The sequence below is a fragment of the Chiloscyllium plagiosum genome, unplaced genomic scaffold (assembly GCF_037043375.1).
Source record: "Chiloscyllium plagiosum isolate Xiang-an unplaced genomic scaffold, Cpla_swu_hap1 HiC_scaffold_3, whole genome shotgun sequence".
Taxonomy (NCBI): Eukaryota; Metazoa; Chordata; class Chondrichthyes; order Orectolobiformes; family Hemiscylliidae; genus Chiloscyllium; species Chiloscyllium plagiosum.
The window spans coordinates 59,289,453-59,425,944 of record NW_028270141.1 but is presented as its reverse complement, the minus strand read 5'-3'; the positions used below and the strand labels follow the sequence as shown (position 1 = coordinate 59,425,944).

Sequence of the window (136,492 nt, the reverse complement as noted above, 5' to 3'; positions counted from 1 at the left end):
CTGTTCCGGCTGCAGAGATACAAGGAGAGGCAGATACTCCTAGAAGCCTCTAGAAATCTCGGAAAAGATCCCCAAGCTATGATCTATAAAGGATCCAAGATCATGCTATTTCAGGACTTTTGCCCGGCTCTGGTTCGAAAGAGGAAGGCATTCGACGAGGCGAAGAAGTGTTTAAGGGACTTAAATATTCAGTACTCCTTACGCTACCCAGCAACGTTACGCTTTAACCATGAAGGATCCGTATATAACTTTGGATCACCAGAAAAGGCTAAGGAATTCTTGGACTCTCTTAGATAAACTGTAAGACATAATGGATGTTGGTTTGCCTTTCCCCCCGCTTTGGTTTATATCCCCCCCCTTTTTTTTCTCTTACCTTACTGTTTAATATTATCATGGGGGGTGGGGAGAGGGATTTGATTTTCTCCCCCCCCTTGGGGTTGTTTTCTGTTATTATTTTATGTATATATGAGGGATGTGTATATATCCCTCATATATATGTGTATATATATGTGTGTGTGTATATATATATATATATATAAAAGCTGGGGGGTTTGGTTAATGTTGGTGGGGAGAGGTAGTTACCTTATTCAATTTTACCTCTGTCTCTAGGAGCGGGGTTGTTTTCCCCTTGTTATTTTGTATTATTATATTTAATTATTATTTGTTGAGGTGGTAATTTTATAGTTATATGTTTATATATGGTATTAACATTACCAAATATATCCAGGTGTTGGTATGGGTGGGGGTAGGGTGCTCACTGTTAACTCTAGCTTTGTAGTATATTTGAATTCTCCTCATTTTATTGAGGAGTGCCTGGGTCAAGGGTGGGGCATTGGTTGGGAGAGGATATGATGGACTTTTGGAGAGGAAGTGACACCCCCTGGGAACAAGGGGGAAAATCTCCACTTAGATACGTTTTATATTTTTTTAATTTAGAAATAGTTTTTTATTGTATTGTTGTGGGTGTATTAAAGAGGTTTTATTTTTGTAAATTTTATATGTTCTACGCTCGGGATGTTCTGGATAGGGTTCCCCCTCCCGAGGGGTCTCGGATTGGCCCAGAGGATTATGGTTGATCAGTCGGTTAAGTGGTACTCCTGGAATGTCAAGGGGAGTAATTCACCAGTCAAAAGGAAGAAAATATTATCAAATCTTAAGAAGGAAAGAGTTGATATAGCACTCCTACAGGAGACACACCTGTCGGATAAAGAACACTTGAAATTACGACAGGGCGGATTTGATCAGGCCTTTTTTTCTTCTTTTAGCTCAAAAAGCAGGAGAGTTTTTATTCTTGTTCGGAAGAATTTCCCTTTCAAAATCCTAAAGCAGATAAAAGATGAATCTGGACGATATATCTTGATTAAAGCCCTCATAAATGGAGAGGAATATGGGATTTTAAATTTGTACTGCCCCCTGGCACACCCCTTTAAATTTATAATGGAAGCCTTTTCAAAATTGATGGCTTTTGATGCCCGTCATATAATTATAGGGGGAGACTTTAATTGTATTATGGATCCAGAAATAGATAGGATTCCCAAGAGTACTGCAGGAGTATCTCCCAGATCTAGACAATTGATGGATCTGAACAAAGAATTAGGATTAGTAGATGTATGGAGATGTCTTCATCCACAGGGCAGAGATTTTTCTTTCTACTCTAATCCACATAAATGTCATACCAGAATTGATATGTTTTATGCCCCCTCGATTTTTTAAAATTCCATATCATCCTGTAAAATAGGTAATATAGCAATTTCTGACCACGCTGCTGTATATATGGAAACTAAGGCGAAGAACAATGGGACATCCCCTCAGCATTGGCGTATGGACCCCTTCCTAATGAAAGATAATAAATTTGTAAAGTACTTCTCTCAAGAATTTAAAACTTTTTTAGAAATTAATTCAGGTGCAGCTAGCAACCCGTCAATGATGTGGGAGATCATCAAATCTTACACGCGAGGTTTGATCATCTCCTATTCAGCGACCCAGAAGAAATTGAAGGGAGAACAACAGCGTCTGCTTGAAGCTCGCTTAAAAGCGGCTGAAACAGCATACACTGATAGACCTTCTATTATTAAATTGCAAAGGATTACAGCTCTTAGGACAGGTCTAAACACTACGCTTACTCAAATGGCTAAGAGGGTTATATGAATATGGTGACAAACCGGGTAGATACTTAGCATTTCTTGCAAAGAAAAAAAAGGCCCCTCAGACTATTACATCTATCAAGGAAAGTACGGGTATTTTGACTCATGATCATAAAAAGATTAATGCGATCTTTAGAGAATTTTATTCTGAGTTATATAAATCGCAGGATTGTGAAGATAGGATGAGGAGGATGCAGTCATTTTTAAAAAATTTGACTTTTCCAGGCCTAACTCCAGAACAAGTATCGGTCCTAAATGCTCCTCTTACACTCCAAGAAATACTGGATGCAATTAGGCAACTTCAGAATGGTAAGGCGCCGGGCCCAGATGGTTTTCAAGCTGAATTCTATAAAGAATTTACAGAAATATTGGCTGGTCCACTTATGGACATGTATAACTATGCATATAGTCAGGGCTGTCTCCCGCCTTCGCTGAAAGAGGCAAATATCTCTCTTATCCTTAAAAAAGGAAAGGACCCAGAAGATTGTACATCATACAGGAGAAAGTGAGGTCTGCAGATGCTTGAGATCAAAGTTGAAACTTTATTGCTGGAACAGCACAGCAGGTCAGGCAGCATCCAGGGAACAGGAGATTCTACGTTTCGGGCACAGGCCCTTCTTCAGGAATGAGCAGAGAGTGTTCAGCAGGAGAAGATAAAAGGTAGGGAGGAGGGACTTGGAGGAGGGGCGTTGGAAATGTGATAGGTGGAAAGAGGTAAAGGTGAGGGTGATAGGTCGGAGTAGGATGGAGGCGGAGAGGTCAAGAAGAAGACTGCAGGTCAGGAAGGCGGTGCCGGGCTGGAGGGATTCGGCTGAGACAAGGTGGGGGGAGGGGGGATGAAGAAACTGGTGAAGTCCAAGTTCATCCCCTGTGGTTGGAGGGTTCCCAGTCGGAAGATAAGACGCTCCTCCTCCGACCGTCGGGTTGTTGTGGTTTGGCGGTGGATGAGTCCAATGACCTGCATATCCTCGGTGGAGTGGGAGGGGGAGTTGAAATGCTGTGCTACAGGTTGGTTGGGTTGGTTCGTCCGGGTGGCCCAGAGGTGCTCTCTGAATCGCTCCGCAAGTAGGCGGCCTGTCTCCCCAATATAGAGGAGGCCACACCGGCTGCAGTAGATGATGTGGGTGGAGGTGCAGGTGAATCTGTGGTGGATATGGAAGTTTCCTTTGGGGCCTTGGAGAGAAGTGAGGGGGGAGGTGTGGGTGCAAGTGTTGCACCTCCTGCGGTTGCAAGGGAAGGTGCCGGGAGTGGAGGTTGGAAGATCAGTCCTCAGCAGAGGTCTCACCTTCGTTCCCACATGTTCTCGGGTCAATGAATTCAATACACGGAGTGAAAGATCAGTCCTCAGCAGAGGTCTCACCTTCGTTCCCACACGTTCTCGGGTCAATGAATTCAATACACGGAGTAACCCCGCCCCCACATCCAGCTCCAGCCCCACACCAGGTCCTAGCTCCCCGCCCTGCCGTGTGTTCACCATCCCTCCAGACTTGCCCCTCTCTGAGGATGAAAGATCAGTCCTCAGCAGAGGTCTCACCTTCGTTCCCACACGTTCTCGGGTCAATGAATTCAATACACGGAGTGACACCGAACGTTTCTTCTGCCGCCTTCGCCTCCGTGCCTTCTTCTTCAATCAAGACTCTCGCCCACCCTCTGACGACCCCTTCTCCCACCTCCAACACACCCCGTCCACCTGGACACCCCGTGCTGGCCTCCTACCTGCCCTCGGCCTCTTCATAGCAAACTGCCGCCGCGATATTAACCGCTACCTGAACTCCCCCACCCCTCCCACCCACTCCAACCTCTCACCCTCGGAACGCGCAGCCCTCCACTCCCTCCGTTCCAACCCCAACCTCACCATCAAACCAGCTGACAAGGGAGGCGCAGTAGTAGTTTGGCGCACTGACCTTTACACCGCTGAGGCCAAACGCCAGCTCGCAGATACCTCCTCCTACCGTCCCCTTGACCATGACCCCACCCCCCACCACCAAACCATCATCTCCCAGACCATCCATAACCTCATCACCTCGGGGGATCTCCCATCCACCGCCTCCAACCTCATAGTCCCACAACCCCGCACCGCCCGTTTCTACCTCCTGCCCAAAATCCACAAACCTGACTGCCCCGGACGACCCATCGTCTCAGCCTGCTCCTGCCCAACCGAACTCATCTCGGCATACCTCGACACGGTCCTGTCCCCATTAGTCCAAGAACTCCCCACCTACGTTCGTGACACCACCCACGCCCTCCACCACCTCCAGGATTTCCGCTTCCCCGGTCCCCAACGCCTCATCTTCACCATGGACATCCAGTCCCTGTACACCTCCATCCCCCATCACGAAGGACTCAAAGCACTCCGCTTCTTCCTTTCCCGCCGTACCACCCAGTACCCTTCCACCGACACCCTCCTTCGACTGACCGAACTGGTCCTCACCCTGAACAACTTTTCTTTCCAATCCTCCCACTTTCTCCAAACAAAAGGAGTAGCCATGGGCACCCGCATGGGCCCCAGCTATGCCTGCCTCTTCGTAGGGTATGTGGAACAATCCATCTTCCGCAACTACACTGGCCCCACCCCCCATCTTTTCCTTCGCTACATTGATGACTATATCGGCGCTACCTCGTGCTCCCACGAGGAGGTTGAACAGTTCATCCACTACACTAACACCTTCCACCCCAACCTCAAATTCACCTGGACAGTCTCGGACTCCTCCCTCCCCTTCCTAGACCTTTCTGTTTCTATCTCAGGCGACCGAATCAACACGGACATCTACTACAAACCAACCGACTCCCACAGCTACCTGGACTACACCTCCTCCCATCCTGCCCCCTGTAAAAACGCCATCCCATTCTCCCAATTCCTTCGTCTCCGCCGCATCTGCTCCCAGGAGGACCTGTTCAAAATACGTACAACACAGATGGCCTCCTTCTTCAAGGACCGCAATTTCCCCCCCGACGTGGTCGACGGTGCCCTCCACCGCATCTCCTCCACTTCCCGCTCCTCCGCCCTTGAGCCCCGCCCCTCCAACCGCCACCAGGACAGAACCCCACTGGTCCTCACCTACCACCCCACCAATCTCCATGTACAGCGCATCATCTGCCGTCACTTCCGCCACCTCCAAACAGACCCCAGCACCAAGGATATATTTCCCTCCCCTCCCCTATCAGCTTTCCGTAGAGACCACTCCCTCCGCGACTCCCTTGTCAGATCCACACCCCCCACCGACCCAACCTCCACTCCCGGCACCTTCCCTTGCAACCGCAGGAGGTGCAACACTTGCGCCCACACCTCCCCCCTCACTTCTCTCCAAGGCCCCAAAGGAAACTTCCATATCCGCCACAGATTCACCTGCACCTCCACCCACATCATCTACTGCATCCACTGCAGCCGGTGTGGCCTCCTCTATATTGGGGAGACAGGCCGCCTACTTGCGGAGCATCTCCAACGTGTCCTAAATGCAAAATAGAGGTGGGCACTCTTGTACATTGCTTATGGACCTGTCATAAGATCCGTAGATATTGGACTAAAGTAGCAAGTACCCTGACAGAAATTTTAGGAACGGAAATTAAGGGGGACCCTGTATCTCTCCTCTTGGGCTTTTCGAACTTTCCCTCCCTGGACACGTACGGGAAGAGACTATTTTCTATTCTATTTCTTTCTTTCTGTGCAAGGAAAAATATTTTGGTGAACTGGGCAGCTGACTTTCAAATTGGCACAGATTAATTATGGAATGTATTCCCCTTGACTTCCTTACAAATATGGTGCACCGAAAGACCGAATTATTTTATAAAATATGGCAGCCCTTCTTGAATTACATAAATACAGATATTTCGGCTATCCTAACAAGGGCTCTTATTTAATTGAGATTACAAACCTGGCTGGTCCGGGGCCCCTCGGGGGAGGAATCCCACCAAATACGGGTTTTATTACATCTGATGTTAACACATTCCGAGCATGTAAGAGACTTAAATATACACTCTGGTTAGTTGTAGGTTAGATTAGTAGATAGTTGAGTTTTGTTTGTTTTTTTTTCTTCTTTTTCGTTTTTTTTTGTTTTCTTGTTAAATTTTGGCTATTGTATATTTGAGCTAATTGTATATCAATGTTTATATCTGAGAGTTTTGTTTATTTTTGTAAACTTGTAAAAATGTTAAATTTCTAATAAAAATATCTATTAAAAAGAAGAATTAGATTTATTTTTTACAATGCAATGAAAACAAATTTCTTACGGGCTCTACAAGACTTATTTTAAAATTCTGAATTGGTGCCAAAACAGCTCAGCGCCAAAGTAATGAGCGCCAAAACAGTTTAGAGCCAAATCGGCGGGGCCAACTGATCGGCGCCAAATAGTCCCATTCTGATCCCTCCTCTCTGCCTTCTGTCAGTCAGCCAATCCTCTGTTCCATGCCAGCATCTTACCCCTAAAATCATAGACTCCTCTTATTTAGCAGCCTCCTGTGTGACACTTTCTCAAAGGCCACATGGAAATCCAAAGAAATCATATCCATTGGCTCTCCTTTGTTTAACTTGATTGCACTGATTTATAACGCTCTAACAAACAATTCTAACAAATTTGTTAGGCAAGACCTCCCCTTGACAAAGCCATGCTGACTTAGCCCTACTTTACCATGCACATCCAAGTGCTCTGCAATCCCATCATTAGAAATGGACTCTAAAATCTTACCAATCACAGAGGTCAGGCCCAACCGACCTATTGTTTCCAGTCTTTTGCTCCCTCTCTTTTTGAACAGGGGTGCTGTTACCCGTTTTCCAGTCGTCTAGGATATTTCCTGACTCGTGATTCCAGAAAGATCACCACCAATGCCTCTACAATCTCCTCAGCTGTCTCCTTCTGAACTCTTGGGTGATCTATCCACCTTCAGGCCTTTCAGTCCCCAGCACATTCTCCCTAGTGATGGCTACTACACTCACCACTAACCCCTGACTCTTTTGATGTTCTGGTATGTTGCTGGTGTCCTCTATAGTAAAAACTGATGCAAAGAACCTATTCAGTTTCTTTGCAATTTCTTTGTTTCCCATTACTACTTCTACAGCTTCATTTTCTACTGGTGCAATGCCCACTAGTGTCTTAGAGTAATTGAGACATACAGCATAGAAACAGAACCTTCCGTCCAACTCTTCCGTGCCAAGCAGACATCCCAATCTGACCTAGTACCATTTGCCAGCATTTGGTCCATATCAGAGTAAACCCTTCTTATTCATATACCCGTATGCTTTTTAAATGCCATAATTTTACCGTTTCCACCACTTCCTCCAGCATTCCATGCATGCACCACCTTCTACATGAAAAAGCTAACCCTCAGGTCCTTTTTAAATCTTTCCCCTCTCACATAAACCTTTCTAGTTTTGGACACCCCTATCCAAGGGGAAAGATCTTGGCTATTCACTCTTTTCATCTTCGCCTAGAAAACCTCAGGGGAAAAAAAGTCACAGCCTATTCAGCCTCTCTCTATAAAACAAACCTTCTAGTCCCAGGAACAACCTTGTAAATCTTTTCTGCACTCTCTGAAGTTTAACAACATCCCTCCTAGAGAAGGGTGACCAGAATTAAAACATAGAACATTACAGCAATGTACAGGCCCTTCGGCCCACAATGTTGTGCTGAGCACTTATCTTAATCTAAAATCAACCTAACCTACATACCCCTCAATTTACTGCTGTCCCTGTGCTTGTCCAGCAGTTGCTCAAATGTCCCTAATGTCTCTGACTCTATTACCACCGTTGACCATACATTCCATGCACCCACCACTCTCTGCATAAAGAACCTACCTCTGACATCTCTCCTAAACCTTCCTTCAATCACCTTAAAATGGCGACTCCTTGTGACAGCCACTTCTGCCCTGGGGAGAAATCTCTGTCTATCTACTCTATTGTGGGCGGCATGGTGGCACAGTGGTTAGCACTGCTGCCTCACAGCACCAGAGACCCGGGTTCAATTCCCGCCTCAGGCGACTGACCATGTGGAGTTTGCACGTTCTCCCTGTGTCTGCGTGGGTTTCCTCCGGGTGCTCTGGTTTCCTCCCACAGTCCAAAGATGTGCAGGTCAGGTAAATTGCCCATGCTAAATTGCCTGTAGTGTTAGGTAAGGGGTAAATGCAGGGGTATGGGTGGGTTGCGCTTTGGCGGGGCGGTGTGGACTTGTTGGGCCGAAGGGCCTGTTTCCACACTGTAAGTAATCTAATCTAATCTAATCTAATCTAATCTAATCTATGCCTCTCATTACCTTGTACACCTCTATCAAGTCACTTCTCTCCCTTCTTCTCTCCAGTGTGAAAAACCCTAGCTCACTCTTCATAAGACAAACTCTCCAATCCAGACAGCATCCTGGTAAATCTCCTCTGCATCCTCTCTAAAGCATTTACATCCTTCCTATAATGAGGTGACCGGAACTGGACACAATATTCCAAATACAATGTAACTAGGGTTTTGTAGAGCTGGAGGAAAACATTGTAGCTCTTAAACTCAATCCCCCTCTTAATAATAGCCAAAACACCATATGCCTTTCTAACAACTTGGATGGCAACTTTGAGGGATCTATATATGTGGAAACCAAGATGCCATTGTTCCTTCACACTGCCAAGAATCCTGTCTTTAACCAAGTAGCCAGCATTCAAATTCGATCTTACAAAATGAATCATTCACATTTATCCAGGTTGAACTTCATCTGCCACTACTCAGCCCAGGATTGCATCCTGTTATGTCTTGTAGCTTGCAACAGTCCCCAATACTATCTACAACACCACCAACCTTTGTGTCATTGGCAAACTCATTAGCTCACCCTTTCACTTCCTTATCCAAGTCATTTATAAAATCTACGTAGACCAGAGGCCCAATAACAGATCCCTGTGGGACACCACTGGTCACCAAACTCTAGCCAGAATATTTTCCATCCACTACCATTCGTGATCTTCTTTCAGCTAGCTAATTCTGTATCCAGTCAAATTTCCCTGTATCCCATACCTCCTAAATTTCTGAATGAGCCTATAGACAATATAAACAATATCTACCATTCTGCCTTCAATCTTCTTTGTCATCACTTCAAGAAACTTAATCATGCTTGAAAGAGGAATAGATCTTGCTCTGCTGTAACAAATGGCAATTTGATATCATTTGATAAAGCAATGCTTTGATGAAGAAAAAATGTGATATCTGACAAGAGATGGAAAGTTTTACAAAGTGCGTGCAAACTATAGGAAGCACCACAACAACTTTTTCAACATCCCGCAAATCCAAATTCTCACAACTCAGAAAGACGAGGACTGCATATATATAAGAGCACAATTATCTTCAAGGTCTGGTGGTTTGGGAGCTATTTGTGCAGGTGGTATTCACATATGTCCCAAGTTGCCCATGTCCTTCTGGCTTCTTCTCTAAATAAAATTCTCAGAAGCAATTTATGTATCTTCGTGATATCAATTAATTTATTTCTTGCCTATATCTTACCTTATAGATATTTAAAAACTCTTGCAATCTTATATTACTGGTTAGCTTACTCTCATATTTCATCTTCTCAATCTTTATTGGTTTTTTAGTTACCCTCTGCTGTTTATTTTTAACGCTTCCCGCAAATTGTTGTCATATTGTCTGCTTTTCCTTTTGTTTTTATGCTGTCTCTGACTTCCCCAGTTAGTCATGGTTATCTTGTCTTCCCCTGAGCACGCTTCATCTTTCTTAGGGTGAATTTCTGTTATATCCCCCGAATTACCCCAGAGACTCTGGCTATTGATGCACCATCGTCTTCCCTGTTGCCCCCAGCAAATCAACTCTGACCAGTTCCTCCCTCATGTCTTTGTATTTACTTTTACTCAATTGTAATACTGTTACATCTGATTCCATTCGCCCTCTCAAACTGAAGGTTGATATCTATCATAATATGGTCACTGCCCTTTGGGTTTCCTTCACCTTAAGCTTCCTAATCAAGGCTGCCTCATTACACATAAACAGATCCCTCATGTGCTCTACTCTTCAGTACACGCGTTTCCAAAAACTATTTTGACATTCCACAAATTTATTTTCTTGAGATTCACTACCAACATGATTTTCCCATTCCACTTGCATTTGATTATTGGAATAGAGATTATATGTCTTCGTATATACCTTTTATACCTCCTTCCCCACCCCTGAATTACTACTAGGAGGCTTGTAGATAACACTCATCATGGTATTTTCTTCCTTTGCAGTTCCTCAAGTCTACCCACGCAGAAACTACACCTTCCAATCCTATTTCACTTCTTGCTATCAGTTTAATTTCATTTTTTCCTAACAAGGCAACCCTGCCCTACTGCCTATCTGCCAGTCCTTTTGGTAAGAGGTGCATTCTTAAACATTTAGTTCGCAACACTGATGCCCTTGCAGCCATGTCTCTGTGATGTCCACAACATCATACCTGTCAATTTCCTTCTGTTCATGCTCATTAATCTTATTTTGTATATTGTGTGCATTTAAGCACAACACCCTCAGTTCTGTATTGACTGTCCCCCCCTACTCATGGCTACCCCCTCACCTATTGTGTGTGATGTTAGATTCCTGACATCTTCCATACTCTATGTCCTATTATTTGTTCTGGAAAGTTTAATAAACTCTGAGCCCTCACCTCCAAACTTTTCCCATAATTTTCCATGTAACTGAAACCACCCTCCCAGCTACTGTTTAGTTTAAAGCCCTATCCACATACCTAGTTATGCATTTTGCCAGGATTCCCAGCATGATTCAGGTTCAGCCTGTCCCATTGGAACAGCTCCCATGCTTCCCAGTCAATGTCCCATGAATTCAATACCCATTTCTCCCATTTCACTCTTAATAGTATTGACCTTGCGCCAACTTGCTTGTGACTCAGGTAGCAATCTGGAGATAATTACCTTTGGTTCCACCCTTTCAATTTAGACTCTAGCTGCTCATATTCCCCCAGTACAGCATCTTTCCTCTTTCTACCTATTTCATTGGTAGCTATTGGATCTTTCTCCTTGCACTCCAAGTTCCTCTGAGACCAGATGAGAAACCCTGGACCCGGCACCAGACAGACAACACAGCCTCAGCACTCTCAATCCTGGTCACAGAGAACAGTGACAGTAGTATCCCCATCTCTACATTTCTCTTTCCCCACTGTACCATGGTGCTACGATCAGTTTGCTCATCCTTCCTACAGCCTCCACTCTCATTTATACAGGTGCAAGAATCTCAAATCTGTTAGATAAGTTCAAGAGCTGAGGGTCTTTCAGCACTACCACCTGGGTCCCTCTACCTGCCTCTTACAGTCACACCTCCCATTCCTGACCACTAACCAAATTCAAAGTAGTCAATCTAAGGGGTGCGACTGTTTCCTGAAACACAGCGTCCAGATAACTCTCCCTTTCCCTTATGTGTTGCTGTGCTCGAAGCTCAGATTCCAGGTAAGCAGCTCTGAGTTGGAATTCCTCAAGCAACCAACACTTGCTACACGTTTGAGCAGAATGAACCACAAAGTGCTCTCACATCATGCAGGTGCAACACATCGTCTGGCCAAATATTTCTATTTTAATTACATAGCTCTTAATTTGACTTTTAATAATTTTGTACTGGTATTTTAGTTTGCAGCCTGTACATATTTTCAATATTTACCTTTAACCTGAAAGATACCTATAATAAAGAGTCAAATTAATAGCTATCACCAACCAATGAACTTAGGGTTTACCTATGATTTTCCTGTTTTTTGCTGGGCCACTGAACATAGGCTTCAATTTATCCTGTTTAACAAAAAAATCCTTACAAACTACGAGACAAAAAAAAAGCAAGGGAAAAGCACCTCTGTGTCTCTGCACCAAATGTTCACGCTGCCTCCAAATTCTCGGAACTGTACACTCACTCAGGCTGTGACTCACTCTGGATAGGATCTCTCCTTCCTGATTGTGCAAAATGATTGTCCATCACTTCACACTGTTCATTTTATGAAATAACTGAATGTAATTAAAACACTTCTTCACTATATAGAACAAGCAAATTTGATCCATAGCAAGAATTAAAGTCAGAGTAATTTACAACATAGAAGGCCATTCATTCATTTATGCTTGTTTTCTGTGCAGCAATTGCATTCACTCTGTAATAATTCACCTACATTATACCTAGTTAAGCAATACCTTCATTTTAAAATTCTTTTCTTGGTTTTCAAAACCCCATGACATTGATTTTCCTTATTTCTGAAAGTTCCTCTTGCTCGACTATCCTCTTGAATATCATGGCAATTATTGAATAAAGGCTATTATTGAACAGCAAGAATGCCATATTAACTTTCTTCCTCTTCTCACTGGACAAAGTTCAACTCAGGGAGTCCTGTCCCTGTTCAACTCATTGTCTCTTTCCTTGCTCACTTCCCTTTTGTTCTTTCCCCCATCTGAGGAGCTGAAGTTCTCACTCTGACGATTCTAATTTACATTTTCCAATCATCCTTCTCTCCCTCCTCGCATCCTACATACATCTCCCCTTCCACCTCTCCCAGGTGAGGACTAGATTTTTTCTCCTTAATCCATAACACTAGCTGATCTCAATATAACAAGTGACCAGAGTTTCCCATATGCAACACCAAAAGTGGTTGCTTGTACATTATTAAAATTTGCATGTGATAACATGCACTATCACAAACCTCAATATTCATATACAATTTTTGTGTATTCTTCATTTATAATTATAGCCTACCAAATTACATCACACTTCAATGTGTTTGTTTGTAACTTATTAGATACAGCACTTTCAGTTTCTTGAAGTTGCTGGATAGGTTGAAAAAGTAAACACATGATCAAATTAGGTGCATTTGTGGCAGTGTATTACAGTTCACCCAGACACTCGGAGTTTTTGTTGCAACATGCACATTTGCATGCATGCTGCTGTCTGAAGTCAGGGGTACTGGTGGTAGAGGCTCTTAACCTTTTTCTGTAACATGGCTGACCAGGAATCTCTTCTGCTTTTACTGCCTGCTATCTATATGTTTTGGATGGATTTGCAGGTTGATAATTAATCTGTTCAATTACATTATAAATGCAAATTCCTTTGACCATCAAGTTCTGGGTCACACACCAACTAGAGGTATTGGTTAAGAGACAGGAACATTACTCACCACAAAATTTCTAGCTGCACAGGTAGTGAATTTTAATCTAAAAATAAATATAATTAGAATAAACTCTTTCTCCAAATTATAGTGGCTCCATACTATCACCAAATCATTGTTTCTCATTTGCAGATCCTCAGGTAACTTAAACCATAATGTATTTCAGGAAGGTAGAAGAATCATCCATTCTAGCCTTAAAAAGTTACACATTTAAAGTCATAGAGTTGTACAGCATGAAAACAGACCCTTCACTCCGAAACAGATATCCTAAATAAATCGAGTCTCATTTTCCTGTATTTGGCTCATATCCCTCTAAACCTATTTATGTGGGCGGCACGGTGGCACAGTGGTTAGCACTGCTGCCTCGCAGCGCCAGAGACCTGGGTTCAATTCCCGTCTCAGGCGACTGACTGTGTGGAGTTTGCACGTTCTCCCCGTGTCTGCGTGGGTGTGCTCCGGTTTCCTCCCACAGTCCAAAGATGTGCAGGTCAGGTGAATTGGTCATGCTAAAATTGCCCGTAGTGTTAGGTTAGGGGTAAATGTAGGGGTATGGGTGGGTTACGCTTCGGCGGGTCGGTGTGGACTTGTTGGGCCGAAGGGCCTGTTTCCACACTGTAAAGTAATCTAATCTAATCTACCCATCCAGATGCCTTTCAAATGTTTAATTACATCAGCCTCCACCTCCTCTTTCTCTGGCAGCTCATTCCAAACATGCAGCATCCTCTGTGAAAAAAGTTGTCTGATAGGTCCTTTTTAAATCTTTTCCCTCATACTTCAATTTTGAACTCCCCTACCTTGGGAAAAAAGTACTCGCACTATCCATGCCCCTTATGAATTGCTGTGGTTTTTAAACTACCGTTCATTACACCCCAGGTATCAGTACATTCCTCTGTCTAAACTTCTATAAGGTGACCCCTTACCGCCAATGCTCCAAGGGAAATAGCCCCCCGCCTCTCCCTATAGCTCAAATCCTCCAAGACCAGCATAATTTGATACTTCTGAAATTTTCCCTCAGTGGATGGAACACCTGTCAAATCAATCAGCCAGAGATGCATCAAACATTTTTTAAAAATTATTGTTTTGAAGGGAAGGGTCAACACTAACATATTACAGTAACTTCATCAATGGAAACTATAAGGTTATGAGGTGCATACTGTGGTGCTGTGGAGTCTGTGGACTATGCAGATATTGGTTAGGAGAAAGTGAGCACTGCAGATGCTGGAGATCAGAGCTGAAAAATGTGTTGCTGGAAAAGCGCAGGTCAGGCAGCATTCAAGGAGCAGGAGAATCGACATTTCGGGCATAAGCCCTTCTTCAGGAATTGGTTACCATTCATTACATCCCTGGCTCCTGTACATTCCTCTGCCTAAACTTCTAAAAGGTCACTGCTTACTGTCAATGCTCCAGGGAAAATAGCCCCAGCCTCTCCCTATAGCTCAAATCCTCCAAGACCAGCAACATCCTTGTATATCCCTTCTGAATCCTTTGCAGTTGAATATTTCCTGTAGCAGGGAGACCAGAGTTGAATACAGTATCCAAAGAGTTGCCTAACCAATGTCCTGTACAGCTGCAACATGACATTCTGTACTTTTCAGTTACTTGAGAAATCTTTTGTTGTGTCGTTGGTTGCACTTCAGCTCCACACTCCTGATTTTTGGGCACCCACTGTGGAGGAGTGTGGGCAGATCGGAGGACCTCCTCATGGGTCTGTTCCTGGGCCTAGCCATGTTGGCTGTAAACTGGTCAAGGCAGCAGGCTGTGGCTGGGGGTTGTCTCTGCCAACTACCTCCGCACCCCCTCCCCCACCCCTCGACAGTTACATTCGAGCCCGGGTGTCAATGCTCTTGATGACTTGAGATAAATGGGCATGTGGGGGATGCAGTGCTTTATTTCCCCCTTCAACCACATTTGGATGTATAACATCTATGAGCAGGTTTGTTCGAAAATGAATGAAAAGCAGACTAAACTCTATTTGGGCTCTGGATTTAATAATAAATAAGGCATCTGTTAGATGGATTTTGTGGTGCAGCGGTTGTCTCCCCATCTCTGAGCCAAGACACTGAGGTTGAAGTCCGACCTGCTCTAGAGATTGTAATAACATCTCTGAATAGATTGTTTGGAAAAATAGGTTTAATTAAAAGAAATTAAATAGTTTTGGAGGGCTCTTGTGGCACAGTGATAGTGTTCCTACACCTGGACAGGAACGCCTGGGTTCAAGTCCCATCTGCTCCACAGGTACATAATAACATGTCTGAACAGGTTGATTAGAAAAATAGGTTGAAAAAAAGAGCATCTGTTAGACAGCCTGTGTGGTGTGGTGGTAGTGTCCATGCTCTGAGCCAAGACCAGAGTTGAAACCCCATCAGTTCCACAGTTGTGGAATAATATTTTTGAAGCATCCTGTTCAGAGTTAAGATGCAAAGAGAAAGAGAATAGAACTGGAGACAACAGCTTGTAGGTAGAGTCCTTAGTTTAAGGTTAAACAGAGAGCACAAACATGGCTTCAACATATTGTGAGCAGGATTTGAATAGAGGGAATGAGGATTGAGACAGATGCAAACAGAAGTTGGAGTATGGGGAATTTAATAAGTAAAAAGAACAGAGAGGTTAGAGAGAGAGAGAGAGAGAGTAGATTAAAGAGGTAGGAAAGGAGGGTGAAGAGAGATGTCAGAGTTTGTAGACAGAGACCAGAGGCTGGACAGAAAAAAAAAGGCTGATGCTGACCAGAAAACCAGTTGAAGTTGATGAGGGAAAGAAAGCTTAGGTTGACAAGATAAAAAAGGTGAAGTTGACATGAGATTGAGGCCGAGGATGAAGAGAGGATAAACCAAAATTTGAAAAGAACAAGAGCACTCAGGCTGGTGTAAAAACAGCATGTCTCTACTTTGCTGTATTTTTGATTGTGCACTGAAATGGGAAACATTCTGTTTTAAAACCAAGGACTGGGGACTGATTGCTACACATTTTAAAAACAAGTAACTATTGTTTTTGTTTACCTGTGGGACATGGGTGTTGCTGGTTGGCCAGCATTTATTGCCTGTGCCTAGTTGGTCTTCAGAAGGTAGTGGTGAGCTGCCTTCTTGAATCTCTGCAGTCCATGTGCTGGGGGTAGAGCGATAATGCCCTTAAGGAGGGAATTCCAGATTTTGACCCAACAACAGTGAGGGAACAACGAGATATTTCCAAGTCAGGATGGTGAACAGCTTGGATGGGAACCTGCAGGTATCTGAAGCCCTTGTTCTTTGAGGTGGTTGTGGTTGTGGACTTGGAAGGGGGTGTCTAAGGATCTTTGGTGAATTTCTTCAGAGAACTTGCAGATACTACACATTGCTGCCATTCAGCATCTCATAGAATCTCTGGTGGATGGTGTAGGTGCCTTTGATGCGCTGCCAATCAATCAGGCTGCTTTTTCCTGGATGATGTCAAGCTTTTTGAATATTGTTGGAACTGCACTCATCCAGAGCCTTATATTGAAAATGCAGAATGAATGATGAATTGCTCTTCAAATAGTTCTACTACCCAGATATTGAGATGATATTCTGAGCACACATAAAATTGGCAGGGAATATGGGAACATAGAAAATGATCGATAGACACGGTTAAGATTTATATATATGATGGAAGGAAAACTGAATGCAGAAGCAGAACAGCACCTTTGACTTAATAGTTCTTCAAAGCCATAGGACATCAGAAAAAAACAGAAAAATGGATTTAAATCTTGTGTTTTGTTATTTATCATATATCCAGCAGTGAAACATTTTTGAAATGACATTTCGTAAGGATAGAGCCAAGTTTTAAAAGCTAGAACTGTGGAAAGAATTGCTGCATTTTCAAAATACATTACCGAAATTTATTGTGATTCATGCTTATACTTTCCAAATATTGGTTGGATGAGATAAAATGGCATGGCATTCCCGTGCATGCGTAGAAAGAGATTTGGTCAACAAGAGCACTTATCAGTTGTACAATTGCGACTAATTATCAATGCCTGAGGCAATTAGCATGATTACAACTCTCTTGATTGGTTCTTAGGCAGTTGAACAGCTGGTGTGACCACGTGAACAATACAGGAACAAGTCACTAAACTGGAAAATGCAGGCTGTCCGCAGGAAATGCAACTGAAGCCTAAAAGGAATGATCTTTTTCCTACCAGTCGCTGTAACCTTTAACCAGAAATTCAGACTTTATAATTAGTGTACCAACTTAATAAGCATGGAAGTCAAATGAGAGACAGCAAAGATCAAAGAAACGGACCGCACAAGTTGAAGAATATGTGAGTCTCAGCAAGCGTGTGCAGTGAGAGCATGGAGATTCAAAATGCATGTGGAGGTTGAGGGTGGGAAGGAGAGAGGGAGGTGGCGAAGGGGATAGAGGAGGTGGTGAGAATTGGGGGAGGGAGGAGAGGTGACAAGGAAAGGAGGGAAGGAAGGTAGTGAGGGATGGGCAATAAATGCTGGCCTAGTCAGTGATATCATCTCATAAATGAATTTTTAAAAAATCAGCCCATCAAATAAGTCCAAGCCAGAAATATTAACTTGACCAATATGAAGCTTGACCCATAAATAAAATTAAAGGAATCACATTCTGTACTGATCGATGTGTGCAGCAAATGAGCTATGACACAAATTCCTCATTTCATGTAACTTATAATTTACATTAAAATGAACTGGACCCACTGAGAAACCCAGTTGAAATGACAATCTAATTGTTTTCACTGTGATAAATAACTTTGGGCTACAAGTCTTAATTGAGAAAATTATTTACTGCAGTGAAAACCGCAATTACATTGTCACTTCTCCACATGCATTACAAATATGTAGAATATATAAGGGGGTTCTGGGATGGAGCCTGTCCCCGTTGCTCAGAAGGGAAGGGTGGAGAAGAGCAGAGCAATAGTTATTGGGAACTTGATAGTTCGGGGAACAGATAGGCGGTTTTGTGGGGGCGAGAGACACTCACGTTTGGTATGTTGCCTCCCAGGTGCAAGGGTACGTCTCTGATCGTGTTTTCCGGGTCCTTAAGGGGGAGGGGGAGCAGCCCGAAGTCGTGGTCCACATTAGCACCAATGACATAGGTAGGAAGAGGGCTGAAGATGTTAGGCAGGCTTTCAGGGAGCTAGGTTGGAAGCTCAAAGTTAGAACAAACAGAGTTGTTGTCTCTGGTTTGTTACCCGTGCCACATGATAGAGAGTCGAGGAATAGGGAGAGAGAACAGTTAAATGCGTGGCTGCAGGGATGGTGCAGGAGGGAGGGATTCCAGTATCTGGATAACTGGGGTTCTTTCTGGGGAAGGTGGGACCTCTATAACAGGATGGTCTACACCTGAACCTGAGGGGCACCATATCCTTGGGGGGAGGTTTGCTAGTGCTCTTGGGGAGGGTTTAAACTAACTCTGCAGGGGCATGGGAACCTAGACTGTAGCTTTAGGGTGCAGGACCTGGAGTGTAGGGAGGTTAGGAACATGGCATCAATCTCAAAGGAGGGTGCCTGTAAACAGGAAAGTGGCTTGAAGTGTGTATACTTCAATGCAAGAAGTATACGAAATAAGGTAGGTGAACTTGCAGCGTGGGTTGGTACCTGGGACTTCGATGTTGTGGCTATTACGGAGACATGGGTAGAACAGGGACAGGATTGGCTGTTGCAGGTTCCAGGATTTAAATGTTTTAGTAGGGTCAGAGTTGGGGGTAAAAGAGGGGGAGGTGTGGCATTGATTGTCAAAGATAGTATTACAGCGGTGGAAAGGACGATGGATGAAGACTCGCCATCTGAGGTAGTTTGGGCTGAGGTTAGGAATAGGAAAGGTGAGGTCACCCTGTTAGGAGTTTTCTACAGGCCTCCTAATAGTCCTAGAGACGTAGAAGAAAGGATTGCGAGGATGATTCAGGAGAAGAGTGAAAGTAATAGGGTGGTTGTTATGGAGGACTTTAACTTTCCAGATATTAACTGGGAAAGCTATAGCTCGAGTTCATTAGATGGGTCGGTGTTTGTCCAATGTGTGCAGGAGGGTTTCCTGACAATATGTAGACAGGCCAACAAGAGGTGAGGCCATACTGGATTTGGTTCTGGATAACGAACCAGGCCAAGTGTTAGAATTGGAGGTGGGTGAGCACTTTGGGGACAGTGACCACAATTCGGTGACTTTTACTCTAGTGATGGAGAGGGATAAGTGTGCACAGCAGGGCAAGAGTTATAACTGGGGGCATGGAAATTATGATGCGGTGAGGCACGACTTAGGATGCGTGGCTTGGAAAAGTAGGCTTCAAGGGAAGGGCGCAATTGATATGTGGAGCTTGTTCAAGGAGCAACTATTGACTGTCCTTGATAAGTATGTACCTGTCAGGCAGGGAGAAAAGGGTCATGTGAGGGAGCCGTGGTTTAATAAGGAATTGGAATCCCTTGTTAAAAGGAAGAGGGCGGCGTGAAGGTTCAATTGGGGCGATTGAGAGTTAAGGTAGCCAGGAAGGATCTGAAGAGAGAGCTAACAGCAGCAAGGAGGGGACGTGAAAAATCCTTAGTTGGTAGGATTAGGGAAAACCCAAAGGCTTTCTATAGGTATGTCAGGAATAAAAGAATGACTAGGGTAGGAATAGGTCCAGTCAAGGATAGTAGTGGGAAGTCGCGTGTGGAGGCTGAAGAGATTGGGGAGACACTGAATGAATACTTTTCGTCAGTATTCACTCAGGAACAGGACATTGTTGCTGATGTGAATACTGAGTCACAATTAATTAGAATGGATGGCTTTGAGGTATGTAGGGAAGAGGTGTTGGAAATTCTGGAAAGGGTGAAAATAGATAAGTCCCCTGGGCCTGATGGCATTTATCCTAGTTGAAACTTTATTGCTGGAACAGCACAGCAGGTCAGGCAGCATCCAGGGAACAGGAGATTCGACGTTTCGGGCACAGGCCCTTCTTCAGGAATGAGCAGAGAGTGTTCAGCAGGAGAAGATAAAAGGTAGGGAGGAGGGACTTGGAGGAGGGGCGTTGGAAATGTGATAGGTGGAAAGAGGTCAAGGTGAGGGTGATAGGTCGGAGTAGGATGGAGGCGGAGAGGTCAAGAAGAAGACTGCAGGTCAGGAAGGCGGTGCCGGGCTGGAGGGATTCGGCTGAGACAAGGTGGGGGGAGGGGGGATGAAGAAACTGGTGAAGTCCAAGTTCATCCCCTGTGGTTGGAGGGTTCCCAGTCGGAAGATAAGACGCTCCTCCTCCGACCGTCGGGTTGTTGTGGTTTGGCGGTGGATGAGTCCAATGACCTGCATATCCTCGGTGGAGTGGGAGGGGGAGTTGAAATGCTGTGCTACAGGGTGATTGGGTTGGTTCGTCCGGGTGGCCCAGAGGTGCTCTCTGAATCGCTCCGCAAGTAGGCGGCCTGTCTCCCCAATATAGAGGAGGCCACACCGGCTGCAGCGGATGCAGTAGATGATGTGGGTGGAGGTGCAGGTGAATCTGTGGCGGATATGGAAGTTTCCTTTGGGGCCTTGGGAGAGAAGTGAGGGGGGAGGTGTGGGCGCAAGTGTTGCACCTCCTGCGGTTGCAAGGGAAGGTGCCGGGAGTGGAGGTTGGGTCGGTGGGGGGTGTGGATCTGACAAGGGAGTCGCGGAGGGAGTGGTCTCTACGGAAAGCTGATAGGGGAGGGGAGGGAAATATATCCTTGGTGCTGGGGTCTGTTTGGAGGTGGCGGAAGTGACGGCGGATGATGCGCTGTACATGGAGATTGGTGGGGTGGTAGGTGAGGACCAGTGGGGTTCTGTCCTGGTGGCGGTTGGAGGGGCGGGGCTCAAGGGCGGAGGAGCGGGAAGTGGAGGAGATGCGGTGGAGGGCACCGTCAACCACGTCGGGGGGGAAATTGCGGTCCTTGAAGAAGGAGGCCATCTGTGTTGTACGTATTTTGAACTGGTCCTCCTGGGAGCAGATGCGGCGGAGACGAAGGAATTGAAGGCATTTATCCTAGGATTCTCTGGGAAGCAAGGGAGGAGATTGCAGAGCCATTGGCCTTGATCTTTATGTCCTTGTTGTCTACAGGAATAGTGCCAGAAGACTGGAGGATAGCAAATGTGGTTCCCTTGTTCAAGAAGGGGTGTAGGGATAACCCTAGTAACTATAGGCCGGTGAGTCTCACTTCTGTTGTGGGCAAAGTCTTAGAGAGAATTGTAAGGGATAGGATTTATGAACATCTGGATAGGAATAATGTGATCAAGAATAGTCAGCATGGTTTTGTGAAGGGCAGGTTGTGCCTCACAAACCTTATTGAATTCTTTGAGAAGGTGACTAAGGAGGTGGACGAGGGTAAAGCGGTAGATGTGGTGTATATGGATTTTAGTAAGGCGTTTGATAAGGTTCCCCATGGTAGGCTACTGCAGAAAATACGGAGGTATGGCATTGAGGGTGAGTTGGAGGTTTGGATTAGGAATTGGCTGGCTGGAAGAAGACAGAGGGTAGTAGTTGATGGTAAAGGTTCATCTTGGAGTGCAGTTACTAGCGATGTTCCGCAAGGATCTGTTTTGGGACCATTGCTGTTTGTCATTTTTATAAATGACCTGGAGGAGGGGCTAGAAGGTTGGGTGAGCAAGTTTGCGGATGATACGAAAGTCGGTGGAGTTGTTGACAGTGAGGAAGGATGTGGCAGGTTACAGCGGGATATAGATAAGCTGCAGAGCTGGGCAGAAAGGTGGCAAATGGAGTTCAATGTAGGTAAGTGTGAGGTGATTCACTTTGGTAAGAGTAACAAGATGATGGGGTACTGGGCTAATGGTCGGATACTTGGTAGTGTGGATGAGCAGAGGGATCTTGGTGTCTATGGCGTACTGGCTTTTATTGGTAGAGGAATTGAGTTCTGGAGTCCTGAGGTCATGTTGCAGTTGTATAAGACTCTGGTGCGGCCACATCTGGAGTATTGTGTGCAGTTTTAGTCGCCATACTATAGGAAGGATGTGGAGGCACTGGAATGGATGCAGAGGAGGTTTACCAGGATGTTGCCTGGTATGGTAGGAAGATCGTATGAGGAAAGGCTGAGGCACTTGGGGCTGTTTTCATTGGAGAAAAGAAGGTTTAGGGGTGACTTGATAGAGGTGTACAAGATGATTAGGGGTTTAGATAGGGTTGACCATGAGAACCTTTTTCCACATATGGAGTCAGCTATTACGAGGGGGCATAGCTTTAAATTAAGGGGTGGTAGGTATAGGACAGATGTTAGGGGTAGATTCTTTACTCAGCGAGTCGTGAGTTCATGGAATGCCCTGCCAGTAGCAGTGGTGGACTCTCCCTCTTTATGGGTATTTAAACGGGCATTGGATAGGCATATGGAGGATAGTGGGCTAGTGTAGGTTAGGTGGGCTTGGATCGGCGCAACATCGAGGGCCAAAGGGCCTGTACTGCGCTGCATATTTCTATGTTCTATGTTAATATATGATTTGGAGATGTTGGTCTGGGGTGTACAAAGTTAAAAAAAATCACACAACACTAGGTTATCGCCCTACAGGTTTATTTGGAAAGCTAGTGCTTCCAAGTAAATCTGTCAGACTATAACATGGTGTTGTGTGATTTTTAGCTATGTAGAATATAGATTTTGAAAATTACCATTGCTATCTTTTGATAGAGAACAGCACTGCTGTGGAAAATTTAGGAACTTAATTTTTTCCTCAATTGGAATAAATTATTTTAAAAGATAAAATATCCTGTAGTTCATTTATTCTAAATTGAATATATTAAATTAGCACACAGAATAGGTGTTTTGTTTGGTGCATGTTGAAAGTAATTTCTCTACAATACAAGTTAACTTTGTTTTAAAGTTCAATAATATCACTGGGTTGAAATAACTGATTTAATGCCTTTTTTAGTGTAAAGATTTTTTTTATTTTATTAACATTAAATTTGTAACCAAATAGTCCACAGAATTTGCTGGACATTAAAAGTTTAGCATATTTTAATTTAAAACAGATCATTAAACAATGAGATAAAATCATTTAAACTTACAACTTACTGCTTTTCAAACTGTAAGATTGTTAATGTTGATACAAAATGATTCGTCAATGGTCCCAATTTGAGCCTCTGAACTGGGATGAGTTTATCAATCTCAGTCTCAAATGTGGCAAGAAAGACAGGACAAAGGTCTTTATGCTCCTAACAAAAGAAATATTGGGAACAGTTTCAGTTCCTGATCACATTGACTGACCTCAGCTGGATGCTTCTGAACATCAATGACATTTTACAAAAACTGAAAGAACCATGCATGCTGGAAATCAGAAACAAAAACAGAAATTACTGAAAAAAATTAGCAGGTCAGGCAGTGTCTGTGGAGAGAAATCAGAGTTAACCCTTTTGAAGAAGGATCACCGGACCCAAAACATTAACTCTGATATCTCTCCACACATGATGACAGACCTGATGAATTTGCCTAGCAATTTCTGTTTTGTATCAGTGACACTGGAGGATGAATCTGTCAATACACACTACTTGAAGCTCATTTGAGAAGCTGGATAACTGAGGAAGATACAGAAGAGCATAGTCATCTGTGGATCAGTGACCGGTGTGAACCAACAGATCGCAATTAATTGCACAAATGAGTTACTCTGAATGAGGTCAAATCTTGTGTAATAACTTTAGGAAAGAAATGGGGAACAAGTGACAAAGAACAGGGACACTGTATTTGGGGAAAAAAAGGGCCAGATAAGTAAAACAGTCAATGAAACATTTAAACATCCAATTGAAGTTTAAAATAAATGCAACCAGATCTGCTGAGAGCAATGACATCCAGTATTGAGGTCATATTGAAAAAAATACTTAAGAAAACATTGAAATATGGTAGGTTTGGGAAAACAAATCTAGGGATTTCTACATTTAACTTCATTTTTTTTATGACGCAAAGACTCATCAGATTCAATCCATATAGCCAGGTGTAGTTGTAGTAACCAAATGCTGGTCTTCAGCAAATTTGTAGTAATCAATGAAGTAAATTATTTTGTACATTTAAATTTACATGGAAATACCCAATGTAATTCTAGAGTCAAAGAAAATTGGGCGCCCCAATGAACAGAGAACTTTAGTGAAGGCAAAGAGCACAGATATATACAAATTGTAACAGCTGTTAAGCATAAATGGTTAAACAAAACATACTCAAAAAATATCTAAATGTTCCATTGATGCCGGTTCGTAATTTTATCAGAAGTTAAAAATTATTTTATTATACCTATCCAATATTGCTCTATTTATTGCTCTATTTGTACAATTTATATCCTTGTAATTGATACTTGACCAGACAACTTCAAAATGTGTGCATTATTTTAAATTTTGCTCCTTTTCCAAAATATTCATCATTAATATGTTAATGTCTAGCAGCTACCCTCAACATTGGGTAATTAATTTTTGTCTGATGCTAGGTATTTCTAATAAATTAGGATAAAGAGGAAAAGGTTTACTGAAGTTATTATGTAAAATAAGGACTGATAATGAGTTCCTACCATTACCGTGGCTACCCATGTGGTAAAGAAATTAATTAGGTAGCAAGAGATAGATGATACATTTACATAGAGTAAGCCAGGAGGTTGACTTAGGGTGCTCCATGGTTGAGGCTTTAAGAGTTAAACCTAAATGTATTTAAATGTAAGCTTAATTTAGAACTGCTTAGACACAGAGGAGGCATGAAACATTTAGCTACATACATTATCATGGTTGCAGCTGTATGCAAAGGTAGAAGACTCAAGGTGGTTATAGGGAGATGCCTGCTATAAATGGGAACCTGTTAGCATTTTCAAAGAACTTGATTGAGATTTTTGAAGTAACAAAGAGGATTGATGAGGGCAGTGCAGTAGTTGTGATCTATATTGACTTCAGTAAGGCATTCAACAAGGTTCCACATGGGAGACTGGTTAGCAAGGTTAAATCCTATGGAATACAGGGAGAACTAGCCATTTGGATACAGTACTGGCTCAAAGGTGGAGGGTTGTTTTTCAGACTGGAGCCCTGTGACCAGTGGAGTGCCACAAGGATCGGTGCTGGGTCCACTACTTTTCATCATTTAAATAAATGATTTGGATGTGAGCATAGGAGGTATAGTAAGTAACTTTGCAGATTACACCAAAATTGGAGCTGTAGTGGACAGTAAAGAAGGTTACTTCTGATTACAACGGGATCTTGATCAGATAGATCAATGGGCTGAGAAGTGGCAGATGCAGTTTAATTTAGATAAATGTGAGGTGCTGCATTTTAGAAAAGCAAATCTTAGCAGGACTTCTACACTTAATGGCAATGTCCTGGGAATGCTGCTGAACAAAGAGACCTTGGAGTGCATGTTCATAGCTCCTTGAAAATGGAGTCGCAGGTAGTGAAGGTGGCGTTTGGTATGCTTTCCTTTATTGATCAGTGTATTGAGTACAGCAGTTGGGAGGTCATGTTGCAGCTGCACAGGACATGGTTAGGCCACTGTTGGAATACTACGTACAATTCTGGTCTCCTTCCTATCGGAAAGATGTTGTGAAACTCGAAAGGGTTTCAGAAGAAAATTACAATGATGTTGCCAGGGTTGGAGGATCTGAGCTATAGGGAGAGGTTGATTAGGCTACGGTTATTTTCCCTGTAGCATCAGAGGCTGAGGGGTGACCTTATCAAGTTTTATAAAATCATGAGTGGCATGGATAGAATAAATAGACAAAGTATTTTCTTTGGATTGGGGGAGTCCAGAACTAGAGGGCATAGTTTTAAGGTTGGAGGGAAAAGATATAAAATAGACCTAAGGGGAATTTTTTTCGGGCAGAGGGTGTATGGAATGAGCTGCCAGAGGAAATGGCAGAGGCTGGTACAATTGCAACATCTGGATGGGTATATGAATAGGAAGAGTTTGGAGGGATATTGGCCAGGTGCTGGCAGGTGGGACGAGATTGGGTTGGGATATCTGGTGGGCATGGACGAGTTGGACCGAAGGGTCTATTTCCATGTTGTACATCTCTATGACTATGACTTGGTCATGAGACATGGGCACAGCAGAAACTTGATTAATCTTACAATGTAGGATTAATCAAGATATTTATCTTAACTGGGGACTAGTCCAACCTCCTAATGAGACACTGATGTTGTAGTTGTCTCATACAGTTTATCATCACGTGACAAATAGTATACCACAAAATGTATAAGAATATAAACAAACCTTTGTCTGCTGAACTGTGTTTTATGATCAGTATTCCTTAATGCGTATAGTAGAAGAAAGCCTGTGTCTGCTCGGGACACCTAATTATCTGTGTTGAGTATAATTTGGAACTTTTCCAATTTTAAAAGCAAACTAAAGCATCTAAAACATGTGCTTCACTCAAAAAAGACACTTGTAAACTGAACAAAAATGCAGTTTCACAAAATTATTTTGTGCACATTTAGTATAAATTTGATGCAAGGTGTTTTTGCTGAATGATTTCAAGACTTTGAGGTCTTAGAAATGTTTTCCAGCATTTTCACTGCAATAACCATCTAATTTCTATTAGGAATGTATTCTTGACATCTGAGGTGGGGGAAGAGGAATTTCTATTTCAGCCTACAATATTGGAGACATCTAATGTAAACAAAACTAAATTAAAAGGCAATGTAAGTCTCACAATATTGCCTCAGAATGACTGCAACAGCATTACACCACAATGTTAGTATTTCAGTAAATAGAATGGTCATGTCAAGTAGATCAGAAAAGTCATCTGTATTTCTTTTCTGTGACAAAAGAGATTAATTAATCAAATACATTTTAAATTTTGTTTGCCATCCATGAGAGGTAGGTATTCCACATCAGAGCAACAACTTGAATTAATGGCAACCTGTGTCAAATAAAAAAAAGACAAATAATTTTAGTAATCTATTTCCCTAATCCTTCAGAAACTTTACCATGCAATAATTTATCAAAACATTCCAATGAAATATAGAACTGCGTGAAATTGTGGCACTTACCCACTAAGTACCCACCATACATGGACGAAAAAGTCAAGGCTACCGCAAACTAGAGTAAGCAATTGTTTAATGATGTGAAATGTCCTAATGTCTACCAAACAACCTTTATGGGATGAAATTAACCTGAAGTGTGCAGCCTTACTGTTTCATATCTTAAATAAGAAACAGCTTTTGAGTTCACTTTCTTTGGCAAAACATTCAATTTTCTAACTTACATTTAAATCAACATTTCTCAAACTCTGTATATCTCAGTAGTTGTTCAATAATTTGGCCATGGAGATTGTTCCCTGTTCACACAGATGCCAGGTATGCTGTAAAGGGTTGTTTAGGATTTCTAATTACAGCAAATTTCAATGCAAAAATCCATGCAAAATGCGTGGGCAAGTGTCAAATGTAATAAACTGCTGTCGCTGCCATGTGTGCTAGGGCAATTTATAATGCAAAAGCAATTATTGCCTTCTATAGCAATAAAGCACAATATAAACTTCACTTAGAATTGCATACATTAAATATTTCTGGTTTCACAGATGCGCCAAGTGCACCAAGACACGTCAGTGTAACAGTAATTTTCTTTTCCAATGAGATTTTTAAAATTTAATTGGTGTTGTGTGCAAAAAAAAAGATCAACACTGGTGGATGTAAAGCAATGACAATGATCAATGATTTTCTATTGTATTCATTCAAATCTCTGGAATTCTCTACTTGACAGGTCTTTGGCTCAAAGAGTTTATTCAAAAGTGAGCTTAATAGACTTTTCAGCACTGAGAGGATCAAGGATAGGGCAGGAAAATGAAGTTGATGCAAAAGCTCTTTTATACATAGAGGAAGCAGCTCAAATGGGCAATGTATTTCACTCTTGTTTCTGAAGCTGGATATTAGAAGCATGCAGGCAGCTCACAAATTCATACTGTCAGGTGGTGTGCAATTTAGCGCCACAATCCCCATCCCAAGGCACTTCTGGAGAAGTTGGGCTAGGGTCAGATTAGCTGCCCATGAGCAAATAGAAAATAGTCAATTGAGTGCCATTGGGATCAAATTTGTAGCTCATTAAGACACTTCTAGTGTTGACTAGAATTTCTGGTCAGCAATGTGGGCATGACGTGGTCTAGTCAGGCAATCATGGCGGGATCATGGCTGAAAGGAAAGGTCCGACATTCTACCTTCACAACTGTCAGGACAGACTGACGGTCTCCTGTAAGTTTTTTCCCTTCAAGAACAAGACTTTATTAATTCCACCTCATTACTCATGTGTTCATGGCACAGGTTTTGACATGACCAGTTGCAGCTGGTGCATTTTACACTTGGACCATGATCTAATTAGGAAACTTTTCTTATTCCCCTCCTTTCTTTACTTAAGGAAATGTCTTATTTTTGTTACTGGAGTTAGAAGGGGAGGAGTAAAGGACAGATAGTAGGAGAGGCTGTATCAGAAATAATCCGCATCTGCATTCACACTGACACTTAAAAACCAAAATAATGCATTCAGCTGTAAATCAGAAACAATCAGAACAGTTCTGAGGAAGAGTCACCAGACCTGAACATTGACTTTGATTTTTCTTCACAGATGCTGCCAGACCTGCTGAGCTTTTCCAGCAATTCTGTTTTTGCTTTTAATCCTGACATTTAGGTTGATTCCAATCTAATGTACCACTGTAGGATTTTCTAATCTACAGTAGAATTTTTAGTGTGCTATCTGATAACCAGCTAGCTCCAAGGGCAGGCATCCTTTCTACCAGGAGCTCAGTCACTACAGTAGACAAGCATCACCTCTTGTTAAACTTGGCAAAAGCTGAATTTTTTTCTGGAGGATTAATTCAAGAAATAATAAATAAAAATTTACCTGTATACTAGTGGTACAAAGTAGAAATTTAACATTTGTACTGTTGGCCAGATCTTCAAAAGAAAAAAAAAAGTTAGTTTTACAACTTTTACTTTGAAGGTTACAAGATTTTAATTTGCACAAATGATAACTAAATCACATGGATACCTTCTGCTGCGGAAATGATCAGTACTAAAAATGATCATGCTATGTTACATCAAATTTACTGCACAGCAACAGGTCAACTGGTCTGTGCTAAAGTATATTGATAATACAAACATCTCTACTTCATCTACTAACACAGACTTCCATGTCTTTCCTCACGTACTTATCTAGATTTTCCCTCAATGCATCAATACTACTTGCCTCAACTACACTGATAATTGAGTTGCAAGTTCTTACCTTTCTGGTATTTATTGGTCATTATCTTATGTTTATGGCCCTGATCTCACTCAGAAGTGGCATATTTCTCAGTAAGTACAACTGCTTAGTTATAAAGGTTATACTTGTAAACCTTGTAAATATTTTTGCATCTTCTCCAGTTCCACAATGGCTGCATAGCAGTTCTACAATAAGGACAGCAGAACTATGGACAGCATATGATGTGTGGTCTAATCATGGTATGGTACAATTTTAACAACACTTTTCTGTATCTCAATTCCATTTCTCTGGAAATGAATCCCATGCATAATTAGATGATTATGTAATGTTTTGCCTCTCTCAACTAATAATAATTTCACAGTAAAAACTTTTCAGTGATTATATTAGCAGGAATATTTGTACGGACAAGATAGACCTTAATTTAAATTTATTGCAAATATTAGGAGCAGTACTGGGCATGGGTCTATCACAAAAATATCATTAACTGATCACTAAATAACAATTTAACTTAGAAAACTGAATGGCTTATGTGGCGATGGATAAATATCAAACTGATACAATGGGCTGGCACTGTACTGATGACACAGCTGGGATACAATGGGCAGATTAATGGTTCTGCACCTATTATCACACACCTACTCTAGGAGAATTGGATTGCTAGATCCATAAAACAAAAATGAAAGAAATAAATTCAGGTTAAATTACAGCTGGAGGAGAGTCTGATTTCATTACATTGACAATAGTCACCAACACAAAGACACTAAGTTTGCTGAAAAAAGACATTTTGTCAAAATTTTTCATCTTGCGCTCATCAGGACATTTCACAAAAATGCAAATTAAAGCGGCTAACTAATATTCATACTGCATGAGGGGAGTATGTTTATTGATTGGCAAGTGGACTCTGATTGGTAGATGCATTGCTATGGTCAATGCACACTTTAATGCTAATTGACAGTTAATAGCTACGCTTTGTTGAATTTTAAAATGGGCAGATTGACTCAGATTGGTCAGGGTATTGCCCTGAAAAATGAATCAGTGAATTTGGAACAGATGAAGTGTGTGTACATGGTCTATCTGCAAAGAACAGGGCCATGTTCATTAACATTTGTACCTTCCAAAGCATGCCAACATGACAGCTTGTCGGATGATCCGAAACTAACTGGCAGCATAATTTCTCACACATTCAAGGTTATCCAGCAAATGTTGTCCAATTGCAGAATGACATCCAAATATTAGACACAACATTGCAAGGTTTTCAACTTGTTGCAAACAGCTAGTGGAACATTCTATTTGATACTATTGGGACGCACAGTCTACATATATGACATTACACCGACAAATTCATAGCATGTCCCTTCAGCTGTTTGAAAGAAGACAACTGAGTAACTTGAAGGTAGTTGAATGCTTGGGAAATAATGGGTTAAATGTATACTAAATATATATTAAAAATAAACAAAAGGAAAAATGTAAGGTGCCAATCTGGAAATTAGCTGATTTAATGCAAATAAAAGCGTCATAGAATCCTTACAGTATAGAGGTAGGCTATTCGGTCCATCAAATCCCACCCAGACCCATCCCCCCACTCTATCCCTGTAAATGTGCATTTGTCATGGCTAATCCACATCCCTGGACACCACGGGCAATTTAGTAAGGCCATTCCACCTAAGCTGCACACCTTTGGGATGTGGGAGAAAACCGAAACACTGACAGGAAACCCATGCAGACACAGGGTAAATGGGCAAACTCCACACAGAAGGTTGATGAGAGGTTATTACAGTGTTTATATCTTTGGCTGCAGAAGGCAAGTATACCAAAGATGCAGCAATTAAAATGTGGATACACAGGAGGCTAGAACTGGAGGAGCATGGACATCATTGCTGTATGCAAGACTGCCAATTATAGAATTAATAAAGTGTGAACCTTAGAAAACAGGAGTGGTGGGGAAAGAAACTTGGCATAGTTAAGACACACAGTGAATCTGTGAGCCAAATATAAGCTTTATGGATGGTGATGCCATTAATACTTTGGGATAGTTACCTTGAATAGCTAATAATGGCATAGGTGAAAATTTCAGCAATAGATAAGAGGAGGCATGCATGTTGTCACATGATGTTACAGGTGGAAATAGTGTTCCTGACAATGTAGATAGGTGATCTGAAAGTCATTTTGGAGTCAAATACAATATTAAGTTTGTGAACTGTCTGGTACTGCCTCAAACGATTGCCAGGAGAGAGATGGACTCAGTAGATAGGAAATGGAGCTTCAAGTAAAGTCCTAAAACAATGTATTATCAGAGAATCCCTACAGTATGGAAACAGACCATTTGGCTCAACAAGTCCACATCAACCCTCCGAAGAGTAACCCACCCAGATCCATTCCCATACCCTATTAATCTACATTTCACCTGACTAATGCAGATAACCTAAACATCCCTGAACACTATGGGCAATTTAGAATGGCCAATTCACCTAACCTGCACATCTTTGAACAGTGGGATGAAACCGCAACTCTCAGAGGAAATCCAGGCAGACACAGGAGAATGTGCAAACTACACACGCACACACACACACACACAGTCGTCCGAGGCTGGAATCAAAGTTGGGTCCCTAGCATTGTGAGACACAGCATTAACCACTGAGCCACCGTGCTGCCCTTGTCCAATAGTGGACGTTGGTACAGTAATTTAAGACAGTGGCGAGGTCAAGGGCTGTGTTGACTAGAGAGAGAGGAAAAGAGAGATGGAGAGAGAATGCAAGAGGAAGAAAGAATACAAAAAAGTGATTGAAAAAGAGAGCATGAGTGAGCAAGACAGCACGTGAGAGATGGTGCACGCAAAAGAGAATGCACAAGAGAAAATGCACAAGGGAGCAGACGTGACAGAGACTGAGACAACGAAAGTGAGGACATGAAGGAGTAAGTGAATGAGCGAAAGACATCAAAAGACAGTAAGTGTGCACGCCAGTGAGCGCAAGTGTGAGCACAAATGAATGAATAAAAAGAGTGAGTAAAAAAGAGACTGAGCAAAGAGGGCACACAAAAGGGGAAGCAAGCCCATGCAGGAGGGTGAGTGAGCCCCCGCAAGAGTGGGAGAGAGACAGGGAGAGTGCAAGAGAAAGGGAGAAATTTAGAGAGAGAAAGGGAGAAATTTAGAGACAGCATGTGAGGGAAGAGAAAGAAAGGGGGAAAGAAAGAGGGAAAGAAGAATAGCCAAAGAGCAAATGAGCAATAGCGCACACAAGAGAGCCCGAGCGAAACAGACAGCATGAATGAAAGAGAGAGTGTGCAATAAAATGAGAAAGAGTGCAAGCAAAAAACAGCACAGGTAAAAGACAGCGAGAGAGCATGAAAGAGAGCATGAGCGCGAGCGCAGAGAGAGAGAGAAAAAGTGAGAGCAAGTGGAAGAAAGAAAGCGAGAGCGTGAATGAGTGAGAGTGACAGAAAGAGGGCAAGCAAAAGAGTGTATAAAAAAGAGTGACAGCACGAAAGAGTGAGCAAAAGAGATGGCACATATACAAGAGAGATGGAGGGAAAGTGCAAAAAAAAGTGCAATTGGAAGAGTGAGAGCAAAAATACAAGTGTGAGAGAACACAAGAGGGGCAGCGTATGAGAGCAAGACAGAGAGAGCACAAAAGAGACAGTATGAGCCAAAGAGACAGAGAAAGTGAGAACGAAAGAGCATGTGAGGAAGTGAGTATGCAAAAGGCAGCAAGAGAAGAAGAGCTCAAGTCAAAGACAGAGAGGGCAAGACAGAAAGTGAGAGTGAAAGACAGCGTGTGAGAGTACGTGAAACAAAGCAAAAGAGAGTGAGGGAAAGTGACAGCACGAAAGAAAATGCGGGCGAGAGCAAGCGAATAGGAGTGAGAGCACACAAGAGTGCACAAGAGTCCTAGTGAAAGACAGTGAAGGGAAAGCGAGAGGGAGAGAGTACGATAGAGCCAGATAAAGCTAGAGACCGTGCGAGTGAGGATGGGATTGCAAGTGAGAAAGAGCACGAGTGAGAAAGACAGTGAAAGTGACAAAGAATGAAAGACAGCGTGCCAAAAGGAAAACAGAGCGTGAAAGAGAGGGAATGAGCGCAAAATATAGGGTGCGGGTGCAACAGAGAGGGAGCGAGTGCAAAAAAGCGAGCAAAAGCATGAGAAAGAGAAAATGCACGAAAGAGAGAACAAGTGAAAGACAGAAAAAAAAAGACAGCACGAGAGAGGGAGACCAGGGAAAGAGAGGGGGAGAGCAAGCAAGAGAGGGAGAGACAGAGACAGAGAGCGAGAGAGGGAGAAAGCAAGAGAAAGAGTGCAGAAGAATGCACGAGTGAGAAAGAGCGATGGGGGAGAGTGCAAACAAGGTGTCAATACAGAAAGCGGGGGAGAGAACAACGGAGGGAGGGAGTATCAAACAGGGAGCGCAAAAGAGGGAGAAGGGAGCATGAAAGAGGGAGAGACCGCAAATAGTGAACGAGAGAGAGAATGCGAGCAGTACAGAGAGCGAGCAAATGAGATTATGAGAGAGAGCGCAAGTGAAAGAGAGCAAGATAGAGGGACGAAGAGTAAGAGTGAGTGAGGGAGGGAGGGCACGAGGGAGGGAGGGAGACAGCAAGGGAAAAATTAGGAGAGAGAACGTGACAGAGACATTAAGACGGAAAGGAATAGGAAAGCTTAGAACGGGAGAAAGAGCGCACGAGAGAGACTGCACACAGCAGAAAGAGTGCGCGCGACAGAAAGAGCATTGGTGAGTGAGGAAGGGAGCGCAAGAGAGCGAATGTGAAAGAAGGGTCATGCACATGAGAGGGTGCGAAGAAAGAAAAAGTAAGTAAGAGAGAGGGGAGAATACAGAGTGAGATGAAGAGAAAAAGAGAAATGAAGAGGAAAAGAGTGAGACAGAGAGTAAGAGAGAATAAGAAAGCGACTGCAAAAGAGAGAAAGCACACTAGAGAGAGCGCGCGGGGGGGGGGGGGGGGAGAGAACAAAGCGCCGGGGGGGGGGGGGGAGGAAGAGAGCGCGCGGCGGGGGAGAGGGGGGAAGAGAGCGCGCAGGGTGGGGGGAAAGAGACCGCGGGGGGGGGGGAAGAGAGCGCGGGGGGGGGGGAAAGAGAGCGCGGGGGGGGGAAAGAGAGCGCGCAGGGTGGGGGGAAAGAGACCGCGGGGGGGGGGGGAAGAGAGCGCGGGGGGGGGGGGGAAAGAGAGCGCGGGGGGGGGGAAAGAGAGCGCGGGGGGGGGGGGAAGAGAGCGCGGGGGGGGGGAAAGAGAGCGCGGGGGGGGGGAAGAGAGCGCGGGGGGGGGGAAGAGAGCGCGGGGGGGGAAGAGAGCGCGGGGGGGGGAAAGAGAGCGCGGGGGGGGGAAAGAGAGCGCGGGGGGGGAAAGAGAGCGCGGGGGGGGAAGAGAGCGCGGGGGGGGGGGAAGAGAGCGCGGGGGGGGGGGAAGAGAGCGCGGGGGGGGGAAGAGAGCGCGGGGGGGGAAGAGAGCGCGGGGGGGGAAGAGAGCGCGGGGGGGGGGAAAGAGAGCGCGGGGGGGGGAAAGAGAGCGCGGGGGGGAGAAGACAGAGAGCGCGGGGGGGGGAAAGAGAGCGCGGGGGGGGGGAAGAGAGCGCGGGGGGGGGAAGAGAGCGCGGGGGGGAGAAGACAGAGAGCGCGGGGGGGAGAAGACAGAGAGCGCGGGGGGGAGAAGACAGAGAGCGCGGGGGGGAGAAGACAGAGAGCGCGGGGGGGAGAAGACAGAGAGCGCGGGGGGGAGAAGACAGAGAGCGCGGGGGGGAGAAGACAGAGAGCGCGGGGGGGAGAAGACAGAGAGCGCGGGGGGGAGAAGACAGAGAGCGCGGGGGGGAGAAGACAGAGAGCGCGGGGGGGAGAAGACAGAGAGCGCGGGGGGGAGAAGACAGAGAGCGCGGGGGGGAGAAGACAGAGAGCGCGGGGGGGAGAAGACAGAGAGCGCGGGGGGGAGAAGACAGAGAGCGCGGGGGGGAGAAGACAGAGAGCGCGGGGGGGAGAAGACAGAGAGCGCTGGGGGGAGAAGACAGAGAGCGCGGGGGGGAGAAGACAGAGAGCGCGGGGGGGAGAAGACAGAGAGCGCGGGGGGGAGAAGACAGAGAGCGCGGGGGGGAGAAGACAGAGAGCGCGGGGGGGAGAAGACAGAGAGCGCGGGGGGGAGAAGACAGAGAGCGCGGGGGGGAGAAGACAGAGAGCGCGGGGGGGAGAAGACAGAGAGCGCGGGGGGGAGAAGACAGAGAGCGCGGGGGGGAGAAGACAGAGAGCGCGGGGGGGAGAAGACAGAGAGCGCGGGGGGGAGAAGACAGAGAGCGCGGGGGGGAGAAGACAGAGAGCGCGGGGGGGAGAAGACAGAGAGCGCGGGGGGGAGAAGACAGAGAGCGCGGGGGGGAGAAGACAGAGAGCGCGGGGGGGAGAAGACAGAGAGCGCGGGGGGGAGAAGACAGAGAGCGCGGGGGGGAGAAGACAGAGAGCGCGGGGGGGAGAAGACAGAGAGCGCGGGGGGGAGAAGACAGAGAGCGCGAGGGGGAGAAGACAGAGAGCGCGGGGGGGAGAAGACAGAGCGCGGGGGGGAGAAGACAGAGAGCGCGGGGGGGAGAAGACAGAGAGCGCGGGGGGGAGAAGACAGAGAGCGCGGGGGGGAGAAGACAGAGAGCGCGGGGGGGAGAAGACAGAGAGCGCGGGGGGGAGAAGACAGAGAGCGCGGGGGGAGAGGAGAGAGCGCGCGGGGGGGAGAGGAGAGAGCGCGCGGGGGGGAGAGGAGAGAGCGCGCGGGGGGGAGAGGAGAGAGCGCGCGGGGGGGAGAGGAGAGAGCGCGCGGGGGGAGAGGAGAGAGCGCGCGGGGGGAGAGGAGAGAACGCGCGGGGGGAGAGGAGAGAGCGCGCGGGGGGAGAGGAGAGAGCGCGCGGGGGGAGAGGAGAGAGCGCGCGGGGGGAGAGGAGAGAGCGCGCGGGGGGAGAGGAGAGCGCGCGCGGGGGGAGAGGAGAGAGAGCGCGGGGGGAGAGGAGAGAGAGCGCGGGGGGGGAGAGGAGAGAGCGCGCGGGGGGAGAGGAGAGAGCGCGCGGGGGGAGAGGAGAGAGCGCGCGGGGGGAGAGGAGAGCGCGCACGGGGGGAGAGGAGAGCGCGCGCGGGGGGAGAGGAGAGAGAGCGCGGGGGGAGAGGAGAGAGAGCGCGGGGGGAGAGGAGAGAGAGCGCGGGGGGAGAGGAGAGAGAGCGCGGGGGGAGAGGAGAGAGAGCGCGGGGGGGAGAGGAGAGAGAGCGCGGGGGGGAGAGGAGAGCGCGCGGGGGGGATGAGGAGAGAGCGCGGGGGGGATGAGGAGAGAGCGCGGGGGGATGAGGAGAGAGCGCGGGGGGGGAGGAGAGGAGAGAGCGCGGGGGGGTGGGGGAGAGGAGAGAGCGCGGGGGGGGAGAGGAGAGATCGCGGGGGGAGAGGAGAGAGCGCGGGGGGGGTGGGGGAGAGGAGAGAGCGCGAGGGGGGAGAGGAGAGATCGCGGGGGGGGAGGAGAGAGCGGGGGGGGGAGAGGAGAGAGCGCGGGGGGGGGGAGGAGAGAGCGGGGGGGGGAGAGGAGAGAGCGCGGGGGGGGGAGGAGAGGAGAGAGCGCGGGGGGGGTGGGGGAGAGGAGAGAGCGCGGGGGGGGGAGAGGAGAGAGCGCGGGGGGAGAGGAGAGAGCGCGGGGGGAGAGGAGAGAGCGCGGGGGGGAGAGGAGAGAGCGCGGGGGGGAGAGGAGAGAGCACGGGGGGGGAGAGGAGAGAGCGCGGGGGGGAGAGGAGAGAGCGCGGGGGGGGGAGAGGAGAGAGCGCGGGGGGGGAGAGGAGAGAGCGCGGGGGGGGGAGAGGAGAGAGCGCGGGGGGGGGAGAGGAGAGAGCGCGGGGGGGGAGAGGAGAGAGCGCGGGGGGGAGAGGAGAGAGCACGGGGGGGAGAGGAGAGAGCGGGGGGGGGAGAGGAGAGAGCGCGGGGGGGGGAGGAGAGGAGAGAGCGCGGGGGGGGTGGGGGAGAGGAGAGAGCGCGGGGGGGGGGAAGAGGAGAGAGCGCGGGGGGAGAGGAGAGAGCGCGGGGGGGAGAGGAGAGAGCGCGGGGGGGGAGAGGAGAGAGCACGGGGGGGGAGAGTAGAGAGCGCGGGGGGGGAGAGGAGAGAGCGCGGGGGGGGAGAGGAGAGAGCGCGGGGGGGGAGAGGAGAGAGCGCGGGGGGGGAGAGGAGAGAGCGCGGGGGGGGAGAGGAGAGAGCGCGGGGGGGGAGAGGAGAGAGCGCGGGGGGGGAGAGGAGAGAGCGCGGGGGGGGAGAGGAGAGAGCACGGGGGCGGGGGGGAGAGGAGAGAGCACGGGGGCGGGGGGGAGAGGAGAGAGCACGGGGGTGGGGAGTGCAGAGAGCGCGGGGGGGGGAGAGGAGAGAGCGCGGGGGGGGAGAGGAGAGAGCGCGGGGGGGGAGAGGAGAGAGCGCGGGGGGGGAGAGGAGAGAGAGCGCGGAGGGAGAGGAGCGAGAGAGAGAGCAAAGCAAAAGGAAATGAGAGACTGAGAGAAAGACAGAGTTAAAGGAAGAGAGACAGGTATCTCTGGAAATCAATGATGTTGCTGGTGGGTAGCATAAGCAATAAGATGGGGCTAAGGATAAATCTTTTTTCAAAACAAAGTTACTGCAGGAGATTTATGCTTGCTTTACAAATATTTTCTGTGGTTCAGCTATTGTTCATGGTTAGAATATTTTCATTAAGGGATATATTGGCTTAGAGTCCTCTTATTACAGTCCAATGCAGAAATAAAAATCCTTTGTGTTTACCACTTTAAATTCAGGATCACTCAGATACTCAATCATCGAAATCTCAGTCTCTACCCCAACATTTCCAGTTGCATGGAATTGCTCGAGCGTAGGATGAGAGAGATAGCGACCAAGGTTGGCATCATTGTGAACCACATTATGACATTGACAATCATTCTTTCTTAAATTCTCAACAGAAGATTTTAATTGGATATTATTACTTACATAATAGTTTGATATCAATGTATCTTTATAATCCTAAGAGAACAAATAAATATTGTCAAAATTATTTGTTAATATCACAGTTTAAACCTTTATTACTATAACTCAATCATTAAGATGTAAAGGGTAAAGTAATATAAAGGTGAACATATTTATGAAAATCCTCAAATACTTCTCAACTGGCCTTGCAGATTTATCTACTTTTAAGGCTGCTAACCCTGCTCATACATCCTTTCTGTTCATATTAATTTCTGCTAACATTTCACAGTCTTACAATCTGATGTCTGCATCAGGGTCACTATTTCTTTTGTCAAGACTGATGCAAAGTATTTATTAACAATTGTGCCCATTTCATTAGGCCCACAAACAGATAACCTCTATAGTACGTCCTCTTTCTCATTATTCTTTTGTACTTTACAGACTTAAAAGCCCCTTTATGCCCACCAATGCTTTCTCATGCACTCTCCTGGTTTTCCTAGTTTCCTTTTTATTGTTTTCCCCTGGCATTTTTATACTCTAGACTCTTACATATTATGTCTTCAATATCAGTCATAAGATGTTTATTTTATTTGCACAAGTAGTTACTCCTCTTCCTCTAGGTTAAATTGTATATTATTTTAATAAAATTAGCCTTTCCACAATTTGGAATTTTATTTCTCAGCTCATCCTTATTTTGTTTTTGTAACTGTCCTCAGCTATGGTCACTACCTCCAAGCCCCTACCTTCTATCTGCATAATCTTCAAATATTCAGTCCAGACCTCTCCCTCCATGTTAGTCTTTCTCTGCACTGTTTAGAATGTTCCCCTAGATGCAGTTCCAAGTGTTATGCTTTCTCCTCACTTTGTACACTAGAATTAACTTAGTTGTGGTTGACACTCAACTGCCCTCAAATGCCGAGCAAACCACTCAATTGCATCAACTACTAGAAAGTCATAAAGAAATGAAACCAGATGGACCAGCTGGCATCGACCTTGGAACCTGAAAAGACGATGGCAAAAACAAACAGCCATGCAAAGTCCTCCTTATCAACACCTGGGGGGGGGGGGGGGGGGGGGGGAAGAGTGCCAAAATTGACGAGCAACAGCCTGACACAGTCATTCTTATGGAATCACACCATACAGATAACACCCCAGACACCACCATTACCATCCCTGGATATGTCCTGTCCCACCAGCAGGACAGACCTAGCAGACGTGCCAGCAGTATACAGTCAGGAAGTAGTTGCCCTGGGAGTCTTTCACATCAACACCAGACCCCATGAAGTCTCATGGCTTCAGGTTAAACATTAGCAAGGAAACCTCTTACCGATTACCACATACTGTCCTCCTTCGGCTGATGAAGCAGTACTCCTCTGTGTTGAACAACACTTGGAGGAAGTACCGAGGGTGGCAAGGGCACAAAATGTACTCTGGGTGGAGGTTTCAATTCCACTATCAAGCCCTAAAGAATATAACTGCAATAATTCAGTTATGTTTAGTTTAGCGATGGAAAGGGATTGGTACATGCCACAGGTCAAGAGTTATCGATGGGACAAGGGCAATTATAATGTGATTAGGCAAGAATTAGGATGCATAGAATGGGGTAACAAAATGCAGGGGATGCAGAGAATGGAAATGTGGAACTGGTTTAAGGAACAGATATTGCGTGTCCTTGATATGTATGTCCCTGTCAGGCAGGGAGGAAGTGATAAGGTAAGGGAACCGCGGTTTACTACAGAAATTGCATCTCTTGCTAAGAAGAAGGAGGCTTATGTGTTGATGAGGCAAGATGGTTCAGATGAGGCGATGGAGAGTTAGGAAGCATTTAAAGAGTTAAGAGCAAAGAGAGGACATGAGCAGTCTTTAGCAAATAGAAACCCTAAAGCTTTCTATAGGTATGTGAGGAATAAAAGGATAATTAGGGTAGGAATAGGGCCAGTCAAAGACAGAAGTGGGAAGTTGAGTTTGGATCCTGTGGTGATCAGAGAGGTGCTAAACTAACATTTCTCATCGGTTTTCAGTCAGGAAAAGAAGAATATTGTTGAGGAGAAGAATGAGGAAGAGGTGTTATCAATTCTAGAAGGAGTGAAAGTAGACAAGTCCCCTGGGCTGGATGGGATTTATCCAAGGATTCTCCGGGAAGCTAGGAAGGAAATAGCAGAGCCCTTGGCGTTGATATTTGAGTCATCGTTGTCTACAGGTCTAGTACCAGGGGACTGCAGATTGCAAATGTTGTGCCCTTGTTCAAGGAGGGCAGTAGAGGTGATCCAGGTAATTATAGACCGGTGAGCCTTACTTCTGTTGTAGGAAAGGATTATAAGAGATAATATTTATAATCATCTAGCAAGCAACAATTTGATTTCATTTAGTCAACATGGTTTCGTCAAGGCCAGGTCGTGTCTCACAAACCTCAGTTTTTTCAGAAGGTGACCAAGCATGTAGATGAGGGTGGGGCAGTTGATGTGGTATACATGGACTTCAGTAAAGCCTTTGATAAGGTTCTACATGGTAGGCTGTTGGATAAAATGCAGAGGCATGGAATTGAGGGTGATTTAGTAGTTTGGATTAGAAACTGGTCCTGATAGCATTCCAGCAATAGTACTGAAGATGTGTGCTCCAGAACTTGCCAAGCTCTTCCAATACAGTTACAACGCCGGCATCAACCTGACCCTGTGGAAAATTGCCCAGGTTTCTTGTACACAAAAAGCAGGACAAATTCAACCCGGCCAATTACTGCTCAATCGGTCTACTCTCCATCATCAGTAAAGCAATGGCAAGTGTCACCAAAAGTGCTATCAAGCAGTACCTGCTCAGCAACCACCTGCTCAGTGATGCCCAGTTTGGGTTTCGCCAGGGTCACTCAGTTCCTGATCTCATTACAGCCTTGGTTCAAACATGGACAAAAGACTGAATTCCAGAAGTGAGGGGAGAGTGACAGCCCTTGACATCAAGGCTGTATTAGACTGAATATGGCATCAAGAAGCCCTAGCAAAACTGGAATTATGGGTATAAGGGGGCAAACACTCCGCTGGTTAGAGTGTCATACCTGACACAAAGGAAGATGGTTGTGGTCATGGAGGGACAGTCATCTCAGTTCCAGGACATCTCTGCAGGAGTCCTTCAAGGCAGTGTCCTAGGCCCAACAATCTTCAGCTGCTTCATCAATGATCTTCCCTCTGTCATAAGGTCAGAAGTGGGGATGTTCGTCAATGACTGTATACTGTACATCACCATTCACAACTCCTCAGATCCTAAACCAGTCTGTGCTCAAATGCAACAAGATCTGGACAATATCCAGGCTTGAGGAGACAACTGGCAAGCACCTCACAAAAATGCTAGACAATGATCGTCAACAATAAGAGACACTAACCACCACCCCTTGACATTCCATCACTGAGTTCTCCCAATGTCAAATCCTTGGGGTTAACATTGACCAGAAACTCAACTGGACTCACCACATAAACACAGTGGTTACAAGGGCAGGTCAGAGACTAGGGGTATTGCGATGAGTAACTCATCTTCTGACACCCCAAGGTCTATCACCATCTACAAAGCATAAGTCAGGAATGTAATGGAATACTCCCCACTTGCTGGATGGGTGTAGTGGCAACGACACTCAAGCGGCTTGACACCATCCAGGACCATATGTGGATGTACCTACTAGAGAAGGTGCAAAATTTGACCTACGCTTCAGGCAGGTGACTTGAGGCGTCAGTGGGGGAGCATTTTGGGGGCAGCGACCATAATTCTATTAGTTTTAAAACAGCGATGGAAAAGGACAGACAAGATCTCTCAGTTGAAGTTCTAAATTGGAGGAAGGCAAATTTTGACGATAGTAGACAAGAACTTTCGAAAGCTGACTGAGGGCAGATGTTCGCAGGTAAAGGGACAGCTGGAAAATGGGAAGCCTTCAGAAATGAGATAACGAGAGTCCAGAGACAATATATTCCTGTCAGGGTGAATGGAAAGGCTGGTAGGTGCAGGGAATGCTGGATGATTAGAGAAATTGAGGGTTTGGTTAAGAAAAAGAAGGAAGCATATGTAAAGTATAGACAGGATAGATCGAGTGAATCCTTAGAGGAGTATAAAGGCAGCAGCAGTATACTTAAGAGAGAAATCAGGAGGGCAAAAAGGGGACATGAGATACCTTTGGTAAATAGAGTTAAGGAGAATCCAAAGGATTTTTACAACTACATTATGGACAAAAGGGTAACTAGGGAGCGAATAGGGCCCCTCAAAGATCAGCAAGGCAGCCTTTTGTGTGGAGCCATAGGAGATAGGTGGAGATACTAAATTTGCATTTTGTATCAGTGTTTATTGCGGATAAAGACAAGGAAGATATGGAATGTGGGGAAATAGATGATAACATCTTGAAAAATGTCCATATCACAGAGGAGGAAGTGCTGGGTGTCTTAAAACACAAAGATAGATAAATCCCCAGGACCTGATCAGGTGTACTCTAGAATGCTGTGGGAAGCTAGGGAAGTGATTGCTGGGTCCCTTATGGAGATATTTGCATCATCGATAATCACAGGTGATGTGCCAGAAGACTGGAGGCTGCCAAATGTGGTACTATTACTTAAGAAAGATGGTAAGGACAAGACGGTGAACTATAGACTGGTGAGCCTGACATCGGCGGTGGGCAAGTTGTTGGAGGGAATCCTGAGGGACAGGATTTACAAGTATTTGGAAAAGCAACAACTGATTAGGGATAGTCAACATAGCTTTGTGCATGGGAAATCATGTCTCACGAACTTGACTGAGTTTTTAAAAAAAAGTTACAAAGAGGATTGATGAGGGCAGAGTGGTGGATGTGATCTATATTGACTTCAGTAAGGCGTTCGACAAGGGAGATCAGTTAGCAAGATTAGATCTCACGGAATACAGGGAGAACTAGGCATTTGGCTCAAAGGTAGAAGACAGAGGGTGGTGACAGTTGTTTTTCAGACTGGAGGCCTGTGACCAATGGCGTGTCACAAGGATCAGTGCTGGGTCCTCTACTTTTCATCATTTATATAAATGAATTCAATGTGAGCATAGGAGGTATAGTGAGTAAGTTTGCAGAAGACACCAAAATTCGAAATGTAATGGACAGTGAAGAAGGTTACCTCAGATTACACAACACCAGGTTACAGTCCAACAGGTTTATTTGGACGTACTAGCTTTTGGATCGCTGCTCCTTCATCAGGTCGTTATGAAGTATGAGAATGTAAGACACAATTTATTGCAAAGGTTTACAGTGAGAGTTCACACTGTACACTTTTGCTATAAATTCTCTATCTTACAATCGTGCACTCCACAACCATCTGAAGAAGCAGTACTCAGAAAGCTAGTGATTAGATTAGATTAGATTAGATTAGATTAGATTAGATTAGATTACAGTGTGGAAACAGGCCCTTCGGCCCAACAAGTCCACACCGACCCGCCGAAGCGAAACCCACCCATACCCCTACATTTACCCCTTACCTAACACTACGGGCAATTTAGCATGGCCAATTCACCTAACCTGCACATCTTTGGACTGTGGGAGGAAACCGGAGCACCCGGAGGAAACCCACGCAGACACGGGGAGAACGTGCAAACTCCACACAGTCAGTCGCCTGAGTCGGGAATTGAACCCGGGTCTCTGGCGCTGCGAGGCACTGGCACTGTGCCACCGTGCCGCCCACAACAATAGTGCTTCCATTTAAACCTGTTGGACTATAACCTCGTGTTGTGTGATTTTTAACTTTGTACACCCCAGTCCAACACCAGCATCTCCAAATCATGACCACCTCAGATTACAACAGGATCTTGACCAGATGGGCCAATGGGCTAAGGAGTGACAGATAGAGGTTAATTTAGATAATAGTGAGGTGCTGCATTTTGGGAAAGCAAATCTTAGCAGGACTTATACACTTAATGGCAAGGTCCTAGGGAGTGTTGCTGAACAAAGAGACCTTGGAGTGCAGATTCATAGCTCCTTGAAAGTGGAGTCATAGGTAGATAGGATAATGAAGAAGGTGTTGGTATCCTTTACTTTATTGGTCAGAGTATTGAGTACAGGAGTTGGGAAGTCATGTTGCAGGTGTACAGGACGTTGGTCAGATCACTGTTGGAATATTGCGTGCAATTATGGTCTTCTTCCTATCGGAAGGATGATGTGAAACTTGAAAGGGCTCAGAAAAGATTTACAAGGATGCTGCCAATGTTGGAGGATTTGAGCCATGGGAGAGACTGAATAGGCTGGGGCTGTTTTCCCTGGAGCGTTGAAGGCTGAGGGGTGACCTCATAGAGGTTTAAAAAATCATGAGGGACATGGATAGGATAAATAAACAAAGTCTTTCCCTTGGGGTGGGAGAGTCCCGAATTACAGGGCATAGGTTTAGCGTGAAAGGGGAAAGATATAAAAGTGACCTGAGGGGAAACTTTTTCACAGAGGGTGGTGCATGTATGGAATGAGCTGCCACAGGAAATGGTGGTGGCTGGTACAATTGCAACATTTAAAAGGCATCTGGATGGGTATATGAATAGGAAGGGTTTAGAGGGATATGGGCCAAGTGCTGGCAAATGGGACTAGATTAGGCTGGGATATCTGGTCGCATGGACAAGTTGGACCAAAGGCTCTCTTTCCAAGCTGTACATCTCTATGACTTTATGACAAAGGAATCCACTTGATTGATCCCATATCTACAAACATTAAATATCCCCACCATCGGCACTCAGTAGCAGCAGTGTGTACAAGCTGCACTGCAGAAACTGACTAAAGATCCCAAGACAGCACCTTCCAAACCCACAACCACGTCCATCTAGAAGGACGAGAGTAGCAAGTACTTGGGAACACTACCACCTGCAAGTTCCCCTCCAAGCTACTCACCACCCTGACTTGGAAATATACCGCTATTCCTTCACCATCGTTGGGTCAAAATCCTGGAATTCCCTCCCTACCAGCATTGTGGGTCAACCCACAGCAAGTGGACTGCAGTGATTCAAGAAGGCAGCTCACCACCATCTCAAGGGCAAGTAAGGATCGGCTATCAATGCTGGCCAGCCAGCAATGCCCAACTTCCACAAGTGAATTGAAAAACAAATTGGATACCACATGTATTTGTGTATAGGCTGATCTCATGATCTTTGGTCAAAAAATCTGGTATTTTTCATACACCTCGTGTGTAAGTCTACCCTAGCTTATCAGGGGTCTGCAAGGTTTGTAGCTCAGGTTGAGGTTTAGGGTATAGGTTTGCTCACTGAGCTGTAGGTTTGATAGCCAGATGTTTCATTACCTGGCTAGGTAACAATGGTGACCTCCAAGTGAAGGGGTCTCTTCCTGACCATATAAACAGCCTTAAACGGTTTGCACATTTTTTGATTCAAATACAATACCTGCAATACCATGCCACGGTAGCCTAGACAGAAAACCAAGATTGCCCAACATGTACCAATAGAACTTAAATGATAAGTTAATTGGGTTCTACTGATTTGTAATCAGAAGTCAGAAGAAAAATGGATTCAGTCTCTCATGCATCGGCTATATGGACAAAATCCCAATGAACTCTAATATGCCAGGGACCAGAACTATGGACAAGATTGGAGCAAAAATAGCTTTGGTTAAGACCACTGGCCAAGAAAGGAGTTAATTCACCATAGTACTTGGTCGTATGGCACATGGAATAAAGTTAAGCCTATGGTGATTTTTAAGCAGAAAACTCTGAAAATTTCCTAAAGGCATTGTGGCCCTCGACCATGAAAAAGGGTGGATGGATGAAGGTGGATGCAAGACTTGGATCAGGGAGATCTGCAAAGTGCGACCAGGTGGACTTAGAAAGGAAAAAAAGCTTGCTGGTTTAGGGTATGTTAAGAACTCAGTGAAATTGCAATGATTCCTGGAGGCTTTACGAACATGGTGCAGCCACTAGATGTTAGCATCAATAAATCTTTTGAGGACCTTAGTATGAAAGAAATGGAACACTTGGATGCAAGAAGGGTAAAAAAGCTTCACAAAGGGTGGCAACATGCATGCGTCATTACTTGCAACTGTATGTGAGTGGATTGTCGAGTACTGGAAGATGAAAACTGAAATTATTGTGAAAGCCTTTAAAAAATGTGGAATTTCTAATCCTTTAGATGGTACAGAGCATGACTATTTATGGTCAGATGGAAGTGATGACAAAGCAGTTGATGAGTGCAGATGAAGATGATCCATACAGTGATATGCTTGACCCAGACAACTGGAATGAATTATTCAGTGGTGCAACTGATGAGGACAGTGAATTTGAAGGATTCTGATGAACTTTTACATGTACTGGTAGCTTTTGTTTTTAAGCAGCCCTCCCATAATATTTGTGCAATACGGTGAGAAGAGTTTTTTGATGTAATTGTTATTAGTATTTTATTTTTAAAAAATCGCATAAAACTATCAGTCTTTTATTTTGTTTTTACTGCTCCTCTGTTTTTATTTCATGAATTATATGTTATATAAAGACTCCTGATTGATGGCCTGACCTCCTGCTGGTGTGCCTATTAACGTTTGTACATATGTGTAAATCTACATGCACTTTATGGTACTGGTAACTGGAATGCGGTATGATAGTACTATTCTAACACAGCAGGCAGAATGGAGAAAGTTATTTTGTAGATAAATATTCAATAATGGTCATAATTCTTTTTCCTTTTGTTGTTTATTATTTTATATAGAGATCTGGCTCTTGTTTGTTCATTTTTGACTCATGCCAAGCATGAATTTCATCCCCTCGAAACCAATACCTTATGTATAAGTCAAACCCTAATTTCAGCTTAAAAAAGTGGTCTTCAAAACTTGACCTATACACGAGTATATATGGTAGTTAAACAATCCCTTCTTATTATTATTTAGTCTTCTTATTCTTATTTTTGCAAAATTTAATGACGTTTAATCCCCTCTCTCCTTGAAAGTTTTGTACATTATAGAACACAAACAATACCGGTGTCCCTTTTGTACTTTTTACTTCTACTCATATGGCTTCATTTGATGATTCTTCCAAGATTATGCCCATCCACACTACTATAATTGATTCCTTGATCAAAACTGCGATCTTCCACTCCCCAAACTCATTTGAATACCCTGTTACCAGGAATGTTGAGCTGTCAATCTTGCAGCCAAGTCTCAGTCATTGCTGTGTCCTCATTTATTAGGGAACCATGTAATTAAAAACAAGTAATGTTGTAAATTACACGCTCCACTTACTCATCAAAATGTGTTTCACTCTGCAGTTTATATTTTAATCTACTTATCAAAGATGCATCACTTTTTCTGTTTCAAATTCTGCATCAATATACAAACCCTGACTAGAATTCTTTTGTACTGAAAATGTGTTGCTGGAACAGCGCAGGTCAGGCAGCATCCAGGGAACAGGAGAATCGACGTTTCGGGCATAAGCCTTTCTTCAGGAAGAAGGGCTTATGCCCGAAACGTCGATTCTCCTGTTCCCTGGATGCTGCCTGACCTGCTGCGCTGTTCCAGCAACACATTTTCAGCTCTGATCTCCAGCATCTGCAGACCTCACTTTCTCCTCATAGAATTCTTTTGTATGCTGATCCTTCTATAAAAACTGACATGTAAAACCATTTACTGAAGAGAATACAGAATTTTAAATTTCTAAAATGATTTTTTTTCTCACTACTTCTACTGGCCTTTCTTACCTATTTGCTGTCAAGCATTCCCTAATTTTTCCTTTCTCTCACTCCATCTTTCAGATTGGTCACTAAATATTTTCCAGATGGACATAAAGGATTTATAATGTTTTTCCATGATGAATGGGAATATCCCCAGTAGAAGTAGTGACCTACTAAATACAATCCATCTATTTTGTCTTAAAAGGTGGTAGATACAAACAGTGATACAAAAATCACATAAATACAGGCTTGTGTTAAAATGTCAAGATTACTTGAATTATAAAAATACAGAACTTCAGCTGGTGATATTCATATTTTGAATATGGAATCTGCAATATTTTTAGACAAGCACAGAGATAACATTAAACATGCATATGCCAGTGTTGGGTGAAGTATATTCTATGTCACTGAGTATATTAACACCATCAGTAGCTTCCTTCGTAGTTTACAGGTTATACTTTTAGTATTATCAGAATTTATATGAGGATGGTACAGACAGTATTTGTCAAAAAGAAAGTTTAATTATAGTTAACCACAAAAGTAAATAAAACCACCTGCTACAACTTGAAGAATAACTGTAAATCAAGATGCTAAAAATGGCATGAGAAGCTCAAAATAGGTTTTCATGGAGCCCACAGCTGCTTCTAAGATATTGTGAGTTGAATCAAAATATAAAACAAGCTCAAAGTCTGTGATCATAAAAGGCAACCTTTAAACATTTTTTCTACAATATGTCAAATGCAGTCTGCACAGACAATCAATTCCAGCAGAATAGTTGTATATTTGTACTGAATGAGTTATGCCCACAGGAACCAAAATATCAAATTTCATTATCAGCTCAAGGATGAAGTCTTTTACAGTCTGCCAAACAATCTCTGCTTTGGGATATTCATCTGCCTCTTGTCCTGCCAATAGACCTTGCAGGTTAAATGAAACAATTAATCACAGTCAGTGCAGATTCCGGAGTTTCTCTGACATTGATAATGATGCTATCAAATAAAGGCAAGCATATACCAATGCCTTCTTCACTATCCTATCTTCCTGTGAGACTCCATTTTCAAGGAAAAATGAACCTGCACTCCAAGGTCTCTTTGTTCAGCAACATTCCCATCATGTTGCCATTAAGTGTAGAAGTCCTGCCCTGATTTGCCTTTCTAAAATGCAGCACCTCACATTTATCTAAATTAAACTCCATCTTCCACTCCTCAGCCCATTGGCTCATCTAATCAAGTCCTGTTGTAATCTGAGGTAACCTTCTTTTCTGAAAATGTGTTGCTGGAACAGCGCAGCAGGTCAGGCAGCATCCAAGGAACAGGAGAATCGACGTTTCGGGCATATGCCCTTCTTCAGGAATGTGGGGGTAAGTACATGAAAGTTTTTGGTACTTACTGTCTTTAATTTCCGATATGGCTAAGAAGAAATGTTTGTTTAGTGTATGGATTCTTCTGTGGATGAAGAACAGTAGAGGTCCTTTGCAGGTCTGTGAGAGTGTTGTCCTGAGCTGGGGTAGGTCTAATTGCAGGGAATGTAGGTAGCGGCGCATGGCTGCAAGTGTGGAGCGGAGGATCCGGAGGGAGGTCTGTTGCTGGAGGCTTCGGATTTGTTGTAGGTACTGGTTGTCCTGGTTGGGTCCAAATTTTGTTGGTCGGAACGTAGTCCGGAGTCCGTGCGGAATCAGTCGGTTCCGTAGGCAGGTGCTGAGGAAGGAGATGTGGCTGTGGTAGCGAGTCTGTTTGAGAACGTGGCTGAAGAGCTTCTGTGCAGAGGAGATGACCTGGGGTGTGCAGTGAGAGAGGGACTCACTGAAATCCTTGTAGAGGGAGGAAGAGAGCTTCTTCAAGGAAGGCATCCTTGTAAGAGGATTCGCAGTAGGTTAAAATCTTAGAGGAGAAAGTGAGGACTGCAGATCAGAGCTGAAAATGTGTTGCTGGAACAGCACAGCAGGTCAGGCAGCATCCAAGGAACAGGAGAATCGACCTTTCGGGCATAAGCCCTTCTTCAGGAATCATGCCCGAAATGTCGATTCTCCTGTTCCTTGGATGCTGCCTGACCTGCTGCGCTGTTCCAGCAACACATTTTCAGCTCTGATCTCCAGCATCTGCAGTCCTCACTTTCTCCTCGAAGATTTTAACCTTCTTTTCTGTCCACTACACCTCCAATTTTGGTGTCATCTGCAAACTTACTAATTACATCTTCTTTGTTCACATCCAACTCACTTATATAAATGACAAAAAGTAGTGGACCAAGCACCAACCCTTGTGGCACACTGTTGGTCACAGGCCTCCAGTCTGAAAACCAACCCTCCACTATCACCCTCAGTTTTCTACCTTCAAGCTAGTTCTGGATTCACCACTCTATAAATTCCACCGTATCATTAACACATCAAATTTTTGGTATTTATGGATCACTATGAAAATATTTAATTATTTTGAGTATTTATGTTAAAAAATTCACAGAAATGCATTAGATTTTGTTTTGAATATTTATTTGAACTGAGCTGAGTCACAGCCAGCTGAGAGAAAGAAGTTATCCAACTCATTCTCTAATTTTCTAAGAAGCTGGAGAGAGAAAAAGAGAATATTCAGTACGTCAATATACCTTTATCATAGCATGAGGCTGCTTCATTGTAATTCCTGTTTTATGTTATTTTACTGTGTGGTTTTGGTAGTTTCAGTACCAAGTGACCAATCTGTTCATTCAGATACAATTCTCCTGCATCTCCTATTTTTTTCCATTTTTTAATGAATTATAAAATGCCACATGAGCTCATTTTGTCTTTCACAATTTTGAGTCAGAAGAATGTATATTCTCAAGTCCAAGTGATGTAATAGATTATCACATTGCTGTTTGTGGGAGCTTGCTGTGCTCAAATTGGTTGTACTTTTTGCTTTCAAGAAGTAACTATTTACCTCATTCACGCTGAAGCATTGAGATAAGAGATTGGAAAGGCATTGGCGATGATCTTTCAGGAAACACTGGAGTCAGGGAGGGTAAAGTGAGGGCTGCAGATGCTGGAGATCAGAGCTGAAAATGTGTTGCTGGAAAAGCGCAGCAGGTCAGGCAGCATCCAAGGAACAGGAGAATCAACGTTTCGGGCATTCCTGAGGAAGGGCTTATGCCCGAAATGTTGATTCTTCTGTTCCTTGGATGCTGCCTGACCTGCTTCGCTTTTCCAGCAACACATTTTCAGTCAGGGAGGGTGCCAGCATTCTGAAAAATGGCTAATGTAATACCCCTATTTAAGAAGAGAGGGAGGTAGAGACAGGAACTTACACACTGGTTAGCTTGGTGTCAGCCATTGCTAAGATTTTAGAATCAGTGATTAAGGTTGACATTGTCGAGCACTTGGAAGTGGATGGTAAAATAGAGCTGAGTTGGCACGGCTTTGTCAAGAGGCAGTCATGCCTGACAAATCTGATGGAATTCTTTGAGGAGACAATGAGCAAATTAGACAAAGGAGAGCCAGTGGATATGACCTATTTGGGTTTCCACAAGGCCTTTGACAACGTGCTGCAGAGGAAGCAGCTGACTAAAATAAGTGTTAGGAGCAAAACACTGGCATGGAAGGAGGATTGGCTAATTGGCAGAAGACAGTAAAGAGTGATGGAGGAGTATTTCACAGGACAGTGACTAGTGGAGTTCCACAGGGGTCTGTGTTAGGACCTAGCATTATTTTGCCATCATGTCCTTTGTCAATATCGTTAAATTTGCAGATGGTAGAGGAGCAGGTGCTTTGGGGAAGCAGAGGCTGCAGAAAGACTTGGGCAATTAGGAGAATGGGCAAAGAACTGACGGATGGAATACAATGTGGGAAAGTGAGAGGTTATGCACTTAGTCTATAACCTCTACTCTTCCTATTTTCTAGGCAGGGAAAGGCTTCAGAAATCTGAAACAAAGGGACCTGGGAGACTAAAGTCAGGGTTCTCTTAATGTTAACATGCAGGTTCAGCTGGCAGTTAGAAAGGCAAATGCAATGTTAGCATTCATTTTGAGAGCAGAGGTGTACTTGGATTTGGAATATTGCGAGACATTTTGGGCTCTATATCTAAGAAAGGATGTGCTGGCCTGGGATGCTGTTCAGAGGAGGTTTACAAGAATGATCCCATGGATGAAGGGCTTGTCATGAGGATTCTGGATCTGTGCTGGGAGTCATGACTCCACCATGGAGTCAAAGGTGGATCGCATTGAAACTTATTGTACACTGAGGGGCCTGGATACTTTGGATGTGGGGAAGAACCCAAGGTCACAGCCTCAGAAAGAAGGGAAAACCCTTTAGAATTAAGGTGAGGAAGAACTTCTTCAGACAGAGGTTAGTTAATCTGTGGAGCTCAATGTCACTGAATGCTGTGGGGGCCAAATACAATCTGTCTTGATTGTATTTAAGACAGAGGTGGATAGGTTCTTGATTGATAAGGAGATTAAGGGTGAGGGGGAGAAGGCATGAGAATTGAATTGAGAAACATGTCAGCCATGATCGAATGGTGGAACAAACTCATTGGATTGATTCGTCTAGTTCTGCTCCTGCTTCTTATGGTCTTATGGTCTTATACCCTGAAGTCCTGAAAGGTAATACAAATTGTTTTTCTTTGAAGAATTAATTTTTTTAGTTCCCCTATTAATTTGCCCCATGTTACTCATAGTAACTTTTAGTAACTCTTTCCATCTCTTAGGATGAAGGTAAATTTAGCTTTCACGGAGGCTAACGCCACAACCCCCACTTGTATTACTGATCAAAACATGGACCAGGCAGTGAATGTATTATCTCTGATGACTTTAAGTCTCATTACCACAAATTAAAGCAAATTTTCTTGTAAAACAAATTAAAATCGTATATTATTGCTGGGTTGAGATATCAGTTGGCCTTCCAGCAACATTGACTTGTTAATGCAACATGCTTGATAAAGCATGTTACATAAGAACATGACAACTAGGAGCAGGAGTAGGCCATCTGGCCCCTCGAGCCTGTTCCGCCATTCAATAAGATCATGGCTGATCTTTTCGTGGACACACCCAGTTACCCGCCCTTTCACTGGAACCCTTAATTCCTTTATTGTTCAAAAAAATCTACCTTAGCTTTAAAAACATTTACTGAAGTACTGAATGCACTGGGCAGGAAATTCCTTAGATTCACAACCCTCTGAGTGGAGAAGTTCCTTCTCATTTCAGTACTAAACCTGCTTCCCATAATTTTGAGGCGATGCCCTCTTTTCCTAGTTTCACATGCCAATGGAAACATCCTATCATTTATTCCTTTCATAATTTTATATGTTTGTAGAAGATTCCCCCTCATTCTTCTAAATTCCAATGAATATAATCCCAGTCCACTCAGTCTCTCCTCATAAACCAACTCCCTCAACTCCAGAATCAACCTAGTGAACCTCCTCTGCACCCCTTCCAGTGCCAATACATCCTTTCTCAAGTAAGGAGACCAAAATTGCACGGAGTAGGCCAGGTGTGGCCTCACCAGCACCCTATAAAGCTGCAACATAACCTCCCTGCTTTTAAATTTAATCCCTTCAGCAATGAAGGACAAAATTCCATTTGCCTTCCTAATTACCTGTTGTACCTGCAGACAAACCTTTTGTGATTCATGCACAAGGACACCCAGGTCCCTCTGCACATGCTGCAACATTTTACCATTCAAGTAATAATCTTTTTTTCTGCTATTTCTACCAAAATGGATGACTTCACATTTATTAACATTTGTATTCCATCTGCCAGACCTTTACCCACCTCACTTAAAGTATCTCAGTTTCTCTGCAAAGTTTCACAGTCCTCTGCACACTTTGCTCAGCTACTCACCTTAGTGTCATCTGCAAACTTTGACACACTACACGTGGTCCCTAACTCCAAATCATCGATGTAAATTGTGAATAATTGCAGTCCCTGAGGCGCACCACTAGTCATTGATTGCCAACCAGAGTAGCACTCATTTATACCCACTCTGTGCTTCCTGTTAGTCAACCAATCCTCTACCCAAGCTAATACTTTACCCGTAACGCCATGCATCTTTATCTTACGCAGCAGCCTCTTGAGTGGCACCTTGTCGAAAGCCTTTTGTAAATCTAGGTGTACCACATCTACTGGGTCCCCATTGTGCACCATGCTCGTAACATCTTCATAGAATTTCAAAGCTGCCCTTCATGAATCCATTCTGCGTCTGCCCAACAGGACAATTTATAGAGTCATAGAGATTTACAGCATGGAAAGAGACTCTTTGGTCCTACTCGTCCATGCTGACCAGATGCCCCAAACCTGCCAGCACCCAGCCCATATCCCTCCAAACCCTTCCTATTCATATACCCATCCAAATGCCTCTTAAATGTTGCAATTGTACTAGTCTCCATCACTTCCTCTGGCAGCTCATTCCATGCACATACCACGCTCTGTGTGAAAAAGTTGCCTCTTAGATCTCTTTTATATCTTTCCCCTCTCACCCTAAACCTATGCCCTCTAGTTCTGGACTCCCCCACACCAGGGAAAAGACTTTGCCTATTTACCCTATCCATGCCCCTCATAATTTTGTAAATTTTGTCACCCCTCAGCCTCTGATGCTCCAGGGAAAACAGCCCCAGCCTGTTCAGCCTCTCCCTATAGCTCAAATCCTCAAGCCCTGGCAACATCCTTGCAAATCCTTTCTGAACCCTTTCAAGTTTCACAACATCTTTCCGATAGGAAGGAGACCGGAATTGCACGCAATATTCCAACAGTGGCCTAACCAATGTCCTGTACAGCCGCAACATGACCACCCAACTCCTGTACTCAATACTCTGACCAATAAAAGAAAGCATACCAAACGCCTTCTTCACTATCCTATCTACCTGCGACTCTACTTTCAAGGAGCTATGAACCTGCACTCCAAGGTCTCTTTGTTCAGCAACACTCCCTAGGACCTTACCATTAAAATGTACAAGTCGTGCTAACATTTACTTTCCCAAAATGCAGCACCTCGCATTTATCTAAATTAAACTCCATCTGCCACTTCTCAGCCATTGGCCCATCTGGTCAAGATCCTGTTGTAATCGGAGATAATCTTCTTTGCTGCCCACTACACCTCCAATTTTGGTGTCATCTGCAAACTTACTAACTGTACCTCTTATGCTCGCATCCAAATCATTTATGTAAATGCCAAAAAGTAGAGGACCCAGCATCAATCCTTGTGGCACTCCATTGGTCAAAGGCCTCCAGTCTGAAAAACCCTCCACCACCATCCTCAATCTTCTACCTTTCTATCTAGATGCCTTGCTATTTCTTCCTCGATAATGGACTCAAGCATCTTCCGGCCTATAATTCCCCATCTTTTGTCTATCAACCTTTTTAAATAGTGACATTCCACTTTCCAATCTGCTGGAACTGCCCAAGAGTCCAGCAAATTTTAGAAAATTCCCTCAAGAGCACTTACTATTTCTCCCTCCATCTCCTTTAGTACCCTGGGATGTATTCCATCAGGGCCAGGAAACTTGTTTATCCTTAGCTCCATTAGATTGTTCAACACTACCTGTTCCGTGATAATGATCGTTTCCAGGTTCTCACCTACCTTTATCTCTTTCTCAATTACTGGCATGCTGTTCATGTCTTCTACTATGAAGACCGACACAAAATAGCTGTTTAATGCTCGGTCATTTCATCATATCCCATGATTAAATGTCCCTTCTCATCCTCTAAAAGGACCAATATTTACTTTAGTCACTCTTTCATTTTATGTATATATAGAAATATTTGCTATCTGTCTTTATATTCTGTGCTAGTCATTTTTCCATGTTCTTACTTTTCTTTATAGCTCTTTTTGTGGCTTTCTGTTGACCTTGAAAGCTTTCCCAGTCTTCTAGTCTCTTGCTGATCTTGGCCACTTTCTGCATCTTCTCTTTGAATTTGATAGCCTCCCTTATTTTCTTAGGCACATATGGCAGATTACCCATTTCCTTACAGTCCTTCCTTTTCACTGGAATATACTTTTGCTGAGCGCTTTGAAAGTCCTCCACTTCTCATTAACTGTCCCACCATAAAGTATTTGTTTCCAGTCGACTATAGCCAACTCCTCCCTCATCCTATTGTAGTCTCCCTTGTTTAAGTACAGGTCCCTGGTACCTTCACACTCTCCATCTGTATTCTAAATTCAACCATACTGTGATCGTTGCTTCCAAGAGAATCTCTAACTATGAGGTCATTAATTATTCTTATCCCATTACACAGGACCAGATTCAAGATAACTTGCTCCCTTGTCGGTTCCATTACATACTGTTCAAGAAAACCATCATGGATACACTAAACGAACTCCTCCTCAAGGCTACCCTGACCGAGTTGGTTCAACCAATCGACATGTAGGCGTGTGGGCGGCACGGTGGCACAGTGGTTAGCACTGCTGCCTCACAGCGCCAGAGACCCGGGTTCAATTCCCGCCTCAGGCGACTGACTGTGTGGAGTTTGCACATTCTCCCCGTGTTGTCTGCGTGGGTTTCCTCCGGGTGCTCCGGTTTCCTCCCACAGTCCAAAGATGTGCAGGGTCAGGTGAATTGGCCATGCTAAATTGCCCGTAGTGTTAGGTAAGGGGTAAATGTAGGGGTATGGGTGGGTTTCGCTTCGGCGGGTCGGTATGGACTTGTTGGGCCGAAGGGCCTGTTTCCACACTGTAATGTAATCTAATCTAAATCTAATCTAATCTAAAACTAAAACACTACAAGTACACAAAATCCCTCATGATAACTGAATCACCATTTTGACAGGCATTAATTATGTCTTTGTTTATCGTCCACCCCAATGTGATGTTATTATTTGATAGCCGATAGACTACACCAGTCAGTGACATTGTCTTCTTAGAACTTCTAATTTCCACCCAAATGGATTCAAGCTTGTTCACCACAGAATGTATATCATCTCTCAGCACCGCCCTGATGTCATCTTTGAATATCACAGCTACACCACCTCCCTTACTTTCCTGTCTGTCCTTCCAAATAGTAAATTACCCCATGATATTTAGCTCCCAGTCAAGACCATCCTATAACCTTCTGTCCGTAATGGCTAAAAAATCATATTAATTCCCAATGATTTGTGACGTTAACTCATTGACCTTGCTACGAATGCTACGAGCATTCAAGTGCCCTTATGCTAGTTTTCAAACCCACAACACCTCCCAAGAATACCTCCTGAGTTATTAGGGTTATTTAGGGTTTAAACTAGTTTGACAGGGGGATGGGAACCACAGCTGCATATGTGGGGGGGGGGGGGGGGGGGGGGTGGGGGTGGGGGGTAGTTTAAATGGGGCAGTGACAGGATGTGGTGAATCTATTGGGAAGGTTTTTCACATGGTGAAACAAAGGGATCAGTTAAAGCGTGTGCGCTTTAATGCAAGGAGTGTCAGAAATAAGAGTGATGAACTTAGAGCATGGATCAGTACTTGGGACTACGATGTTGTGGCCATACGGAGACATGGGAGTCACAGAAACAGGAATGGTTGTTAGATGCTCCAGGGTTTAGAACGTTTAAAAAGAATAGGGAGAGTGGAAAAATAGGATGGTGTGTAGCATTGCTAATAAGAGAATGCAGCACAGCTACAGAAATGAAGATTGTTGAGGAAGGTTTGTCTTCTGAGTCAGTATGGGTGGAAGTTAGGAACAGCAAGGGAGCAGCCACTTCCTTGGGGGGGGTTTCTACAGACCCCTAACAGCAGTAGGGAGATTGAAGAACTCATAAGCCGGCAGAGTTTGGAAAAATACAGATGTAGCTGGGTTGTTGTTTAGGGTGACTTCAACTTTCCCAATATCGACTGGAACCTCCTTAGTGCAGATGGTTTGCATGGAGCTGTTTTTGTCAGGTGTGTTCAGGAGGGTTTCCTTTCTCAGTAGGTCGACAGGCCAATGAGGAGAGAGGTCATTTTGGATTTGGTGCTCAGCAATGAGCCAGGACAGGAGTCAGATCTCACGGTGGGAGAGCACTTTGGTGACCGTGATCACAACTGCAATTGACCAAAACAACAATTTACCATAGCCTTGGAGAGGGGAAGGAGCAGTTACCAAGGGAAGATAGCATCATATTTAATTGGGGAAAAGGAAACTATCAGACAGGAGTTGGGAAATACAGACTGGGAGCAATTGTTCCATAGGAAGCGCCCAGTAGATATGTGGAGACTGTTTAAGGAGCAGTTGTTGCGACTGATGTACAAATTTGTCCCTCAGAGAGGTAAGTAGTAGTAAGATTAAGGAGCCTTGGATGATGAGAACAGAGGAGCTTTTCGTCAAAAGGAAGGCGGCAGCTTACGTAAGGTGGGAAACAAGGATCTAGCACAGCTTTAGAAGATTACAGGCTTGCTAGAAAGGAGCCCAGAAATGGACTGAGGACAGCCAGGAGAGGGCACGAGAAAGGTTTGGCAGAAGAACCCAAAGACATTTTATTCATACGTTAGGGATAAGAGAATGATCATGGAGAAGGTAGGGCTGATAAGAGATAGCGTAGGAAACTTGTGTGTGGAGTCTGAGCAGATAGGGAAAGCCCTAAATGAGTTTTTGCTTCGGTTTTCACTAAAGAAAGAGACCTTGTTGTAAATGAGAACTTTGAGCAGCTGGGATACAGGCTTGAACAGATCATGATTGAAGTTAATGTACTGGAAATTTTGGCAAACATTAAGATTGATAAATCCCTAGAGCCAGACCAGATTTATCTGAGGCTACTCTGGGAAGTGAGAAAGGAGGTTGCTAAGCCGCTGGCGAAGATCTTTGCTTCCTCACTCTCCATGGGAGTCATATCGGAGAATTGGTGGGAAGCAAATGTTGTTCCTCTTTTCAAGAAAGGTAATAGGGAAATCCCTGGCAATTACAGACCAGTCAGTTTAATATCTGTTGTCAGCAATGTATTGGAAAGAATTCTGAGGGATAGGATTTATGACTATTTGGAAAAGCATAGTGTGGTTAAAGGCAGTCAGCATGGCTTTCAGAGGGGCAGGTAATGCCTCACAAATCTTATGGAGTTCTTTGAGGAGGTGTCAGGACAGGTCGATGAAGGTCGAGCAGTGGATGTGCTTTATGTGGACTTTAGCAAGGAATTTGATAAGGTTCCCCGTGGTAGGCTCATTCATAAAGTCAGGAGGTATGGAATACAGGGAGATTTGACTATCTGGATTTAGAATTGGTTGGCTGACAGAAGGCAGAGAGTGGTTGTAGATGGAAAGCATTCTGCCTGGAGGTCAGCGTTGAGTGATGTCCCGCAGGGTTCTATTCTTGGGCATCCGCTCTTTGTAGTTTTTATAAATGACTTGGGTGAGGTGGAGGAGGTGTGGATTAGTAAATTTGAAGATGACACAAAGATTGGAGGTGTCGTTGATAGTATCGAGGGCTACTGCAGGCTGCAGCACGACATAGACAGGATGCAGATTAGATTAGATTAGATTAGATTACTTACAGTGTGGAAACAGGCCCTTCGGCCCAGCAAGTCCACACCGACCCGCCGAAGCGTAACCCACCCAGACCCATTCTCTTACATTTACCCCTTCACCTAACACTACGGGCAATTTAGCATGGCCAATTCACCTAACCTGCACATTTTTTGGATTGTGGGAGGAAACCAGAGCACCCGGAGGAAACCCACGCAGACACGGGGAGAATGTGCAAACTCCACACAGAGAGTCGCCTGAGGCGGGAATTGAACCCGGGTCTCTGGCGCTGTGAAGCAGCAGTGCTAACCACTGTGCTACCGTGCCGCCCAGATCTGTGCTGAGAAATGGCAGATGGAGTTCAACCTGGATAAATGCCAAGTGGTGCATTTTGGAAGGTCCAACTTGAACACTGAATATAGGATTAAAGACAGGATCCTTGGCAGTGTGGAGGAACAGAGGGATCTTGGTGTTCAAGTACATGGATCCCTCAAAGTTGCCACCCAAGTGGATAGGGTTGTTGAGAAAGCGTATGGTGTTTTGGCTTTTATTAACAGGGGGATCGAGTTTAAGAGCTGCAAGGTTTTCCTACAGCTCTACAAGTCCCTGGTGAGACAACACTTGGAATATTGTGTCCAATTCTGGTCGCCCTACTATAGGAAAGATAGAGGGTGCAAAGAAAGTTTACTAGGATGCTGCCTGGATTGGAGGGTTTGTCTTATGAAGAGGGTTTATCTTATGACTAAGCTTGGACTTTTCTCTCTGGAGAGAAGGAGGAACAGAGGTGACCTGATCGAGGTATACAAGGTATATAAGAGGAATAGATAGAGTCAATAGCCAGAGACTTTTCCCCAGGGTGCATGGTATTGGGGGCAAAGTACTAACTTGGATTGAAAGTTGGTTGGCTGATAGGAAACAAAGTAGTGATAAACGGCTCCATTTCGGAATGGCAGGCAGTGACCAGTGGGGTACTGCAGGGATCAGTGCTGGGACCGCAGCTTTTTACAATATATGTTAATGATATAGAAGATGGTATTAGTAATAACATTAGCAAATTTGCTGATGATACTAAGCTGGGTGGTAGGGTGAAATGTGAGTAGGAGATTACAGGGTGACCTGGACAGGTTAGGTGAGTGGTCAGATGCATGGCAGATGCAGTTTAATGTGGATAAATGTATGGTTATTCACTTTGGCAAGAACAGGAAGGCAGATTACTACCTAAATGGAATCAATTTAGGTAAAGGGGCAGTACAAAGAGATCTGGGTGTTCTTGTACACCAGTCAGTGAAAGTAAGCATGCAGGTACAGCAGGTAGTGAAGAAGGCTAATAGTATGCTGGCCTTCATAACAAGAGGGATTAAGTATAGAAGCAAAGAGGTTCTTCTGTAGCTGTACAGGGCCCTGATGAGACCACACCTGTGTGCAGTTCTGGTCTCCAAATTTGAGGAAAGACATTCTGGCTATTGAGGGAGTGCAGCGTAGGTTCACGAGGTCAATTCCTGGAATGGCGGGACTACCTTACGCTGAAAGACTGGAGCGACTATGCTTGTATACCCTTGAGTTTAGAAGACTGAGAGGGGATTTGATTGGAGACATAAGATTATTAAAGGTATGGACACTCTGGAGGCAGGAAACATGTTTCTGCTAATGGGTGAGTGCCGAACCAGAGGACACAGCTTAAAAATACGGGGTAGACCATTTAGGACAGAGATGAGGAGAAACTTCTTCACCCAGAGAGTGGTGGCTGTGTGGAATGCTCTGCCGCAGAGGGCAGTGGAGGCCCAGTCTCTGGATTCATTTAAGAAAGAGTTGGATAGAGCTCTCAAGATAGTGGAATCAAGGGTTATGGAGATAAGGCAGGAACAGGATACTGATTAAGGATGATCAGCCATGATCATATTGAATGATGGTGCAGGCTCGAAGGGCAGAATGGCCGACTCCTACACCTATTGTCTATTGCACGAGGGGTCATAGTTTTAAAATATAAGGAGGAAGGTATAGAGGAGACGTCAGAGGTAGGTTCCTTACACAGTTGTGAATGCATGGAATGCATTGCCAGTGGTGGTGGTGGAAGCAGAGTCATTAGGGACATTTAAGCGCCTGCTGGACATGCACATGGACAGCAGTGAATTGAGGGGTGCGTAGATTAGGTTATTTTATTTTACATTAGGATTAATCCTTGACACAACATCGTGGGCTGAACGGCCAGTTCTGTGCTGTACTTTCTATGTTCTAAGATACACATACTAAAACAATGCCATGTAATGGGTGAAAAAAAAAGACCATTTTTAATGAAAATGCTTTTATGTGCTGGTGCAAAGTTTACTAAAATAAATAGTTATAAACATTATTGGCAATAATCGTATGTACATGGAATTATATAGCACAGAAGGAAACTATTTTAAAAGCGCATTCTCTTGCTCTTACACATGGCCTTTTGTGAAGTATCTATCTAATTACACTGTTTTATGAAGTATTTTCTTTCCGGTCATGTAATATCTATGATTGATCATCTTATGTCTTTCTTCCAAATTTTTGGCGGACTGGTTAGATTTGTTAGATACTGTGTTTACATCTTCAAGCAGCACTCCAATTGAAAAGAAAAACTGCAGCTAAACAAAATATATGGTTAATGCAAATACAACTCACCTTCTTTAGCTTTATCCATACTTCCTCTCGTGAATGCCCACCCAAGAATCCAGTTAGTGTAAGGAAACAGGCCAAAAAAGAAGGAGCAAGTGCAAACTGGAAAAAAAAAAGCAGATATCTTATATGTTCTTTTTCTTCAATCTGGGAAAGTGATTCAGCAAATACAAATGGCATGCACAAACGCTGACATTCTTAAACAGAAACATGTTCGTGATTAAATTGAAAATCAAAGGCGATCAGGATATCGAGTCATAGAGATGTACAGCATGGAAACAGACCCTTCGGTCCAACCCATCCATGCCGACCAGATATCCCAACCCAATCTAGTCCCACCTGCCAGCACCTGGCCCATATCCCTCCAAACCCTTCCTATTCATATACCCATCCAAATGCCTCTTAAATGTTGCAAATTGTACCAGCCTCCACCACGTGTTCTGTGAAAGTGGTTTCCATAGTTAATATGTATTCATTATAGAAAATATTACTCAGTACTTGCAAAACAAATACATATAGATACACTGCAATGCTTTTATTCCTAAACTACAGTAACCTTTGTGTCAAACTTTAAAAATCAGCAGGAGTGGTCCTGTGACATCACAAACTGGTTTTCAATGGAAGGTTTCACTAATTATGCAAACAAAAGTATAGTTTGCACTTAGTTATTTCAAATTTTATAACAAATCATTCTGAAACAATTTGAAAAATACCAAAACACCATAAAGTTAAAACAATACTGAGTGCAGTCTTGTAATTTCTAATTTTAATGTAATAAAGAAAATTAACTTCATGAGATTTTACTTCTCTGTTGTCATTGCCATCTTGACAGATTGACCTTAATGCTCACTTTTAAACACCCATCCATTGAAACAATGGACTATTATTGTGCTATTTGTCTGCCAGTTTTGAGTACATTAGCAGTCCAAATATAATTAGCACTCTATTGACGATGATCACCTTGTTTAAGTAGAGATTAATGAAAGAAAATTTAAAATAGTTCCACTGGATAATTTAGGTAACCCTTTGATTCAGAAAAGCCCAGACAGCACAAAAGACTAATAAACAGTTTCACAAACCTTTCTTCAGTATTCCTTTAAAAAGACAATAGATATTTCTTTCATTTATAATTTGACAACTCAAGAGTAAAACAAACTTTTAATGTGGTTCTTCATTACTTTGATATCCTATTTGGTTAACGTTTTTGGCTGGACAGTTGCTCTGTAATGCAAAGTGATACCAACAACCGTGAATTCAATTCTCGTACCAGCTGAGGTTACCATATAAGATTCTCCTTCTCAACCTCTCCCATTGCCTGAGATATAGCGACTATTAGGTTACATCTCTCGACTGAGAGAGTAGCCCTATGGTTCTCTGGGACTATGCCAACATATCTTCATCCCATTACCGATAGAGACGGGTCTTGCTTCCTTAAAACAGATAAAACATGTATTGTGTTTTGGACTAAGGCATGGATGACAGCACAACTAACTTCTGAATGCTCAAGTTCAGCCTACTGTATTCTCTTCCACACTTATAAAAGGTCTTTACTCCAAATTTGATGTTACATGCATCCTCCCTCCATTCCATCTCCACCCAACAGTCCAATCGTCTTCCTGCTGTGGGGTGCAGTATCTGAATCTCTGTGCAAACTCTTCTTAAATATTATCTTTTCCACTGCACCTTTGATCACTTGGCTAACTTCATTTAGGTCTATTGTTAACTTTACTATGGTGAAACAGTTTGGAATAGTTTCTCACATTACAGATATAAAAGGAAAGTAAAATTATTGTTTTGTTTTACCTGATCAAGTAACATTTTCTTAAATGCCACAGTTTTGCTCTTTCCGACAACAAGTTGATCTAGCAACTTATACCACACTCCGAGTACAGGACCCTATGGTAAAGGGATTAAAATAAACATACAATGAACATCACTTAAGTGACTGAGGATTGTAATTTCAAGTGTTTACAGTGAATCAATTTTGCCAAAACTACCCTTGCACTGAGGTCATAACTGTGCCAAGTCTGCTGATCTCTCTCCCACACGTATTGGCTATTGGAATGGAGAGCAACCAACGTATCAAAAAACTACAAGTATGAAATTATCTGCATCATGTAAATTACTTTTCAAGAAAGATATTCTACTCAGTACAGTCTACATGATAAGTTATCAGTTGTGTCTAAAGAGTTACCGCTTTCACTTCTAATTCTTTTACCTTATATTTATTCTCTTGAGCAGTGGCTTACACTATATAAAGGACCACTGAAATCATTAGTCCTCTAGTGACTTATCCAAATGGTCTTCCATTCATCATTCAGCCTAAAGTCCCCAGGGATGGATATCATCAGGTTTGAGAAATTTGTTGGTCTTTAGTGCCATTATATTTTCTAATACTATTTCATTACTTAGGCTAACTTTTGAGTGTTCTAACTCTTGCTTTATTATTACAATGTCAGAAATATTATGCCTGGAATATATTATTAGCCTCTTTGCTTCCGCTGAAGACTGGCAAAACATTATTCAAGAAACAGTATTAATTGCATCAGGCTTTTAAAAGACACACATGATCACTTAAAACCCCTTTTGTGTTATTGTTGTTTCTCCATTAGTGCAGGTTTTTTTTTAAGCAGTTGTCAGGAATGCTATTTGAAGGGTTGGTGCAGAATCAATGAGCTGAACAACCTTTTTCTGCACTTTAGGGATTCTATGTCATCAATCTCTATAGCTGATTTATGTTAGTTTTCTGCCTCCAGGTCAAATTTTGTTTTTGATTTTTATGTCAAAATGCCTTCAGTATTATCCTTAAGGACATGATGATCCTGATGACTGACCAGCATATGGTGTCTCTTAGGCAATTTTGGAGCTCCTTGAGGTCTCTGTTGTACTATAATGTTGTCCATATGTGCCAATCTTTCAGTGCACTTTTTTTTCCAGTTTATCAGCTTGTTGGAATATTGTGATTGTACTGGTAAAGTAAAACTCACCACACATATAGAAATAAATGGTCATAGGAATTTAACAATGTCGCAGGCTCTGAAATTATTAAAGATAATAAATTTGTCCTCACGTGGTACTCTTCCAATGATCCTGTTGAAAATATTGCTCTCTAACCTCATCTGTTTGTGTTATTGCTTATGCATGAAATGGTTAAGTGTTATATACTATACTGGCATTTAACAAGCACTATTCAAATAGAGTCAGTTTTTGATTCTTTGTGAAATGAGTTCAGTTTAGATGTCAATTCAGATCAAATGGCAAAGACTGAAGTTGATTTGTCAGTCCTGTAAAATGTGCAGCTTCTGCCTCCTTCCTCAAGATGAGACTCCTCATTGTACCTGCTCAGCATTTTGGCTCTTCCATAGCATCAAACCACATGAGTGGTTCATCAGTAGGTCAGGAAGGTAGCCCACTAATCTTCTCACCTCAGCTAAAGACAGGTTATAAATGCCATCAGCAAAATTGGTCCCAATTATGAATTTAAACATGGTAAATGCTATTCATTAATTTTGTTTTGATCTCTCTTGTAGGATGGTCATTTATTAAAATAATTTGCACAATAAATGTTCATTAAGTTTTAATTTGAATCTCTCATTTTCCAACAAAAAAATGGATAATGAGTGGCATCAACTCCTGGCAAGTATAACAGATCTGCAATAATTAGTTGGAAAGCAAGTGAGTGTGTCACAGGGTGTCACCTGACAAGTCTCTTTATAGAATGAAATCACTTTATTGCTCTTTGAAACTTCCTAGATCTCAGACTTCTGTCTTAACTGACTACTCCTTACTTGGAGAGTATGCCTTTTGGTCCTCTATTTACCCAAGGGGGAAACAATCTATCAGCATTTCACCTGTCAAGTCCCATGAAATGTGTTACATGTTTCTAAACTCTAAGTACAAAAGGAGGGTATGGGTGTAAATTGGATACCAGAAACAGCATCAACAATTAGCAAACAATGTTTAGTCTGAGGTCAGTGCTGAAAAATTGCATTTTAGTCATCAATCACCTGGACACTGAAATCTTGTAAGGAAAAGCTGTAAAAATACCCAGAATGGCTGATAAGGTTGCTAGAAATCAACCACAAGAACAGCAGTGTAAAGCAGAAAGAGTCACATGCTCTCAACAGTTTTGGGGATCTGGCTGATTACTAATGAAGCAACTAAATCCAAGACTCTACAGTCATAAGTAGTCAAACAAAATGGTTGACTTCAAAAGACCACAATGACATTCTACTCAAGTATAATCTTCTAAGGTAAATGGGATAGTGAAAGAGTATCAAATCCTTGCAGCCATCCAGGACCATTTTTTGATGTGAGCACAGATGGTTTGTATTCACAATCTATATCATTAGATACTACAACTCTTTTGTGCAGGGATACAGAGGCAAATTGCAGCATCCATACTGTGCCTTGGTTAATAATGAACTGAAACAAAAGCACCTTCAACAACTACTGTATGTACCAAAACCTGAAGGCCAAATAAATAAATACTTTTGAAATCTAGTTAGGGTGGTAATATAGGAAATTCCTCGCCTCAGTCAGGCATCAAGCTAAAGACCCTCTTACCCAGATGACTTGCTGTACAGTATTTTACCCATTCGGTAGTCATCAGGTATCTCCCAACTGAAACTGGCAGAGTTAACAGAAGCTTGAAAATGGTATGAGTGGTCTCTAAGCGTATTTGGGACAACAAGCATGACGCTTTTTAGAAGAGGGAATCTGCTGAAGGGGGTTCGAATAAATTGAGAAAAGTTATCAAAAAGGAATTGAAGGAGTAAAATTAACACATCAATGACAACACTGAACAACAAGAATTTTCAAATTTTATTTTACATCCAAAAAAAGGAAATAAAACTTTGTCATACAGCATGGAAATAGACTCTTTGGTTCAACTTATCCATGCTGACTAGGTTTTCCAAACTAACCTAGTCCCATTTGCCTGTGTTTGGCCCATAGCCCTCTAAACTTTTCCTATTCATGTACCTATCTGAAGATCTTTTCAATGTTGTACTACCACTTCCTTTGGCAGTTCATTCCACATACATGACACTCTCTGCATGAAAATGTTGCCCCTCAGATCCCTTTTAAAATCTTTCCCCTCTCACTTTAAACCAAAAGACCTTGGCTATCAACCTTATGATTTTATAAACCTCTACAAGGTCACCCCTCGACCTCCTGCACTTCAGGGGAAAAGTCCCAGCCTCTCTTTATAACTCAAATCTTCCAGTCTGATAACATCCTTGTAAATCTTTTCTGTACCCTTTCCAGTTTAATAACATCTTTCCTATTGCAAGGCAACCAGAACTATACACAGTAGCCCTAAAGTAGCCTCACCAATTTCTTGTACAGCCACAACACGATGTCTCAACTCCTATGCTCAATGCTCTGCACAAATGTCCACAAAGTAATACGGACATTCTAAGAGACAAAATCAGCTTAACTGATTTTATTTCGATGATCGGAGTGCCTAGCATTAGCCATGCTTGGAAACATCTAATTATGCCACTACTTGGAGTTCAACAAACTATCACTGGGCAGTACATCAACAAACAAAAAGCAGATGTAGAGAGAATCCAACCAACTTTCCTTGAAGTTCAAGGGATTACCCAGATGACTTGCTGTACAGTACTTTACCCATTCAGTAGTCATTAGGTATCTTCCAACTGAAACTTGTGCTGGCATCACCATCATCAAATCCTCCACAATAAATTAGATCAACCTTAAAAATGTAGTAACCAGACAAGTAGGTCAGAGGCTAGGAATCCTGCAGCAAGTAACTCTCCTCCTGATTCCCCAAGTCCTGTCTGCTATCTACAAGGCATAAGCCAAGAGTGTGATAACGGGTCAGTTAGACTCAAAACGTCAGCTCTTTTCTCTCCTTACAGATGCTGCCAGATCTGCTGAGATTTTCCAGCATTTTCTCTTTTGGTGTGATTAAATACCTTCCATTTACATGGACAAGTGAAGTTCCAGTAATAAATCTGGATTCTAACTAATGACTGGTACCATAACCTAAAAATGCCTCCCACCACCACTGTCATATAATAGTGGTAGCATTGCATCTTATAAATAGTGCATACTACAGCTAAGATTTCTTAATATATTCCAAACCTTCAAACTCTCCCACATCAAAGGGCAAGGGCAGCAAATACATTGAACATCACCATCTGTAAGTTCACGTCCAAGTGACACACCCTCTTGACTTGGAAATATATCATTCTTCATTGTAGCTAGATCAATATCCTGGAGCTCCCCAATAGCACTGTGCAGGTATGTACACCACATTGATCCACTGTAGTCAAGATGGCAGCTCATCAACACCTTTGCAAGGCAATTAGGAGTGTTCAACAAATTTTGCCTTCCTTCGGTGAAGTTCACACCACATGAATGAATTTAAAAGAAAACGCAAGTTACCTTTGCAATGCCTGCCATTGTGAAGAATCGGAGTCCAACACTGCCTTGGAGTGTTGTAGACGAGAAAATGCACTACCAAGTGGGATGATTTGCTTTTAACTTCCATGAGCATAAGTGATTATAAAAGATGCATCAGGCAAATAACACATTAAAAATCATAAATTCCTGAGTTTTAAACTAAGTAGAGTTGGAAATTTGGTAAATCAATATCAATGATTTTGAAAGTTCACTAATTTCAACTGACTCTTAGAAGGACATAAAAGACAGGAACAAGAGTGGACTACACAGCTCACCAAGTCTGCTCTGCCATTCAATATGACTGTGGTAATGCTGGGCTTACATATGGATGTATAAGGTCCAATGGAACTTTTCAAATAAGAGCTGGAGACTTTTCTTCAATCTTTAATCCTTAAACAACGACACCAGAACAAATAATCTGGTCATTATCACTACTTCATGTTGCCCTCAATTTAGAATGTTCTGAAGTTCTGAATAAAGTGAGATAATTGTAAATTATACCCAAAATCTGACTCCATGTTTTAGGGTGATGCCGCAGGATGACAGCAGATAGATGACAGAGGTAGAGGTCATGGGCAGTGAACCTGTGCTCTTTACCCTACTGTTTTGATAGCCTTCCTATAAAATGGAGCTACAATCTGTACACAATTCTTCACACAAAATTCTTATTACGCTTTCGTGCCACTCCATCTGGACTTCTATATTTTCTACATCTTAGCACAGAATCTTGTACTCCATTAGCTTTCTTAAGCTTTTGAATTCCATCAACTTTCTTCATCCACTTGGGAAATGAAACACTGCTCTTTCAAATCTCGCAGTTAATCTCCATTTAGACTATAAGTATTAAATTTTTATTTGTCAAAAGTAATCATTCATTCATATTTATTGACCTTAAATTCCATCCTCTACCATTTTGACCATTTGCTCATTTTATCAATACGTAGCAAGTTTAAGTAAGACGGTTATCCCTATTTATAAACCTTTCCGCATCTTTTCCAGAGCATATGTTTGAAAGCTCCTCCAGCTCTGCAACTTGGAAAGCTCTACTCCTCTAATCCTGGCTTTCAATTCATTCCTCATTTTCTGACTCACCACAAATGGTAGTGCTTTCAGCTGCATTGTTGCTGCTCTCTGGCTTCTTTCTAGTTTATTTTGTCTCAACTTCTTATAACACCTAGAAAAACCTCTTCAAAATCTCTTTCCATTCAAATTGGTAATACAATTTCCAAATCGCAGCTAGGTGCAGACTTCATCCACAGTAACTATATACTTTGTAAGATTCTACTGTTAAAGGGTATTAAAATAATTGCTTGAGAGACATTGTGCTTTAAACACAGGCTATAATCTTGTTTTTATTTTGCATCATTTGTTCTGTTCCAATATAAAGCCCATTTTAGAGTCTGCAATTACCACATAAATTAATCCAACAGTTGTCATTCTGAGCGTCCTTTTCGTGTCATGATTTGCCCATCCTTGTCGTTCAATCAGTTGCTGTGAAATTACATCACTGCATCCAACCAAAGTACCTGCAAAATTGAAGGACAATTAACAGTATTTAAAACATTCTCAGTGTAAAAATTTGGAGTTTTAAATCAGAGCTCAGCAACTGAATTCACAAGTTAGGTTAATCCACATGAAATTCACATGTCAAAATTCAAAAATTGAAAGTCAAAAGTACATAAGTGACTTACCTTTCATCATTAAAGCTCAAAATTACTTTTCAAATTGATCTCTTATCAATCACACTTTAAGAACCTGCAGAAGCCACCCAGGTATGAACTTCTCTATTTATTCAAACTGGTATTTTGAAGTGTAGAAGTTACTTGGAATTTCTCAGAACTAATATCTCAGAAATAGCCATTTATCAGAAAATGGAAAGGAGGGAGGGACTCAAGAAAATTACAATGAGCTGAAAAAGTAAGTTGTTGGAGCAGTGCCCAAGTCCTGACAGACTTCATCTTACATTCTTAAAAGTGGCAAGTTAGGTAGTTCATGCATTGGCTCCCTAGATTCAAGGAAGATTCCATTAAATTTGAAAATAGTAAATTATCTTGTTTAAACAAGGACAGCGAAGTAGAGCAAAAACACTACAGGCCAGATTCATATCTGTCACACAGAATATGATCAAGCAGAGTCAAAAGTAGAAGGGGAAATCATGTCAAATTTTTAATAGAATTCTTTAAAGGTGGTGACAAGCAGGATAAAGACTATGACTCTAATTAAATTTTCAGAAGGCACTTGACGAGGTGCCTAACCTTAGGCACCTTTGTGAGTAGCCTCAGTAAGTAAAGAGCCCATGGTGTTGAAGGTAGTATATTGGCATATATAGAAGACTAACAGAAGGTAGAGTTGAGATGGGGACTGGCAGGGTGGCATTTCCAGGATGGCACCTGTAACTAGCAGTGTATCACAGGGCTCAGTTCTGGGGACAATTATTTCTAATATATCTAAGCAAAGTACAATGGCATAGGAGGCAATCCAGAGAAGGATCACTAGCCTGATATCAAGTATAGAGGTCTGTTTTATGAGGACAGGTTGAGTAGATTGGGACCGCATGGCTTGGAATAGGGACGAGATGTGACCTTACTGATATAGGTTTTGTAGGGGATTTGACAGGTTGATGTGGAAAAGTTGTTTCCCCATGTGGGAGAATCTATGACAAGAGGGCATAATTTCAGAATAAGGGTTTGCACACTTAAGGCAGAGACAATTTCTTGTCTCAGAAGATAATGAATCAATGGAATTTTTTAAACCACAGCTGTTGAAGCGGATTTGTTAAGTATACTCAAGGCTAACACAGACAGATTTTTAAATCAGCCAGGGAAAGTGGAGTTGAGGATTATCAAATCAACTATAAATTTCATTGAATGGTGAAGCTGATTCAACAGCCTGAGTGGCCTACTTCTGTTTCTAGCTTTTATGGGGAAATTGTCTTAGGGAAATTGTCAGAAGCTATTATTAAAGATGATGCAGCAGTGAACTTGGTTAAATTTAAGGTAGAGTTAATACTGTTTTATGAAAGGGAAATCATGTTTAACCAGTCCACTAGGCTAATATATAACATGCAATAGTACCACACAGTAACAGGCCCTTTGTGCAGGCAGATGGGATTAGTTTGGAATTCTCTCAGTTGGCACACAGTTTGTTTCCCTCTAGTCCATTCCTGTTCAGGAGTCAAAATGCCTCTTAAATTTGGCTAACATATCAGCTTCTACCATCCTCCTTGGCAGCACTTTCCAGGCATTTACCACCCTCTCTGTGGCATTCATCTTGCAGATCTCTTAAACTTTCCCCTTCTCACCTTATACGTATTCCACTTAGTACATTTCCACCCTGGGAAACAAACCCTATCCATGCCTCTCAATTTTACATACTTTTAGCAGGTCACCTTACACCAGATACTCCAGCAAAAAACAATCCAAGTTTGAAACAACCTTTCCTTATAGCTACTGCACACCAATCCAGGCACCATTCTGGTAAACTTCTTTTGCACTCTCACACAAGCCTCCACATCCTTCCTATACTGTGGTGATTAGAACTGAACACAATAACCCAAACGTGGCCTAACCAAAGTCTTAGACAGATGTAACATGACTTGCCAACTTTTGTTATCAATGCCCCGACTGATGACGGCAAGCAACTTATCAATTTGTGTAACCACTTTTAGGGAGCTATGGACTTGGACCCAATGATCCCTCTGCATATCAATGCTACTAAGGGTTGGGCAAGATCCTCTCATTTTGCATTTAAACCTTCCAAAATGAATCACCTCGTACTTGTTCGGATTAAGTTCCATCTGCCATTCCGACACCCAACTTTCCACCTGCTATATTCTGCTGTACCCTTTGGTAAATTTCCTCACGATCCACATCACCTGCAAATTTTATAGAGACCACCCAAATCATTATACATATTACATAAAAGAGGTTCCAGCGCTAATCCTTGCAGAACACCACTGGGCACAGACCCCCCCGTCAGAAAAACACCTCTCCACAACTACCCTCTCTCTATGATGAAGCCAAGTTTGCATCCACCTTGCCAACTCATGGCTGGATTCCATACTACCTAATCTTCTGGACCAGCCTACCTTGAAGGACCATGTCAAAAGTTTTAGTGAAGACAAAGTAGAGAACATCCACTGCCCTACTCTCAATCATCTTCATCACTTCCTCAAAAACGCAAATTAAGTTTGAGAGTCAAAACCTTGCCCACAAAGCCACGCTGACTACCCCAAATAAAGCCATGATGTGGAGGAGCCGCTGTTGGACTGGGGTGGACAAAGTTAAAAATCACAACACCAGGTTATAGTCCAACAGGATTATTTGGAAGCACTAGCTTTTGGAGCACTGCTCCCTCAGGTTCACAACCACCTGATTGACTTTATCCCCAATTAATCCATTCTTCTCCTAATGCAAATAAATCCTACTTCTAAGAATCTTCTCCAATAATCTCCCAACCACTGATGTATATAATTTCCTGATTCTCCCAGTTGTCCTTCTTGAACCAAGGATCACCACTGTCTTCTGAAATTATTCTGGAACCTCATCTGCAGCTAAAGAGCATACAAAGATCTCTGTCAAGGTCCTGGGATTTAATCTACCTTAAATGTTCTTCAAGACTTTTAAGAAGATATGACAACACAAAGATTATTGTAGAAAATAAAAGCTCATTGTAGGGGGTAATATACTGGCATGGACAGAAGATTGAGGAGAAAGTGAGGTCTGCAGATGCTGGAGATCAGAGCTGAAAATGTGTTGCTGGAAAAGCGCAGCAGGTCAGGCAGCATCCAGGGAACAGGAGAATCGACGTTTCGGGCATAAGCCCTTCTTCAGGACAGAAGATTGGCTAGCTAACAGGAAAATAAAGAGTTGCATAAATGGTTTGTTCTAGTTACCAAGATATCATAAATGGCATGCCACAGAAGTCAATACTGTAGCCTCAACTTTTAAAAATGTTTATAACTGACTTTGATGAAGGGACTGAAGATATTGTTGCTAAATTTGCAAATAATACAAAGATAGGTAGAAAATAAGTTGTGAATAGGACACAAAGAGGCTGCAATCAGGAAAAGATAGGCTGAGTGAGTTGGTACATACCTGGCAAATTGATAATGCGGGAAAATATGAAATTGTCCATGTTGGCAAGAACAATGAACAAGCAATTGGAGAAAGAATGCAGCACTCTCAGATGCAGAAGGACCTTACTATCTTGGCTCATGAAATGTAAACAAGTAATTTGGAAAAGCTGATAGAAATGTTATAAGTTTTTGCTAGGTGGATTGAATACAAAAGTGGGGAGATAATATTTCAGGTATACAAACATTGGGCGAGACCACAAATGGAGTACAGTATTGGTCTCCTTATTTCGAGGAAGGGTGTAACTGCATTTGAAGTAATTCAAGAAGGTTTATTAGACTAATTACTGGAATGGACAGGTTTTCCTGAGGGAAGATTGGACAAGCTACTCTGACAGCCACTGGAAAAAGTGAGGACTGCAGATGCTGGAGATCAGAGCTGAAAAATGTGTTGCTGGAAAAGCGCAGCAGGTCAGACAGCATTAAAGAAGGGCTTATGCCCGAAACGTCGATTCTCTTGCTCCTTTGATGCTGCCTGACCTGCTGCGCTTTTCCAGCGACACATTTTTCAGCTCTGATAGCCACTGGAGTTTGGAAGATAAAAAGGCAAACTGATTGAAACATACAAAATTCTGAGTATGTTTAAAAGAGTGAATGTGGAAGGGATGTATCCTCTTGTGGGAGAATTTAGAACTAGGAAGGCACAATTCAAAAATAATGGTCATCCATTTAAGACAAGGGGGAGGAGAATTTATTTTTTCCTGAATAACCATGAGTCTTTGGAACTTTCTTCCTTTAATACAGTAGAAGCAAAAACATTGAATATTTTATTCACAATAGGTAGATAAGTTTTTGGTAAGCAAGACATTATTTAGGGTAAAAGGCAATATAGAGTACAGGCTCCAATTAGATCAGCCCTCACTTTATTAAAATGACAGAACAGGTTTGATGGGCCAAATGGCCTACTCCCGCTCCTAACTTGGATGTTCCTCTTAGCAGGAGGTCAAAGCTTGGCTTTGCATCAGTACCTCACCCAGCAGTACAACAGAGATCTGCAAATCCAATGGAGTCAGATATTTCACAGAATCCCTAGCTTCATTATACCACCGATTCAGCACATAACGCACTTCTTTGTGATGCTTTCAAATGTAATTATCTATTTAAAATTATGTTCATAAGAAATCACATAAATGTTTCACTTGTCTGGATGAATGCAGCTTTAACAATGCTCAAGAAGCCTGACACCATGCAGGATAAAGCAGTCGCTTCAGTGGCTGCACATTCATATACGTCCACTCCCTGCCCCAAATGATGTTTAGTGTGAACAACTGCAAGATGCTTTGAAGAAACTCGCCAAATATCCGGAGACAGTATATTCCAAACCTCTGACCACTTCCAACTCGAATACTCACAACTGCAGGTTATCCTCCAAGCCACTCACCATGCTGACTTTGAAAAATATCACCACTTCTTCATAAAACCTTGGCGATTAGATTAGATTACTTACAGTGTGGAAACAGGCCCTTCGGCCCAACAAGTCCACACCGACCCGCCGAAGCGCAACCCACCCATACCCCTACATTTACCCCTTTAACCTAACACTACGGGCAATTTAGCATGGTCAATTCACCTGACCCGCACATCTTTGTGACTGTGGGAGGAAACCGGAGCACCTGGAGGAAACCCACGCAGACACGGGGAGAATGTGCAAACTCCACACAGTCAGTCAGTCGCCTGAGTCAGGAATTGAATCCGGGTCTCTGGCGCTGTGAGGCAGCAGTGCTAACCACTGTGCCACCGTGCCGCCCACCAACATGGGTTACCATGTAGTGGGTCAAGAAGGCAGCTCGGCATCACCTTCTCAAGGGCAAGTAGGAACAGGCAATGACACCCACATCCCACAAGGGAATAAAACAAAAAGACATCCATGCATTAACAACTGTCTGTCTGTATGCAAATTCCAGATAGAGTCAGAGATGTACTGCATGGAAACAGATCCTTCGGTTCAACCCGTCCATACCGACCAGATATCCCCACCCAATCTAGTCCCACCCATATCTATCCAAACCCTTCCTATTCATATACCCATCCAAATGCCTTCTAACTGTTGCAATTGTACCAGCCTCCACCACTGCCTCTGGCAGCTCATTCCATACACGTACCACCCTCTGCATGAAAACGTTGCCCCTTAGGTCTCTTTTGTATCTTTCCCCTCTCACCCAAAACCTATGCCCTCTAGTTCTGGACTCCCTGACACCAGGGAAAAGACATTACCTATTTACCCTATCCATGCTCCTCATAATTTTGTAAACCTCTAAGATCACCCCTCAGCTTCCGACATTCCAGGGAAAACAGCCCCAGCCTGTTCAACCTCTCTCTATAGTCAAATCCTCCAACCCTGGCAACATCCTTGTAAATCTTTTCTGAACCCTTCCAAGTTTCACAACATCTTTCCGATAGGAAGGAGACCAGAATTGCATGCAATATTCCAACAGTGGCCTAACCAATGTCCTGTACAGCCGCAACATGACTTCCCAACTCCTGTACTCAATACTCTGACCAATAAAGGAAAGCATACCAAACGCCTTCTTCACTATCCTATCTACCTGCGACTCCACTTTCAAGGAGCTATGAACCTGCACTCCAAGGTCTCTTTGTTCAGCAACACTCTCTAGGACCTTACCATTAAGTGTATAAGTCCTGCTATGATTTGCTTTCCCAAAGTGCAGCACCTCGCATTTATCTGAATTAAACTTCATCTGCCACTTCTCGGCCCATTGACCCAACTGATCAAGATCCTGTTGTAATCGGAGGTAACCTTCTTTGCTGTCCACTACACCTCCAATTTTGGTGTCATCTGCAAACTTACTAACTGATGTGTATTAAATTTCCTCTGCTTTCAACTGGAGAATAATTTGCAGCAGAACATAATTTGTTCAACTTCAGGCACCAACATTATTGCTGTAATTGAAAAGCCTGGACCTATATTCTCTGGCATACAAGAGAATAAGAGATGATTGCATTTAAAGAAATAAAATTATTTAACAGCTTGACAGTGCAGATCACGAAAGGCTGCTCACGCTCTTCAAATTGCAAAACTAGGTTCCATAACCTCATGATTATCATTCGGAACCAGGGAGAAATTTCTTCACTCTGAAGGTGGAGTCGTTTTGTAGTTTTCTACTCCAACTCGGAATGGATTTTCAGTTCGAGTGCATTCAAGACAAGGAACAAAAGAATCAAAGGATATGTGAACAGTATGAGGAAAATTGAGTTGATGTAAATTATTAGTCTTAATGTTACTGAATGATAGAGCAAATTTTTGGAATTATTTCCTTCTGTTCCTAGCTGCTATGTTTTTATGTACAGGTTGGGGTTTAATGGTAATATCACTTCTAAAGACCACATCTTTTCTTTTTTGATATTTTCAGTTATGGACCAAAATGGGACAAAGACTTTCAGGTAAAGTGATTCAGCTACAGTCAAGTTATTTACAACTTTGATGTAGTATCTGACAAGAGATTCGCTTCCAACCACATTCATGCCAACACTAAGAATGCCAACACTAAGAATGTCAATTTCCTCTATAACATTGATGACTCTGCTCCTGTATCTGAACTGTTCATTCATACCAGGCCTACATCTAGATTCATGCATACCAAAGTCCTTCTGGCCAGCCTCTCACATTCTGCCCTGCATAAATTTGAACTATGCTAGAAATATGGTGTCCATATCCTAACTCACATTCCTGAAGAAGGGCTTATGCCCGAAACGTCGATTCTCCTGCTCCTCAAATGCTGCCTGGCCTGCTGTGTTTTTCCAGCATCATATTTTTCAACTCTGGTCTCCAGCATCTGCAGTCCTCACTTTCTCCTAACTCACATCAAGTCCAATTCACCCATCCACCCTGTGCTCACTGATTTGCACTAATTCCTGGTTAAGCCATCCTTTTTTAAACATTTCTTATCTTTGTTTTCAAAATCCCTCCATGGTTTGCTCTGTTTCTGTGAACATATGATTTCAATTGATTCACCATTGGAGACATGTCTTTAGCTGACAAATCCAGATTCTACAGATTCTTCCAAACGCTCTACAGATTCTTCTCTAAACTCCCTAGTCGCTCTATCTTGCCTTCCTTCTTTAAGATACAGCCCAGGCTAATGCAATGGAGACATGGATTCAAATACCATTTAGGGAAGGTAAATGTGCTATCATTATCCAGTCTGACCCTCAAGTTATTCCAAACCCACAGCAATATGATTGACTGCCTCAATGGCGGAGCAAGCCACTCATTTCAAGGACAATTAGGGCTGGGTAACAAATGCTGGCCTTGCATGAACATCATCTTATGCTCTTCAGTACCATATTATGGCTTATAGCACTCCCACGAATGCTTGGATATTTTAAATCACATTTAAGGCATTACATCAATCCAAGTGTTGTTGTAATGAAACAGAATTAGAATTAGGGTTACTGTCACGTGTAGTCAAGTACAAAGTACAGGACTACAGTGAAATGTGGATAATGCCACCACACAAGGCTTCATCTTAGGTACAAGGAATCTAGGTACAAATTTTAGGTACTAAAATAGATTAGGTACAAAAAAAAGAGAGAAATAGAAAGAGAAAAGTTAAAAGTTCTACATTACAGTTCTTTATAGTATAAATTAGGAAGACAAAAAAATTAAAATATAAATATTACAGTCCATCTACAGTCTGCAGTCTCTCCATACTGTGGGCTTTTCACATATGGCCTTGTTCTCCCTACACTGCTGGGCTCGAAATCTGTGATAGACTAAAACTAATTGAGAGAATTATGGAAAATAAGTATTTTAGTAATTTTCAGATATTTTTCAATGCCATGGTTTTAGATTCACTATCAGTCAACCCATTTTAGTGAAATATCAGAAAGATTGATTAGATTAACTAGTGTGGAAACAGGCCCTTCGGCCCAACCGACCCTCGGGAGAGTAACCCACCCAGACCCATTCCCCTCTGAGTAATGCACCTAACACTCTGGGCAATTTAGCATGGCCAATTCACCTAACCTGCACATCTTTGGATTGTGGAAGGAAACCAGAGCACCCGGAGGAAATCCATGCAGACAGAGAGAATGTGCAAACTCCACACAGACAGTTGCCAGAGGCTGGAATCAAACCGATTAGCACTGCTGCCTCACAGCACCAGGGTTACCACTGAGCCACCATGCCGCCCACAACTGTATGAGACATTTTTAACAAGGGCTATAAATGCGTCATCCTCTGTAACAATGAAAGATGCGGATATGCTCTGAAGAATACAGCAAACAAATTCAAGCATTTTATGACAAAGCATTTATAAAAAGAGTTTCCTATTCAACTACGTGATAACTTGGTCTAATAAATTAGGATTAATTTAAAATGGCATCATGGAAGGCATAGACATGGTGGGCCGAAGAGGCTATTCTTGTGCTGTACTGTTCTATATTCTAAGTCAAAATCATAGTATGCTGAAATCATCAAAATGATTCTCTAAAGTAAAGCAGCTTAATGCAATATTTAGTATTCTATCTTTATTTGCTTGACTTCTTACACTACAGTCCGTTGAAAGATGGACACTACAATTTCAAACTATTGCATTAAAAAAGCAAGCAGAAGCAAATGCTCCTGCTGACACTGGCTCAAGCTGCAATTTGTCAGTGACATATGGGCTGTGTCTGGCGCGAAGAGTGTCGTTTTTGGCAGGGGATGCATACATCCTGTCAGGGAAATTAGTAGTCATCTGTCAAAACAATTGTAACATATATTTATGACATTTCGTCCTTCCGCTCTCTGTCAAAATGGTGGTGTAGCAGCATCTGCCCTTTAAACAAAGACTTCTTATCAAGTGCTTTTGCAACCAGGATTCAAATTATATAGGGGCAACAGGCGAATTAATCCTGGAAACATCACAATGAACCCTGAAGATGCAATGATGAACAATTCAAGAAGTATCATTACTATGTACATTGACTGGAGGAGCAGTAAGCCTAGGGTGACTGAATCTGTGAGGAGCTACTCCTCCAACTGCAGGTTCTGTTTGCCCCATTTTGCTCCTCCAGTTTCTCTAATCACAGTTCCCCCTCTCTCCCATACATTTTTTTCTGACTTTTTCAAGATATCTAGTTAACAAAGTCAGCAGCATCGCCTGATGTTGGGCAGGACCCCTGTACTACAGTGAGCCACCCAAGCAACTTGCTGAGCTCCTCATTGTTTTGAATGGAAACCAGGAGGTGATGGAGTTGGAGAAGGGGATGGGTGCAGGAGCATATCATGTTGTCATCTTGTCCTGTGTCAGGGAGGGCTCTGTGCTGTCTCTCTCCTCTCAGTGGAAATTCTCTACGCCTTTCTTCCAGGTCCTGGTGAATCCATCATGACTGCATTTTGACCCAGCTTGGGAGTGGTCACACTAGCTGGCAATAGCTGAAACTGCAGTGGGACTGGAGAGGTGGGTTTCGAGCATTATCTTATGACACATTAAAATTATACTTTAAATTCTGTTCAGTGACTAGTGATTGGATTTCTAGAACTTGGATTTATAACAAGATATCATAAGCTACAATTGAGTTACAAGGATGTTGTTTGTACCTAGAAATATAGTGATGAAACAAACACCCATGAAACAAATACTGAATGCTTTAGAAACTCAGCAGCTCTGGCAGCATCTGTGGAGACAGAAACAGCATTGACATTTTAAGTTCAATATGACTCATCTTCAGAGGTTGGTCACCAGTTTCCTCGAGTACAACCGAGTCCCCTACTAGGCTATTTCCAAGGATATTAAGAATCAACCACATTGTCATGAACCTGGATTCAGATTAGCAAGACTAGCGAAGGATGTTAGATTGCCTGTACATCAAAAATAGTACTGATCCAATCCAGCCAGTTATTGCCCCAACAATCTACTCAGTTATCAGAAAACTGGTTAAAGAGGTCATCAACAATTCTTTCAAACAGCATTTACTCACAAATAATCTGTTCACTGAAGCCCAGTTTAGTTGATGCCAGAATCATTTCCCCATGGCAGACATTTCTAAGACCAGAGGGCATAGGTTTAAGGTGAGGAGTAAGTGGTTTAGAGGTTCTGTGGAAATCTTTTTCACCCAGAGTTTGAAGCCAGACCTAGCCCCTGACCTTATCCCCCTAACCCCACCCATAGTTAATCCACCTAGCCTGCACATCCCTGGACACTATGGGAAATTTAGCATGGCCAATTCACCTAAGTTGCACATGTTTGGACCGTGGGAGGAAACCAGTGCGAACACAGGAAAAACTCCACATAGCTGTTCAAGGCTGGAATCGAACCTAGGTCCCTGGCGCTGTGAGGCAGCAGTGCTAACTGCTGAGCTGCCCTCAATCCGAAGAATTCCTGCCCTAACTGTTATTAATCCTATTCCTCAAAATTTTTTCCAATAATTTCCTAAACATGGATGTCAGACTAGGCGGACTGAAATTACCTGACTTGTCTCTTGTTCTTGAACAAAGGAACCATAAGAGCTGATTTCTAGTCATCTGACACTTCACTTGTAGCCTGTGAAGTATTAAATACTCCTGCTAGGACCACAGTAATCTCCCCCCCTCAGCCGCCTGAGATCCATCTCAAATGGCCTGAGGGATTTATACACCTTTATGCCTGCTTAAACATCGGAGACCTCCTCTTTATTAGTCTTAACATGTTCTTGAACTTCACCATCCCAACTAAAATCTCCAGCTACAATGTCTTTCTCCTTTGCGAAATTAGAACAGAAATCATCATTTAAGATCTCACACACATCCTTTGGTTCCACGTACAAATTGCCCCTTTGATATCTAACAAACTCCAGGCTTTTCCTAGTAATCCTTTATATACGTATAAAATGCCTTGGGGGTTACCTTAATCCTACCTGCCAAAGACATTTTGCGGCCAGTCTTTGCTTAAATTTTTTTAAAAAAGGACTTCCATATTCTCTGCACTTCTAAGGGCCTCTCCATTTTAATGCTCTGTATCTAGCATATGCTTCCTTTTCTTTAAAAGTAAAATCAAACTGTTTATATCCCTTGAGGAGAAAGTGAGGTCTGCAGATGCTGGAGATCAGAGATGGAAATGTGTTGCTGGAAAAGCGCAGCAGGTCAGGCAGCATCTAGGGAACAGGAAAATCGACGTTTCGGGCATTAGCCCTTCTTCAGGCTAATGCCCGAAACGTCGATTCTCCTGTTCCCTAGATGCTGCCTGACCTGCTGCGTTTTTCCAGCAACACATTTCCATGTTTATATCCCTTGACATACAGGATTCCCTAGATTGAGGTCCTTGCTCTTTATCCTTACATTAAACACCCTGCCCCAGAACTCTCACTATACTACTCTTAGAAGATTCTCACTTTCCAAATGTAGACTTACCTGTAAGTAGCTGCTCCCAGTCTATGTTTGCCAGATGCTGTCTAATGGTATTGAAATTGGGATACCCCAATTTAGACACTTAGCTTCTGCATAATTCTTCTATCTTTCCATAATGGCTTTGAAACTTACTGAGTTAAGATCATTATTCCCAAAATGCTCACCAATTAGAGTTTTAACCACTTGATTGACTTCATTTCCTAGGATTAGGTCTCACACTGCCTACCTCTAGTAGGAGTATCTACATACTGGCACAAAAAGTTCTCTTGGATGCAGTTTAAAAATTCCACCCCCTCTAACCCTTTCACAGCAAAGCAATCTTAGTTAAAACCCCCTACTAAAACCTTATTCCTCTCACACCTTTTTGCAATTTTCCTACATATCACCTCCTCTATCCCCCTTTGACTGTTGGGAGGCCTATAGTATTATCCCAGAAAAGTGACGTTCCCTTGTTTATTTCCAAGGTCTACTTAGGTGACCATATTTGAAGAGCCTTCTAACACATTCTCTTTCAAGACTGCAGGGATGACCTCCATCAATAAAGCAATCCCCCATTTCTCTCACATTTCTGAAACATGTCTAGCATGTTGAGCCGCTAGTTTTCTCCTTCCTCCAACCATGTTTTAATGACTGTGACAATATCAAATTCCCTGTCCTTATCAATGCTCTGGAGTTCATGTGCCTTACCAGACAGGCTCCTCCCATTACAATAGATACAATTTAGCTTTCCGATCCTTATTATGTTCATGTCTTTTTCACCTGCTGGATTGTCCCAGTATTCCTTCTACATCTAACCGAACCTTGCTCCTCACTTCAGCTCTACTCTGTGCTCCTTACCCCACCAACTTATTTTAAAACCTCCCAAACAGCATGAGCAAACAGTAAGGAAGTTGAACTCATTCTGGTTCAGATGCAATCTGTCCAGCTTTGAGATGCCACTTATCCCAGAAGCTGTCACAATGATCCAAAAATCTAAAGACCTCCCTCTTACACCACCCTTTTAGCCACGCATTCATCTGACCTATCTTCCTATCCTTATAGACAAGAACACAGACCCACTGGAATAATCCACAGAACAGAAGCCTCACAGGTGTTTTGTAAATCTACTACCTCTCTAAATTCCTGTTGCAGGGCCTCATTCCTTTTTTGCCCATGTGAGAACTCTTGACTGGTTGGAGTCAAGAGTAAAAGAATAATGGCTGAAATACTCATTAGCTAAAAAGCACGATGTTGTGAGGTCAGAAAAGATGCACCATGAATGCAACTATTTTGTTCCTCTACAATGAGGAATCCAAAATTACACACTTAAGTGTGACTCAGTTATTACAGCGACACCTCTATTTATAAAACAAATCAAACTTATTCATAGAACAAAATTGTACAGTTGATAGTTAGGAACAGTTTCTTTATGAGCCAGGTAGTAGTCAGACCATTTAGGCAAAATAAAGTTTCAACATGGATAATCTTTGTTAACTTGAACTTGAGAACTTCCAGCTAAGAATGTTTTTGCATTCACCCCATAACAGTAAGTTTTACAACAGGTAAAGAAAACTGAAGATTATGTAGAAACATTGACAGGAAAAAAAAATTCGAATGACACTAGTGAGATAACTCCAATCATAATTAGATACCATTGGCTTTTTTTTGCTTGTATCCAGGTTTGTAATTTAAGTGGAATGGAATTTTCAGAAATAACAATAAATGAAAATACAGCTAAACTTAAGATATACTTTCTAAATGAACTGTGGTCGTATAAAAAACAAACGTAGCATCATTCTGAAATGAATGGGTTAACATGTAAAACAGTGCCCTGAGTTTTTCTATACTTTTCATAGGTGCTATGACAATGATGCTTAACTTTGTCTGTATGTTTTGGCTACTGTATTGGACTATTATCCTTCTAACAGCATTTATCATGAAACAAAGTATCTCTCATTGCTTCTTAATAAAAATAAACACTTGTAAATGTTATGTTGCTATGTTAAAGGACACTTTATTTCCTTTTGCTGGCAACACTGAAGGTACCATGATGGGACATCCAGCATGATTGTTCTGGAGGCAACAAATTAAAATGCGATCCAGGAACCCCATTCAATTAAGTTATGCAAGGTAGCAGGAAGCCCAATCATTGGAAGCTGCAATGTTGGGCAAACATCCCAGAGAGAACCAGCGAGTTAACACTACCTTCCTCCAACTGTTCTTAACTCCTACTGTTTCCTTCTTGCAAAATAGTTTTAAATTCCAAGTTACTATTTTCCTCTTTTTCCACATCTTGCATCTTAGAAACATAGTACAGCACAGAAACAGACCTTTAGTCCATGCCAATATTCTAAATTAATATAGTCCCATTTAGCAGCATTTGGCCATATCCCTCTAAACTTTTCCTATTCATGTATCTGTCCAAATGGCTTTTAAATGTTGCAACTGCACCTACATTGACCACTTCCTCTGGTAATTCATTCCACACACAAACTACCCTGTGTGTGTAAAAGTTGCCTGTCCGGTCCCCTTTAAACGTTTCTCTTGTCACACTAAAAAATATGCCCCCTAGTTTTGAACACCCCTCACCTTCGTTATTCATCTTAACTACGGCCCTCATGATTTTATAAACTTTTATAAAGGTGACCCCTCAACCTCCTATGCTCCGCAGCAAAAAGTCCTGGCCTATCCGGTCTCTCCTTATAATTCAAACTTTGTAGCCCCAGAAACATTCTGGTAAATTTTTTTCTGAACCCTCTCCAACTTAATATCCTTCCTAAAGCAGGGCGACCAGAACTTTACACAGTATTCCAAAAGTGGCTTCCCCAATGTCCTGTACAACCTCAACACGACATCTAAACTTCTTTACTCGATGATCTGGACTAATGAAGACAAGCGTGCTATGCATCTTCTTAACCATTCTGTGTCACAAATCTAAGGAACAATACATCCACTGGTTCCCTTTATCCAAAGCAGGTTTTATTTTTTCAATTGAACTCCAATAATATGTTCAAACATGATTACCCTTTCAAAAAAAACCAAGTTGGTGCTGCCAGGTTACTTTGAACTTATCCAACTGCCTGCTGTAGACTGCTTTATAAAAATAGCTGCTAACATTTTCTTTGCACTGAATGTCATATCCAAAAGGTACACATACATATCTATCATATTTTGTGTCATAATTCAAATTCTTAAGAACACAGTTTCAGATATCTTACACACACAAAATCTAACGACAAACTGTCAATTCTGGAGAAAAAATGTTGAGGTCACAAGGCTTGGTTAGAATCATAGAATCCCTACATTGTAGAATCAGGCCCTTTGGCCCAACAAGTCCACACTGACCCTCCAAAAGAGCAAACCACCCACACCACTCCCCCAGCCCACTACTCTACATTTACCCCGACAAATGCACCTAACCAACACATTCCTGAACACTCTGCAATTTAGCATGGCCAATTCACCTAAACTGCATATTTTTGGTCTGTGGAGGAAACCGGAGCACCTGGAGGAAACCCAAGCAAACACAGGGAGAATGTGGAAATGCCACAGATAGTCACCCAAGGCTGGAATTGAACCCTGGTCTTTGGTGCAGTGACGTAACACTGCTAACCACTGAGCTACTGTGCCACTGTAAAATAGTATCTCCCTACAATCATTATGTAAGACTAGCAGACTTTATTGAAACTATGCAAGATCTCTTAAATGTTATAAAGAGACTTCATAGTTAATCATTTTTGTGGACTTGAGTTTTAAGATTTGTGGAGTTGCCCGTTTTATTTTAAAGAAACTTGGCCTGGAATCAGAGTGGTAAGGGAGGTCCTGAATGAATACTTTGCTTCAGTATTCACTACGGAGAGGGACCATGTCATTTTTGAGGATATCAGGATGTTGCCTGGTATGGTCGAAAGATCGTATGAGGAAAGACTGAGGCACTTGGGGTTGTTTACATTGGAGAAAAGAAGGTTTAGGGGCGACTTGATAGAGGTGTATAAGATGATTAGGGGTTTAGATAGGGTCGACAGTGAGAATCTTTTTCCACGTATGGAGTCAGCTATTACAAGGGGGCATAGCTTTAAATTAAGGGGGGGTAGGTATAGGACAGATGTTAGGGGTAGGTTCTTTACTCAGCGAGTCGTGAGTTCATGGAATGCCCTGCCAGTAGCAGTGGTGGACTCTCCCTCATTATGGGCATTTAAGCGGGCATTGGATAGGCATATGGAGGATAGTGGGCTAGTGTAGGTTAGGTGGGCTTGGATCGGCGCAACATCGAGGGCCGAAGGGCCTGTACTGCGCTGTATTGTTCTATGTTCTATGTTCTATCATCAATCAGACTGATAGCGCATTAACCTGTTCTAGCGTAAGTATTTTGAAAACAAAGACAAATAAATTCCCTGGGCCAGACGGGATATACCTTCGGTTACTACAGGAAGCAATGGACGAGATTGCTGCACCTTTGGCAATGATCTTTGCATCCTCACTGTCTACTGGAGTAGTGCCAGATGACTGGACCCAAGGAAACCCAAACATATAAATAGAAAGTAGGCTATAGCATCTTTACTTCATTTAGAGGCTCACTGAAGATGTTACCCAGTATGGTGACGAAACGTCTGAAAATGAACCTTACAGCTCAGTAAGCAAACCTCCATCCAGAATCTCAACCTGAGCTACAAATCTTCTCAAAACTCGCTAAGGTACATTAGGGGTATTTAACAGACTCTTGGATAATCACGCGGATGTTAGTATAATAAAGAGCATGTAGGTTAGACTGATGTTACAGAAGGATAAAAGGCCGGCACAACATTGAGGGCCAAGGAGCCTGTACTGTGTTGCACTGTTCTATGTTCTATGAAAGGTCAATGGAAACACATATTAGAACATTTTCTTAGAACAAGACATTTGTTAGAAATCACATGGTTCCAAAAACTTCTGGTCTATGTTGCTTAAGTTCGCTTCAGAGAAAACACTTGACAGTTTTACAACTAGGCTTTATGGCTGTTCTCCAAACTATGTTTGGCATTTTAGAGTCTGCTTGGATTTTTCATTTGAGAAAAAAATCAGAATAAGCTGATCAACTCATGTCTCTAGATTCTGAAATACTTTGCCTACAAGAACAGGGTGAAATCTTATCATTCTTTTGAAAATGTGATTGATAGAACTGACTGTCACTTAACCTGAACAAGTTGTCCGAGATCTTGGGAGACACAATCTTACATAATTAGTGGCTTGACCACATGTGCAAAAACAACAGATTGACAGACTTCACTTTTAAACTTCCAAAATAACCAATGATCAGGAAATGTTTATTTAAAAAGTGAACCACTGCAAAGAGAAATCTATCTTCCTACCACAACTTCCCTTCTCCTCACTTGAAATGTGTGTGTGTACACGCGTATGTGCGTGCTGGTTTGGTGTTTGCGGTCAGGGACAGGAGGGTATGAATATAAGCAAGGCAGGTAGAGGTATCCAGAAGACAGCACTGAAGGAGCCTCAGCCCTTGAGCTTTTCTAAATGTTTGCTCCCTAAATGATTCTTGCTCCCTATGTGGTTGAGAACAGGGGCTGTACAGAGGATGAGCAAACTGACCATAGCACAGCAGCATAGGCAGACATTCAAAGGGGGGGGGGGGGGGGGGGGGGGGAAACAGAAAAGAGAAATATAGTTACAATCCAGTATAGTATAGTCAGGGGTATGGACACTGTTCTCGGTGACCAGGATTGAGTGTCGAAACGCTATGTTGCCTGCCTGGAACCCATAGGGTCTCAACTTGGAGTGACAGGTGAAAGATCTGGTTGTCATGATGCATGTAGGTACCACTGATATAGATAGAAAAAGGAAAGAGGTCCTGCTAAGACAAAATAACAGCAAGGGGCGAAAATTAAAAGTAGAAGCAAAAAAGGTAAGAATTCTCTGATTACTGCCTGAGCCACAATCAAATGGTCAACCGAATTGAATAAATTAAATGCATGGATCAAAGATTGGTTTGGGAGAAATGTGTTTTAATTCATGGGATACTGGCACCAGTATCAGGGAAGGAGGCAACTGTCTGATGGGATGAGGTTCACCTGAATCATGTCCTGGTAAAGCGAACAACTCGGGCTGCAGATAGAACTTTAATTCATATATTGTGAAAATTCAGTGGCTTTGAAAATTGCGGGAAAGCTTGGATGGGATGGGCTCAGGAGAGGTTGTTAAAGTTTCCAAGACGAGTAGTAGATCAGAAAGTATGGAAAACATCAGGACACAGTTATGGGGATAACTAGGAGAAGGAGTTGGGTCAAGGCAGCACTGAGGGTGTCATACTTAAACACTCATACTTCTGAAACAAAATAAATGAACCTGCAGCGCATATTGAAATTGGTGAGTATGATGTTGTGGGCATCACAGCCAAGTGGCTGCAAAGGGATGAGGATAGACGTTCCATTGAAAGGACAGGGCAGATGGGCATGGGAGTGGGGTTGCCTTGTTAGAAATGAAATTAAATCCATAGCAAGAAGCAATACAGGTTTGGCTGGCAGAGAATCTATTTCAGTAGAGTGGAGGATCCACAAAAGGTAAAAAGGCCCCAATGGGAGTTGTGTATAGGCTTCCAAGCAGTAGTCAGGATGTGGGGAAGGGGAACAAATTAGGAAATAGAAAAGGCATGTAAAAATGGCACTATGTCAAAAATCATGGGGGACTTCAAAAGGTAGACTGGGAAAATGAGACTGGTAGCAGACCTCAAGTAAAAGGAATTTATGCAATGTTTCTGAGACAGTTGTTTGGAGCATAACATGGTACAGCTCACTAGGGAACATGTAATTCTGCGTTTGGTGATGTACCATCAGGCAGATTCGATTATGGAGTTTGATTAGTGAAGGAACCACTGGATGGAATATGACAGAATTCACTGCGCAATTTGAGGGAGAAGTTGGAATCAGATGTAATGGTTTTACAATTGAGTAAAGGTAGCTACAAAGACATGAGGGAGGAGCAGGCCAGAGTTAACTGGAGGGGAAGCCCAGCATGGAAGACGATGGAGCAGCAAGACAGAAGCTTCTGGGTGTAATTCCAGAGGCACAGCTGAAATTCATGGGGGACATTCCGGATGCTCAAAACATCAATTCTCTTGTTGCTTGGATGCTGCCTGACCGGCTGTGCTTTTCTAGCACATTTTGACAGCGGAGAAAGCAGCATACTAAGAGGACGACGAGACAACCATGGCTGAGGAGGGAAGAAAGGGGCAGCATAACAGCAAAAGAGAAAGCATGGAATATGAGGAAGATTAGTAGTAAGCCACAGGGATGGGAATTCTTTAAAAATCAGCACAGGACAAATAAAAGAAAGGGCAGAAGATGAAACATAAGGATAAGCTAGCTAATAAAAGATTGCAAGAGTTATATATAATATAATATAATATATATAAAAATAAACAAAAAGGTGCGAGAGGCAAGAGTGGATGTTGGACCACTGTAAAGCAAAGCTGGAGAAGTAGCAGTAGGGAACCAAGAAGTGGCCAAGGAACTGAATAGATGTTTTGCATCAGTTTTCATGACAGAAGACACCAGTAGAATATCAGACCTTTAGAAGAATCAGGGGCCAGAGATGAGTGCATTGGCCATCACTAAGGAGAAGCTCCTGGAGAGGCTGAAAAGGTCTGAAGGTGGATAAATCACCCAGACCTGATGTACTACATCCCAAGGGTCTGAACAAGATAGCTGAGGAGACTGTGGAAGCATTGGCGGCAGTGTTTCAGGAATCACTGGAGTCAGGGTCGATCCCAAAGGAGTGGAAAATGGCTCAGAGAAAACACTTCAGCTTAAGAGGGGAGGAAGGGGGAAAGTTGGGAAATTACAGGCCAGTTAGCTTGATTTTGGTAATTTAATTACTTTGGAGACCATCATTAAGGATGAAATTGCAGAGTACTTGAAAGTGCATGGCAAAATAGGGCTGAGTCAGCACGGCTTCAGTCAACATCTGATGAATCTGTTGGAATCATTGGAGGAGGTAATAAATTAAATAAAGGAATGTCAGTGAATGTGATCTATTTGGATTTCCAGAAAGCCTTAGACAAGGTGCCACATAGGAAGCTGCTTAAAAAAAAAAACAAACAGCCCATGGTGTTAGGGACAAGGCATAGATAAGGACTGGCTGATTGGCAGAAGGCAGAGTGTACAGATAAAGGGGTCTTTTTCAGGCTAGTAGCAGCTAACTAGTGGAATTCCACAGGAGTCAATGTTGGGACAACTACTCGCACTACATATTCATGATCTGGATGAAGGGACTGATGGCATTGTTACTAAGTTTGTAGATGACAAAGATAGGAGGAGGGACAGGCTGCAGAGGGCCTGGAGAAGCTAGGAGTGTAGGTGAGGAAGTGATAAAAGGCATAACTTGGCTAAAATAAATTTTATTTCGATTGTTTAAGGCAAAAGAAAAAATAAGTGGGAAAGAAAGTCAAAGGGGCAGACAGGTTTGTCAAATGCAAGTGAGTTTGTTTCTCCAATCTGATCATAGAAACTTCAAGAATTTCTCTCATGAGCTCATCGTGGGAGAGGTCAGGTGCAAGCGGACTTCATGGCAGAACAGAGGGTCAAGCACTTCAGAGAGCTGAGCTCACAAGGGGGTGGAGGGTGTCTAGTTGGACAGTGAGATGAGCTCACTGTGGGAGAGCCAGAGCCAGGTGGATCAGGCAATAGCTCTGGCAAGTGCAAAGATCACATCAGCAGGATCAGATATAAGTCTATTGGCAGATGCTGGCAGACCGAGTTCGTCCAGCAATTTCAGTTCTTGTTTGAATCATACTTTGAGAATAGGTTGGGATAGTTTCGGCCACAAGACCTCTAATCATTCCCTTTACCATATAAAATTCTACGGCGATTGACTACCAGCTTGATTTCCAGCATTCATAGTTTTTTTGGTATTTTTGTTACACCTATTAGCAGTGTAGGTGCTGACCTCATTTCTAGGTGCATATTAAGAATATCAGTGCCATCAGGCAAGACTGTCTTCCTGTACTATCATGGTCGCAAAATATACTCAACTTTATGATGCAATCTGCATTGTGGAATTAGAGTTACAGTGCTCTCCTCTCATCTGGGTCATGATGGTACAATAAAATCACAAAGACAAATAAATCAACGTTGATATCTAATTGATCACTCAACTATTTGTGGTGACTGAGATTACTCTCTTCCATCAGGCAGAAGATATAATTCACGTACAGATTCATGAACACCGTTTCCACTGTTATCAGACTTTTGAATGGACTTCTTAAATGTTAATGCTGATCTCTCTCTGCATCTTCTTGGCAGGCGTAACATTGTATCCTGATGCACTTGTATAGTATGATCTGCCTATAAAGCATGTAAGACAACAGTTTTCACTATATCTCAGTATACATGGCAGTAATAAATAATCAAAAATCAAATCAAAATAAAAATTTATAAATGCAAGGACAAGAATCCACAGTTGTGCGTTTTCTTTATGTATACCACCCTGACTAAATTGGCATCAGTTCAGGTAGCACAAGGAAAGGTGTGGTACATAGTCCACAAGTTAACTACTAAGAGAGATATTTGTATTGAAAAAAAAAATAACCAGGAGATTATTAACAGTTCCAGGCAGTGCGTTAAGGCTGATTGTCTACCCCTTTCCACAATTACATTCAAGACCAGGTGTCGCTGGAGAAGGAGCATGCAGTGTCCACCAACATTCTTGATGACTTTAGGGAGAGGGGAGAACCATAAACAGTGGATTACTTTACTTCCCCCCTCCAATTTTATTTTGATTAAATCCCTACCCTCCCCTTCCCCTCCCTTTTGTTTTCATGTAAGCATTGCTTATTTCAGGCTTTGCCTGTTACTGGTTCACTGACTGCCTGGGTTCTTTTTTTCCTGGTGGTGGAAATATTTAATAAAATTATGCTTTATTTTGTTTTTACTGACTCCTACACTTACACATGCACACAACATGGGTGCTGTGGAGGAAAAATAAGCACTACTGCTGTACAACAGTAGCGTACGCGCATTAAAGAAAAAAAATTAACCAATGTATAACTAGGCGATTATAAACAGGTCCAGGCAGGACGTGGACGGGGTTGTTATGTCTGACTGTTTGCCCTGTAGTTATGTTCAAGTCCAGGTGCCCCTGGAGAACGACCACACTGTGTCCATTAACACACAATGTCTTTTGGGAGAGGTGGGCTGGAGTGCTTTATTTCCCCTTCCAACTCTATTTTGATTTGATCCAATCCCTCCCCTTCACTTTTGTCTTTCACATAGGCATTGCCCACATGGGGCTCTGATTGTCACTGGTTCCTTGACTACTTGGGTGCTTTCCCTGGTGGTGGAATGTTTACAAAGTTATTTACCTTGGTGTTTTCACTGTGCCTTGCGCCTACACACATACACCCCACTTGGATTTAAAAAGAACTATAACCAGGAAATTAGAGAATTGATTCTAAGCTGGCTAGCCAGAGCCAGTGCACTGTTAGGAGAGTGCTCTTGAGCTGCTACATTGACTTTTAAAAAAGATTTTGGGCTGGATTAGGCCACAACCACCACTGAGACTCCAATAACAGTTCCTGCCTGGGACATCCAGTTCCATGGCAAGTGCTGCAGCCTGGACCATCCTAGGAAAAAGACTTTCATCGTATGTCTCTATCAAATGCGCTCTTAGCCTTCTTTCCAATAAGAATAGACCCAAGTCTCTCAGCCTTTCCATATAAGACCAGACAACATCCTGGTAAATCTCCTCTACACCTTTTCCAATGCTTCCACATCCTTCCCAAAACATGGCGACCACAATATTCCACACTAGCATTTTTTAAAGCTGCAGCATGACATTGCGGCTCTGGAACTCAATCCCTCTACGAATGAAACCTAACATACCATATGCCTTCTTAACAGCACTATCAACCTGGGTGGCAACTTTCAGGGAAGTATGTACATGGACTCCAAGATCCCTCTGCACATCCACACTACAAGAATCTTTCCATTGACCCAGTACTCTGCCTTCTTGTTATTCTTCCCAAAGTGCATCACCTCACACTTAGCTGCATTGAACTCCATTTGCCACCTCTCAGCCCAATTCTGCAGTTTATCCAAAGCCCTCTGCAACCTATAACGTTCTTCCAAATTGTCCACTACTCCACAGACTTTAGTGTCGTCTGAAAATTTACTAATCAATACACCTATGCCTGCGTCCATGTCATTTATAAAAATGACAAACAGCAGTGGTCCCAAAACAGATCCTTGTGGCACACCACTAGTAACCGTACTCCAGGCTGAATATTTTCCATCAACCACCACTCGTTGCCTTCTTTCAGAAAGCCGGTTTCTAATTCAAACTGCTGAATCACCCTCAATTCCATTCCTCTGCATTTTCTCCAACAGATAACCATGTGGAACCTTATCAAAGGCTTTACTGTTGTCCATGTATACCACTTCAACTGCCCTGCTCTCATCGCCTCCTCAAAAAACTCAAATGATATTTGAGAGACACGACCTGCCCTTGACGAAACCATGTTGACTGTCTGAAATCAAATTGTTGCTTGCTAGATGATTATAAATGTTATCTTTTATAATCCTTTCCAAACCCTTTCCTACAACAGAAGGCAGGCTCACTGGTCTAGAATTACCTGGGTGATGTCTACTGCCCTTCTTGAACAAGGTCACAGCATTTGCAATCCTCCAGTCCTCTGGTACTAAACCTGTAGACAATGACGACTCAATTATCAAAGCCAAATGCTCTGTTATTTCCTCCCTAGCTTCCCAGAGAATCCTCTGAAATCCCATCCAGCCCAGAGGACTTGTCTACTTTCACTCCTCCTAGAATTGATAACACGTCTTCGTAACTAATTTTAATCCTTTCTAGTCAAATATCTCGTACCTCATTTCTTTTCCTCTACAACGTTCTCCTTTTCCGGAGTGAAAACCGATGAGAAACGTTCATTTAGCACTTCTCCAATCTCCACAGGGTCCACACTCAACTTCCCACTTCTGTCTTTGACTGGCCCTATTCCTACTGTAGTCATCCTTTTATTCCTCACATACCTATAGAAAGCTTTAGGGTTCTCCTTTATTCTATTTGCTAAAGACTGCTCATGTCCTCTCTTTGCTCTTAACTCTCTCTTCAAATCCTTCCTAGCAGATCTGTAGCTCTCCATCGCTTCATCTGAACCATCTTGCCTCATCAATGCATAAGTCTCCTTCTTCTGCTTAACAAGAGATGCAATTTCTGTAGTAAACCATGGTTTCCTTACCTTATCACTTCCTCCCTGCCCAACAGGGACACACCTATCAGGTGTTGAGGTGCTTGTTCTGGTTTGGCATCAGGGAGGAGTTTGGAAGACTTGAGGTCTTTCAACCCGGTGCATGTCTGACAGAATCTCCATCTCGACTTCATCAGCTTAATCTTCATGAGACCTGGAGTCAGAGCATCCAGAATCGACCGCCTGTACATTTCACAGGCATATGCCTCCTGTTTTCCGGTGGTCTCCATGCAGCAGGTGCCGTGTACGGACCATCACCTGGTGTGGGCAGGACTCCTTCTGTTCAGCGCCCAGCTGGAGTCCACATACTGGCACTTTAACAACCTGCTGCTGGAGGATGAGCGGTTCCAGGACTCGTTTCGTTGGTTCTGGGCTGGCTAGAGAAGGGAGCCAAGAGACCTCCCCTGCCTGAGGCTATGGTGGGGGTGGGGGTGAAGGCTCGTGTCCACATCTTCTATGAGTAGATTTTGGGGAGGGGGAGGGGGTCAAAGAGGCAGAAATCCAGGATCGAGAAGTTGGAAAAGGTGGTTTTCGATCTGGAGTCACGTCTCAGTCAGCTCAATGTGGACCCGGCCCTGCAAGGGGTGTACAAAGTGAAGAATATCACGCTCGGAGACTTGCAACTTGTCAGGTACCGGGGCGCGTACATGAGGTCACGGATTCGGCTCCTCCTGGACCTGAACTGTGGCACTCCTTTCTTCTACTTGTGCTGCTGCTGGCTGACAACAGGTCCCTCATCTTGGATTGGAGGGCGTCAGAGCCCAGATTCACGCTTTTTACACAGCTCAGTTCTCTCCGGATCCGTCCGGCGAGGATGCTTGCAGAGTTCTGTGGGAGGACCTGCCACAGTTCAGCCCAGAGGACACCAGAAGGTTTGACGCTCCTTCACCTTAGTGCTGACCAGTGCCCTCACTTGTCTCTAGTGGTGCAAGTCCCCGGGGCTGGACGGGCCGAGTGTAAAGTTCTTCAGGGTATTATGGGACATCTTGGGGGGTGCCACCAGGACAGAACTCCACTGGCCCTCACCTACCACCCCACCAACCTCCATATACATCGTATCAACCGCCGTCATTTCCACCACCTCCAAACGGACCCCATCACCAGGGATATATTTCCTTCACCTCCCCTATCAGCATTCCGAAAAGACCACTCCCTCCATGACTCCCTCGTCAGGTCCACACCCCCCACCAACCCAACCTCCACTCCCACCATCTTCCCCTGCAACCGCAAGAAATGCAGAACTTGCGCCCACACCTCCTCCCTTACTTCCCTCCAAGGCTCCAAGGGATCCTTTCATATCCGCCACAAATTCACCTGCACCTCCACACACATCATTTATTGCATCTGCTGCACCTGATGTGGCCTCCTCTATATTGGGGAGACAGGCCGCCTACTTGCAGAACATTTCAGAGAACACCTCTGGGACACCCAGTCCAACCAACCCAACCACCCCGTGGCTCAACACTTCAACTCCCCCTCCCACTCCACCAAGGACATGCAGGCCCTTGGACTCCTCCATCGCCAGACTATAGCAACACGACGGCTGGAGGAAGAGCACCTCATCTTCCGCCTAGGAACCCTGCAACCACAAGGGATGAACTCAGATTTCTCCAGTTTCCTTATTTCCCCTCCCCCCACCTTGTCGCAGTCCCAACCCTCGAACTCAGCACCACCTTCCTAACCTGCAATCTTCTTCCTGACCTCTCCGCCTCCGCCCCCACCCTGGCCTATCACCCTCACCTTAACCTCCTTCCACCTATCGCATTTCCAACACTCCTCCCCCAAGTCTCTCCTCCCTACCTTTTATCTTAGCCTGCTTGGCACACTCTCCTCATTCCTGAAGAAGGGCTCATGCCCGAAATGTCGATTCTCCTGCTCCTTGGATGCTGCCTGACCTGCTGCGCTTTTCCAGCAACATATTTTCAGCTCTGATCTCCAGCATCTGCAGTCCTCACTTCCTCTTAGAAGGATATAGGCCAAGTACAGGGAAATGGAGTTAGTGGGGATGGCCAAGGGGAATTTTTCCATGCTGCAGAACTCTACAACAGGGTTGATCGTGAGTATCTGAATTAAAACCCCTACACAGGGTGGAAACAGGCCCCTTGGCCCAACAAGTCCACATCAACGCTCCGGAGAGTATCTGCCCAAACCCATCTACGCCTGACTCATGCACCTAACCTATACATCCCTGAACACTACGGGCAATTTAGCATGGCCAATGCACCTAACCTGCATATTTTTGGACTGTGGGAGGAAACCGGAGCACCTGGAAGAAACTCATGCAGACATGGGAAGAATGCAAAAACTTCACAGACTGGAATTGGGCTGGAATTGAACCTGGGTCTCTGATGCTGTGAGGCAGCAGTGCTAACCATTTTAGCAAACTGAAAGTTAACAAAAAGTGAAAGAAACTGGATTAGGAGAGAAATATGAAAACCAATGTCAACAGTATATACGGTATATAAAAAGAAAGACTAATTCAAGGAAGAACAGGATCCTTGGAGGATGCAGCAGTTTAAAAAAAAACAAAATTAAAAAAAAAAAATGAACATAGAAGATCTAATCTTGGTTAACCGACGGAATCCAAACTGTCTGGCCACATCCACTGTAGTGTGCACAATTAAATAAAGAGTGACTTGCTGATGGGATACCAGCCTTGGTGTAGATATTTCAAAGGTATGTTTCAGTACAGTAAATGGATTTAGCAAATCTATTCCTTTTCCTATTTTTGCTCCTACTTCTCTCATAATTTATGAAACTTTCTCCTTTAAGTCATGCCCATTTGCTTTCAAGTCTCCTTTGTTTTCATAAGCACAGAACCCTATGTTGTGCTGTCACTGTGAAGATGTCTATCAAATAATCTTACCTGCATATTGTACCATTTCTTGTTCATGTCTTCTAATCTGTAATTCCACTCATTTGATGTGAATTTCCAATTTTGGAAAGAGTGCAAAATGGGCCCTGGAGTTCATTCAGTTGGTACACAACTTACCTTATTTTCTCTCCCAGACCAGCCACTTATTAAACTGGATAGCATGAATCAACCAATCTGAAAAATGCCCCTTTTGACTTTGCTTTTCTGAAGTGGAGGCTTCCACTCATTTAGATCCAATTTTCTACCTGGTTGATGGCATATTTTGTTAATATTGATCTTTCCATCACTAAGTCTTCTTAGTTGTACACTGCTTGTTGAAGGCAATATAGTAAAAAGAAAATGGGGTACTCCAACTTTAGTGGCACCAAAACTTTAGGAGTGGTTTTGCTGCCAGTTATAGAACAGCCGTTTCGAACAAACTTGAAATGCAGATGCAGCATTATTTGACATAATGACACCCACGTAGAACTGTATTGGTGTCATGGCAGGCTAAGAAGGTGTTTAGTATGACAGAATTAAAATAAGAGAAAGAAGATATGCCTTAAGACTTATAGAAATATTAACCCAAAATATTTGGGGCAGGTTTAGCTTGGATGAATTGGTATTACATGAGACGTTTTTGTAAAACGAAAATTACATTTCCATATTTGAATATGTGAATGTTATGAATATTTCTGTGGTCAAATACTTTGTTATGGAGTGTAACAATTTAACTTTTTCATTCAAATTTCATTTAAATGAGCAATAACCCTAGTGTGAACGCAACAGTTAATACTGAAATGAAATTTACTAAAAAATTCAATCAAGTGCAAGGCTTGCAACTTTTACATCATTGTAAAAGTCTTCAATATTTTCCATTCCCAACTATGCTGGAAATATTTGAACATATTCTACTCAACAAAACTACTTGAAGTAATGCAGATCTGTAATAGTGACTAAAAGTAAAATCTGCATATTCTGCCTCATTCTTTCCTAGATTACCAAATATTTTGAACAATGTGTTAACTCGGAGGTATTCTGGTATAGCAATTAGTTAGAATGAGACTCCATACAATCAAGTAATCCTAGAAATTTGCAATTTCACCGAAGCTTTGGGTACCTTTAATTTTTGGTTGACTGCCAATAGATAACATTTGAAAATTCTAAACTTTTAAGAACTGTTTATGTTCATTTGTTCCAAGAGCTGCAGTGTCAGCACCTGACATTTCAATTTTATAAAAGACTGAATTAAATTGTATATTTTACCTTGACTTGTTGAAATGAGTTCAGTAAGCTCCAGTGTTGCTTTTGGAACATTTTACAGCCAATTTTGCCAGAAAGACTTTTATTAGGGTATGCAACAGTAATAGATTACATCACAATGGAATAAAATCTCATTTGTTGCACACAATTTATAAGTTATTATAAATGTTAAGCTGAGACCAACACCTGTTGTTCATTTGAAGACGGCTGCATCTATAAACATCTTGATGCAAAAATGAAAGTAAGGTTGGCCATAAAGAGAGAGAATCACATTTCCAGGTTAATAAGCTGTACGTCACAACTATTAGGTGAGGACACGAAATGTTGACAGGCCAACGAGGGGAGGGGCCATTCTAGACTTGGTGCTCGGAAACAAACCGGGGCAGGTATCAAATTTTGTGGTGGGACAGCATTTTGGTGATAGTGACCACAACTGCCTCACATTCTCCATAGCTATGGAGAAGGAGAGGATTAGGCAAAATGGGAGGATATTTAATTAGGGAAGAGGAAACTATGATGCGATTAGACATGAGTTAAGACGAGGAGCAATTGATCCATGGTAAAGGCACTATAGATAGACTGTTTAAGGAACAGTTGTTGTGAGTGATGAATAAATATGTCCCTCTGAGACAGGCAAGAAGGGGTAAGATAAAGGAACCTTGGATGATGAGAGTGGTGGAGCTTCTCATCAAAAGGAAGAAGGTAGCTTACATAAGGTGGAGGAAGGGTCAAGCTCAGCTCTAGAGGATTACAGGCAGGCGAGGAAGGAGCTCAAAAATGGTCTGAGGAGAGCCAAGAGGGGGCACGAGAAAGGCTTGGCAGAACAGATTAGGGAGAACACAAAGGCATTTTACACTTATGTGAGGAATAAGAGAATGGTCAAAGAAAGAGTAGGGCCGATTAGGGATAGCATAGGGAACTTGTGTGTGGAGTCTGGGGAGGTAGGGGAAGGAGAAAGTGAGGTCTGCAGACGCTGGAGATCAAAGCTGAAACTTTATTGCTGGAACAGCACAGCAGGTCAGGCAGCATCTAGGGAACAGAAGATTCGACGTTTCGGGCACATGCCCTTCTTCAGGCCTTCTTCAGGAGGTAGGGGAAGCCCTAAATGAGTTTTTTGCTTCTGTCTTTATGAAAGAAACGAACTTTGTAGTGAACGAAACCTTTGAAGAGCATGTGTGCATGCTGGAATGGATAGAGATAGAGAAAGCTGACGTGCTGAGAATTTTTGTCAAACATTAAGATTGACAAGTTGCCAGGCCCGGACCAGATTTGTCCTCGGCTGCTTTGGGAAACGAGAAATGCAATTGCTTCGCCACTTGCAAAGATCTTTGCATCCTCACTCTCCACTGGAATCGTACCCAAGGACTGGACAGAGGCAAATGTAATTCCTCTCTTCAAGAAAGGAAATAGGGAATTCCCCGGCAATTACAGACCAGTAAGTCTCACGTCTGTCGTCTGCAAGGTGTTAGAAAGGATTCTGAGGGATAGGATTTATGACCATCTGGAAGAACATGGCTTGATTAAATGCAGTAAACACGGCTTTGAGAGGGGCAGGTCATGCCTCACAAACCTTAAATCAAGTTCTTTGAGGATGTGACTAGAAAAGTTGATGAGGGTTGAGCGGTGGATGTGGTGTATATGGACTTCAGCAAGGCATTTGATAAGGTTACCCATGGTAGGCTCATTCAGAAGGTCAGGAGGAATGGGATACAGGGGAACTTAGCTGTCTGGATACAGAATTGGCTGCCCAACAGAAGACAGCGAGTGGTAGTAGAAGGAAAATATTCTGCCTGGAAGTCAGTGGTGAGTGGTGTTGCACAGGGCTCTGTCCTTGGGCCTCTACTGTTTGTAATTTTTATTAATGACTTGGATGAGGGGATTGAAGGATGGTCAGCACGTTTGCAGACAACACAAAGGTTGGAGGCGTCATTGACAGCATAGAGGGCTGTTGTAGGTTGCAGCGAGACATTGACAGGATGCAGAGATGGGTTGAAAGGTGGCAGATGGAGTTCAACCTGGATAAATGCGAGGTGATGTATTTTGGAAGGTCGAATTTGAAAGCCGAGTACAGGATTAAGGATAGGATTCTTGGCAGTGTGGAGGAACAGAGGGATCTTGGTGTATAGGTACATAGATCCCTTAAAATGGCCACCCAAGTGGACAGGGTTGTTAAGAAAGCATATGGTGTTTTGGCTTTCATTAACAGGGGAATTGAGTTTAAGAGTCGTGAGATCTTATGTCCTCGAGATATGGACTCCTCCACCTCAGAAAAAGGACCTTGTCTATTTACCCTATTCATGCCCCTCAAAATTTTATAAACCTCTATTAAAAAAAAATCAAAAGGCAAATCTCAATAAAAAAACGTTTAATAAAAAAACCCACTCTACTCACTAGTGTAGAATTACAAGAAAAGTTACTGAAAGGGAAGAATCACCCAGATACACATAAGCATTGTAGAACCAACATGAAATAGTTTACTGAGAATGCTTAAGCTAGGCTTATTTCCAGTAGAACAATGTGGTCTACCAACTATGTTGAAATGGCCGACAGCTCTCTGACCACAGGACCATGCATCCAGACCGTTGGATAGCTGATCGATGAGATTAGACAGAACAATAGGACAGGAATCGCTGACAAAGTTGATAGCCGATTAAACTATCAAACTAAAACGAAAGCACATGATGTGACCGAGTGACCACACTAGGAAAGGGGGCCTGACAATTGCTGGGCAAGTTGTTTATTTGTGTATAAAAAGCTGTAATTTGTGCTCATGTATTCCTGCAGGTCTACTTGGAACTCCTCTCCCTGTAAATACAGGGTAACTGTTGTGGTTCTGTTCGCCGAGCTGGAGGTTTTTGTTGCAAACGTTTCGTCCCCTGGCTAGGCGACATCATCAGTGCTTGGGAGCCTCCTGTGAAGCGCTTCTTTGATGTTTCCTCCGGTGTTTATAGTGGTCTGTCCCTGCCGCTTCCGGTTGTCAGTTTCAGCTGTCCGCTGTAGTGGCCGGTATATTGGGTCCAGGTCAATGTGTTTGTTGAACAAACTCCATCAACAAACACATCGACCTGGACCCAATATACCAACCACTACAGCGGATAGCTGAAACTGACAACCGGAAGCGGCAGGGACAGACCACTATAAACACCGGAGGAAACATCAAAGAAGCGCTTCGCAGGAGGCTCCCAAGCACTGATGATGTCGCCTAGCCAGGGGACGAAACGTTTGCAACAAAAACTTCCAGCTCGACGAACAGAACCACAACAACGAGCACCCGAGCTACAAATCTTCGCACAAACTTTGAACAGGGTAACTGCTCGTAATAAACTGCTTGGTTTGTTTGAACGAACTCCTCCAACTCAAAAGTTGTTACTGCCTCTGTGAAGGTTGCTCTTGCAGTTACACTTAGCTGCTCCCCTGCTGTGTGTTCCTCCACACACCAGGCTTCTCCAAGGTCAGCTTTGAAGTTTGTTTATTTTTCTTAAAACAATGTCAAGAAAAGACTGAAACCAAACAGCAGACAAAGTTAGATGTGCAGGTTCAGACTAGGGGGTATAGATTTAAAAGATAAGGCGCAGAAGATTTAGAGGAGGTTGGAGGAAAGTCATCACCACCCAGAGGGTGGCAGGAATCTGACACTCACTGCTAGCAAAGGTGGTAGAGGCAGAAGCCCTCAACATTTAAGTAATAATTTGATGGTCACTTGAGATGCCAAGACATAGAGGACAATGAGCCAAGAGCTTGAAAAAAAAACAGGATTAGAATAGTTAAGCGATTGATTTTTCACTAGCGCGGATGCAATGGGTTAAAGGCCTGTTTTTGTCCTGTAGATCTCTATGACATTCGCTCGATCTATACAATCTAGACAAATCTTCCATGATTTTAAAGATGATCATAAAGGTAACATCTTTTAAATTTATTGTTCCAAGAAAAACAAACCTCGGGTTGTCAACCCTTTTCTGATATGTAAATTTATGCATTCTAGTCTCATCTTTGCGTTCTCTATATGGTGACCAGAATTGCATGCAGCACTAAATATTGTGTCCAAACAATTAAAAAAAACATCTAAAATGCATGCACAAAATATTGCATTACTGATGAGTGGAAGATAAAATTAAATAAGGTTGGGGAGAGTATTATGCATTGGAAATGTGTGGTAAACGTACACTATCAATTAAGTTTAAATAGCTAAATGTTAAGTTGAAAGAGATCTAGACAACACGTTACCAGCGAATCAATTCAGAGCAACAAAATCAACAGAACAAACCTGTTGCTGACCAATGAATGATACTGCCAATGCCTTTTGTTTTGCCTTCATTAGAATGAACACATGAAGGTAATTTTTCAAACAAACAATCGCAAGAATTTATATGGTCGGTTCTGATATAACAATATAGTTCTAGTCTCACGTTGTAAGAAAATCGTGCAATGGCCGCCCCATTTAAAGTATTTGGGCTGGAATCAAATTATAGCCAATACATGTAAGGAAAGTTCATGTTCTACAAATAACTATCTAAATTCTTCAATCGTGTTAAAGCCAATTTGTACTGAAGAAAATTATTATAGCAGAACTGACTACACTACAAAAGGAAAGGGTGTAGGCTAGTTGGCAAGTGACTGAATCATTGCCTTGGCCAAAACAATAGTGAACTACCTACGCCCCAAGTTTTATACTATGACATTGCATATGCTAATAAACATTTAAAACAGACATATGGTTAAGAAAGTCTATAACTTAAATAAATTCTGACCACTTTAAAATACACATTCGTGGACCTATTAAGAACAAAATAATGTGAAAATCATAATACTATACATCAGAAAGTATAAAGATTCTTATGTTAGGCTTTGTCAATAATTGAACCTACTTTAAGATGTCAACATTAGCCTGTTGTACCTACTATATGTGTAAGCGTTACTTTGATTGGCTTTTGGCATTGCATACATTTCATTAAGGCAAATGAAATGTCCATCAGTTTAAATCTTTCCCTCCACAGTCTGTTGAAAAGTTTTATCTCCTGCTCCCCTATGCTCCCTCCCCCTGCTCCACAAGTCATACTTATGATGGCCAGTGATGTGCCTTGGTGAATTCATCTTTCATATGCTATCCTTAGTGTAATTTCATTTATGCAGTAAGCATCAGGAAACCATCATTGCTATGTGCATAAGCAATTGCCCAATAAACTCCTGTTCTGGCAATATCTTGTACACAGTAGTCAGATACAAAGCTTTACCTACTACATACGTGAAGTAGGCACAATCAGAGAATGAACTGAAGCGAGTGTTATCATTAAGGTATTTAAACATTTTTCACAGACTGAATAATGAAAAACAAAGTCCACATCCAAATTTGCTGATGATGCAAAGTAAGGAGGCATTGTGGACAACATAAATGATAGCATAAAATAATAAAAGGATATTGACAGACCAAGTGAAAAGGCAAAACTGTGGTAGATGGTGTTCAATGTAAGAAGGGTGAGGTTATCCCTTTTGAACTGAGAAAGGATAGATAGGGTACTTACTAGATGGTAAATGAAGTTAAAAACAGTGGATGTTCAAAGATACTTGCAGGTTTAGATGAATAGATCTTTAAAATGTCATAAGCAAGTGAAAAACAAAGAAATTTCAAGAAAGCCATGGGATGGCACGGTGGCTCAGTGGTTAGCACTGCTGCCTCACAGGTTCGATTCCCACCTCAGGTGACTGTCTGTGTGGAGTTTGCACATTCTCCCCTGTCTGCATGGGTTTCCTCCACATGCTCCAGTTTCCTCTCACAATCCAAAGATGTGTAGGTCAGATGAATTGGCCATGCTAAATTGCCCATAATGTCAGGTGCATTAGTCAGGGGTAAACATTGGATAGGGGAATGGATCAGAGTGGGTTATTCTTTGGAGGGTCAGTGTGGACTTGTTGGGTTGAAAGGCCGGTTTCCACACTGTAGGGAATCTAATCTTAAAAAAAGCCAATGGAATGTTGGCTTTTATATTGTGAGCACTAGAGTGCAAAGATGCAGAAATTATGCTGTGGCTATACAAAACCCAGTTAGACCCCACTAGGAGTACTATGATCAGAGCTGGGTACCACACCTTAGAAAGGATATATTGATACTGTAGGGAATAAAACAGACATCAGGGGTTATGAGGAGAGATTATACAAATTTTCTGCAGAATTTCAAAAAGGTTAAGTTATGACCAAATTCAAGATTTAACAGATTTAAAAAAAAGATAAACTATTTCTTCTAGTTAGGGATGCAGAAAAAAGGCTCAAATGGAGGTAAATGGGCTACTCATGTTCCTATATTGGCAAGAAATGATATTTGGCTTAATAATTTGGTACCAAGATGTCTCTGCACTCAAAGAACCAGGAACACCAAAGGTATTCATGCTTGTTTCTTTATGCGTTGCTCAAGTATAAAACATTAAACTAAACTTTCAGCATGATGTCAGAAGTAAAGTTCGCATTAATTTTGCATATATTGCAAAATAATAATGCATTTTATTACTCAATCATCCAGTGATAAGGCTGCACTGTAAAGTGGTTAACTCAGAACTGCTTGGTATGTTACTTAGTTTAAGGTCAATTAAGGATTGGTAACAGATACCAGCCCTGCCAGCAAAGCTTGCATCCATGAAGAAATAAAGTTGGTGGAAGTTTGGATTTTGAACAGCAGATAGTACTATTTAAAATAACCTGGAAAATTCAATGGCATTACTCGGTCAGGGAGTCCAGAACTAGAGGGCATAGGTTTAGGGTGAGACGGGAAAGATAAGAAAAAGAGACCTAAGGGGGCAACTTTTTCCACACAGAGGGTGGTACGGGTATGGAATGAGCTGCCAGAGGAAATGGTGGAGGCTGGTACAATTGCAACATTTAAGGCATTTGGATGTGTATATGAATAGGAAGGGTTTGGAGGGATTTGGGCCGGATGCTGGCAGGTGTGACTAGATTGGGTTAGGATATCTGGTGGGCATGGACGGGTCGGACCAAAGGGTCTGTTTCCATGCTGTACATCGGATTCTATGACTTCAGATACCTTGAAGCAGATGTACTGTTCTGTAGTGGGCATCTGAAAAATTATGAATACTGGGACAAAGCTAAATATTAAGTTTTAACTAACATAAAAATAAGATTTTACACATTAACTCTCAAACATTACACAAACAAAATGAAACTTAATACCTCAGTTAATTGTCTTGTTTGAAGTCTGGACTTTCACCAACTTCATTTTTTCATGGGATGCAAGCTTCGCTGGTAAGACTAGCGCTTGTTGCCAATTCCTAAGTGAACTCAAACAGAGACTTACCAGTTGTTTGTGAGTTAACCACTTTTCTGTGCAGCTGGAGCCACATGTGGGCCAGACCAGGTAAGGATTCCTTCCCAGAAGGACGTTTGTGGATCAGATAGTAATGGTAACCACGAAACTAACTTTCAATTCCAGACTTTCAAAATTTGACTTCAAATTCATCATGGTGGGCTTTGAACCCATGTCCTCACAACATTAGTCAGGGCTTCTGGAGTACTTGTCTAATTACATTCCCACCACACCGCTGGACCAGACCAGACCCCCCTCAAAATGTTTTAAGAACATAGCCTAGACGCTTTCTTATTTTTAAAAGGTAGATGTGAAGTGAGTGTTCCATATGTGAGGCAACTGGTCAAACTACTCAACATTAAACAAAACAAGTTATTTAAACACTATAGTAGGAATAACAAATGGATAATAGATAAAGTTCCAATACAATCACATCCCATTAAGACATCCCTTGGCAAAAAGGCAAATTCAGACAGATTGTCACATGCAGTTCTCAAATCCAGGTAGAAAATTCACCAAGAGAAAATTCAAAGTGTAGCATCCAAGAAATATTCAGTGAAATCTCAAACTTTGAGGCCCCAAATAGCTTCTGCAGTTACTGAAAAAAATCAAAACCCAGAAATCTGGATCTGAGAGAGTTGGCCACATCCATTTTCTAACTTAAAAAAAACCTAAAGGCCTCACAAGTTGTTTATTTAAGTCATCTTCAGCAGCCAGTTTGCTGCCTCTGCCTTAAACCCTCTCTTAAAACAAAAAGGTCAAAATAACCTTCTACAATGACAGCAATGTTACACTACCATCTCCCAAATGGTTGAAATGAAAAAAAGGTAAAATATATGCATAAATGCATAAATCAAAACATGGGACATCCTATGTTTTATGGGTAAATGCAGTTACATATACCACCAGCTGTGGTCACAAACAGTGCAAAAGCAAATGACTGGGAAAATCTCAACAATAATCCCGGTTTTATGCAGACTTCACTACCCTCACCTTGATCAGCAACAGAAGTGCACCCTCGAGTTGAGTGCTATTATGTGGAAATCAGACAGTATTCAAATTTCTATTTATTGCATATTATGTAAGGTAATAGTCCTGAAATAGTTAATGTCAAAATTAGGTTGAACAAAACTCAATGTGATAATGTCATAATCTTTGACTGAAGAATCACAATCTTGATTGAGATTGCAATGGGGTCAGAAGTAACATCTAGATCCCTACAGATTCACATAATGAAGTCAATGTCTCATGTACATATTGTTATCATGCAATAAACTAACTCTTGCTATTTACGGCAAGTCTTCTTGTTAAGACTCACAAGTGGTCTATACTCTCACTAATAATTAGGCAGACCCTTAACTGAGCATAGAGAGGAGGCGTGGTGTGGATGTCTCTTGAGGCACAGTGGCAATATCCCTGCCTCTGGGCCAGGAGGCTGGGTTCAACTCCTACCTGCCCCACTTTCAAAACATGTCAGAACAGCTTGAAAACAAAAGGCTACGGGGTACTGGTGGCAGCACTGTACTACAACCATCCAGTTATGATAATAGCCAAATATGACATTAAAAACTACAGTGAACATAGAACAGTTAAGTTCCTTTTTTCCCCCCCTTAAGGATTAATATAAAACTGTGGAAGTGGTAAATGGAAGGGAAATGTACAATTTCCTTTTATTTGTCTAAAGGGTTAAATTGGTTTCACAAACTTACTTTGTCCCTCTTTAACATCAGATTCAGTTAAGCATCGTTCCTTAATCGAAATGATCTATGGCAGCAACCTCAAAAGTTATCCCACTGAGTGTCTTCTTTCATGAGAAAACATTTTGGCTGCTACTTGATACTTGCTGGTTGTAGTAATTTACTGAGGAGGGAACATTAACTTCATTTCTGTCTATTGTATTTTTCTGTGTCATAACACATTCTGCTTTGGAGAAGATTTGTAGCTCAAGTTGTGGATCAGGTTATAAGTTTGCTCACTGAGCTGGTAAATTTGTTCTCAGACGTTTCATTACCATGCTAGGTAACATCACCAGTGACCCTCTGAAGAAGTGCTGGTGTTCTGTCCCGCTTGCTGTTTATGTACTTTGGTCTGTTGTGGTGGGTGATATCACTTCTGCTTCTTCTGAGAAGGTTGGTAAATGGCGTCCAAACTGATTTGTTAATGGAGTTACGGTTTGAATGCCAGGCCTCTAGGAATTCCTGTGCGTGTCTTTGTTTAGCCTGTCCCAGGATGGATGTATTGTCCCAGTCGAAATGGTGTCCCTCTTTGTTTGTATGTATAGATTCTGGTGATAGTTGGTCATGCCTTTTGGTGGCTCGTTGGTGCTCATGTCCCCTGGTGACTAGTTTCCAGCCCGTCTGTAATATTTGTTGCAGACCTTGTAGGGTACTTTGTATGTAACATTCATTCTGCTGGTTGTTGCTATGGGGTCTTTTACATTCATCAGGAGCTCTGTCAGTGTGGTGGTAGGTTTATGGGCTACCAGGATGCCTAGGGGTCAGGAGTAGTCTAGTTGTCATCTCAGAGATGTCTTTAACATATGGCAGGATAGCTCGAGTCTCTGGTCATGTTGTGTCTTCTTGTTTAGGTATCGGGAGACTGCGCTTAAATCGGGTACCCGTTGTTCCTGAATACATTGTACCCGGTGTTTTATCTCAGCTTCTTGTAGTTCCTGGGCACTGAAGTGCTTTGTGGCTCATTTAAGTAATGTTCTGATGCAGCTCCATTTGTGGGTGTTGGTATGATTGCTCTGTAGTTGAGTATCTGGTCAGTGTGTGTGGCTTTCTTGGAGATGCTGTTCTTCAGCTCTCCATTAGGTTTTCGTTCTACTGTGACATCTAGAAAGGGGAGTATGTTGTTGTTCTCTTCCTCTCTCATGAGCTTTATCCCAGGAAGGACGTTGCTTATGTTTTGGTGGGTTTCTTCTAATATATTGCATTTTGTGATGACAAAGGGCTTCCTACTATCCAGCCCAAGCTTTGGGTCCTTAATGTGGATAACACCTTTCTCATCACAAAATGCAACAAATTAGAAGAAACCCACTAACACAAACAACATCCTTATTGGTGTAAAAGGACGACGACGACGACAACAAACTCTCCTTCCTAGATGTCACATTAGAACGAAAAACCAAACCGAGAGCTGCAGACCAGCATCTACAGAAAAGCCACACACTGACCACATACTCAACTACATTTGCGATCATCTCAACACCCACAAATGGAACTGCATCAGAACATTATTTAGATGAGCCACAACACACTTCAGCACCTAGGAACTATGAGAAGCCAAGGAAAAACACCTATACAACATATTCAGGAAAGGGTACCCAATAAGCGCAGTCCGCTGATTCCTACACAACAGGCCTAAACAAGAAGACAACACGACCAGAGACTCGAGCTACCCTGCCATACATTAAAGACATCTTTGAGATGACCAGACTACAAACCTACCACTACCCTGAAACAGCTCCTGATGAATTTAAGTGACCCCATACCAACAACCAGCAGAATGAATGTCATATACAAATACCTTGCATGGACTGCAACAAACATTATATTGGACAGAAAAAAGGTTGCAAGCTAGCCACCAGGGAACATGAGCACCAAGTAGCCACCAAAAGACATGACCATTTATCATTAGTATCCATACACACAAACAAAGAGGGACACCAGTTCAACTGGTACAATACACCCATCCTGGGACAGGCTAAACAAAGACATGCACAGGAACTCAGAGGCCTGGCATTCAAACTGTAACTCCATTAACAAACACATCAATTTGGACCCTATTTACCAACTTCTAAGAACCGTAAGTGATATCACCCACCACAACAGACCAAGACACACAAATAGAAAGCGGGACTGAACACCAGTGCTTCATCGTATGCTGACTGATGATGTTACCTAACATGGTGACAAAACATCGGAGAACAAATTTACCGGCTCAACGAGCAAACTTACAACCCAACATTCTGCTCTAACAGTGTACAAAAGAAAAAGACATTTTAAAAACAGCATTACGTCCTCTGTGATTCAATTTTGTAACTCTTCACAATATAATTTTACTTGTGTAACAGCCATTCAAACAGAAGGTTTCACAGGATTCAATTCATCCAATCAGTGAAGTAAATATCATTGAATGCTTCAGATGAACACAATCAAACGTACATGCTGACAAGGTTACGCAAGTGATCATCTTCCAGTAAAATTATATATTACGTTTTGGAAGAAATGAAAGTTATCTAAATGAAGTATAAAATGGGCACTTTGACGCTCCTACTTAGCAAACAAATGAACATCTAATTAGTGAAGGTGTCTGACATATAACTATGGTTCATCATTCATTCCAATAAAGGAAAACTTCATTCAAAAAGTGCAGTTATGTTATTGCTAAAGTGAACTAGAATTAAAAATGACAAATTCTTCTGATCTCCAAGTGATTTTAAAAGTTTTTACTTGTTAAAATGGGATCACAATTCCATGGACGCTGGCAGCTGTTTCTCAGCCCAGGAATTTTTGTTGACTTCACCTTTTCATTTACCAACAACCCAAATTGTTGCCATAGGTGAAACCAACACAGCATAGACCAGGCAATGAACTCAAGACTCTCTCTGTATGTGACTCTATTATGAAATAAGCCTTTCAAACTCACTTCTTCGCTCACAAAAAGAAAGGAATGCAAAAGTTCAAAGCTTTCTCTACACAATGACCTAAAATGTATTCTATCATTTTCTGTGTTTGAATGAACATTGGTAAACAAAGTCAGTTGTACTGCAATTCTTTGATGGAAAACACCCACAATAGAAGTCTAGACCACTAGATTCTATGACACAGTAAGATTTTGTTGCTATTTCAGATCCCTACATCTCAAAGTTCAGGACTTTTATAAATTTTGAAAAATTTTTGCAAGTCACATTAATCAAAAATCCACCATTGCTGAATTTATACAGCACCTCTAACATAATAAAACAGGGAAGACAAATGAACAAAATTTGACTCAAAACCGCACAATTACGTAGAGAGCGAGCGAGCGTGAGAGACCTAAACTGACAAAGCTTGGAGCCCTCCTTTGGTTGACTGGCTGGTGAATAAAGATAAGTAGCGTCAAGGCAATTGAATGTGAAAACAAAGATGATACTAATAAAATTGGACCAGGAGCCTAATCAGTTCAGAAAACAAAGGAATCATGAGGGAACTGGTGCAGACTAACAGTAGCAAATGTCATACAGTTTGAGAAAGGAATAGGCATGATGGGTCAACAATTTAACTAAGATTACAACTGACTTAATGTTATCTGCCACAACACAAGTATCAAAACTATTAAGAAAATTAAAACCAGTTCATGCTCAACTTTATAGCACTGCTGCTTTTGCCATAGACAGTAGCAAATACTCTGCTCTTGACAAGTCACAGAATAGTTATGAAAAAGCCAACTTTGGATTGCCATTCCTTTTTTACTAAACGATGCCGCATGATAATAAGCAGTCCTCATAAGCCGTAAAAATATTTATTTATTAGCTACTTTGACAATTGTCACACATACCAAAGATTTTCCAGCTTTTCATAAAGGCAGAACAGCAGCTCTTTTGTACAGACTAAGCTGCCACAAACTACAATGTAATAATTACCACATTGAAGGATGAAGGATAAAGGATAAAGGATAAAAATTTGACAGAACACTGGGGTAACTGCCCTCCACTTCTGAGATAGCACCTTAGAATCTTTTACATCCAACTGTGGGGGCAATTGAAGCCTCATTTTAAACATCACATTTGAAAGATGTGACTTGCAAATCTTGCTCAGTATTAGATTTTTATATGGAAGTGCTGGAAAATAGTACAAACTCAAACTTATCCAACTCAGAGGATACTACCCAGTGAACTGATAGCGACGAGAAACTTAATTAAACTTAGATTCACTTTCCATTTTCTCTACTACTCCGACTGCAGGTATCAGCACAAGCAACAGCACCAACATCACTAATAAGGTTCAGACCGAAAATGTGCAAACCAAATGCAAACTCACAGCGCCAGAGACCCAGGTTCAATTCCCACCTCAGGCGACTGACTGTGTGGAGTTTGCACATTCTCCCCATGTCTGCGTGGGTTTCCTCCGGGTGCTCCGGTTTCCTCCCACAGTCCAAAGATGTGCAGGTCAGGTGAATTGGCCATGCTAAATTGTCCGTAGTGTTAGGTAAGGGGTAAATGTAGGGGTATGGGTGGGTTGTGCTTCGGCGGGTCGGTGTGCACTTGTTGGGCCAAAGGGCCTGTTTCCACACTGTAAAGTAATCTAATCTAATCTAACCGCGTTAGCTCTTCCTTCTCCTTGTGTTCTGGAAATAAACAGCGAAGAAGGCTTGTAGCTGTGTCTATCTACTCACCCTCTGACGACCCCTTCTCCCACCTCCAACACACCCCGTCCACCTGGACACCCCGTGCTGGCCTCCTACCTGCCCTCGATCTCTTCATAGCAAACTGCCGCCGCGATATTAACCGCTACCTGAACTCCCACACTCCTCCCACCCATTCCAACCTCTCACCCTCGGAACGCGCAGCCCTCCACTCCCTCCGTTCCAACCCCAACCTCACCATCAAACCAGCTGACAAGGGAGGCGCGGTAGTAGTTTGGCGCACTGACCTTTACACCGCTGAGGCCAAACGCCAGCTCGCAGATACCTCCTCCTACTGTCCCCTTGACCATGACCCCACCCCCCACCACCAAACCATCATCTCCCAGACCGTCCATAACCTCATCACCTCAGGGGACCTCCCATCCACCGCCTCCAACCTCATAGTCCCACAACCCCGCACCGCCCGTTTCTACCTCCTGCCCAAAATCCACAAACCTGACTGCCCCGGACGACCCATCGTCTCAGCCTGCTCCTGCCCAACCGAACTCATCTCGGCATACCTCGACACGGTCCTGTCCCCATTAGTCCAAGAACTCCCCACCTACGTTCGTGACACCACCCACGCCCTCCACCTCCTCCAGGATTTCCGCTTCCCCGGTCCCCAACGCCTCATCTTCACCATGGACATCCAGTCCCTGTACACCTCCATTCCCCATCACGAAGGACTCAAAGCACTCCGCTTCTTCCTTTCCCGCCGTACCACCCAGTACCCTTCCACCGACACCCTCCTTCGACTGACCGAACTGGTCCTCACCCTGAACAACTTTTCTTTCCAATCCTCCCACTTTCTCCAAACAAAAGGAGTAGCCATGGGCACCCGCATGGGCCCCAGCTATGCCTGCCTCTTCGTAGGGTATGTGGAACAATCCATCTTCCGCAACTACACTGGCCCCACCCCCCATCTTTTTCTTCGCTACATTGATGACTGTATCGGCGCTACCTCGTGCTCCCACGAGGAGGTTGAACAGTTCATCCACTACACTAACACCTTCCACCCCGACCTCAAATTCACCTGGACAGTCTCGGACTCCTCCCTCCCCTTCCTAGACCTTTCTGTTTCTATCTCAGGCGACCGAATCAACACGGACATCTACTACAAACCTACCGACTCCCACAGCTACCTGGACTACACCTCCTCCCATCCTGCCCCCTGTAAAAACGCCATCCCATTCTCCCAATTCCTTCGTCTCCGCCGCATCTGCTCCCAGGAGGACCAGTTCAAAATACGTACAACACAGATAGCCTCCTTCTTCAAGGACCGCAATTTCCCCCCCCGACGTGGTCGACGGTGCCCTCCACCGCATCTCCTCCACTTCCCGCTCCTCCGCCCTTGAGCCCCGCCCCTCCAACCGCCACCAGGACAGAACCCCACTGGTCCTCACCTACCACCCCACCAATCTCCATGTACAGCGCATCATCCGCCGTCACTTCCGCCACCTCCAAACAGACCCCAGCACCAAGGATATATTTCCCTCCCCTCCCCTATCAGCTTTCCGTAGAGACCACTCCCTCCGCGACTCCCTTGTCAGATTCACACCCCCCACCGACCCAACCACCACTCCCGGCACCTTCCCTTGCAACCGCAGGAGGTGCAACACTTGCGCCCACACCTCCCCCCTCACTTCTCTCCAAGGCCCCAAGGGAAACTTCCATATCCGCCACAGATTCACCTGCACCTCCACCCACATCATCTACTGCATCCGCTGCAGCCGGTGTGGCCTCCTCTATATTGGGGAGACAGGCCGCCTACTTGCGGAGCGATTCAGAGAGCACCTCTGGGCCACCCGGACGAACCAACCCAACCAACCTGTGGCACAGCATTTCAACTCCCCCTCCCACTCCACCGAGGATATGCAGGTCATTGGACTCATCCACCGCCAAACGACAACAACCCGACGGTCGGAGGAGGAGCGTCTTATCTTCCGACTGGGAACCCTCCAACCGCAGGGGATGAACTTGGACTTCACCAGTTTCTTCATCCCCCCTCCCCCCACCTTGTCTCAGCCAGATCCCTCCAGCCCGGCACCGCCTTCCTGACCTGCAGTCTTCTTCTTGACCTCTCCGCCTCCATCCTACTCCGACCTATCACCCTCACCTTGACCTCTTTCCACCTATCACATTTCCAACTCCCCTCCTCCAAGTCCCTCCTCCCTACCTTTTATCTTCTCCTGCTGAACACTCTCTGCTCATTCCTGAAGAAGGGCCTGTGCCCGAAACGTCGAATCTCCTGTTCCCTGGATGCTGCCTGACCTGCTGTGCTTTTCCAGCAATAAAGTTTCAACTTTGATCTCCAGCATCTGCAGACCTCACTTTCTCCTATCTACTCAATGAAACCAACTGAATCTGGCTGCCCTCTAGTGTTACACCTGAATATTCAATTCATCTTTCACTTTACATTGATTCTAGTTGTATACAAATAGCATCTTATTAAGGAAGGATTTGTGATCATGCCTTCTTTCCACTCTCAAAGCAAGATGACAGCTGTGCTAATTTCATACACAGTAAAACAATCATGTGCTGTATAAAAAGTGACAACAAAAGCAAGCATTAAAGTACACACCTTCAGCCCACTCCACTGGAGCCAGATGTTTGGCAGTTCATTCAAGTTAGAACAGAAGGATGGAACTTTCTCCACAGCTGTCATTCTTTTTCCTTTATGTATTATCCAATTATATTTTACAAGTTATTTAATCTGCCTCTAGCACCTTTCAGACAGTGTATTCTAGAATACAATTCACTCAGTGAAAGTAACATTTCCTAATGTAGTCTCAGGCTCATTTTCTAGTCTTAAAATTTGAAACCTCTGGTTACTGACCCTTATGCTGCTGGGTATAATTTTACCTTATTTATTCCATCAAATCATAAGTTCACTAATGACATGACTGTAGTAGGTCTCATTAGCAGGAATGATGAATCAGCATACAAAGAAGTTAGCAGACTGGTGCAGAGCCAACAACCAGTCTCTGAATGTGGACAAAACAATAAGAGATGGTTGTTGACTTGAGAAGGGCTCAGAATGACCACTCCCCCACTGGACATCAACAGCTCTCCTGTAGAGATCATGAAGTGCACCAAATTTCTTGGCATCCACCTGGAAAAAATCTCATCTGATCCCTCAACATCAGCTTCATGGCCAAGAAAGCTTCTCTACTTTCTGGGCAGGTTGAGGAAAGCCCATCTTCCATCCCCCATTCTCACTATATTCTACAGAGGGTTCATTGAGAGTACCCAGAGCTGCTACATCACTAGTTTGAGAATTGCACTGCCTCAGAATGTAAGACCCTACAATGGATAGTGAGGACAGCTGAGAATATCATCAGGGTCTCTCTTTCCTCCATCACAGACATTTACACCACATGCTGCATCTGCAAGTCTGAGAGCATTGTGAAAGACTCCACACATCCCACATTCAAACTCTTGCCCTATCTGCCGGAAGATACTGGAACATTCGGTCTCACGGCCAGACTGTGCAAGTTTCTTCCCCAGCATCATACAGAATTCAGCCTCCTGAATACTTAAATGATCACACTTTATTTCATCTGAAATTCGTTGCAAGACTTTGAGTTACTGCTAAAACAATTTTTTTTTTACTTAATGTTCATTCCTTATTACACTGTAGTTTGTTATTGTTCATGTAGCGCCTTGGTCCTGAAAGAATATTGTCTCGTTTTTACCATATCAGTCGTACTTGATAGAAATGACAAATAAAACTACTCTTGATTTGATGACTTTGAACACCTCACTCAAATCTTCTGCTTTAAGAAGCCCATCAACATCAATCTCTCCAGTACCTCACCACAGTGCTATTGTAGGAAATATTGTACTCTCTCCAAGGCCTTAACATAAATCTTTCTATCCATCACTTCACCCAAACTATTGGTAGGAATAGGAATAACCTAAGAATTATAACTCTGGCAGTGCACTAAAGGGAGAAAAACAAGACTAAAAATTGGGCATTCAAGAATATAAATGCGTACGCCTTTGGCTGTTCCAATTAGAAATGTCACTTCGCTTTCATGTACTGGTCATTGAGCCAGATACAAAGACATTTTACACTGCATCTGGTTGCAGTATTTCTGACCGAGGCATGAACATAGAACAGTAGAGGCCCTTCGACCCTCGATGTTGTGCCGACCTTTTATCCTATTCGAAGATCAAAATAACCTACATATCGTTTATTTTACTTTCATCCATGTCCCTATCCAACAGTCGCTTAAATGTCCCTAATGTAGCTGACTCTCCTACCACTGCTGGCATTCCACGCACCCACCACTCTGTGAAAAGAACCTATCTCCCCTAAACCGTCCACAAATCACCTTAAATTTATGCCCCCTTGTGATAGTCATTTCTGTACTTGGAAAAAGCCTCAGACTATTCACTCTTAGATATGCCTCTCAACATCTTGTACACCTCTATCAAGTCACCTCTCATCTGCCTTCACTCCAATGAGAAAAGCCCGAGCCCCCTCAACCTTTCTTCATAAGACATGCCCTCCAGTCCAGGCAGCATCCTGGCAAATCTCCTCTGCACCCTCTCTAAAGCAACCACGTCTTTCCTATAATGAGGTGACCAGAACTGAACACAATATTCCAAGTGTGGTCTAACCAGAGCTCCACTGAGATGTAGCATAACCTCACAGCTCAAACTCAATCCCTGCTAATGAAAGCCAACACCTGATAAGCCTTCTGAACAATACTAATAACTTGGGTGACAGCTTTGAGGGATCTATGGACATGGACCCCAAGATTCCTCTGTTCCTCCACACCTCCAAAGAACCCTGCCTTTAACTCTGTATTCAAATTTGACCTTCCAAAATGATTCGCTTCACATGTTTCCAGATTGAACTCCATCTGCCACTTCTCAGTCCAGCTTTACATCCTGTCAATATCCTGGTGTAACTTACAAACAGCCCTCCATACTGTCCACAACCCCACCAACCTTTTTTCAATCACCAAAACTTACTAACTTCCACTTCCTCATCCAAATCATTTATAAAAATCACAAAGAGCAGAGGTTCCAAAAAGATCCCTGCAGAACACCACTGGTAACCGAACTCCAGGCTGAATACTTTCCATCTACTACCACCTTCTGTCTTCAATGGGCCAGCCAATTCTGCATCCAGACAGCCAGACTCCCTTCTATCCCATGCCTCCTTACTTGCTGAAGGAGTCTATGGAGGGCAAACTCATCAAACACCTTGCTAAAATTCATATACACCACATCCACTGCTCTTCAATGTGTTTTGTCACATCCTCAAATTATTCAATAAGGCTTGTGAGGCATGACCTGCCCCTCTCAAAGCTATGCTAACTCTAATCAAACTATGGTTTTCAAAATAATCATAAATCCTGTCTCAGAATCCTTTCCAACAGTTTGCCCACCACAGACATAAGACTGGTGTGTAATTCCCAGGATTATTCCTATTTCCTTTCTTGAACAGGGAATAACATTTGCCACACTCCAATTATCTGACAGTACTCCTCCAGGGGACTGTGAGGATGCAAAGATTATCACCAAAGGTGCAGCAATCTCTTCCCTCACTTCCCGTAGCAACCTTGGGTATATCCATCTGGCCCAGGGAGCTTATCTATCCTCATGTTTTTCAAACTTTTCAGCACATTCTTCTTATCAACCTGTTTGAGCATATCAGCCTACTTCACACTGTCCTCACAAATATTAAGGTCCCTCTCATTAGTGAATAGTGAAGCAAAGTATACATTAAGGATCTCCCCTATCTCCTCCAAGTGCAGGCACAAGAACTCTCCACTATCCCTGATCAGTCCTACCCTCACTCTGGCCATCTTCTTGTTCCTCAAGTTTAGAATACCTCCGGTTTTTCTTATTCCTACCCGCTAAAGCTTTTTCCATGCCCACTTTTGGCTCTCCTAAGTTCATTCTTCAGTTCTTTCCTGGCTACCTCTAAACTCTCGAAAGCCCTGTCTGATCCATGCCTCCTTAACCTTAAGTAAGCTTCCTTCTTCCTCCTGACTAGATGTTTCGCATCCCTTGTCACCCAAGCTTCCTTCACCCTACCATCCCTTACTTGCCTCAGTGGGACAAACCTATCCAGCACCATCAGCAAGTGGTCCTTAAACAGCCACATTTCTGTTGTGCATTTTCCTGAGAACATTGGTTCCCAATTTAAGCACCCCAGTTCCTGCATAATAACATTTTAAATTCCCCTCCCTCAATGAAATACTTTCCCATATGGCCTTCTCCTATCCCTTTCCATGGCTATAGTAAAGTTCAGGGAGTTGTGATCACTATCACTGAAACACTCTCTCACCTCGCCTGGCTCATTGCCAATCACCAAATCCAATATGGCCTCCTCTCTAATCTACCTATCTACATATTGAGTCAAGGATTCTTCCTGGACACACCTGACAAAAACTGCTCCATCCAAAGTATTTGAACTAAGCAGGTTCCAATTAATATTAGCAAAGTTAAAGTGGCAAAAAAATGGCAACCCTGTTACTTCTGCACATTTCCAAAACCTGCCTCCCAATCTGCTCCTCTCCATCACTGTTGCTATTAGGCGGTCTGTGTAAAACACCCAATAAAGGATTGCTCCTTTCCTGTTTCTAACTTCCACCCATACTGACTATGTAGACAAACCCTCCTTGATGATCTCCCTTTCTGCAGCTGTGATACTATCCCTGATTGGCAATGCCACTCCCCATCTCTTACTGCCACCCCTTTTCCTTTTGAAACATTTAAACCCTGGAACATCCAACCATCATTTCTGCCCCTGTGATATCCAAGTCTCCATAATGGCCACAATATTATAGTTCCAAATACTGATCCATGCTCTAAGTTCATAAGCCTTATTCCTGATACTTCTTGCATTAAAATAGACACATTTCAACCCACCACACTGACTGCAACTTTGCGCTATCAACTATCTAGCCCTGCTCACAGACATTCTGCATCTGGCTGTGCACTAACTACTCCAACCTCAGATCTCTAGTTCGGTTCCCACTCCCCTGCCAATTTAGTTTCAACCCTCCTGAAGAGCTCTAGTGAACCTCCCACCCAGGATACTGCTGCTCCTCCAGTTCAGGTATAACCCGTCCTTTTTGTACAGGTCCCATCTTCTCCAGAAGGTATCCCAATGATCCACATACCTGAAGCCCTCCAACCTACACCAGCCCTGCAGCCAGGTGTTCATCTGCACTCACTCAGTCTATTCCTAACTGCACTAGCCATGGGCACCAGTAGCAATCCTACGATTACTACTCTGTTCATCCTGCCTTTTAGCTTCCAACCTAACTTCCAATATTCTCTTTTCAGATCCTCATCCCTTTCCCTAGCTATGTCATTGGTACTGATGGGTCCAATGACTTCTGGCTGCTCTCCCTCCCCCTTAAGAATCCTGTAGACTCTGTCTGAGACATTCCCCACCCTGGCACTTGGGAGGCAACATACCATACAGGAGCCTTGTTCATAACCACAGAATCTCTGATCTGTTCCTTATCACTACTGCTCTCCTATTCCCTTCTGAGCCACAGAGCCAGGCTTGGTGCCAGAGACCTGGCCACCAAGGCTTTCCCCTGATCGGACTGACACCCCCCCCAACAGTATCCAAAACGGTATACTTATTGTGGAGGGACACTGCCGCAGCGGGTTCCTGCACTGTCTGCCTATTTCCATTCCCTCTCCCGAGAGTCCTCCAGCTACCTTTATCCTGTAATTTGTGTGTGATGGCTTCCTGATAACTCTTCTCTATCACCCCTTCAGCTTCCTGAATAATTCAAAGTTCATCCAGTTCCAGTGCCAACGCGGTCTGAGAGGAGCTGGAGTTAGGTGCACTTCTCGCAGGCGAAGTCAGCAGGGACAGTGGTGACCCTTACCTTCCACATCCTGCAAGAGGATTATGCAACTGCCCTAGCCTCCATCTCCTCTGCTGTAAATTGCCGAGAGATTGGATTGAGAAAGGACCAAAGCAAAAAAAAAGGTTCAAACACAAATCTCTCAGTAAGATATCACAGCAATTAAAAAGATTATGAGCATACTGGCCATTATGTAAAGAGACTAGAATTAAAAAAGGTTGATTTGATTCATTTTTATCACTAGTACCAATATACAGCGAAAAGTATTGTATTGCATGCTATCCAGATAAATTATACCTTACATAAGTACATCAGGGTAATAGAATAGTATGCAGAACAGTGTTAAAACTATAGAGAAGGTGTAGAGAAAGATCAACTCTAATGCATTCGAAACAAAGCCAGAAATTGCAGGAGAAGCTCAGCAGGTCTGGCAGCATCTGCAGAGACAAATCAGAATTAACGTTTTGAGTTGAGTGACCCTTCCTCCGAACTGTTGGTAGCTAGGAATATGTTGGTTTATATGCAGAAGGGTTAGAGGGGAAGGAAGAGAGGGATGGGAGCAAGAGAGAGATGGGGATAGGCAAGAGGGGGAGGGCAAGAGAGAGCGTGTGGGGGCGAGGAGGGGTGAGGGAAAATGCAAATGGGTGGGGAAGGTGTGAGGAGAATTCCATTACCTTCTCAAGATGAATTCAGGAATTTGAACTGATCCTTCAGTCATCTTTTACATGAGAAAGATTCAAGAGACGCATAAACGGGAATAAATAGGAGTCGGCATTTATCGTCATGTTCTGAGCAAACATTGTGCAGCAAGAAATTTAGTTTGTTTTTGCAGCTACTTCTTGTCACAGATGATCATGTTGCTTTAAAAACCAATGTCCACACATACAGTGTCTTCTCATTTTCTTAACATTTCTGGAGATTCAACTCTCCTTCACAATTCTCAAATCCCTTAACCAATCCAAATCTGTCAACTGTGGTGCCATGTCACCAAAATATATTTTGTAAATTATTAAACTCCTGACAATGTAAAATCTCAAGAAAAAACAATTACAGTAGAAGCTTGATAGTGTTTGTTTCTGATGAAGCTGTTTGTTCAAGGTATTTTGATGCAGATAGTGTCATTTCAACACATTTATTCATGACAAGGTGCAAAAGAATGCTCAGAATTATTTAAATAGAGTTCAATTTGTTCTGTTCACTACAGCAAAACAAAAAGGAAACCATCAGGACTCAAGAGTGTTAAACAATCCAAGGTAAACACCTAGGACAAGTTCAGGCAAAATTCAGGACAACAAAAATAACAGCAAAACAAGGCTGGAGAGTTGCGATCATGAAGCGAGACCAGGGTTATTTTCCTTGAAAAAGAGGAAATTGAGGTGTGACATGATTGATGTAAAGAATAATGAGGGGCATTGACAGAGCAGACAGGAAGAAGCTTTTCTCCTTGATGGAGGAATCAATTATCACAGGATATTGATATAAGATAAGGGGCAGAAGGTGTTGAGAATCTGAAACTCTCTACCTGTAAGGGTGGTAGTAGCAGAAACCCTCATAACATTTAGGTAGTATTTTGGTGTGCTCGTGATAAGATTGTGGAATGCTTAGTGATACATATTGTAGTTACTGGTTTTCTACCTTACATTGTTGTGATTCTTTTCGTGGGATTTGCCAATATACAATATCACCTATAAGCATAACTGTACTAAAGGTGCATGTTGAAAGCTTCAGAGTTTATCAATACATGATGACATGAATTTTGTGTCCCATTCGGCGTGTTTAATAATGTAAGGTATGCTAACTTGTTCTAACATATTCTATTTTTAGAGTCATAGAGATCTACAGGACAGAAAAAAAGGGCTTCAGTCTATCACATTACCACCAGACAAAAACTACTTAACTTTTCTAATCCCTTATTCCTGCACTTAATCCATTAGACCATAAGACATAGGAAGCAGAAATTAGGCAATTCAGCTCTTAGAGTCTGCTCTGCCATTCAATCATGGCTGATATTTTCAGAAACCTAACAGTCACTAAACAATCTGTTTTAGTCCGATTGTTAACGGAAATTCTATTGAAACTGAAATAGAGTTTTACTGATCAAAATTTCTTACCAGCAGTCAGAATTTGGACTTTCCAAGGGTGTTTAACCATCATCATCTGATAGACTCGCCATGGTAATATCATTCTTTCCAGTCTGCTCAGAAAAGAATAATCATAATGTGCCTGTCAGGCTAATCTTTACAATATTTGAGGGATTTTGCTTTCTAAATTACACATCAACAACACATAGCTCTGTAAAAAGACTATACTGAAATGGAAATAAATTCATAGAATCCTTACAGTGCAGGAAGAGGCTAAGCCCATTGAAATCACACCAACCTTCCAAAGAGCATCCCAGTCAACACAACCCCTTACCCTAGCCACAAAACCTTCAATTTTATCTTGGCCAATACCCCTAGCCTGCACATCCCTAGATACTATGGGACAGGTTAGAATGCCCAATCCACCTAACCTGCACAACTTTGAACTGAGAGAGGAAACCAGAGTACCCAGTGGAAAACTATGGAGACATGGGCAAAATATGCAAACTCCATTCAGATAAGTTGTCACTCAAGACTGGAATCAAACCTGGGTCCCTAGCACTGCTACCTCACAGTGCCAATCACAGAGCCAATGCGCTGCCCAATTCAATTTTTTTTAAAAAATACAAATAATTTTTTAAAAATTAAATAGGAATTCACTTCCAATGACTTTTTTTCATTCACATCTTCTGTAAGGGAACCGCTAGGCTGTCCAATGATTACAATAACATAATCTCTGATAATATGATTCAATGTATTTTTAAAAAATGACAACAATCAAATCAATCTTCTTGCCCTCATTTTCTCCTTGCTTACTGGAAGTGAGTTCATCTGAGTTCTCAGTGCTAAAGCTAAACACAAAATATTGAAAACGCTAGAAAGGTAAAATAAACATAAAAGGCTAGAAAGACTCAGTTTCTGAGAAGATTGTATACATACCAGAATAGTCAAGATCAGAGTGGTGCTGGAAAAGCACAGCAGGTCAGGTGGCATTCAAAGAGCAGGAAAATCAACATTTGGGCAAAAGCCCTTCATCAGGAAGGGCACCTCATTCCTGATGAAGGGCTTTTGCCCGAAACGTCAATTTTCCTGCTCCTCGGACGCTGCCTGACCTGCTGTGCTTTTCCAGCACCACTCTAATCTTGACTCTAATCTCCAGCATCTGCAGTACCCACTTCTGCCTACATACCATGATAGATGACCACTTTTTTCCCCCTAAATTTAAAACTTGGAAAAATACATCAATAGGGTTAGATCCTTAACCTAAGAGTAATATGGATTTGAACCTTGTATGCAACTTCTCTACATCAGTAAATGGAGAATGAACAATATATCATGAAGTGCTTATTTTGACCACTGCACAATTGTTGCTGTTATCCAGGATAATTTGTAACAACTGAAAAACAAGATAAAAATCATTATCTGTGCACACAAGCAGCAAACTAAATCATGTTTATTACTAAAGAGATATATTTTCCTCAAAGCTTTTCATCTTGCACTGATCAGGACAATTTACAAGAAATACAAAAGTAAAAATAAAAACATTTATATTTTGGTACCTACTTAGTAGACGTATCACTGTGGAGCATGCACCAGTTAATATGACTGTCAGATAATTGTCAAGCTTTGTTTAAATTGTAAATGAGGCAGGTTGATTCTGATTTGTCAAGGCATCACACAGAAATGGACCAGATAATCAACTTCACATATTTTATTGTATTGATTCTGGTAGTGTATAATGCTTTTGCCTGTGTATTTAATATGTAACCTCCAGTACATGCAAGTGTGCGACATCACTAGCCCAACTGACCAGACTACTTCATCTTTCAAGTAGGCATTTTACAGATTCGCCAATAACAAATCATAACTTATGCTGTGTTTCATTTTCTTGCTTTAGTTTTATTTTCTATCGGCAGCGCATCTACTCTATAACTCTCCTGTCAATCAATCGTTCCTGATTTCCATGCTGTCATAGACCTTTCCTTCTGTCTTTTCAAGTCCTGAAATGTTCACGGTTTCTCTTCAAATATACTGCCAAAGCCTACTGAGTATTTTCAGGATTTCCGGTTTTATTTATAAATATTTTGGTTAAAATCAACTTTGAAATATCACAACTGTGTTAGAATGTTAGATTAAAAACATAAACGTTTTATGTAATGTACTGCATGTTGGTATATTGGACGGTTCCCATTCTATTCGCAGAAAGTGGGGGGACGGTGTGCTGGTCAAAGTTTTTTCGCTACGGATATCGTCCGAGTTTCACAATATACCTAGTGCTAACCAGATTTTTTAAAAATCCCAAGTTGGAAAAGCATCGGTTAGTATTTCCGGGGGTTGATTCCAGACCAGGTTAATAGTTAAACTGCAGCACAAAGAACAGAGAAAGAGCAAAATTCTACAAACCTGATTTAGAACCTCTTGTAACAGCTATTCAGCTGTGCTTAGACGTCACTTCCGCTTGTTCCATGTGATCCGCAGCACATGAAAAGAATTTTGTTTCTGAAGTGTTTGTTCCCATTAATAGAATTTAAATCTCCAATTATTTACAACTCCCGCCTGCCAAATCCCAGTTAAACTACTCAGATCATGTACTCTATCCTCCACGTCCATCGCAGTCCTACTGCTATGCAGTACTTACCCTATCCCCTTTTATTTCTGAACCATCCGGCAACATCTCTGCTTCAATCATTAATTGGACAGTTAGTCCTGTACTTCATTACCTTCTGTGTTGCAAAAATAAATCCTGCTCTCAATCCTATATCACACACTTAATGTCATTCTGGGCTATTGAAAACATATTTCTTTATCCCATCCATTTTTTTCTCCATCTAATCACTGATTTCACAGTAATGAGGAAAATCTATTCTTGTACATCAAGTGATTAGGATCTGAAATGCATTGCTACCTCAAAATTGGCAGAAGCAGGTTCAATTAGGTTATTATCTGAATTGTTTAAAAAATGCATGGGTACAGAAAAAAAGACAGAGGAAGAGAATGAGGTGAGTTGATATCGCTCAGAACTAATATGGCCAAATGACCTGTCACAATTATTCTATGTCCTCAACCATTTAAGGGTTGCTAACCCTCTACACGTGAACTGCCTGGAGCAATTAATCTGGGCGTGTTGTGGAGAAAATATAGAGAACCACCAGAAGCAGAGAGTTCTTCAAGAAGTAGATCTTTTATTTGCAAACAAAAACTGTGATACTGAGAAAGCAGATTCTCGAATGCCCATGAACCTCAGGGTCTGTGGATTTTTATATTTTTTTATCATGTTTCTGTTAGCTTGTTAGCATGTCCAACTATATTAATCAAAGTACCTCACTCTAGCTACACAATAAACCAGTGATGTTAGTTCCCATTATCTCTTTAGTTGTATGTTCTACTTAATGTTATTCTAATGTCACGGTTAGATATTTATTGCTAACTTTGCTACAGTGATCTTCCATTGCAGATTAACCTGTCATGATAGATATTTAGCTATTCCATCTGTTACAATAGTCTCCTATCTCAAGCTGACTCTACTAACTATTAATTAGATATTTTAATGTCATGTCCCAAATATTTATTGTCCCAATCCTGTCATAATAACACTTAACAGAGAAACTTGCTTTATTACTTGTGTTATCTCATCACGCCATAGCGACCTTTCAGCCTTAACCTTACTTTGCTAATTGGTGTAAGAATGCTCCACTATGGTTATCCCATCTTGCCTTCCACAGAACACAGATTGCCAGTGGTCTTCATGCTTTAATTCTTCCCATGCTTTCATGCTCTTTATTTTCCATAGGTGTTGCTCCAAGCAGCTAAGAAAAAAGTGTGAAAAGTGATACTCATGTAATTTGTATACAGTTTTAACCAAAAATTGGAAAAGAACTTACTGGGAGGGATTGTGCAAAACTCATGTGATAAAACCATGAGGAATGCATCCAACCAAAGTTGAGGATCCTGTACATGAGTGATTGCTGTTTACATCAAGACTAAAAGTGGCATCAAGAAGCTCTAGTGATGTTCAAGTTAATGGGAATTGGAGGCAAAAGGTTCGATTGATTGATGTCAAAGAGAACATAAAGAAAAATCTCCATGGTTGCAGGAGACCAAACATTCCCCAGGAAATCACTAAGGAATTCCCAGGGTAGTGATGTAAGTCTAAAAGTCTTAATCCAATACCACCATGAAGTCAGAAATGGAAATTTTGTGAATAATTTCATAATGTTCAGTACTTTTCACAACTTCATAGTTGTTGAAGCTGGTGGTGTCCACAAGCCAACCAGTACTGAACAACATCCAGGCTCGGGCCGATAGATGATGATTAACATTCTACCACCCAAGTGGTGATCTGACATATCTCCCTTTGGTATTTAATGATATTAATGATATTTAATGATATTACCATCACAGATTCTCACAGTATCAATGTACAATTGACCAGAAATTTAACTGGACCAGTCATATAAGTACTGTAGCTACAAGACAGATTAGAGGCTGGTAATTCTGTGGCAGGTACCAGGTCTTCTGACTTCCAGAATCTCACAATCATCTAGAAGGCTCAAATAAGAATGGAATACTTTCCATTCACCTGGATGAGTGAAGCTCCAAAAATATCTAAGAAATGTAACATTGTCCAGAACAAAGCAGTCCACTTGATTGGCACCCCATTCACACCTTAAGTACTCACTCCCTTTACAACCAAACAGTGGCACCAGACTGTGCATTTACAAAGTGCTCTGCAGCACTCACCAAGATTCCTTCAAACCAAACTTCCTATTACGCCGACAGCATAAAAGGATACAGGCAACAGATGCGTAGGAATACCAATACTTGCAAGTTTCCCTCAAAGCCACACACCATCTTGACAAATGATCCCTCTAAGCTGCTTCCACACACGTCAATGAGCGATTTCTGCTTTAGAAAGCCACTGCTGTGCATGGATCCAAGGCCTGTTCAGTGGCAACAGGATTTGTTTTTTTATAAAGGAAACATTAGCTCTGACTTTAAACTATATCATTGTTCCTTCACTGTTGCTGTATCAAAATAGTAGAACTTGTTAGCTGTTGGCACTGTAGATGTCTCTACACCAAATCCTGCATTGCAAAAAATTCTATGTTCTTTTATACAAAAATTCTCTTCATAAGTCAAAAGGACGTTTTGGTAATGACATTCAACAGGTTAGAGCATAGCCTCTGACTATAAGTTCTCAAATACATACAGAAATTGTGCCAGAGCTTCATAAGGCAGCCAATACATTTCTTAGGAAATAAAAGCTATTTGTCCTGAAATTGATGCGTATTTCAGAGAATATTATTTTGGTAATTAGTATAGCAGCAAGAGAATTTTGCAAGTTTTAAAGTCAAGCCAATTGCATGTGAAAGCATGCTTATTGAGGAATGATGACAGTCTAATGATGGCAGGAGTACACAAGAAAAAAGTCTCTTCAATATCAGCATGGATCAATTGAAAATGATGATTTTTGCATTGGCACAGTTAGCTTCCTGTCTCATCACAGCTGTGTTTCTTCAATTGTTCACATGGAGACCTTCTTGGGTGGTAAAATTGTGGAATGTGCAATGATTCATATTTAATCAGAGCTATACAATAAGTTGGAGTTGACAAATGGCAATGTGAAAAAGAACAAGAGGAAGGAAGAAAAGCAGAAGAAATATCATCAAAATACCTCTTTAATTGTCAAATCACACAAAGAAGCAGAGATTGGTAGAACTTCATATAAACATTTTTGCTTGCCTGTCCCTGGTTTATTTACTCCCATCCACTGTGAGAGTTAGAGAACAGGTTGAGTAGGCACATATATTGAATGAGAATGTACAAGTAACAGTTGGAACATGTAACATGCGTGTGCTGGATTTTGATTTAGTTAAAATTGCAGCATAACATCTTTCCAATCTCAGCCTATCTATACAGTTGCTGGAAAAGCGCAGCAGGTCAGGCAGCATCTGAATTAGCCAAAATGAGATTTAAAAACTTTATTCTTTATATATTATAGTTAAATAGGCATCATTGCCAACCTGGATACCCAAACTTGCTTACAGCATATTATGTTGACATCTCAAACACTAAGTCACAAAAACTACTCTTTTCCTTGACTATATCATCAAAAGACAAAATTAAAGATTTGTCCAACTTTAAGATAAACTAATGCGAAAGGAAGGAGAAGAACAATCTCAATAATTTGGACATTCAACAGATCTATTGGTAATGCGGAAGCTTTACCTGATGCATATTTTGATTGACTGAAGAGATTAATATCAGAGGCAGATTCTGCATATTAAATGGCTGTTAAGTATCATTGACATGTGACCAAAATCATATAAACAATTTTTAAATTATTCATTTGTGGTATGTGGGCATCACTGGCTGGCCAGCATTTATTGCCCACCCCTAGTTGCCCTTAAGAAAGTGGTGGTGAGCTGCTTTCTTGAACTGCTGCAGTCCACTTGCTTGGGTTGACCCACAATGTCATGGGATGGGGGAGGGGTGTGGAAGAAGGAATTCCAGGATTTTGACCAAATGGCAGTGAAACCAGTGATGTTTTTCCAAGTCAGATTGGTGAATGGCTTGGAGGGGAATGTGAATGTGGTAGCATTCCCATGCATCGGCTGACCTTGTTCCTCGAGATAGACATGGTCGTAGGTTCGCAAGGTGTTACCTGAGGATCCTTGGTGAATTTCTGCAGTGCACTTTGTAGACAGTACATACAGCTGTGACTGAGCGTCAGCGGTGGAAGGAGTGGATGGAATGCCAGTCAAGAGGCTGCCTTGTCCTGGTGTCAAGCTTCAAAAGTATTGTCGGAGCTACACTCATCCAGACAAGTGGGGAGTATTTCTTTACACTCCTGACTTGTGTCTTACATCTGGGGGAAATAGGCTTTGGTAGTTAGAAGGTAAAGACAATGACTGCAGATGCTGGAAACCAGATTCTGGATTAGTGGTGCTGGAAGAGCACAGCAGTTCAGGCAGCATCCGAGGAGCAGTAAAATCGACGTTTCGGGTAAAAGCCCTTTTGAAGAGCTTTTGCCCGAAATGTCGATTTTACTGCTCCTCGGATGCTGCCTGAACTGCTGTGCTCTTCCAGCACCACTAATCCAGAATTTGGTAGTTAGAAGGTAAGTTATTCAGCCTCTGACTTGTTCTTGTAGCCAGTGTTTCTGTGACAAGTCCCGTTGAATTTCACGTCAATGATAACCCCCCAGGCTGTTGATAGTGAGGGATTCAATGATAACACTATTGAATATCAAGGGCTGGTGGTTAGAATGTCTCTTATTGGTGATGGTCATAGCCTGGCATTTATGTGATGCAAATATTACTTGTTACTTGTCAGCTCAAGCCTGAACATTGTCCAGATCTTGTTGCACCTGAACATGGATTCCTTAGTATCTGAGGAGTCACGAATAGTGCTGAATATTGTGCAATCATTGGCAAATATCCTCACTTCTGACACTATGATGGAGGGAGGTCATTGATGAAGCAGCTGAAAACGGTTGGATCTAGGACACTATCCTGAGGAAGTCTTGCTGAGATGACTGACCTCTAACTACCATGACAATCTTCCTATGTGCCAGGTATCACTCTAACCACTGGAGAGTTTGACCCGATAATTATTGATTCCAGTTTTGCTAGGGTTCCTTGATGCCACACTCAGTTGAATGCAGCCTTGATGTCAAGGGTTGTCACTCTCACCTCACCTCTGGAATTAAACTCTTTTGTCTATGTTTGAACCAAAACTATAATGAGGTCAGGAGCTGAATGGCCCTGGCAGAACCAAAACTGGCGACGCCAAGCAGATGATTGCTGAGCAGGTGTTTCTTGAGAGCACTATTGATGACACCTTTAGTCACTTTGCTGATGATTGAGAGTAGACTAATGGGGCGGTAATTGGCTGGGTTGGATTTGTCCTGCTCCTTATGTGCAGGACATACCTGGGCAATTATCCACATCGGGTAGATGCCAGTGTCGTAACTGTAATAGAACATCTTGGCAAGGGAGTGGCAAGTTCTGGGGCACAGGTCTTCAGTATTATTGCTGGCTTGTTGCCAGGGCCTGTAACCTTTGAGTATCCAGTGTCTCCGACCATTTCTCGATATCATGTGGAGGGAATCAAATTGGTTGAAAACTGGTATCTATAATGCTGGGAACCACTGGAGGAGGCTGAGATGGATCATTTACTTGGCACTTCTGGCTGAAGATTGCTGCAAATGCTTCATCCTTATACAACATAGGATGTTACAGCGCAGTACAGGCCTTTGGTTCTCGATGTTGCGCCAACCTGTGAAAATAATCTAATGCCCATCTAACCTACACCGTACCATTATTATTCCATATGTATGTCCAATGCCCATTTAAATGCCCTTAACATTGATGAGGCTACTAATGTTGCAGGCAGGCTGTTCCAAGCCGCTACTACTCTCTGCGTGAAGAAACTACCCCTAATCTGTCCTAAATCTATCACCCCTCAATTTAAAGCTACGTCCCCTCATGTTAGCCTTCATCATCCGAGGAAAAAGGCTCTCACTGTCCACCCTATCTAAGCCTCTTATATGTCTCAATTAAGCTACCTCTCAACCTTCTTCTCTTCAATGGAAACAGCTTCAGTTCCCTCAGCCTTTCCTTGTAAGACCTTACTTCCATACCAGGCAACATCCTAGTAAATCTCCTCTGAACCCTTTCCAAAGCTTCCACATCCTTCCTATAATGCAGTGACCAGAATTGTACACAATATACCAGGTGCAGCCTTACCAATGTCTTGGACAGCTGAAGCATGACCTCGGGGTTCCTAAACTCAATCCCTCTACCAATAAACGCCAACACACCATATGCCTTCTTAACAATCCTAAATATCCATTAAACCCATTTTCTCTTGGATTGATAAGCTGGGCTCCTTCATCATTGAGGATGGGGATATTTGTGGAGCCTTCTCCTCCAATGAGTTTTTTCACTGTCCACCACCATTCACAAATGAATGTGACAGGACTGCAGACCTTAGATCAGATCAGTTGATTGTGGATTCGCTTAGCTGTCTATCATTTGCTGCTTATGCCGTTTGGTAGCTTCGCCAAGTTGACATCTGGTACTACACTTGGCATACCCTCCTTCACTTGCCATTGAACCAGAGTTGATCACCTAGCTTGGTAGTAATGGTTGAGTGGGGGATATGCCAGGCCATGAGTTTACAGATTGTACTGGAGTACAATTCTGTTGCTGTTGAAGATCCACAGTGCCTCATGGATGCCCAGTCTTGAGCTGATAACTGTTTGAAGTTGGGTCCATTTAGCACGGTGAACATGCCACATGACACAAAGGCCTTCATAATGTGAAGGCAGGACTTAATCTCCATAAGGACTCTCATGATACCATCATGGACAGAAGCATCTGCAGCTGGTAGATAGCAATATATGAGGTTAAGTATGCTTTTTCCACTTGTTGGTTCCCTCACCACCTACTAACCCAGCGTTCTCCTTCAAAACCTGACCTGCTCAATCAGTAGTAATGCTGCTGAGCTTCTCTTAGTAGTAGACATTCAAATTCCCCACCCAGAATATATTTTGTGCCCTTGCCATCCTCAGTGCTTCCTCTAACTGTTGTTTAACAAGGAGGAGTACTGATTCAGCAGCTGAGGGAGAACAGTATGTGGTAATTAGCAGGAGGTGTCCTTGACAATGTTTAACCTGAAGCCGCAGGACTTCATGAGGTCCACAGTCAATGTTGAGGACTCCCAGAGCAACTCCCTCCCAACTGTGTACCACTGTGCTGCCACCTCTGCTGGGTCTGTCCTGCTGGTCAGACAAGATATATCCCAGGATGGTGATGTCTTGGACATTGTAAAGTATGATTCACCAAGTATGATGATGTCAGGTTGTTGTTCGACTAGTCTGGAGGTCAGCTCTCCCAATTTTGGCACTAGCCCCCGGATGTTAATAAGGATGACTTTGTAGGGTTGACAGGACTGTTTCTGCCGTTGTTTATTCCTGGGTCGAAGCCAGGTGATCCACTCAGTTTCATTTCTTTGAGACTCTGTGGTGATTGGTGCAACTGAATGGCTGTGTCAGAGGGCAATGAGAGTCAATCACATTGCTGTGGATCTGGCATTACATGTAGGCCAAGCTAGGTGAGGATGTCAGATTTCCTTCCCTGAAGGATAGTAGTGAAGCAGAACTGAGTTGAGGAAGACTGTGGGATAAGACTATAGGAAATGAAAGACAGCAAAACGTCTTTCAATGGCTGATAGTTATTTTTAAAAATATGTTCTCATAACTTTCCCCATTAACAGAAGTTTCAGTGGGGAAACTGAAAGAACAAAGGATATGCAGGATAACAAGATAATGTAATATTACCAAAAAAGTAAATCTGTTATATTCAGCATTTATAACAATGCTTTAACGAAAAGAAATATATTAAAGCACTTAAATGGAACTTATTGGTTCCATGAATGACAAGCACAAGAACTTCGGTCAAAATTTGTGCCTTCTTGTTTTACAAATAGAATTCCTATAGTGCAGAAAGAGACCATTCGGTCCATCAAGTCTGCACTGAGCCTCCAAAGAACATTCCATCAGACCCCTACCCTATCTGTAAAACCCAGATTTACCATGGCTAATCCACCTAGCTGACATATCCCTGGACAGTACAGACAATTGTGTATAGCCAATCCACCTAACCTGCACATCTCTGGACTGTGGGACACAACCGTAGCACCCAGCGGAAACCCATACAGACCCGGGGATAACATGTAAACTTCATGCAGACCCGAAGCTGGAATCAAATCCGGTTTCCTTGTGCAATGAGGCACTGAAGTGCTGTGCCGCTATAAAAATGTCAGAAGCAGCAATACGTTATATCGTAATCTGAATCATTTCATCTTTCTTGTTGTAGAACCATAAACCATTGTAAGTTGTACTTTGAATCTTAAAATTTTAATATTTGCATGGACACATATTCAAATGAGTTAGCATAAGCCTTAATATTAGAGATTATCTTGCTATAGTTCTGTTATGATCATCCATGTGCTGTGAACATCTCCCAACTGGAATAACAATGAGAAATATCCACTATTCATTTGTTATGTGGCACAATATAATATAAACTTTATCAGATGCAAGAAATGTACAGTTAAAATAATACAGGTTGCAGAATATTTATACATACATTGTGCATTACATGACTTCTGACATTTGCACATTTCCATATTTTAAAAAAAACAATATCATAGAACATTTAGGGGTTTTGCATTTTCAGTCAGCAAATTTAATATCGCTTCTCCCGTCTGCCACACTAAATAATAAAGTCAACAGTGCTGTTGTTGCCTTTTGGGTCTTAATATGCATTTATATGTTACTTTAACTGCATAACAATATTTAACATTTTAATTGTTAAAACATTCATAGTTTACATGAATATCTGGTTAATCAATAATAAATTATGGTGCATAACCCTTCAGGTTCCATTTGTATTCAAATACAGTTGAATCTCAATAGATTCATCCCATTTCCAAGGAACATCGGAACCATATTTTCTTTAAACAAAATAAAAGCAAGTTAATATTAATTATAAGTCTGATTTTGCAAAATTTAACAATTTATTAAGTCATGGGAGAAGCAGTGACATAGTGGTAGTGTTATCAGAAAATCTAGAAAACCATAATAATGTTCTAAGGGTTTGAATGCCATCATGGCAGATGGTGGAATTTGAATTCAATAAAAAAAACTAGCCTAATGGTGACCATATAACCACTGCTGATTGTCACAAAAGTCATCGACAATCTCTATGGATTGTAATCTGCTATCCTGACCTAGTCTGGTCTGCATGTGACTCTAGATCTAGTCAGTGTAGCTCACTCCTAACTACTTCTTGGAAATGGGATACAAATGCTGGTCTAGTCAGCAGTGCCCGCATTCCATGAAAGAATACACAGAGAAAGTAGGTACAAAATAAGAGTCGTTTATTGACTGTAAAGAACTTTAGTACATCCCTATAACATGAAAAGCTAGTCATAAATGTAAGCATTTCCTTCAAAATTTAACAATGTGGTGTATAAGTGGAAAAATTCAAGCTCCTTATTTGCAGCAGTGCTTTCCAATTTCTCCCCCCCTCATTGTGACTTCATTTCAGGGCTTGAAAATTGCGATCTTTCTGTGAGAATTATGAGAGTTGACTCTGAGCTTGGTGGGGTGGGGGGCCTATGGGAGCAAAGGATTGGAATGGACAGAGATAAGCATTTGGATCTCATTATTCTGTTAATCTGCAAGTGCTGTGGGACTTGATTATTTTTCAACTATTATCTTAACAAGCAGTCACCATTCATAATGACAGATATAAAATTGATGTGTGGTTAAATTAAGAAGTGAAATCAGGTAATAAGCCAAGCTTTCAATTCCAGAGGATCACTGATGTTACTTATGTGCAATTAATTAAATTAATATACAAAAAAAAGAACAATGCTATTAGTTTCCATCGGCTTTTTTTTATGATAGTGCAGCTGATCCTACATTATTTTCACAACAGATCTCAGAACAGTTAAAGGTTCACATGAGATGTAGGAAGGATTTTTAAGGAATACTTATTAGAACCTCTATTGAAGGAGATTCTATGTGAAGTCTTTGTGACTGAAGACACATTTTAATTAAAGATGAATTTATGCAAAAGTGAAACTTTATTTCAGTCTCAGCTAGGAATCTTTAACGAACAATCTTTGCAAATATATTGCATGTGATCAACATATTACTTGTGGCCAATGGGTCATGTTTAAATAGTGATATTTATTTATGATAGCATTGCAATTTACAAGAAAACATAGCTGAAGTAAAATGAAGTAATGTGATGCTGGAGTTCTGAAACAAAAACAAAGTGTTGGAGAAACTCAGCATGTCTGGCAATATCTGAGTCCAATACCACTATGCTTTAAAACATTCCAAAGACTGTCATATTGGATTCAAAACATTAACTCTCCTCTCTCCATAAATTCTACCACTCCTGCTGAGTTTAAACTACTTGAAGTACTAGTTGGGAGATATATAAATAAGTTATATACCTTCATTGCTTACTTAAAAAGCCACACAATTACTACAAATGGAGCCATTAGATTTTTTTCAGATATGTTTTAAAAAAGTTCAAGTTTTTAACTTCTGAAACTGAACTCAAGCAGATCCAATTCTCATATATATACTTTACAAATGACTAGATTATTTGAAATCGGATACATTTTACTAATAGCTGGCATTCTAAATGTGAATTCTGAACTAAAAATGCTAACTTAAATGGTATAACAGGTCAGGCCCAAACTTGAAAAATTGAAAATATTCAAAATACATCTTAATTGACATTATGAATTCAGAAAAGGAATGTTCAGCTTGCTGTTCGATACAGTCAAAAATATGTTCAGGTATAGCAAACAATCCTTCTGCTTCCAGGCCATCTTGGATATCTCAGATACACAGTAAAATACTTAGTATTCCATGCCCTCATCACACTCATACCAATCAGATGGTGCATCGGTGCCAAAGTATCGATCTCCAAAGTTACCTAAATATTAACAACATTTATTACATCAATGCTTATTGTCAACCCACAATGACCAATATTAAAATTATGGTACATTTTTTATATTAAAAGTTGTTAGACTACTCCGTTAGTTCAAACAATACAAATATTTCCCTTTTCTTCCCACTTTCCTTTAAGTGTTTAATTAAGAGTATGGAAGTTATTGAAAATTTTCACATAAATAGTGCCACTTTAATGCAGAGAAATCTCCCAAGGTGATTCAAGGCTGAAACATAGAAACTTCAAAGTAGCTTGACAAGGTAAATGTTGAGTAATGTTTGTTATGGCTGGGAAGTCAAGAACACAAGGTCACAACCTCAGAACATGGTTAGCACTGCTGCCTCACAGCGCTAGAGACCCGGGTTCAATTCCCGCCTCAGGCGACTCTCTGTGTGGAGTTTGCACATTCTCCCTGTGTTTCCTCCGGGTACTCCGGTTTCCTCCCACAATCCAAAAATGTGCAAGTTAGGTAAATTGGCCTGGCTGAATTGCCCGTAGTGTTAGGTGAAGGGGTGAATGTAGGGGAATGGATCTGGGTGGGTTGTGCGTCGGTGTGGAGTTGTTGGGCCGAAGGGCCTGTTTCCACACTGTAAGTAATCTAAACAAAAGGTTGGCCATTTAGGACTGAGACGAAAATCTCTTAATGCAAAAGGCTGTGAAACTTTAGAATTCTCCACCCCAGAGAATTGTGGATGTTAAATCATCATGCATATTTAAGATGGAGGTTGATCAAATTTACAGGTGCTACTATTTATAGGAATATTACTAGAAAGTAGAGTTAAGGTGGAAGATCACCCATGGTCTTCACTTGAGCAAACAAGCAGGATTAGGCCATTCAGCTCTTCAAGCCTTCTTCTTTTAACAAGATCATGGCAGATGTGAGTGTAACCTCCAATCCACATTCTTACCTAACCCTGATAATTTTTCACGCACTTGCTTATCAAGAATCTATCCAGCTCTACCTTAAAAATATTTAAAGATTCTGCTACTACAACCTTTCCAGGAAGAGAAACCGAGAGACACATGGCTCTTGGAGAATTTTTTTTAAATCACATCTCTGTTTTAAATAGTCAAACATCTAGGATATTATGTTTCGATCACTTCCTGAATCGTGGTGCAGTCCCAAAGGGTTAAATAGCACACTGATGACCCTA

At 42.6% G+C, this 136,492-nt stretch overlaps 2 protein-coding genes across 12 annotated transcripts in view; both read right to left on the bottom strand.

Annotated features, from left to right (window-relative positions):
* Positions 1-22,920: 22,920 nt before the first annotated feature.
* On the bottom strand, positions 22,921-124,256 carry mpv17 (mitochondrial inner membrane protein MPV17). 7 transcript variants are annotated; one of them, XM_087979799.1, is made up of 9 exons: positions 124,195-124,254; positions 121,822-121,904; positions 69,760-69,875; positions 63,721-63,813; positions 61,924-62,019; positions 38,307-38,339; positions 28,993-29,045; positions 26,950-27,022; positions 22,935-23,354 (listed from the first exon to the last, which is right to left on the bottom strand). In XM_087979799.1, exons 2-8 carry the CDS (start codon positions 121,892-121,894, stop codon positions 26,953-26,955), a joined length of 534 nt encoding a protein of 177 aa, XP_087835925.1. In that variant the 5' UTR covers positions 121,895-121,904; positions 124,195-124,254; the 3' UTR covers positions 22,935-23,354; positions 26,950-26,952. The 7 variants fall into 7 exon arrangements, with proteins under 7 accessions (XP_087835928.1, XP_087835925.1, XP_087835926.1 ...); XM_087979802.1 differs by lacking the exon at positions 28,993-29,045 and having other exon boundaries at positions 22,921-23,354; positions 124,195-124,255; XM_087979797.1 differs by having other exon boundaries at positions 22,947-27,022.
* Positions 124,257-132,699: 8,443 nt separating this feature from the next.
* Positions 132,700-136,492, bottom strand: part of LOC122548623 (uridine-cytidine kinase-like 1) — a 205,683-nt gene continuing 201,890 nt past the window's right edge. For all 5 annotated transcript variants that reach the window (XM_087979769.1, XM_087979785.1, XM_087979778.1 and 2 more), the window contains one exon: positions 132,700-135,320. In XM_087979769.1, the coding sequence (XP_087835895.1) occupies positions 135,244-135,320 (77 nt within the window). In that variant the 3' untranslated portion in view covers positions 132,700-135,243. The remainder of the gene's footprint in view (positions 135,321-136,492) is intronic.

Coding starts and splice junctions, on each gene's coding strand:
- mpv17 (XM_087979799.1), bottom strand. CDS start 121,894: ATGATATTACCATGGCGAGTCTATCAGATGATGATGGTTAAACACCCT. Junction 63,814..69,759: donor CTGTTGGATTAATTTATGTG/GTAATTGCAGAC, acceptor CCTTTACCATAG/GGTCCTGTACTCGGAGTGTG. Junction 38,340..61,923: donor TATGGATAAAGCTAAAGAAG/GTGAGTTGTATT, acceptor TTGTTCTCTTAG/GATTATAAAGATACATTGAT.